The sequence below is a fragment of the Cervus elaphus genome, chromosome 20, assembly GCF_910594005.1.
Source record: "Cervus elaphus chromosome 20, mCerEla1.1, whole genome shotgun sequence".
Taxonomy (NCBI): Eukaryota; Metazoa; Chordata; class Mammalia; order Artiodactyla; family Cervidae; genus Cervus; species Cervus elaphus.
This window is the reverse complement of record NC_057834.1, coordinates 125,974,995-126,104,968: the sequence shown is the minus strand read 5'-3', so window position 1 is coordinate 126,104,968 and position 129,974 is coordinate 125,974,995. Positions and strand designations below refer to the sequence as shown.

Here is a 129,974-nt window from a genome sequence, read left to right as displayed (position 1 = left end):
CACAAGTCCACCCCTGGACCTGTGACTGTGGTCACATGTGCACTCATCCCCTCCACCCCTGAGTTAGAGTCAGCTTCTCCAGACAAAATGAATAGTATGAAGGGAGATTTTTTTTAAAAAGCTTTCTATTCTTAATATCTGATCTACTCAACTTTATTGCTAATTCTTGGGGCGGGGGAGGTGATTCATATCTCTGTATAACTGGGACTGGGCTTGCTGTGGGAATCACTAGATCCATTGAGATTTGACAACGGGTAGGACACAACCAAATGATTCCATTTAGTGAGAGAGGATCCCATCTTTCTTGATGACAAGCCCAGTCATTCTTTGGACAAGGATGCTCATTCTCCAGAACTAGTGCTGATAAAGAAGGGGGTCTGTCTCTACCCTAAGACCTGACCCATAAGAGGCAAGTCCTGTGTCTTCAGAATTTCCTGTAGCTACTGAAATGAGTGATCTAAAACCCTAAATGCCACTTCCTCTTACCTACTCCAGGAATTAGCTCATGAATTTATTCTGTCTCACTTCTACATCATCAGAATTTCCCTGTCTACTTTATTGTTTCCATGAGCCTACCAACATGCTCTCATTTCTCATCTCTTTAGAAGATCCCTCCCTTGAACCTCACACCATCCTCTGGTAATCACTCCATTTCCCACCTTCTCTTTATGGAAAAAATAGATCCCTTTTAAAAGCTTTGTGTACTAGAAGTCTCTATTGCCTCTTCTCTCATTTTCTTTAAAATCCATTTTAATCAAGCTCTTGTGCTAACCTGCTGTCATCAAGGTCACCAGTGATCACAACTTCCCTAAATGCAAGGGTATTTTTTCAGTCCTCATCTTTCTCAGCAGCATTCAGCACAATTGATCCTTCCTTCCTCCTCCTCCTTCTTCTTTTTTTTCCCTAGTATTTTAATTCATGAACTAATTTTTTTTGGCTCTACCGGATCTTCATTGCTTTCTGTGGACTTTCTCTGGTTGTGGCAATTGAGGATTACTCTTCGTTACGGTGCACAGGCTTCTCGTTGCAGTGGCTTCTCTTGTTGTGAAGCATGGGCTCTAGAGTGGGGCTTCAGTAGTTGTGGTGCATGGGTTTAGTTGCTCCACAGCATGTGGGGTCTTCCTGGACTGAACCCGTGTCCCCTGCATTGGCAGGTGGATTCTTACCCACTGGACCACCAGAGAAGTCCAAATACTCCCTCCTTCTTGAAACCCATTTTTCACTTGGCTTTCAAGATCCCACATTCCCTATCCTTTCCCTCACTTGTTGTTTCTTCTCAGCCCCCTCAAGTGGTTCTTAATCCTAAACTCTAAACCAGAGTCGTAGATCAATTCTCTGACCTCATCTCTATTTATACACACTCTATGGGTAATGTCATTTGTTTAAAAACAATCCATTATATACTGAAATATTTATGGGGAAAGCAATAAATATCCAGAATTTGTTTAAAAATGCTCCAGCCCCAGGAGGAGCAGAGGAGGATGGGACAAGACTAACAAAATATTAGTAACTGATGAAGCTAGGTGATGGATATATAGATGATGGCTATGTTATTCTCTCTACTTTTGTATATGCGTATAAGTTGTTCCATAATGCAAATAAATAACATCTATATACTGAACCCTTCTGTATTTATACTTCTAGCCCTGACTTTTTCCCCCTGAACTTCAGATAAGTATTTTCAATTGCCTAGTCAGCATTTTTACTTGATTGTTTAACAGTCATCTCAAACTCAACATGTCTAAAATGAACTGCGGGCTATCCTTCCTCTTTACTGCAACCCTCCCCCCACCTCCCCAAACCCTATTCCTCTTCCATGGTTTCCTGTCTCTGTAAGTGACACTATATTCACCCAGTTGCTCAGATCAAAACCTCTGGAGTCACCCTTCACATTTCTCCTTCTCTTATAACTCCACCCAATCCTATGAGCAAAACACATTCGGAAACTGGCAACAGATTCCTCTGCTGCCATTCCTCTACTGCTACCGTCCTTGCCTGTTATTTCTCCCCTGAGCTCCTGCAAAGGCCTTGAAATAAGTCTCCTTGTTTCCACTTTGGCCCCTATAATTTGTTCTCCACAAGCAACCAGACTGATTTTTTGAAAATGTGAATCAGATTATGCTACTCCTCAACTTTCCAGTAAGGTCTAATAACACTTAGAATAAAACCCAGTATCCTTACGATGCCTGCAAGACCCTGCATGATCCGTCCCTAGCCTCCAGCTTCACGTCCCTGGCTGCATCTCTTCCCCCATCATTGTCATCTCCTGAGCTCTAGCGCACTGGCCTTCACCTACTCCATGAGCCCACCAAGCAGACTCTCACCTTAAGATGCCTGCTATTCCTTCTGCCTGAAATGCTCTTCCCCCAAGTATTTGCATGGCTGACAACCTCACTTCATTCTCATCTCCATTCAGTGGTCACCTATGTAGAGAGGCAGCGGTGCTAAGTTACTTCCGTTGTGTCTGCGCAACCCTGTGGACTGTAGTCTGTGAGGCTGCTCTGTCCATGGGATTTTCCAGGTAAGAATACTGGAGTGGATTGCCATTTCCTCCTCCATGGGATCTTCCCAGGAGGGAAGGGACTCGAACTGACTTCTTTTACATCTACCTGCATCGGCAGGAAGGTTCTTTTCCACTAGCGCCTTCTGGGAGTTTTCAGCAAATAATATGTGTTAAATATACATATATAATTATTTATTTCTCTTTTCCTGTTTATTTTTCCACCTGTTTTATATCCATTATTTTATGACTTTCTCTGCAATCTACCTAAGAGCAAGAACTTTGTCTTGTTTACTACTATATTCCAAGTCGATATAAGTATAATAATTGATTTAAGTATAAGTCGATAACCAACGGTGAGTGAATGAATGATTAAATGAGTGGGTCTTAGATAAGGGTTAAAGACAGCTCTGTTTTTGAAAACTCTAGAATGAGAGGTAACTCTCCCTTCCTCACTCCCAACTTCTCCCATGCTCACTTGAACTGATAAAACTATGTCCCTTTAACATCCAATGGTTTTTTCTTAGAGTAGAGTCAACTAAGTCTGTTTAGGTCAGATGGAGCCTGACTCCAGAGTCTAAGTCTTCATAAAGGAGTTGTGAAAATTCTGCTTGTGATGGTCACGCACTGAGAAATGAGGAAAGGAGTACATGGGTTAGGCTGTTCACATAGGAAAGTGGGAGAAAGTGCAGTGGCAGAGAGGATTGGAAATGCTCTAAGAGGACTGAGTATTCTAAGCGTAGGCCTCCTGCTGGGTACAACCTGCTCACTCAGATGATATCCTGAGACCACAGATAACTCAGTGGATTTCTCCTTCTGAATACATACCTTATCCTTACCTAGCCCAGGAATGGTCTTAGTTCAGGAGGGCCCATGAGCAGCCCTTCCAGAACACACCTCCATCTCCGGTGAGAACATGGCTGGCAGAAAGAAGAGCAATTAAGGAGAATGAAGCTGTCGGCGCCATGCTTTCTCTTCTGTCTGCTTTGCACCCAATGAACAAGCACCTTTCTCCTTTCTATTAATTTGTCATTGTTGTTATTTAGTCACCAAGCTGTATCTGACACTCTACGTGAGCCCCATGGATTGCAACACGCCAGGCTCCTCTGTCCTCCACAATCTCCCAGAGTTTTCTCAGATTCATGTCCGTTAAATCGCTGATGCTATCTAACCATTTCATCTTTTGCTGCTTCATTTTGCCTTCCACCTTTCCCAGCATCAGGGTCTTTTCCAGTGAGTCAGCCCTTCACATCAGGTGGCCAAAGTATTGGAGCTTCAGCTTCAGCATCCGTCCTTCCAATGAATAGTCAGGACTGATATCCTTTAGGATTGATCGGTTTGATCTCTTTGCTGTCCAAGGGACTCTCAAGAGTCTTCTCCAGCAACACGGTTAAAAGCATCAATTCTTTGGCATTCAGCCTTCTTTTTGGTCCAATTCTCACATCCATATATGACTACTGGAAAAACATAGCTTTGACTATACAGACCTTTGTTGGCAAAGTGATGTCTCTGTTTTTGAATATGCTATCTAGGTTTGTCATAGCTTTCCTTTCAAAAGGCAAGAAGCTTTTAATTTCATTACTGCAGTCATCATCCACAGTGATTTTGGAGCCCAAGAAAAGAAAATTGTCACTGCTTTCAATTTTTCCCCTTCTATTTGCCATGAAGTAATGGGACTCTAAGATCATGGCATCTGGTCCCATCACTTCATGGGAAATAGATGGGGAAACAGTGGACACAGTGTCAGATTTTATTTTTGGGGGGCTCCAAAATCACTGCAGATGGTGATTGCAGCCATGAAATTAAAAGACGCTTACTCCTTGGAAGGAAAGTTATGACCAACTTAGACAGCATATTGGCAGAGACATTACTTTGCCAACAAAGGTTCGTCTAGTCAAGGCTATGGTTTTTCCAGTGGTCATGTATGGATGTGAGAGTTGGACTGTGAAGAAAGATGAGCACTGAAGAATTGATGCTTTTGAACTGTGGTGCTGGAGAAGACTCTTGAGAATCCCTTGGACTGAAAGGAGATCCAACCAGTCCATTCTAAAGGAGATCACTCCTGGGTGTTCATTGGAGGACTGATGCTGAAGCTGAAACTCCAATACTTTGGCCACCTCATGCTAAGAGCTGACTGATTGGAAAAGACCCTAAAAAAAAAAAAGAAAAGAAAGAAAGACCCTGATGCTGGGAGGGATTGGGGGCAGGAGGAGAAGGGGAAGACAGAGGATGAGATGGCTGGATGGCATCACCAACTTGATGGACATGAGTTTGGGTAAACTCCAGGAGTTGGTGATGGACAGGGAGGCCTGGTGTGCTGCAGTTCATGGGGTCACAAAGAGTTGGACATGACTAAGCAACTTAACTGAACTGAAGGAAGCTTCATTGTATAGGCATGACTGATCTTAATTCAGTTTACAGTTCCCTTCCCAAAGGATGGCTGTGGGTGGGGTTGAAAGTTCCAAGCATCTAATCATGGCTTGGTCTTTCTGGTGACCAGCCCTCCCTAGGAGACCCCCAAGAGTTGTCTCGTTAAAACAAAGACATTCCTATTGCCCTCAAAATTCCAAGGGATTTGGGAGTTCTTTGTCAGGAACCAGAAACAAAGACCAAATATTAGAGCAAAAGATGTTCCTAGTTCTCTTATCACGTGAGAAATTACAAAGGTTTTAGAAGTTCTGTACCAGGAACTGGGGGCAGAGAACAATATGCATTCTTTATATTTCACAGAAGTGTATGAAGGTTATCTAATGAAGCCAACAACAACCCTATGAAGTGAGCCCAATCATCCTCAATTTTCAGATGAAGAACCCAGGACAATGAAGTTGTCAAGGTGAAGGGAAGATAAGAAACAGAATTTAAAGCCAACAATCTTTACTTCGGAGAACCAAGTAGCTAATCTCACTGCTACCTATGACTTGCCAATTCTTATGAGACTTATGAACTCACAAGATACAAAGGCATCCTGGAGTCACAATTCTGAGGAGTCAACTTTTATAAAGGATTTTATGTGGTGTAAGCCTGCATGTGCTAAAAAAAAAAAATGTTGGTTGCCTAGCTTTTTCAATGGATATGGTGCTAGATTTCAATTTTTAGTTTATTAAATGTGTTCTGGCAGTGAGTTGCTTCAAATATTTTCTATATAAGGTTTAACATAAATAAATCTAATAAGCCATATATTACTGGTACAGAAACTCATCTTTTCCTTATGAGAGGTGGATGTGGTATAAAGAGATCAAGAGAAGGAGTCAGATCATTCTACAACATCTCTTACCAGAGTTTTTTCACTTATAAACTGGGAGTAGCAATGTTATGTGCCAGCCTGGATGGGGGAGAATGGATATGTGTATATGTATGGCTGAGTCCCTTTGCTGGTCACCTGAAACTACCACACATTGTTAACTGGCTATATCCCAATAAAAAATAAAAAGTTTAAAGTTTGAAAGGAAAAAACAATTGGAAGTGGAGTTCAATAGGCTAAGTTATTGTTCAATCCTTTCGGCCCCAAGATTCTGGGCTTCTACGGTGCCAGATTTATCAGTAGACCTTAATTTAATAGTTTCCTACTTTTTTTTTTTTTTTAGGAGGAGAGCAAGGAAAATTGTACCATATTTCAGGATGTAAAGTGGTAGGCAACAGCTCCATATTTAGATACTGAAAATAAAATACTTAGAGCTCAACACAGTACAAATGTACCATACTAGTTTATTAACTATGAACCATGTACTGAGCAAAGCATACAATACAGTAATGTTAAAATATTTTGAAATATTCATGCTAGAGATCAACATTTAATACATCTTCTTGATCCTTGAATCCCTTTCAGGGTAACTTATACTATAACAAAGCTTATTTTAGTTTAGCATGGTTCTAAACATATTATTACTATAAAGTTCATTGTTAGCTTTGTTTAAATTATATTTATGATACACAGAGATAAATTTAAACTTTTTCCAATTTAACAATTGACACACACTGCTTAACTTATTTCAACTTAATTATTTAAGAAGATTGATAATCTATCAACATAACAATTTAAAAATTATATATTTGTTGACCAGGTATATTACAAAGTGAAAAACAAGCAAAAGTTGTCTTCCTGACTAATTTTTAAGTTCAGTTCAGTTCAGTCGCTCAGTCGTGTCCGACTGTTTGGGACCCCATGAATCGCAGCATGCCAGGCCTCCCTGTCCATCACCAACTCCCAGAGTCTACTCAAACTCATGTCCATCAAGTTGGTGATGCCATCCAGCCATCTCATCTTCTGTCGTCCCCTTCTCCTCCTGCCCCCAATCCCTCCCAGCATCAGGGTCTTTTCCATTGAGTCAGCTCTTCACATCAGGTGGCCAAAGTATTGGAGTTTCAGCTTCAGCATCAGTCCTTCCAATGAACACCCAGGACTGATCTCCTTTAGGATGGACTGGTTGGATCTCCTTGCAGTCCAAGGGACTCTCAAGAGTCTTCTCCAACACCAAAGTTCAAAAACATCAATTCTTTGGCACTCAGCTTTCTTCACAGTCCAACTCTCACATCCATACATGAGCACTGGAAAAACCACAGCCTTGACTAGACAAACCTTTGTTGGCAAAGTAATGTCTCTGCTTTTTAATATGCTGTCTAGGTTGGTCATAACTTTCCTTCCAAGGAGTAAGCGTCTTTTAATTTCATGGCTGCAATCACCATCTGCAGTGATTTTTAAGTTACTATGGGTTAAAAATGAAGAATTATTTGATTCTATGTGGTGGGGTTGTTGACTGCCAAATAAAAGCTGCCTGACTCATGGAAATAATTTGGGAGTTTTCCAAGTCTTTACGAACAAAAGTAAACTATTGCTTTTAAGGATAATTTTTCCTATAATTTGAGTGCACATGTGTGTGTGTTTATATTATACAGTCCATGCAATTCTTCAGGCCAGAATACTAGAGTGGGTAGCTGTTCCCTTCTCCAGGGAATCTTCCCAACCCAGGTCTCCCACATTGCAGGTGAATTCTTTACCAGCTGAGCCATCTGGGAAGCCTGTATGTTTATACAGGGAAAGTGGTTTCTCTATTTGCACTTATTTGGAAAATTTGTGGGCAACACAAAAAATGAACAGTGATTGACTTAATTTTGTTAATATCTAGATGCAGTGTATTTTTAAAATACAATGAACAGAGCTAAGGTAAGCAGGCTGGCCCAGTGCTTTATGAGAATGCAATTTTATCTTGAATATTCAATATGGAAACAATGAGATTCTGGGAACCCAGTTGGTGTTTAACTGGCTATGCAATTTATTTCCTGGAGACCAGCACAGAGAGTTTGATAATTTCCTAATTCAACCCATGGACTCACAAAAAGCAAATCCTGTTTGCAGGTGAGAATGTATTGTTAGGTATAATTTATAACACGTAGTGTGGATTTTTAGAAAATTCTTGATTTTTAAAAGTCTTTTGGAATTTTGAAATTGGTAGTGAATAGAGAAGACTTATATGCTTTTTAAAAAAATCTATTGATGTATAGTCGATTTACAATGTGTTAATTTCTGTTATACAGCAAAATGATTTAGTTATACATACATATACATATACGTATATATATACAACATACTTTTTTATATTCTTTTTCATTATGGCTTATCACAAGATGTTGAATTCCCTGTGCTATACATAGTAGGACCTTGTTGTTTATCCATTCTGTATATAATAGTTTGCATCTACTAATCTCAAACTTCCAATCCATCCCTCCCTGCCCCCTCCCCCTTGTCAACAACAAGTTTGTTCTCCATGTCTGAAATTTATTTCTCTTTTGTAGATAAATTCATTTATGTCATATTTTAGATTCCACATATAGGTAATATTATATGGCATTTGTCTCTCTTTGTAACTTACTTGACTTAGTATGTTAATCTCTAGATCCATCCATCTTGCTGCAAATGACATTGAAAATACCTAAATACTTTAAAAAGCTTTGAAAATTATCAAGTTCATCCATTTAAATCATGCAATTAATATTTATTGACAGTTACTAGTGGGCTTCCCTGATGACTCAGCAGGTAAAGAATCTACCTGCAATGCAGGAGACCCAGGAGACATGAGTTCAATCCCTGGGTTGGGAAGATCCCCTGGAGAAGGAAAGGGCAACCCACCAGTACTCTTGCCTGGGAAATCCCATGAACATTGGAGTGTGGTGTGCTACAGTCATTGGGATCGTAAAGATATGCCAGGCAGTGTTCCTTGGACATCCCTTGTGGTTCAGCTGGTAAAGAATTAGCCTGCAATGCGGGAGATCTGGGTTCGATCCTGGGTTGGGAAGATCCCTTGGAGAAGGGAAAGGCTACCCACTCCAGTATTCTGGCCTGGAGAATTCCATGGAATGTATAGTTCATGGGGTCGCAAAGAGTTGGACATGGCTGAGCACCTTTCACTTCACTTCAAGTGTTCCAGGGAACTTGCGGTAGGTCAGTGAGCAAACTGCACAAACTTTCTTGCGGTGCTTATCACAGGGATAACAGACAACAGCAATAAATACAATAAATAAGCAAAGTTAAAAAATGTCAGTAGGTGATAAGTAAAATAGAATTAAAAAACAAAAATAGAACTGAGCAAGGATTGCTAGTGCCTGGGCAGGTATTGTAATTTTATGGAACATGGTCAACATAGATCTCCTTGAGAAGGGACATTTATTCCAAACCTTGTAGAAAGAGTGGGGATTGAGCTGTGTGGTTATTGAGGGAAGAGGCTCCTAACTAAAGGAACCAACATATGCAAAGTCCCCAAGGCAAAAATGTGCCAGGTGAGTCTGAGAAAGAATAGACCAGTGTGATTGATGGAGAGTGGGTGGAGCTGACAATAGACGCAGACAGCACCGGATCAGGTAGAGCTGTATCATCCATGGTAAGGACCTTGCTTTTTACTCTAGATCAAGGTGGCTCAGCCATGGCCCTGCAGACATTTGGGGCTGAATATTTCTCTCGTGTGGAGGACTGCCCAGTCTATTTTAGGATGCTATGCAGCATCCTTGGCTTCTCCCCACTAGGTGCCACTAGCATCCTGCCAGTGAGACAAGTCAAAATGTCCCCAGCCAATGTCAAATGTCCCTTGAAACAAATCCTCTTCTCTTTTGACCCTAGTCAGGAAATTCTACCTTTCTGCATCTTCCCCACTTTTACCTGCAGAACTTCTGTCTTCTTTATTTTTACATGATCAAGATGGGAAATATTTACATCCAATCTTCTGTGCTGTGCTTTGTCTACAGGTTGATTCTAAAAGTGGAAATCAACAGCATAGAACTTCTGTTGTTCTGACTATGTAATTATTATTCAGTGCAAACGCAAATAATATCTGCTAATTTATATAAATTTCTTGTGGTTTTCATCCAGAAGGCAGGAGGAATAAAGCAGAGTTAAAGCTGTGCTTGGTGAAGAAGCAGCTGCTGTTGCCGTTGTTCAGTCACTAAGTTGTGTCTGACTCTTTGTGACCACATGGACTACAGCACACCAATCTCCTCTGTCCTTCACTATCTCCCGGAGTTTGATCCAATTCAGGTGATCGAGTCAGTGATACCATCTAACCATCTCATTCTCTGCCACTTCCTCCTTTTGCGTTCAATCTTTCTCAGCTTCAGGGTCTTTTCCAGTGAGTCATCTCTTCACATCACTTGGCTAAAGTTCTGGGGCTTCAGCTTCAGCATCAGTCCTTCCAATGAATATTCAGGGTTGATTTCCTTTAGGATTGACTGGTTTGATCTCCTTGCAGTCCAAGGGACTCTCAACAGTTTTCTCTAGCACACAAGTTGAAAGCATCAGTTCTTTGGCGCTCAACCTTCTTTATGGTCCAACACTCACATCTATACATGACTATTGGAAAACCCATATGCTTTGACTATACAGACCTTTGTCAGCAAAGTGATGTCTCTGTTTTTTAAAACACTTGTCATAGCTTTTCTCCCAAGGAGCAAATATCTTTTAATTTCATTCCTGCAGTCACCATCCATTGTGGTTTTGGAGCCCAAGAAAAGAAAATCTGTCACTGCTTCCACTTTTTCCTCTTCTATTTGCCATGAAGTGATGAGACTAGATGCCATTAACTTAGTTTTTTAATGTTGATCTTTTTTTTTTTTTTTGATGTCCTGCTTGGATATGAACTTAATGTTGAGTTTTAAGCCAACTTTTTCAACTCTCCTCTTTCAGCAGTAGTCATTCATATTATCCAGGGAGAGGGAATATGTTATTGTGGTTTAGACAAGATTCTTGTTTTTGTCTGCTCAGACAAGATTATGGAGCGGTCTTGTTTTGTCTGCCTCTGTCATAATCAGAATGCTCTTATCTGATGTTTGTGTCCTGTAAAATTGTTTATGTTCCACAGGGGGACTCCGTGGCTGAATGGTGAGCCCCAGGCTAGCTCAGGCCCAGATGTGAGTGCCAGGACAGTTCCAGAAAGCAGTCAAGGACTGCTTTCAATTTTTAACGATACTAAGAATGTGGGGACTTTCCTGGTGGCACACTGGATAAGAATTCACCTGTCAAGGTAGGGGACACTGGTTCGATCCCTGGTCCAGGAAGATTCCACATGCCGTGAGACAACTAAGCGTGTGCAGCACAACCACTGAGCCCGCACGCTGCAACTACTGAAGCTCAAATGCCCTAGAGCCCGTACTTCTTAACGAGGGAAGTCTCCACAGTGAGAAGCCAGAGCACCACAACAAAGAACAGCCTCAGCTTGCCACAACTAGAGAAAGCCCGCGCAAACAGCCAAGACCCAGCACAGCCAAAAATTAAAAATTAAAAAGAGAGAGAGAAATCAGAAATATTGGAGAGGGAGAATTGCACTGGCAAATAATTAGAATGAAAATTTCTATTTAGAATTATTATTCACATTAGAGTAAAATAAAAGTAAGGAGATTAGTGTTGAATTGAGCTCATGACTCTGAAAGGCTTCCATTCAGTCAGTGAAATGATTAATGTTTATTTTTGGCCAGTCGACACCCAACAGTCACTGAGAAGGATACAAATGTAGCCCTAATACCTAAATCCTTCATGTTCATCCCTCACTAAAAGGAACCCAGGCTTCTTGGAAGAGAGCCAGTGCCAATTCTCCAGGCAGAGGAACGCCTGGTACATACTGTTACTGATGGGAACCACCAGGTCTTTGGGGAGTTCATGTATAGTGTTGGAGGAGGCAAACAGGCCAGTTTGAGAAGAAAGTTTTCACACCCAGGGACAAATTAAATGACTGTAATTAACTGAAACAAGTTGAATCTAGAAAACGTCTTGAATCCAGGATAATATGGGGGGGAAAAGAGATATTAACATGAAGTATGGTTAAAATATAAAGGCATGTAGAAGTAAATTATTAACATACCTTTATGAACATTTGGAAATGTTATTTATTGATTAAGCAAAATTATGAGAAGTCCAGCTTAAACCTGCGGTCATGACTTTAAACAATCACAAATTGTTGTCCTGTGAGGTAGCACTGTCCAGTTAAAATAATATGTGAACCACATATGTAACTATTTTTATGAAAAAAAATTTTAGTGAACTTTATTTTTTAGAGCAGTTTTAAGGTTACAGCAAAATTGAGGGAAGTTACAGTGATTGCCCATATACATCTGGCCTCCATACATGCACAGTCTGCTCCATTATCAACATCCCCCACCAGAGTGAAACATTTATTACAATTGATGAACCTATGCTGACACATTATTAACACCCCAAATCCAGAGTTTACATTAAGTTTCACTCTAGGTGTTGTTCAGCCTAATGGTTTTGCAAGTGTGTAATGACATGTATCCACCATTATAGTATCATATAATATAATTCTACTGCCCTAAAAATCTCTGCTCTACTCACCCATCCCTCCTTCTTCCCTATCCCCTTGGTAACCACTGATCTTGTTACAGTTTTCACAATTTTGCCTTTTCCAAAATGTCATAGAGGAGCCACAATATGTTGTCTTTTCAGATTGGTTTCTTTCACTTGCATGTATGCATGCAAACTCGCTTCAGTGGTGTCCAACTCTGTGCGACCCTAGGAACTGTACCCCCAGGCTCCTCTGTCCATGGGATTCTCCAGGCAAGAATACTGGAGTGGGTTACCATGCCCTCCTCCAGGGGATCTTCCCGACCCAGGGATCAAACCCACATTTCTTATGTCACCTGAATTGGCAGGCAGGTTCTTTTCCATTAGTGCCATCGGGGAAGCCCTTCTTTCACTTAGTAACATACATTTAACTCCATGTCTTTTTTTTTTTTTTTAACTCCATGTCTTTTTGTGGCTTGATAGCTCATTTCTTTTTAGTGCTGAATAATAATTCTGTTACCTGGTCATACTAGAGTTTATTTATCCATTCAACTCCTGAAGCTCATCTTGGTAGCTTTCAAGTTTTGACAATTATGAATAAAGTTGTTATAAACATTATACGTGGGCTTTTGTGTGGACATAAGTTTTCAACTCCTTTGTGTAAATACGAAGTACTACAATTGCTGGTTTATATGAGATAAGTATGTTTAGTTTGTAAGAGGTTTTCAGATTGTCCTCTGAGTGGTTGAATCATTTTGCGTTCACAGCAACAACGAATGAGAATTCCTGTTGCTCCGCATCCTCACCTGCATTCAGTGCTGTCAGTGTCCTGGATTTCGCCCATCACTTCACGGTAAATAGATGGGGAAACACTGGAAACAGTGAAAGACTTTATTTTCTTCTTTTTTTTTTTTTTTAGTGGAGTGCAGTTTATTACACCGGCGGGCCCAAGGCAGAGTCTCCTCTTAGCCAAGGACTTTATTTTCTTGGGATCCAAAATCACTGTGGTGGTTACAGCAGCCATGAAATTAAAAGACACTTGCTTCTTGGAAGAGAAGCTATGGCAAACCTACACAGTGTATTCAAAAGCAGAGGCATTACTTTGCTGACAAAAGGTCCATATAGCTAAAGGTATGATTTTTCCAGTGATCATTTATGGATATGAGAGTTGGAATGCTGAAGAATTTATGTCTTTGAATTGTGGTGGTTTTTTTTTCTTTTTTTTTGAGCTCAGATCAAGTGTAGAAACCTTCATAGTTATATAAAGTTCTGCAGTAAAAACTTCTCATCATTGCTCAGAACTGATCAGCCTTTCATACATGTACACCCACAACCAACTCTCACTTACCCACCAATAAGCCCCTTAATTATCCAGTCACCTTTACACACACATCCCCAAACACACACACACACACACACACACACACACACACCTTATTTTAAATTATTTTGCTTCTCAGAACTACAGAGATCATGCATCAGGTACACCGGGTGGTCTTCTGATGCTCAGATTTGGCTACTTTCATCACTGATCCACTTTAGTAAGAGCAGATCTCAGAGAAGAATTGTGGTGTTTTGGAAGACTCTTGAGAGTCCCTTGGACTTCAAGGAGATCAAACCAGTCAATCCAAAAGGAAATCAACAACAACAAAAAAAAACAAAAGGAAATCAACCCTGAATATTCATTGGAAGACTGATGCTGAAGCTGAAGCTCCAATACTTTGGCCATCTAATATGAACCATTAACTCATTAGAAAAGACCCTGATGCCGGGGAAGATAGAAGGTAGGAGGAGAAGGGGATGACAAAGGACGAGATGGTTGGATAGCATCACTGACTCAATGGACATGAGTTTGAGCAAGCTCTGGGAGATGAAGGACAGGGAATCCTGGCGTGCTGCAGTCCACGGTCCCCAAGAGTCAGACATAACTGAGTGACTGAACAACAACAACTGGTGTATTTAGTTCAGTTCAGTTCAGTCACTCAGTAGGGTTCTACTCTTTGCGACCCAATGAACCACAGCACGCCAGGCCTCCCTGTCCGTCACAAACTCCTGGAGTTTACTCAAACTCATGTCTATTGAGTCAGTGATGCCATCCAACCATCTCATCTTCTGTCAAATCCTTTTCCTCCTGCCCTCAACCTTTCCCAGCATCAGGGTCTTTCCAAATGAGTCAGCTCTTCACATCAGGTGGCCAAAGTATTGCAGTTTCAGCTTCAACATCAGTCCTTCCAATGAACACCCACGACTGATCTCCTTTAGGATGGACTGGTTGGATCTCTTTGCAGTCCAAGGGACTCTCAAGAGTCTTCTCCAACACCACAGTTCAAAAGCATCAATTCTTTGCGCTCAGCTTTCTTTATAGTCCAACTCTCACATCCATACATGACTACTGGGAAAAGCATAGCCTTGACTGGACAGGCCTTTGTTGACAAAGTAACGTCTCTGTTTTTTAATATGCTGTCTAGGTTGGGCATAACTTTCCTTCCAAGGAGTAAGCGTCTTTTAATTTCATTTATGTTATCATAATCTGCAGTGATTTTGGAGCTCAGAAAAATAAAGTCAGCCACTGTTTCCACTGTTTCCCCATCTATCTGCCATGAAGTGATGGGACCAGATGCCATGATCTTAATTTTCTGAATGTGGAGCTTTAAGCCAACTTTTCCACTCTCCTCTTTCACTTTCATCAAGAGGCTCTTTACTTCTTCTTCACTTTCTGCCATAAGGCTGGTGTCATCGGCATATCTGAGGTTATTGATACTTCTCCCAGCAATCTTGATTCCAGCTTGTGCTTCATCCAGCCCAGCATTTCTCATGATGTACTCTGCATAGAAGTTAAATAAGCAGGGTGACAATATACAGCCTTGATATACTGCTTTTCCTATTTGGAACCAGTCTGTTGTTCCATGTCCAGTTCTAACTGTTGCTTCCTGACCTGCATACAGATTTCTCAAGAGGTAGGTCAGGTGGTCTGGTATGCCCATCCCTTTCAGAATTTTCCACAGTTTATTGTGTTCCACACAGTCAAAGGTTTTGGCATAGTCAATAAAGCAGAAGTAGATGTTTTTCTGGAACTCTGTTGCTTTTTCGATGATCCATCAGATGTTGGCAATTTGATCTCTGGTTCCTCTGCCTTTTCTAAAACCAGTTTGAACATCTGGAAGTTCATGGTTCACGTATTGCTGAAGCCTGGCTTGGAGAATTTTGAGCATTACTTTGCTAGCGTGTGAGATGAGTGCAGTTCTGCTGTAGTTTGAGCATTATTTGGCATTGCCTTTCTTTGGGATTGGAATGAGAATTGACCTTTTCCAGTCCTGTGGCAGTTGTTGACTTTTCCATATTTGCTGGCATATGGAGTGCAGCACTTTCACAGCATCATCTTTCAGGATTTGAAATAGCTCAACTGGAATTCCATCACCTCCACTAGCTTTGTTTGTAGTGATGCTTCCTAAGGCCCACTTGATTTCACATTCCAGGATGTCTGGCCCTAGGTGAGTGATCACGCCATTGTGACTATCTGGGTCATGAAGATCTTTTTTGTGCAGTTCTTATGTGTATTCTTGCCATCTCTTCTTAATATCTTCTGCTGCTGTTAGGTTCATACCATTTCTGTCCTTTATTGAGCCCATCTTTGCATGAAATGTTCCCTTGGGATCTCTAATTTTCTTGAAGAGATATCTAGTCTTTCCCTTTCTATTGTTTTCCTCTATTTCTTTGCATTGATTAGTGAGGAAGGCTTTCTTTTTTTTTTTTTTTCAATTTTATTTTATTTTTTTTTGCAGTCTTCCCCCCACCCCACACACCTTGAACTTATTATTTTGTATTGGGGTACAGCTGATTAATAATGTTGTGATAGTTTCAGGTGAATGTTGAAGGGACTCAGCTATACATATATCTATTCTCCCCCAAATTCCCCTCCCATCCAGGCTGCCACATAAATTTGAACAGAGTTCCACATTGCTATACAATAGGTCCTTGTCGTTATCCATTTTATTTTATTTTATTTTATTTTATTTTTTTTTTAATTTTTTTTTTCAAATTATTATTATTTTTTTTCCAGTGGGTTTTGTCATACATTGATATGAATCAGCCATAGATTTACACGTATTCCCCATCCCGATCCCCCCTCCCACCTCCCTCTCCACCCGATTCCTCTGGGTCTTCCCAGTGCACCAGGCCCGAGCACTTGTCTCATGCATCCCACCTGGGCTGGTGATCTGTTTCACCATAGATAGTATACATGCTGTTCTTTTGAAATATCCCACCCTCACATTCTCCCACAGAGTTCAAAAGTCTGTTCTGTATTTCTGTGTCTCTTTTTCTGTTTTGCATATAGGGTTATCGTTATCACCTTTCTAAATTCCATATATATGTGTTAGTATGCTGTAATGTTCTTTATCTTTCTGGCTTACTTCACTCTGTATAATGGGCTCCAGCTTCATCCATCTCATTAGGACTGGTTCAAATGAATTCTTTTTAATGGCTGAGTAATATTCCATGGTGTATATGTACCACAGCTTCCTTATCCATTCATCTGCTGATGGGCATCTAGGTTGCTTCCATGTCCTGGCTATTATAAACAGTGCTGCGATGAACATTGGGGTGCACGTGTCTCTTTCAGATCTGGTTGAGGAAGGCTTTCTTATCTCTCCTTGCTATTCTTTGGAACTCTGCATTCAAATGGGTATAACTTTCCTTTTCTCCTTTGCCTTTTGCTTCTCTTCTTTTCACAGCTATTTGTAAGGCCTCCTCAGAGAGCCATTTTGCTTTTTTGCATTTCTTTTTCTTGGGAAAAAAAATGCAAATTGAAAAAAAAATGCAAATTGGTATATAATGGTATCTTATAATTGTTGTGGGCTTCCCTGATGGCTCAGACTGTAAAAGAATCTGCTTGCAATGCAGCAGACCTGGTTTTAATTCCTGGGTCAGGAAGGTCCTCTGAAGAAGGGAATGGCAAGCCACTCGAGTATTCTTGCCTGGAGAATTTCATGGACAGAAGAGCCTGGCAGGCTACAGTCCAGGGGGTTGCAAAGAGTTGGCCACAACTGAGCCACTAAGACACACACAAAATTGCATTAATTTGCATTTCTCTAAAGACATATGAGTCGCAAAGCGTTCAACATGACTGAGCGACTAAGCACATTACAATGACATATGAGGTGGAGCATTTTTCTGTGTGCTTATTTGCCATCTGTGTATCTTCTCTGGTGAAGTGTCTGTTAAGGTGTTTTCTAGTAGTCACGTTAAAAAAAGATACAATTAAAATTAACTTTAATGATATATTTGTTTAATCCAATACATTGAAAATATAATGATTTGAACATGTGATCAATACAAAATTATTAATGAAATTCTCATTTTTTTCATACTAAGACTTTGGAAATTGGTGTGTATTTTATGATTATAGCTCATTTTATTTTGTACAAGCTACATTTCAAGTGCTCAGTAACCTTAAGTGACCATAGGCTACCATGTTGGAAAAGTAGACAAAAGGCCTCAAAAATGAGTTGCTTGGTTGAAGGGTAAATGTCAAAAAAAAAATCAATGCTTATTATGATAACTTATTCTTCATATGTCCAAGTTGTGCAGAAAGATAAGACATACCTAGTAAAGGAGTGGGCTTCATAGGAAATCATAGAAATATCTATTTATAATGTTAGCCAACATTTATTTAGCACTTTCTATGTGTCAGGCACTGTACCGTGAGCTTCACAAGGGTTACTACCAGAAACTTGGCTTCTCTGTACACCAGTGCCGAATCAAATCCCAGGGACAGAGTTATGGGTGAAGTAGGAAAGGATACCTTTGTTGCTTTGCCAGTCAAAGGGAGGAGACACACCAGATTTCTGCCTTGAAAAACTGTGTCTCAGCCCCAGAGAACTAAATGAGAATTTTTATGACACTGGGTCAAAGATTTAGTCTCTGACAAGATTAGGGTGTGAGCAGGGCTTGTTTGCCCTTAATCTTGTCTCAGGTGATCAGTCTCCTAGACTTGATGAGTCTGCTAGTCTCTGATCCCTTTAACCTTGCCTCAGGTGATTCCTTGACTGTTTCTCCTTTGATTATTCTAATCTGCCTTTGGCAACTATTCTAATCTGCCCTTTGGAACTCCAGGAAGGTCATGGAGGTTGGAGTCTTGCCTACAAAAATGGGGGACAGAAAGGCCTCCGTGCCTGGGAGCCCCACAGGGCCCTGCTCAGTTTCAAGGTTATTTCATTAATTTTAATCTGCCAATACCCAATAATGTAATAATAATGATTGGCATTTATATAAAAGTGCTCTTCAAAGTTTATATATATTAATGCATTTGAGACTCAGGCAACCATATGATGCTATTTCTTTCATTATTCCTTTTTAAAGATCTGAGACACAAAGAAATTAAGTAAGTGCAGAGCCAGCATTTGTATGCCTATTTTAAAAATATGCATTACTTATTATTTTTTCTTGTCTTACAGGAGGGTCATGTTGAAGATTTGATTTCAAATGTATTGTTTGAAGAAATAAATCAAAGATCATTTTATACTTCTGGGTGATACATTAAAGATGTTGTGACTGTATGTTATTGTTGCTGTTCAGTCACTAAGTCCTATCCAACTCTTTGCAACTCCATGGACTGCAGCACACCAGGCTTCCCTGTCCTTCACTATCTCCCTGAGCTTGCTCAAACTCATGTCCATTGAGTCAGTGATGCCATCTAACCATTTCATCCTCTGTTGCCTGCTTCTCCTCTTGCCCACAAGCTTTCCCAGCATCAGGGTCTTTTCCAGTGAGTCAGCTCTTGGCATCAGGTGGCCAAAATATTGGAGCTTCGGCTTCAGCATCATTCCTTCCAATGAATATTCAGAGTTGATTTCCTTTAGGATTGTCTGGTTTGATCTCCTTGGTGTTCAAGGGACTCGCAAGAGTCTTCTGCAGTACCACAGATCAAAAGCATCAGTTCTTCAACACTCAGACTTCTTTATGTTTCAACTCTCACATCCATACATGATTACTGGAAAAACCATACCTTTGACTATATGGACCTTTGTCAGCAAAGTAATGTCTCTGCTTTTGAGTACGCTTTCTAGGTTTGTCAGCTTTTCTTCCAAGAAGCAAGCATCTTTTAATTTCATGCCTGAAGTCACTGTCTGCAGTGATTTTGGAGCCCAAGAAAATAAAATCTGTCACTGTTTCCTCCTCCCCCCATCTATTTGCCATGAAGTGACTCCTTATTGCCAAATTTAGGCTCAAATTGAAGAAACTAGGGAAAACCGCTAGACCAATCAGATATGACCTAAATCAAATCCTTTACTATTATACAGTGGAAGTGACAAATAGATTCAAGGGATTAGATCTGATAGAGTGCCTGAAAAATTATGGATGGAGTTTCATGACATTGTACAGGAGGCAGTGATCAAGATCATCCCCAAGAAAAAGAAATGCAAAAAGGCAAAATGGTTGTCTGAGGAGGCTTTACAAAGAGTTGTGAGAAGAAGAGAAGCAAAAGGCAAAGGAGAAAAGGAAAGTTATACACATTTGAATGCAGAGTTCCAAAGAATAGCAAGGAGAGATAAGAAAGCCTTCCTCACTAATCAATGCAAAGAAATAGAGGAAAACAATAGAAAGGGAAAAACTAGATATCTCTTCAAGAAAATTAGAGATCCCAAGGGAACATTTCATGCAAAGATGGGCTCAATAAAGGACAGAAATGGTATGAACCTAACAGCAGCAGAAGATATTAAGAAGAGATGGCAAGAATACACATAAGAACTGCACAAAAAAGATCTTCATGACCCAGATAGTCACAATGGCGTGATCACTCACCTAGGGCCAGACATCCTGGAATGTGAAGTCAAGTGGGCCTTAGGAAGCATCACTACAAACAAAGCTGGTGGAGGTGATGGAATTCCAGTTGAGCTATTTCAAATCCTAAAAGATGATGCTGTGAGAGTGCTACACTCAATATGCCAGCAAATTTGGAAAACTCAGCAGTGGCCACAGGACTGGAAAAGGTCAGCTTTCATTCCAATCTCAAAGAAAGGCAATGCCAAGAAATGTTCAAACCACCACACAATTTCACTCATCTCACACACTAGCAAAGTAATGCTCAAAATTCTCCAAGTCAGGCTTCAAAAGTATGTGGACCATAAACTTCCAGATGTTCAAACTGGTTTTAGAAAAGGAAGCAGAACCAGAGGTCAAGTTGCCAACATCTTTTGGACCATCGAAAAAGTGAGAGAGTTCCAGAAAAACATCTATTTCTGCTTTATTGACTGTGCCAAAGCCTTTGACAGTGTGGATCACAACAAACTGTGGACAGTTCTTCAAGAGATGGGAATACCAGACCACCTGACCTGCCTCCTGAGAAATCCGTATGCAGGTCAAGAAGCAACAGTTAGAACTGAACATGGAACTACAGACTGGTCCCAAATCGGGAAAGGAGTACATCAAGGTTGTATATTGTCACCCTGCTTATTTAACTTCTATGCAGAGTACATCATGAGAAATGCTGGGCTGGATGAAGCACAAGCTGGAATCAAGATTGTCAGGACAAATATCAATAACCTCAGATATGCAGATGACAACACCCTTACGGCAGAAAGCAAAGAACTAAAGAATGTCTTGATAAAAGTGAAAGAAGAGAGTGAAAAGTTGGTTTAAACTCAACATTCAGAAAACTAAGATCATGGCATCTGGTCCCATCATTTCATGGCAAATAGGTGGGGAAACTGGAAACAGTGGCTGACTTTATTTTTCTGGGCTCTAAAATCACTGCAAATGGTGGTTGCAGCCATGAAATTAAAAGATGCTTACTCTGTGGAGGAAAAGTTGTGACCAACCTAGACAGCGTATTAAAAAGCAGAGATGTTACTTTGTCATCAAAGTCTGTCTAGTCAAAACTGTGGTTTTTCCAGTAGTAATGTATGGATGTGAGAGTTGGACTATAAAGAAAGCTGAGCACCAAAGAATTGATGCTTTTGAACTGTGGTGTTGGAGAAGACTCTTGAGAGTCCCTTAGACTGCAAGGAGACCCAGCCGGTGCATCATAAAGGAAATCAGTCCTGAATATTCATTGGAAGGACTGATGCTGAAGCTGAAACTCCAATACTTTGGCCACCTGATGTGAAGAGCTGACTCATTAGAAAAGACCCTGATGCTGGGAAAGATTGAGGGCAGGAGAAGAAGGGTTCGAACAGAGGATGAGATGGTTGGATGACATCACTGACTCAATGGACATGAGTTTGAGTAAACTCCGGGAGTTAGTGACGGACAGGAAGGCCTGGCATGCTGCGGTTCATGGGGTGGCAAAGAGTCAGACACGACTGAGCGACTGAATTGAACTGATGGGACTGGATGCCATGATTTTCATTTTTTGTACATTGATTTTTTTAAATTAATATTTTTATTTATTTATCTGACTACACTGTGTTTCAGTTGTGCCACATGGGATCTTTAATTGCGGCATGCAAACTCATATGTGGGACCTATTTCCGTGACCAGGGATGGAACCCTGGCCCTTGGTATTGGGAGCAGGGAGTCTTAGCCATTGTACCACCAGGGAAGTCCCAAATATTGGGATTAAGCCAGTTTTTTCACTCTCCTCTCACTTTCATCAAGAGGCTCTTTAGTTCCTCTTCACTTTCTGCTACTAAGGTAGTATCATCTGCATATCTAAGGTTGATGTTTTTCCAACCTTGATTTCAGTTTGTGATTTCAGTTGGAAATCAAGTTTCCAACCTTGATTTCAGCTCAGCATTTTGCATGATATACTCTGCATATTGCTATCCAGTTCCATCACTTCATGGCAAATAAATGGGGAAGCAGTGACAGACTTCATTTTCTTGGGCTCCAAAATTACTGCAGCTGATGACTGCAGCCATGAAATTAAAAGACGCTTACTCCTTGGAAGAAAAGCTATGGCAAACCTAGACAGTGTATTAATAACCAGGACATTACATTACGAACAAAGGTCCATATAGTCAAAGCTACGGCTTTTCCAGTAGTCATGTATGGATACGAGAGTTGGACCATAAAGAAGTCTGAGCACTGAAGAATCGGTGCTTTTGAACTGTGGTGTTGGAGAAGACTCTTGAGAATCCCTTGGACTGCAAGGAGATCTAACCAGTCAGTCCTAAAGGAAATCAACCCTGAATATTCATTGGCAGAACTGGTGCTGAAACTGAAGCTCCAATACTTTGACCACCTAATGTGAAGAGCTGAATCATTACGAAAGGCCCTGATGCTGGGAAAGATTAAGGCAGGAGGAGAAGGGGACGCAGAGGATGAGATGGTTGGATAGCATCACCAACTCAATGGACATGAGTTTGAGCAAGCTCCAAGAATTTGTGAAGGACAGGGAAGCCTGGCATGCTGTAGTCCATGGGGTGACAAAGAGTCAGACGAGACTGAGCGACTGAACAGCAAAAGCCACTCTGCGTATAAGTTAAATAAGCAGGGTGACAATATAGTTTTGAAGCACTCCTTTTCCAATTTTGAACCAGTCCATTGTTCCTTGTCTGGTTCTAACTGTTGCTTGTCGTGCATATCAGTTTCACAGAGACGGATAAGGTGGTCTGGTATTCCCATCACTTTAAGAATTTTCCTCAGTTTGTATGGTATTTGTTGAATTTTTTCTCCATGAATAAGGTAAAGCAATCCTATCAAGAATGCTAACCTCCACATAACTCTTAAAAAGTCTTTGGAACAAATAAACCAATGTCAGATAAGCTCTCTTTTCTGATGCAATAACTTTGGGAAATAGGACCAGGTGGATTATTGAGCCTGATCTTTTATGGGTAGAAACAGGGACTGGAGATCTCATGAAATACTGTCTTAGGATTTTCAATTTCCTCTGTACAGAGATTCAGTGCCATTAATGCATGTCTCCAAAGGTTCCCTAATTTCATCTCCGTGGCTAGTCACAAGGTTTCTAAGGAGAATCTTGAGTTTTAAAAATGTGTACCAAGGATTTCCCTGGAAGTTTGGTGGTTAGGACTTAGTGTGTTTACTGCTGTGGCGTGGATTCTACTCCTGGCTGGGGAACTAAGATCCCGCAAACTGTGTGGTTTGGAGGAGGAAAAAAAAAGTATACAATTTCTTTCCATAGAAAAATATTTCTAAAAGTTTGTATTTTTATAGAAAAAAAACAACATAAAATTCATATAGTATCTCAAGGAATCTCTAGGAGCAAAAATAATATTGAAAAATGACAAAGCTGTAGTTCTCACAATTCCTGATTTCAAGTCAGCTTAGCAACTAAATAACAATAATGGATTAGCTACAACAGAGTACAAATTGTGAACTGTTTAATAGCCCTTGTGTGTGTGCTCAGTAGCTCAGTTGTGTCAGACTCTTTGCAACCCAATGGACTGTGGCTTGCCAGGCTCCTCTGTCCATGGGATTCTCCAGGCAAGAATACTGGATTAGGTTGCTCTCCTGATGGGGATCTTCCTGACCCAGGGTGCAAACCTGAGTCTCTTAAGTCTCCTGCATTGGCAGGCAGGTTATTTACAGCTAGCACCATCTGGGGAGCTCCTCCTGTTTTCAAAGCTTAATCCAAAGCTACAATAATCAAAACAGTGTGGTATTGATATAAAGTTAGACATATAACTCAATGGAAAAGAATAGAAAGCCCAGAAAAAATAACCTTGCATATATATATATATATATATGGTCAAATGATTTTTGACAAGAATGGCAAGTCCATTGGACAGGGAGAGATCAGGCTGGAGGCTCTAGGGGAGAATCTTTTATTTATCTCTTCCAGCTTCTGGTGGCTGCTGATATTCTTGCCTTGTCATTATACCACTCCAATCTCTCCCTTCTGCCTTGTCATCTTCCTCCATGTTCTTCTTTAGACCTTCCTTAAAAGGACAATTGTGACTGCATTTATTTATTTATTTATTTATTTTTGTGACTGCAATTAGAGTTGACCTGGATAACCCAAGATAATTTCCCTGCGTCAAGATACTTAATTAACTTCATCACATCTGCAAAGGCCCTTTTCCATGTAGAGTAACATTTATGGGTCCCAGGATTAGAACCTGATATTGATGAGGGTCATTATTCAGCTTACTACCTCCTCAATCTTTGATCAATTATTTTAGTAAGGAACAAATAACATATTTTACTACCCCAGTCATGGGATCAGCCATTTCTCCATATATGTTTGTTCTTTTTTTAATGAAGAATGGTATTTGGAAGTCAAAATGTAGATGCTAGATGGGCTTATTGCTGTTAGAGTGTCATTCTTGTACCTCCTTTCTCTAGGACTAGGAAATAGGACACCCGTTGGGAAATAATGTATGATCACACAAACACACACACACAAAGATACGTATTATGTGCATTCTGAAAGGCTGATCTGGAATCAACTTCCAAGGGTTTGCAAAAGCCTACAATTAAATATTCTGGAATACTGTTAAATTAATGGCAGTTTGAAATCAGCTACAGTGGGAATACTTACACCATGGAAATCAGCAAATATTATAAAGCAGTTTTCTTTTTTTAAAATAAGAAAGCCCTTTTACTAGCACATAATTACGTATAACACACACATACCTTCTCTCTCTCTCTACTTATAGTGGTTAATATTATACACACACACATACACCAAGTAGGCTCACACTTCTACTTCTAATTCTCGTCCCGCATCAAATGGTTTGTTCTAGTCTTTCCTACTTTCTATATTTCTATCTTCTTCAACAGTCAGAAACCTGGCTCACATTATTCTCAATATATTGAGTTATTTACTCATTTTCCTGGCCATAGGAACCATCTCATTGGCCCTGTCCTTAGTGACCCCGACCAAAAGAACTGCCTCCTTAGCCCTGAACACGAAGGCCTTTTTCTGTCCTGACCTTTTGAGTTAGACCTAAGCCCTAGCCCTGCCAGCCCAGACCATCAGAGTTGTCTCCTTGGCCTGGGAAACCCCCAGCTCTAAACTCAACAACCAAATCTTGCCTTCAGTTCAGTTCAGTTCAGTCGCTCAGTTGTGTCTGACTCTTTGCGACCCCATGAACTGCAGCACGCCAGGCCTCCCTGTCCATCACCAACTCCCAGAGTCTACCCAAACCCATGTTCATTGAGTCGGTAATGCCATCCAACCATCTCATCCTCTGTCGTCCCCTTCTCCTCCTGCCCTTAATCTTTCCCAGCATCAGGGTCTTTCCAAATGAGTCAGCTCTTCGCATCAGGTGGCCAAAGTATTGGAGTTTCAGCTTCAACATCAGTCCTTCCAATGAACACCCAGGACTGATCTCCTTTAGGATGGACTGGTTGGATCTCCTTGCAGTCCAAGGGACTCTCAAGAGTCTTCTCCAACACCACAGTTCAAAAACATCAATTTTTTGGCGCTCAGCTTTCCTCACAGTCCAACTCTCACACCCATACATGACCACTGGAAAAACCATAGCCTTGACTAGAGGGACCTTTATTGACAAAGTAATGTCTCTGCTTTTTAATATGCTGTCTAGGTTGGTCATAACTTTCCTTCCAAGGAGTAAGTGTCTTTTAATTTCATGGCTGCAATCACCATATACAGTGATTCTGGAGCCCTCCAAAATTTAGTCAGCCACTGTTTCCACTGTTTTCCCATCTATTTGCATGAAGTGATGGGACCGGATGCCATGATGTTAGTTTTCTGAACGTTGAGCTTTAAGCCAACTTTTTCACTCTCCTCTTTCACTTTCATCAAGAGGCTCTTTAGTTCTTCTTCGTTGGTCATAACTTTCCTTCCAAGGAGTAAGTGTCTTTTAATTTCATGGCTGCAATCACCATATACAGTGATTCTGGAGCCCTCCAAAATTTAGTCAGCCACTGTTTCCACTGTTTTCCCATCTATTTGCATGAAGTGATGGGACCGGATGCCATGATGTTAGTTTTCTGAACGTTGAGCTTTAAGCCAACTTTTTCACTCTCCTCTTTCACTTTCATCAAGAGGCTCTTTAGTTCTTCTTCACTTTCTGCTATAAGCTTCTTAAGAATCATAAGCTCCTTAAGGATCTTGCCTTAGCTCCTCATATTTCCTTCTTTGTATACACTTCCCATTAAAAATGCTTATTTCCCTGTTCTTTTTTTTCTTTTTCTTTTTTTCTGTTTTTTTGTTTTTGTTTTTCTTTTTTTTTTCTGGTTTTTTTTTTGTTTTGTTTTAAGTGCATGGTGACAAGTGGTTAGCTTGACTCATTTATGTAGGTTGTCAGACAAAATACTGTTAAGTTTGGATCTGGGACATACTTATACTAAAACATTGTTTATCTGAACTGGAAATCTAACTGGATGCTCTGCATTTTTCTTTGCTAAGTCTGGCGATCCTAGTTAGAACTACAGACAAGCTTCTTTTAATCCTAAACACCATCTATAACTCTAGACTTCCCTGCACCCTCTGGGCTTCTAGCTCCTTCTGTTCTAAGTCCTTCCCACTGCACACGTCTGCTAGAAAGGCACAAGGTGGTTTTCTCTTTTCCTGTCCGGCTGGAAAGATGGCGTCCCGCAAAGAAGGCACCGGCTCATCCGCCACCTCTTCCAGCTCTACCACCGGCGCTGCAGGCAAAGGCAAAGGCAAAGGAGGATCCGGAGATTCAGCCGTGAAGCAAGTGCAGATAGATGGCTTGGTGGTATTAAAGATTATCAAACATTACCAGGAAGAAGGACAAGGAACTGAAGTGGTTCAAGGAGTGCTTTTGGGCCTTGTTGTAGAAGATCGACTTGAGATTACCAACTGCTTTCCTTTCCCTCAGCACACTGAAGATGATGCTGACTTTGATGAAGTCCAGTATCAGATGGAGATGATGCGGAGCCTGCGCCATGTGAACATCGACCACCTCCACGTGGGCTGGTACCAGTCCACATACTACGGCTCATTCGTCACCCGGGCCCTTCTGGATTCTCAGTTCAGTTACCAGCATGCCATTGAAGAGTCTGTCGTTCTCATTTACGATCCCATAAAAACTGCCCAAGGGTCTCTCTCACTAAAGGCATACAGACTGACTCCTAAATTGATGGAAGTTTGTAAAGAAAAGGATTTTTCTCCTGAAGCATTGAAAAAGGGAAATATCACCTTTGAGCACATGTTTGAAGAAGTGCCGATTGTAATTAAAAATTCACATCTGATCAACGTTCTAATGTGGGAGCTGGAGAAGAAGTCAGCTGTAGCAGACAAACATGAATTGCTCAGTCTTGCTAGCAGAAATCACTTGGGGAAGACACTCCAGTTGCTGATGGACAGAGTGGATGAGATGAGCCAAGATATAGTTAAATATAACACATACATGAGGAACACAAGTAAACAGCAGCAGCAGAAACATCAGTACCAGCAGCGTCGCCAGCAGGAGAACATGCAGCGCCAGAGCCGAGGAGAACCCCCACTCCCTGAGGAGGATCTGTCCAAACTCTTCAAACCACACCAGCCCCCTGCCAGGATGGATTCTCTGCTCATTGCAGGCCAGATTAACACTTACTGCCAGAACATCAAGGAGTTCACTGCCCAGAACTTAGGCAAACTCTTCATGGCCCAGGCTCTTCAAGAATACAACAACTAAGAGGAGGACGTTTCCAGAAAAGGACGTTAACATAGACTCTTGAGATCACACTGGGGCAACTCTCAGAAGAAGAACATTTGAATATTGGAAAGTCTTTCTAGCAATTAATAAAATAAAAATAAACCAAAAAAAAAAAAAGAAAGGCACAAGGTGAGCCTCTCTAGGCTTACTTTTATACCACGCCTTTTCTCTACCTTTGACCTGCACATACTGTTTTTGCTCCCTCCAAACAGCTATCAGAGTTATGGACAGTGTCACACAGTTGCACACAGTCTACCACTAGAGAGTTTATTTTACTACTTAGTTCAAGTGTTTTTATCTTGGAATACGCATAAAGAAGATGAAGCAGCCTCATCAATCCTCCAGAATCCTTCACCTAGTTAGCCAGTAATTTGTACACCCATGGAATTCTTCTCATTCCTCTACCATTATTTTTATCTTCTGTTAACCAGAATTTGAGAAACAAAGAACTGATTGAAATGAAAGGGTGTTGATTTGTGGTTTGTTAGGATGCAGCCCAGGAAACACAAATTCAAGAAGCACTTGAAGTGTGTTCCGATGGACTACAAAATGAGGGGGGCTTATAAAGGCAAAAGCTGTGAGGTTACAGTTAGTTACATGAATTGTTTATCATGAGTTGTAATTGGAGCTGGCAAAAAGTAAGGGTGCATGCCAAGTTAAGATTGCTTGGGGTTGAAATGATTGTACAGTTACAAGGACAGAACTTGAGATCATAAGGTGGCAGGTGACAGGCGTTCTGAATACAACTGGTAGTGTCCTTGGGCCTGTTACAGTTCAAAGAAAGTTCCACTTCTCAGTGGTGCAGAGAGGTGTCTGAGACCAGATCCTCCATGGCCATCTCACTCTATTTCTGTATGCCTGAACTGTGATTAGGCCCATTATAATTTCAATTTATGATCACTTCTTGTATTGAAAACTACCTATTTGATTTGTTTGTTGTGGAATTATCTCCAGAGTAGACTGTTCAGTTAAAAAAACCAGCAACAAGGAGAAGAACTAGAATAAAGAGAAAGTAAAGCTACTGTATATAAAGCTACCATATCTATACTATATACAAACATGTGTGTATATGAATAGAGTAATCTCTGCAGGGATAAAAATAAACTGTTTTGTAATAGTTGCTTTCAAGGAGAAGAATTATGAGACTGACAGGGAAGGGAGGGACACTTTTACTATCTCTCAATAGATATTTGATCAGTACAAATGTTTAAAAACTAAATGCATATTTTAATTATTCAAAAATATTTAATTTTTTAAAGGTGAAATTATCTTTCTATGTGGATGTGCCCCTCCTTAGACAGTAAGCTACTGCTTGAGATCAGGGACCATGTCTATCTCGATTTATATCCCAAGAGCCCAGCACTGTGTCTAAGTCAGAGTCATAATTTTGGCTCTTTATATGTATATAAAAATAGCACATCCCCCCACCATTTCATTTCCATTGCTGATATTATCTAAGTTAAACTAAACTCTATTAAATTATTTAATGTTAAACATAAAAATTAATGAATAATAAAAATAATAAATGCCAAATTCAGTTATTAAATTAATTTAAAGGGGATAACTATTAAATTAATAAGGCCAATAAACACTGGAATTTAAAAAAAATTAGCTCTACTGAGGTACAGTATACAAACAATAAAACATCCATTTAGGTTGATTTGACGAATTTTGGCACATGTCTATACATATGTAATGACCACAATCAAAAGACAGAAAATTTCTGTTACCCTAAAAAGTTCTGGATGTCCCTTCTCAATCAATTTCTACCTCTACTTGTCATGCATGGCCACTGGCAACCACTGAATAATCACATTGCCACCTATTAATGAGTTTTAAATAAATTTAACTACACACATTTATTAACAGAAAGTCTATATTTTGCTATTAAATCAAAAAGCAAAGACTGCCCCCACACCCAAAAATGCATAATTTGATCATGTTCTTATTTCAAATCATTTAAAAAAATTCTTTATTGGAGTAAATTTGTCAAGTAGCATAAGAAGGAAAAGTAGAAAGCCTGCCTTCTTTTCAAGAGCAATAATAGCAGTTGCCATTTATTGAACATCTAATATCTACCAGGCACCATATTTGTACTTTATGTGAATCCCTTTTCTCATTCGATCATCACATCTACCCTGACAGCTGAAATATTCATTATTATCTTCCTTTTGCCTATGGCTTAGAAGTACCCCTGACCTCAACTAACTATGGTTAACACAAATGGATCACCCATTTAAAAATACCCCAAATTCCAATCTCTAAACAACCACGGCATACCTTCAGTTTCAGTTCAGTCGCTAAGTCGTATCCGACTCTTTGCGACCCCAGGGACTGCAGCATGCCAGGCCTCCCTGTCCATTGCCAACTCCTGGAGTTTACTCAAACTCATGTCTATTGAGTTGGTGATGCCATCCAGCCATTTCATCCTCTGTCGTCCTCTTATCCTGCTTTCAATCTTTTCCAGCGTCAGGGTCTTTTCTAATGATTCAGTTCTTTGCATCAGTTGGCCAAAGCATTGGAATTTCCACTTCAGCATCAGTCCTTCCAATGAATATTCAGGACTGATTTCCTTTAGGATGGACTGGTTGGAGAGTAAATCCAGGCATTCAACCAGGTTCCCTCTCTAGTTCTCAAAAATAATGAGAAATACCATTGTCAACTCTGTGGCTCAAGGATAGCTGATCCAAGTCTGTGCTTGGATAGAAGCAAAAGGCAAAGGAGAAAAGGAGAGATATACCCATTTGAATGCAGAGTTCCAAAGAATAGCAAGGAGAGATAAGAAAGCCTTCCTCACTAATCAATGCAAAGAAATAGAGGAAAACAATAGAATGGGAAGGACTAGCGATCTCTTCAAGAAAATTAGAGATACCAAGGGAACATTTCATGCAAAGATGGGCACAATAAAGGACAGAAATGGTATGGACTTAACAGAAGCAGAAGATGTTAAGAGGTGGCAAGGATACACAGAAAAACTGTACAAAAAAGATCTTCATGACCCAGATGATCACGATGGTGTGATCACTCACCTAGAGCCAGACATCCTGGAATGTGAAGTCAAGTGGGCCTTAGGAAGCATCACTATGAACAAAGCTAGTGGAGGTGATGGAATTCCAGTTGAGCTATTTCAAATCCTAAAAGATGATGCTGTGAAAGTGCTGCACTCAAGATGCCAGCAAATTTGGAAAACTCAGCAACTGCCACAGGACTGGAAAAGGTCAGTTTTCATTCCAATCCCAAAGAAAGACAATGCCAAAGAATGCTCAAACTACGACACAATTGCACTCATCTCACATGATAGCAAAGTAATGCTCAAAATTCTCCAAGCCAGGCTTCAACAGTACGTGAACCATGAACTTCCAGATGCGCAAGCTGGATTTAGAAATGGCAGAGGAAGCAGAGATCAAATTGCCAATATTCATTGGATCATGGAGAAAGCAAGGGAATTTCAGAAAAACAATTACTTCTGCTTCATTGACTATGCTAAAACCTTTGTGTGGATCACAACAAACTATGGAGAATTCTTAGAGATGGGAGTAGCAGACCACCTTGGGCTTCCCAGGTGGTGCTAGTGGTAAAGAATTGCCCGACAATGCAGGAGATGTAAGAGACCAGGGTTTGATCCATGGGTCAGGAAGATCCCCGAGAGGAGGGCATGACTACCCACTCCAGTGTTCTTGTCTGGAGATTTCCATAGACAGAGAAGGCTGCAGGCGACAGTCCATTGGGTCACAAAGAGCCTGACATGACTGAAACAACTTAGCACACACACACTAGACCACCTTACCTGTCTCCTGAGAAACCTGTATGCAGGTCACTAAGCAACAGTTAGAACCTGACATGAAACAACTGACTGGTCCCAAATTGGGAAAGGAGTGCCAAATATACAAGGCTGTATATTGTCACCCTGCTTAACTACTACGCAGAGCACATCATGCAAAACACCAGGCTTGATGAATTGCAAACTGGAATCAAGATTGCCGAGAGAAATATCAATAACCTCAGATATGCAGATGATACTACTCTAATGGCAAAAAGTGAAGAGGAACTAAAGAGATTCTTGGTGAGAGTGAAAAAGGAGAGTGGAAAAGCTAACTTGAAATGCAACATTAAAAAAACTAAGATCATGGCATCTGGTCCCATCACTTTGTGGCAAAGAGAAGGGGAAAATGTGGAAGCAGTGACAGATTTTCTTTTTTTGGACTCCAAAATCACTGTGGACAGTGACTGCAGCCATGACATTGAAAGATACTTGCTCATTGGAAGGAAAGCTATGACGAACCTAAACATTAAGAAGAAGGGGTATTAAAAAGCAGGGGTATCACTTTGCTGAGAAAGGTCTGTATAGTCAAAGTACTCCAGGCGTCCCTGTCCTTTACTAGCTCCCGGAGTTTGCTCAAATTCATGTCCACTGAGTCGGTGATGCTATCTAACCATTTCATCCCTGATGCCTCCTACTCCTTTTGCCTTCAATCTTTCCCAGTATCAAGATCTTTTCCAATGTGTGTTGTGGCTCTTTGTATCAGGTGGCCAAAGTATTGGAGCTGCAGCCTCAGCATCAGTCCTTCCAATGAATATTCAGCCCTTCCTCTAGGATTGACTGGTTTGGTCTCCTTGCAGTCCAAGGGATTCTCATGAGTCTTCTCCAGCACCACAAATCAAAAGCATCAATTCTTTGGCACTCAGCCTTCTTTATAGTCCAATTCTCACATTCATATGTGACTACTGGAAAAACCATAGCTTTGACTATACGGACCTTTGTTGGCAAAGTGATGTCTCTGCTTTTTAATATACTGTCTAGGTTAGTCATAGTGTTCCCTCCAAGGAGCAAACATCTTTTAATTTCATGCCTGCAGTCACAGTCTGCAGTGATTTTGGAACCCAAGGAAGTAAAATCTAGATGATACTATATCTTGATTCTATTTAGTCCAAGTGGGAGGCAGTTTCAGGAAGAGGTGACAGATTGAGCAAAGGCATAGGCAGGAAAACTGTAATGTGCGGTGGAGTGGGGATGTGATTGGGGAACTACCAAACAACTCAGTGCTTTTAGAAGTAGCAAGCAATTGAACTTAAAAGCCAGGTTGAGTAGTTTTTTTTTATTCTATTTGAAGCAAGAAAGGGCTATTGTGCTTAAACGATGGAGATAGATTTAAAAAGATGAATCAGGGAGTAAGTGGTAGGATCTGGAAATAACAATATCCCTTGGAGGACTCCTGCAATAGCCCAAGCAAGAGAAAAGTAAGACTTGTCTATGAGTGGTTGTGCAACGAAGGAACTGATCCTTCCTTAATCCCAACAGATAAAATTCCCCAAAAGGAAGAGCAAAGAAGAGTTATCTGGGGGGAATCTCCAGCAAGAGGGAAAAGGCTGAAACAGTGTCTGTGAGGTTTTCAGATTTTCTGCCTCCTTTGGGGCTTCTCTACCTTTGAGGCCCCTGACTCTTCATCAAGATACAGCAAAAAAGCCTCCTAGCAGGGAACACCTGAGCTCCCAGGGTTTCAGTGAGCTGACCCCCCAAAGTCCAAAGGTGAGGGTCTGGGAGGGAGTGGTGACACTCATGGTGGAAATCACTCAGAAGGAGATTCTGGGGTGTAAACACTGCTCCCACCCACCAAGCTCTTCTTGGACCTTTAGAGGGGATGTTGTCATGCCCCTGGGCAAGGCAAGTGGAACTAGGTTAGAGAAGAGGTGGGTGGAAGAAAATTTCCTAAGGACAAATTCATAGGACTTGGCATCTCACCTGATTAGATTTTGAGAAAAGGAAAGAGAGACAATGGAAAATAATTCTGAGAAGCATGGGTGTTGGCACCAGGGTGACTGAAGACCTTCTAGCTGCCTTTCCACTGATTCTTACCCTCCCTAAGCAAACTTCTGGTGCTAATTTTGTTTGTTTCCCAAGCCATCTTTTCTATAGGGATTCCATTATATTTCTTAGGATAAATTAGTAAATTGGGCTCTTGTGATTTAATTACCACCTGAGTGATATCATAGAACCAAGTTCTTGAATTTGCAAGTCAGAAATTCTAGCCTGATCAGTTCCTTTAATAATCCACAGTATAGGTCTGTTCTCTGATCATTTTATCACTCACAGGGTAATCATGACAATAAATTGTTTCTACAGTCAGTATATGTGTGTGGGTTGGGAAGGTCTACAATAAGAGAAGCTAAAATTATTCTCTGAGACTGAACCTCATGGAAGTAATGATAATATTTACTTTGAGATTTCTCTGTCTCTGTCCTAAAGATAAACTTTGGCTACATTTTATTAGACCTTATGGCATTCCTATGAGATACAGGCTACAGTTACACCCGTGTTAAGAAACTGAAGTTCAAAGAAATTAAATGATCTAAAGGTACACTACTAAGAACCAATGGAACTGGGGTTCAAAGCCAGCAATTTGCACTTTTACGTATATTTATATGAAATTATCACTACAATAGTAGGCATCCACAATGCCTTTTGAATTGGAATAGATGAATCTGCAAAAAGAAACAACACTACTTCATCACTTGCAAATGTGTGGCTGATGGTGTGTTGAAAAATACCCAGCTTCAATCAACGGGAACTGCGAGAACCCATGAAACTGGAATATAAAGTACAAAAAGTTGCAAATAAATTGTTGCTATTGTTCAGCCGCTCCGTTCTGTCCGACTCGTGACCTCATGGACTGCAGCACGCCAGCCTTCCCTGACCTTCACCATCTCCCAGAGCTTGCTCAAATTCGTGTCCACTGAGCCGGTGATACCATCCAACTATCTCATCCTCTATCGTCCTCTTTTCTTCCTGCCTTCAGTCTTTCCCAGCATCAGGGTCTTTGCATCAGGTGGCCAAAGTATTGGACTTTTCAGCTTCAGCATCAGTCCTTCCAATAAATATTCAGAATTGATTTCCTTAGGATTGACAGGCTTGATCTCCTTGCAGTCCAAGGGACTCTCAAGAGTCTTCTTCAACACCACAGTTCAAAAACATCAATTCTTCGACAGTCAGCCTTCTTTATGGTCCATATATGACTACTGGAAAAACCATAGCTTTGACTAGATGGACTTTTGATGGCAAAGTAATGTCTCTGCTTTTTAACATGCTGTCTAGGTTTGTCATAGCTTTTCTTCCAAGGAGCAAGCATCTTTTAATTTCATGGCTGCAGTCACCATCTGCAGTGATTTTGGAGCACAAGAAAAGAAAGTCTGTCACTGTTTTCATTGTTTCCCCATCTATTTGTCATGAAGTTATGGGACCTAAATCAAATCCCTTATGCCTATACAGTGGAAGTGAGAAATAGATTTAAGGGACTAGATCTGATAGAGTGCCTGATAAACTATGGATGGAGGTTCGTGACATTATACAGGAGACAGCAATCAAGACCATCCCCAAGAAAAAGAAATGCAAAAAGCAAAATGGCATTCTAAGGAGGCCTTACAAATAGCTGTGAAATGAAGGGAAGTGAAAAGCAAAGGAGAAAAGGAAAGATACACCCATTTGAATGCAGAGTTCCAAAGAATAGCAAGGAGAGATAAGAAAGTCTTCCTCATCAATCAATGCAAAGAAATGGAGGAAAACAATAGAATGGGAAAGACTAGAGATCTCTTCAAGAAAACTAGGGATATAAAGGCGACATTTCATGCAAAGATGGGCTCAATAAAGGACAGAAATTGTATGGACCTAACAGAAGCAGAAGATATTAAGAAGAGATGGCAAGAATACACAGAAGAACTGTACTAAAAAGATCTTCATGACCCAGATAATCACGATGGTATGATCACTCACCTAGAGCCAGACATCCTGGAATGTGAAGTCAAGTGGGCCTTAGGAAGCATCACCATGAACAAAGCTAGTGGAGGTGATGGAATGCCAGTTGAGCTATTTCAAATGCTGAAAGATGATGCTGTGAAAGTACTGCACTCAAGATGCCAGCAAATTTGGAAAACTCAACAACTGCCACAGGACTGGAAAAGGTGTTTGCATTCCAATCCCACAGAAAGGCAATGCCAAAGAATGCTCAAACCATTGCACAACTGAACTCATTTCACAAGCTATTAAAGTAATGCTCAAAATTCTCCAAGCCAGGCTTCAGCAACAGGTGAACTGTGAACTTCCAGATGTTCAAGCTGGTTTTAGAAAAGGCAGAGGAACCAGAGATCAAATTGCCAACATCTGATGAATCATCGAAAAAGCAACAGAGTTCCAGAAAAACATCTATTTCTGCTTTATTGACTACGCCAAAGCCTTTGACTGTGTGGAACACAATAAACTGTGGAAAATTCTGAAAGAGATGGGCATACCAGACCACCTGACTTGCCTCTTGAGAAACCTGTATGCAGGTCAGGAAGCAACAGTTAGAACTGGACATGGAACAACAGACTGGTTCCAAATAGGAAAGGGAGTATGTCAAGGCTGTATATTGTCACCCTGCTTATTTAACTTCTATGCAGAGTACATCATGAGAAATGCTGGGCTGGATGAAGCACAAGCTGGAATCAAGATTGCTGGGAGAAGTGTCAATAACCTCAGATATGCAGATGACACCAGCCTTATGGCAGAAAGTGAAGAAGTAAAGAGCCTCTTGATGAAAGTGAAAGAAGAGAGTGAAAAAGTTGGCTTAAAGCTCCACATTCAGAAAACTAAGATCATGGCATCTGGTCCCATCACTTTATGGCAGATAGAATAGGAAACAGTGGCTAACTTTATTTTTCTGAGCTCCAAAATCACTACAGATTATGATTGCATAAATGAAATTAAAAGACGCTTACTCCTTGGAAGGAAAGTTATGCCCAACCTAGACAGCATATTAAAAAGCAGAGACGTTACTTTGCCAACAAAGGTCCGTCTAGTCAAGGCTATGGTTTTTCCAGTGGTCATGTATGGATGTGAGAGTTGGACTATAAAGAAAGCTGAGCGCCGAAGAATTGATGCTTTTGAACTGTGGTGTTGGAGAAAACTCTTGAGAGTCCCTTGGGCTGCAAGGAGATCCAACCAGTCCATCCTAAAGATCAGTCCTGGGTGTTCATTGGAAGGACTGATGCTGAAGCTGAAACTCCAATACTTTGGCCACCTGATGCGAAGAGCTGACTCATTTGGAAAGACCCTGATGCTGGGAAAGATTGAGGCAGGAGGAGAAGGGGATGACAGAGGATGAGATGGTTGGATGGCATCACCGACTCAATGAACATATTTTTGGGTGGACTCCAGGAGTTGGTGATGGACAGGGAGGCCTGGCATGCTGCAGTTCATGGGTTTGCAAAGAGTCGGACATGACTGAGTGACTGAACTGAACTATGGGACCAGATGCCATATTCTTAGTTTTTTGAATTATGAGTTTTAAGCCAGCTTTTCAACTCTCCTCTTTCACTTTCATCAAGAGGCTCTTTAGTTTCTCTTCAATTTCTTCCGTAAGGGTGGTGTCATCAACATATCTGAGGTTATTGATATTTCTCCCAGCAATCTTGATTCCAGTTTGTGATTCATCAAGCTTGGTGTTTTGCATGATGTACTCAGCATAGTAGTTAAATAAGCAGGGTGACAATACACAGTCTTGTCATACTCCTTTCCCAATTTGGAACCAGTCTGTTGTTCCATGTCCGGTTCTAACTGTTACAAGTTCTTGACCTGCATATAGATTTCTCAGGAGGCAGGTCAGGTAGTGTGGTATTCCCATCTCTATCAGAATTTTCCACAGTTTGTTGTAATCCACACAGTCAAAGGCTTTAGCATAGTCAATGAAGCAGATGTTTTTCTGGAATTCTTTTGCTTTTTCTATGATCCATCGGATGTTGCCAGTTTGATCTCTGGTTCCTCTCCCTTTTCTAAATCCAGCTTGAACATCTGGAAGTTCTCTGTTCACGTATTGTTGAAGCCTAGCCTGGAGAATATTTTTTAGCTTGAAGAATTTTATTTATTTATTTATTTATTTATTTATTTATTTTTTTAGCTTGAAGAATTTTGAGCATTACTTTGCTAGTGTGTGAAATGAGTGCATAAAATTGTGCAATAGTTTGAGCATTCTTTGGCATTGCCTTTCTTTGGGACTGGAATGAAAACTGACCTTTTCCAGTCCTTTGGCCACTGCGGAGTTTTCCAAATTTGCTGGCATATTGAGTGCAGCACTTTCATAGCATCATCTTTTATTATTTGAAATAGCTTAGCTGGAATTTCATCACCTCCACTACCTCTGTTTGTAGCGATGCTTCCTAAGGCCCACTTGACTTTGCACTCCCGAATGTCTGGCTCTAGATCATATCATCATGATTATCTGGGTCATTAAGATCTCTTTTGCATAGTTCCTGTGTATTCTTGCCACCTCTCCTTAATATCTTCTGTTTCTGTTAGGTCCATACTGTTTCTGTCCTTTATTGTGCCCATCTTTGCATGTAAAACAAATACATTAGCTATATTGTTTCTTCTGGGGGAAAAAAAGAATACAAACATAGTGGCAACGTTCTTTTATTCATGCCATGTTTCTGCCCCTAGGATGTACCTGAAACCTAGTAGTCTGTCAATGAATATTTTTCTTTTGGTCTGAGCTACACTGCTTTCAGGATCTTAGTTCCCTGACCACTGTGCCACCAGGGAATCCCCAATATTTGTTAAATAAATGAATGAATGCCATTCTACACTGCCCTATAGTTTTCGTGCACATACCTAGTAAGTATTCTTTCCTATAACACTCCTAAGTAACCCTAACGAAGTTTTTTACCTCTCCTCAGAAGTTCAACACTGCCTCTCTTCCCTTCTGCTTGAAAAAAAGTGTCTCTAATTTGTATTCTAGATCAATTTTTTTCTTGATGGGCCAGGGATTTTTTTTAGATAAATTATAAAATGCATAATTAGTATATCATTACATATTTAGTTCATACAATTAATTTTCTTGCCCTAGTAAAATCACTGAGTATGTTGTTTATAAAGTTTTTCATAGTTTGTGTCTATAGTAATAATGAGCTAAAAAGGACTAAAAATAAAATGTAGTTGCATTCAAAGTGCATAAAATAATTCATGCAAAATAATATATTTATATGTAATATTAACATAATACAGTGGTAATACAAAATAAATGTTTTGATAAAAAATTAAAAATGTCATCTCAAAAAATTGTTTTTCATGTTTTCAAAAAAGTTATTTTTGTCTTAAAACATTGATGTTACCTCTTAAAATTAGATACAAAATTATCACAGTTTTAAAGCTAAATTATATAAATATTAAAAATATTTAGTTTTTAAGAATTAATGTGTTATAAAATATTTTTATAAAAATAATATCATGCCCAAGGCTAACATTCATTGTTCATCTATTGGCAATGTAAAGAATCAGTCTTTTTCTTCTCTCATGTCACATCTAGACACACGCACATATGTCTATGTGCATGCATGCGTGCATGCTGAGTCCCTTCGGTTGTGTTTGACTCTGCGATCCTATGAGCACGCCAGCCTCCTCTGTCCGTGGGATTTTCCAGGCAAGAATACTGGAATGGGTTGCCATTTACTACTCCTATATATACATAAATAACTTAAGGGCCATAGGAATTGCAGAATTTTTTTCAGCTATGGGACACTGTGCTAATTCATCAGTTGTTTCTGAACCATGCATTGGAACATGAAGAGACACAATAATAAATAGCAAACATTCACCACTACTGGGAAACAATACTTGGTTATGCAAGAACTTACTGCATTTGTGCTATCTGAGAGGAAGGACATGACAAGTTCATTTGTGCTTTGTCTTAAGTGCTTCTGTTGTTCAAATTCTCTGAGCATTTCAAAGCGGCATGTGTTTCTCTTTAAGTGGCACAATGCAAAACCTTAAAGGTGTTGTGATACAATTACCATTGAGGTTTTTCATACTGTGTTAAATTTTGCCATTTTAACCATTTTTAGGTATACCGTTCAGCATTGAGGACATTCGCTTTGCTGTACAATCATCACCACCATCCATCTTTAGAAGGTTTTACCTTCCCAAATTGAAACTCTAATATTAACATTAAACACCAATTCTCCTTTCTTCTCTCTCTCCAGCCCCTGGCAACCACCATTCTACTTTCTGTCTCTATGATTCTGATTACTCTAGGTGCCTCATATAGGTGGAATCATACAGTATTTGTCTCTTTTTGATTTGCTTATTCAACTCAGGGTAATGTTGTCAAGATTCAAGTACGCTGTAACATGTCAGAATGTCCGTCCTTTTTTAAGACGGACATTCATTCATTACTAATGGACATTTAATTCATTATTAATGAATAATGCTCCATTGTGGGGCTTCCCAGGTGGCGCTAGTAGTAAAGAACCCACCTGTGAATGCAGGAGATATAAGGGATGTTGATTTGATCCCAGGGTTGGAAAGATCCCCTGAAGGAGGGCATGGCCACCCACTCCAGTATTCTTGCCTGGAGAATCCCCATGGATAGAGGAGTCTGGCAAGTCCCTAGAGTCGCAAAGAGTCAAACGTGACTGAAGCACCTTAGTACACAATGTTCCATTGTATGTATGTACTACATTTTGTTCATTCCTTCATCTACTGATGGACATTTGGTTATTTCCATGCTTTGACTACTATGAATAATACTGTTGTGAATGAGCATACAAATACGTGTTTAAGTCCCTACTTTCAATTCACTGGGTGCTTTTAGTTTTGAGGACACAGAAATGTGGAGGAGAGAGAGGGTTCCCTGGAATAGTGTTGGTCATAAAAGAAAATTTTTAGGGTTGAATTTTGTGGTGAATGCTTGATTTTGCATGAGATAAGCAGCTATGTGTTTTTTTATATAGTTATATTTTCTGTGTGTGTACGCGCGTGCATGTACAAAGGAGAGAAAGAGAGAGAATGACGTTTGTGCCAGGGCAGGGACTTTCTTGCCTAGGCTTCGGGTAGTATTAACAATCATATCAATGCTGTATCAGTGATATGAGTCTGGGTGAGTATGCCAATGAGTGTGGACAGAAGAGACTGAAAGATTGTGCCTGCTGCATTTAGAAATCAGAATGGGAGAACAGGAAGAGAAACAATGAAAAAACACCAGAAGAATGTGGAGACTTGAAAACTAAGTAAAATCAAGTGTTGGGGAATGATCAACAATGCCAAATACTGCTAAGAAACTGATAAATTAAGACTCAGAACTCAAGATTTAACACAGCAAAAGTGGTAAATGACTGGTTACATTAAAAAGAGCAGCTTCAGCAAGTAATGGGGAATGAAACCCTGGTTGAAAAGGGTTCAAGAGAGAATGAAAAGAGAATAAGTGGAAACAGAGGGTTTGGCTTTCCCTTTAGAGAAGTTTTTTCCATAAAAGAGAGCAAAGAAGCAGAAAGAAAACTAGAGGAGGCCGTGGTGAAGTCAAGGAAAGAAGTTTTGGTCTAATAACAGGACATAACAAGTGATGACTTTGTATCTCCAGTCCTACCCTCTCTGTAGCTTCACAGTCATATACCCAAGTGCGTATCTGGTATCTCCATTCAGATGTCTCACAGGAGAGTCAAACCTTCTTCCTTTTTTAAATTGAGGTGTAGTTGACTTGTATTAGCTTCAGGCATACAACTAGTGATTCAAATTTTTATAGATTATACTCCATTTATAGTTATAAAATATTGGCTATATTCCCTGGGGTGTACAATATATCCTTGTATTAATAACTTATTTATTTTCTACATTGTAGTCTGTACCTCTTAATCCCTTACACCTATCTTGTCCGTACCCCCTTTTCCTCTCACCAGGAACCAGAAGTTTGTATGTCTGAGTCTGTTTCTATTTTGTTAGACTCATCAGTTTGTTTTATTTGTTAAGATTCCACATATAAGTGATAACCTACAGTACATGCCTTTCCTTGACTTATTTCACTAAATATGATACCCTCCAGGACCATTCCTGTTCCTGTAAATGTCTAAGCTTCAGTCCTTTTTTCTGCCTAATATTACATTGTACATATACACCACACGTTCTTTAAATTCTGTTTATTGAATTGTAAAATGATGATAATAATAGTAACTTTTCATGGTATTATTTTTTAGAATTTTTTTTGTCTCTATTGAATTTGTTACAATATTGCTTCTGTTTTACGTTTTGTTTTTTTGGCCAGGAGGCATGTGGGATCTTAGCTCCCCCACCAGGAGAGAACACACATCCCCTTTAATAGAAGGCAAAATCATAAAAACTGGGCTATCAGGGGAGTCACTATTTAGTAGGATTAAATGAATTAATATATGTAATGAATTTAGAAAGTTCAGTTCAGTTCAGTGGCTCACTCTTTGTGACCCCATGGACTGCAGCACACCAGGCCTTGAAGTCCATCACCAACTCCTGGAGTCCACCCAAAAACATGTTCATTGAGTCGGTGATGCCATCCAACCATCTCATCCTCTGTCATCCCCTTCTCCTCCTGCCCTCAATCTTTCCCAGCATTAGGGTTTTTTCCAACGAGTCAGTTCTTCGCATCAGGTGGACAAAGTATTGGAGCTGCAGCTTCAATATCAGTCCTTCCAATGAATATTCAGGACTGATTTCCTTTAGGATTGACTGCTTTGATCTCCTTGCAGTCCAAGGGACTCTCAAGAGTTTTCTCCAACAACACAGTTCAAAAGCATCAATTCTTCAGCACTCAGCGTTCTTTATAGTCCAACTCTCACATCCATACATGACTACTGGAAAAACCATTGTCTTGACTAGACGGACCTTTGTTGGCAAAGTAACGTCTCTGCTTTCCAATATGCTATCTAGGTTGGTCATAACTTTCCTTCCAAGGAGTAAGAGTCTTTTAATTTCATTTATGCTATCATAATCTGTAGTGATTTTGGAGCTCAGAAAAATAAAGTTAGCCACTGTTTCCTATTCTATCTGCCATAAAGTGATGGGACCGGATGCCATGATCTTAGTTTTCCGAATGTGGAGCTTTAAGCCAACTTTTTCACTCTCTTCTTTCACTTTCATCAAGAGGCTCTTTACTTCTTCTTCACTTTCTGCCATAAGGGTGGTGTCATCTGCCTATCCGAGGCTATTGATATTTCTCCCAGCAATCTTGATTCCAGCTTGTGCTTCATCTAGCCCAGCATTTCTCATGACGTACACTGCATAGACGTTAAATAAGCAGGGTGACAATATACAGCCTTGACATACTCCCTTTCTTATTTGGAACCAGTCTGTTGTTACATGTCCAGTTCTAACTGTTGCTTCCTGACCTGCATACAGGTTTCTCAAGAGGTAGGTCAGGTGGTCTGGTATGCCCATCTCTTTCAGAATTTTCCAGTTTTTTTGTGATTCACACAAAGGCTTTGGCATAGTCAATAAAGCAGAAATAGATGTTTCTCTAGAACTCTCTTGCTTTTTTGATGATCCAACAGATGTTGGTAATTTGATCCCCGGTTCCTCTGCCTTTTCTAAAACCAGCTTGAACATCTGGAAGTTCACAGTTCACCTGTTGCTGAAGCCTGGCTTGGAGAATTTTGAGCATTACTTTACTAGCGTCTGAGATGAGTGCAATTGTGCAGTAGTTTGAGTATTCTTTGGCATTGCCTTTCTTTGGGATTGGAATGAGAACTGACCTTTTCCAGTCCCGTGGCCACTGCTGAGTTTTCCAAATTTGCTGGCATCTTGAGTGCAGCACTTTCACAGCATCATCTTTCAGGATTTGAAATAGCTCAACTGGAATTCCATCACCTCCACTAGCTTTGTTCATAGTGATGCTTCCTAAGGCCCACTTGATTTCACATTCCAGGATGTCTGGCTCTAGGTGAGTGATTACACCATCGTGATTATATGGGTCATGAAGATCTTTTTTGTACAGTTCTTCTGTGTATTCTTGCCACCTCTTCTGAATATCCTCTGCTTCTGTTAGGTCCATACCATTTCTGTCCTTTATTGAGCCCATCTTTGCATGAAATGTCCCCTTTGTATCCGTAGTTTTCTTGAAGAGATCTCTAGTCTTTCCCATTCTATTGTTTTCCTCCATTTCTTCGCACTGATCACTGAGAAAGGCTTTCTTATCTCTCCTTGCTATTCTTTGGAATTCTGCATTCAAATGGGTATATCTTTCCTTTTCTCCTTTGCTTTTTGTTTCTCTTCTTTTCACAGCTATTTGTAAGGCCTCCTTAGACAGCCATTTTGCTTTTTTGAATTTCTTTTTCTTGGGGATGGTCCTGATCCCTGACTCCTGCACAAAGTCACGAACCTCCATCCATAGTTCATCAGGGTCTGTCTATCAGATCTAGTCCCTTAAATCTATTTGTCACTTCTACTGTATAATTGTTAGGGATTTGATTTAGGTCATACCTGAATGGTCTAGTGGTTTTCCCTACTTTCTTCAATTTAAGTGTGAATTTGGCAATAAGGAGTTCATGATCTGAGCCACAGTCAGCTCCAGGTCTTGTTTTTGCTGATCGTATAGAACTTCTCCATCTTTGGCTGCAAAGAATATAATCAACCTGATTTCAGTGTTGACCATCTGGTGATGTCCATGTGTAGAGTTTTCTCTTGTGTTATTGGAAGAGGTTGTTTGCTATGACCAGTGCGTTCTCTTGGCAAAACTCTATTAGCCTTTTCCCTGCTTCATTCTGTATTCCAAGGCCAAATTTGCCTGTTACTCCAGGTGTTTCTTGACTTCCTACTTTTACATTCCAGTCCCCTATAATGAAAGGGACATCTTTTCTGTGTGTTAGTTCAAGAAGGTCTTGTAGGTCTTCATAGAAGCATTCAACTCCAGCTTCTTCACTATTACTGGTCGGGGCATAGACTTGGATTACCATGATATTGAATGGTTTGCCTTGGAAATGAACAGAAAATTACCTAGGACATATTAAATTTAGAAAGTTATCTCCATCCATGGAATTTTCTAGGCATGAGTACTGGAGTGGGTTGCCATTCCCTTCTCCAAGAAAATTACCTAGCACATATTAAGTCTCAATGAATATGGATGATGATGATTACTATTATTATTAGGAATTGCTGGCTTACACGACATGTGCATCTTTAATTATTTCACATTCTTCTCCTAAATGATGTATCAATTTATACTTCTATCAGCAGCATGTAAGTTCCATTTTCCTAATTCCTAGCACATGGTACTAATTTAAAACTTCTGCCAAGCTGATGGGTATGGAATTATGTCTCACTGCTGTTTTAATTTGTACTATGATAGTTACAGTAAAGTTAGGTATCTTGTCATGGGTTTAACAGCCATCAGTTTTTTTTGGGGGGGTGACCTACCTCGTAATATCTTTTCTCTACTTTTCTGTTAGATTGTTTGCTTTTTTCCTTTTGGTTTTGGTGACTTCTTGGATAGTAATCCTTTGATGGTTATATATGTAATGAATATTGTCAAGTCTTTGGGTTGTCATCATGCACCACCTTTTAAAACTTGTTACTGCAGAATTAACAATTTCAATCTAATAATATTTTTCCTTATGGTTTGTGCTTTTTGGATCTTAAGAAATTCTCCATTTTGATATCATATTTATATTTCCTTTTCTCCATTCAGCATTTATTTTTAGATACGGTTTGAGGTAAAAATCCTTTTTTTTTTTTTTCCTTTTGGAAAAAAATGTTCCAGCGCCATTTATTGAAAAGTTCATCCTTTAGCTACTGAGGTGTAATGCCCTCTCTGTTATCATCCACGTTCCCATGGGGGTAGTCTTCATTTCAACCTCACAACATCCACAACCTTGCTTATTATTATTTTCTACTGGGGATGCTTTCCTTTCAAAAGGCTCTTCTGCTGGCTACATCTCTCTCGTTCTTCAGATCACAGCTCAAACATCATTCTTACATATCTAGATTATGTCTGCATGTATGTCCCGTCTCACTGACGCCGTAACTCCAAAAGTAATGGAAGGACGGCAGTGGACAGGAACTTCTGGCCAGTTGTTGCCAGGCTGTTGCCAGGGCGGTTGTTGAGGAGGCCGCGGAGGGGAGGAGCGTCCAGAGTTCCAATGACGGAATCCAACTGGCGCCCGAGTCGCCCCGGAGTGCGTCACCACGCGCGGTCGGCCGGGGGCGGGGCCAGGTCTGAGTCACGTGGCTTGGTTGCCTACGCGCTGCTGGGCCGTGGGAAGATGGCGGACGGAAAGGGAGACGCCGCCGCCACCGCCGGGGCTGGGGCTGAGGCTCCGGCGGGAGCCGGAGCCGGAGAAGGAACCGAGACTGAGTCCATGGCTCGGGGCCATAGTCCCGCATCTCCGGCGCCGGTAGCCTCCGGATTGCGACCCTGTCTGTGGCAGCTGGAGACAGAACTGAGGGAGCAGGAGGTGTCGGAGGTCTCATCTTTGAACTACTGTCGGAGCTTCTGCCAGGTGAGGGGCGGACTGGCTGGCTGAGGGCGGCGGGGCGGGGAGGCCAGGGGAAGAGGCCCCGGATCTGTTGCTGCTGCCGGGGCTGGACTGATAGGCGCCACCTCCGTGTCTTGCCGCGCCCCCGGGGCCGGGAAGGCCCAGTTCGAAAGCCCAGCCGCTGGCCCCCCTCCGCCAAGTGCCCGACTTTGGCCACCGCCAGGGAGGGTTGCGCTGGGTCAGACTGAGAGCTGGGAGGGCGCCGGCGGCTCCCTGGAAGGGCCGTGCCCTGTCGTCGTTGCCTGTCCCCCAGCCGGGTGGTTGGAGCGCCATTGCCTGTTGAAAGATTGATTGCTCATTTCTGCCAGGAGATCCTTTTTTGAGTGCAGATCTCCAAATTGGAAAGCCTGGATTTTCCTAAATAATTCGGAGATATATGTTGGGGCCAGAGACTTATCTTTGGAGTGAACGTCTTTTGGGCCCCTGAAAGGTATGACAGTTGGCTTTGAAAGGCGTCTAGGGCTTTCTGTTTAGGGATTGTGGAGCTGGTTGGTGGTTTGGTTTTGGCTGCCTTTTGGGGAGGGGGGGGAGCGGGTATTAAAGCTGTTCTTTCGTCTTTTCTATGTTCTTTGGAGAATTGTGCTGCCAGAAACGAGGCTGTTGATCCTTGCAATGATTATTCGGGTCTTTGAGTAGAAGAGGATTGGGAAAGATGTGGAGTGTGGTCTGTTTTGGCAGTTCTGTGACTATTTCTGTGCCATAGTGGGTCCTAACCTATGATTACATATTTCTTGGTATGCTGAGTTTTCTTTCCTTGATCATGTCGCGATTTTTCTTTATAAATTTTGAAGATGTGCCATGATTATTTTTTCGTCTGCTTGTTTGTTCTAATCATGTTTTGGTCCCGCCCCTCTGCTTCTCACCTGGTGCTCCTTAAAGGATGCAAAATAATGGTAGTGTTTTGGCACTTGGGCTCTTAATGAGTAGTTGAGTGTGCAGAATAAATTGCGGTGTTCCAAAGTTATTATTTAGAGGGACAATTTGCTCTGTTGGTCCGGAGGAGGATCGAAAATTGACTTGATTGATTGCTTTTCTCTCTCCTCTGCTAAGCCAGAGGCACTTCCTCTTGAATGAATTTTGACCTTGCCAATGAATCTTTTCCATACATTGTATCACTCCAGTTTGTCTACAACCTGCAGCCTTTACCCTGAACTGTGAAGCACTGTGTCCTTTGCATCTTTACTCTCAATGAACATTCTTACTATACAAATTTACAAACTTTTACTGACTCCATAGGATGGTGCCAGACACTTTACCAAGTACTGAGGAAACATGAATCAGACAGCATTTACCCTTGATGAGTTTACCATTTGGAGGAGGTAGTAGAAATAACAGTATTGCCAGATGCAGTTTGGTGATGATGGAAGAGGATACCTTGTACAAAGGGGGGCGGGGCTTATGGGACATCTTATGGGAAGACAGTCAACTAGTAAAAATAAATGTAAAGGTTAACTTAGAAGTTACTAGGAGAGGCCAGTTTGGATGGAGTGGCCTGAGAAGGCCCTGTGCTTGAAGCGTTGAAAATGAGCCTTGTTAAGTATCGGGAAAGGAGGTGGTATTATAGTGTTAATGGTGGAGATGAGAAGGAAAACAGTGCTTTGGGAGAAGAGGGAACTAACTGGACCAGGATTAGTGAGGAGGAGAGCAGAACTGTTGGTTTGGGATAAGCCTTCTAAGCTTTCGTTGTCTTCTTGGAAGGATAGCAGGAATGGATATAACCAATCAAATTGAAGCTTGTCAGAGAATAACATATATATATATATGTCGCTTTAAGCCTAGTACTGGTGGCTTCGATTTTGATTAATTTTTAATGTATTGTCTTTGCAACACTTAGATATGTGAGGGCATAGAAGAGTTTTCTTTTTTTTTTAGAAGAGTTTTTAAAACAAAATATTTTTGTAATTTTTTTTTTAGTGAATTTTTTTTTTTTTTTGGTCTGAAATTCTCCCAAAACAGTTTTTTACACTTATAAAATAAAAGTATCAGTGACAATATGTTGTAATGGAAAGCATTGGATTGGGAGTTATTTGGGTCTTAATTGTAACTCTACCACTTACTAGCTAATAACCTTGGGCAAAATGTGACTGTGAGATTATGTTTTGTTTTCTGACCTTTATCTGCTTGTAATGCTTTATACAAACAGACCAGAAAGTTTATTTTCAACTCTTCACAATATTTGTCACATTATTTTGGCACATTTTTTCCCATAGCCCAGTCAACTTAGGCTGTCCTTTCTTATCAGATAACAGAAAATTTTTTTTTTTTTTAGTTTTATGATGAAGTAGGAATAATTTCACCATCCAGATTTGGTTGAATAGCTTTTGGTTTCACATTGGAAAGGCAGTGTCAGATTTTTTCACCTACTGACTGTGTGTGTGCCTGACATTGCACTTAGTGCTGGAAATAGTGACCTGTCCTGCAGGAGTACCTAAGGAATGTGTAAACAGAAGTAGTGATGTTACATTATCATAAAGGCCTCACCGATGCTCCCTGGGATGCTTAACTGCCATAAAAGGTATTTTTATCATATGTTTAAGTTAAAGATATTGTCTTAGGGACTTAGAGTGTGCAAAGTAGAACCTCCTGCAACAGGCTGGGACCATATTCCCTCTAGCTTTTGCTGCACTTGTAAGAAATGGCTCTGTCTTTGGAATTGCACCAAGTCAAGAAATAAACTAGCATATGAAAGGATAGAGAAGCTTGTTTCATTCTGGGCATGTTTTCAATTTTCAGAAGTTTGTAAAGATGATCAAAATGAAACTTCATAAGTAATAGTTACTAAGAAAATGATCTGTAGATGAAGTCGTAGTCAGTGAAAATTTGTATTCAGTGACTGTTGGATGTGGATTCCACCCCCCCCCCCCCCCCCCCCCGCCCTTCCCTCAGTTCCTTTTCTGAAAACATTGTCTGCCAGACTTTGTGGATAAGATTAACTCTAGAAAACAGTCTTTCTTTGTCTTGCTGGAAAATTGATGATATCCTCTCAGGTTCTTACTATGTTTTGGGAACCCAGATTCCTGAAGTTTTCCAACTGGTTGGTGTATTTGTAACACAGATTTTGAAGACTTTTACAGTAGACTTCATTACAAAATTGACATTATTGACTGAATGATTATACTTTGAGAGTATCGGGCACAGTAGCTTTATGAGTAATCCTTGTTTATGAGACACTTCCAGTTTTGGACTAACAGTAACTGTAGATTTTTAAATGTTAACTCAGTGAGTATTGAATATATTTCAGTTTTCCCTAGATTCGTGTTTGGGTCCAAAGGCCTGAGTCAGATTGTCATTCTATACCATCTTTACCATTTAAACTAGCTGTGTGACCTTGGGTCATGTTAATTTTCTTTAAACCGAAGTTTCTCATTTGCAAACATAATAATAGTACTTATTGTTCTCTATGTAAATACATTGTTGTGTGGACTAGATAAAACAATCTCTGTTAAAAGCCAGTGGCTCTGGAACTGAGTTATCCAGATTTCTTGGGATGAAAAGTCTTAACAGCCTTGCCCCCAGCTTACTTTTCAGCTCTTGAGTAGCCAGCCAGTCCCACCACCCCAGTTCTACTCTTATTCAGAATTACTGTACTTGGATACCATGGACCAAGTTTGGGATCTCAGTTACTCTGTGGTTAAAATTGTGCCTACAAGTTTTTAGGTGCATTATTTTGGAAAGATGATCTTAATTGTCATTGGATTCACCAAGATCCAAAACACACGTTAAGCTTTCAGTAAATATTTCCCAGGTGACTGATCTACAAAGGATGGCATTACTAGTTTAACAAGAGCTCAGTTCATCCAGCATTTTTAGGTCTTTCCCTTTCATTGTGCTGTGAAAAGTGAAAGTCCCTTGGTCCTTTCCAACTCTTTGCGACCCCATGGACTATACAGTCCATGGAATTCTCTAGGCCAGAATACTGGAGTAGTTAGCCTTTCCCTTCACCAGCTGAACCACAGGGGAAGCCTAAGAATACAGGAATGGGTAGCCTATCCTTTCCCATTGGATCTTCCCGACCCAGGAATTGAACCAGGGTCTCCTGCATTGCAGGCGGTTCTTTACCAACTGAGCTATCAGGGAAGCCCCTTCATCGTGCTGTTCTATCCTTTCTCACATTTTCTGCATGGCTGACTTTCCTTCTTTAGGGCCCTGTGCAAATGTCACCTTATCTGTGATGCTTTCTTTGATTTTAATAGATTTCCTTTTAGTTGTTTGCTTTTTTTTGACGCTTTGTATATACCTGTTGTTCAGTCGCTCAGTTGTGTCGACTTTTTGCACCCTGCGGACTGCAGCACACCAGGCTTCCCTGTCCTTCACCATCTCCCGGAGCTTGCTCAAGCTCAGGTCCATTGAGTCAGTGATGCCATCCAACCATCTCGTCCTCTGTCATCTCCTTCTCCTCTACCTTCTATCTTTCCCAGCATCCAGGTCTTTTCTAATGAGTCTGCTCTTTGCATCAGATGGCCAAAGTATTGGAGCTGCAGTCCTTCCAATGAATTTTCAGGGTTGATTTCCTTTAGGATTGACTGGTTTGACCTCCTTGCAGTCCAGGGGACTCTCAAGAGTCTTACCCAACACCACAGTTTGAAAGCATCAGTTGTGTGCTGAGCCTTCTTTATGGTCTAGTTCTCACATCCATAAGTGACTACTGGAAAAACCATAGCTTTGACTAGACAGACTTTTGTCGACAAAGTAATGTCTCTGCTTTTTAATATACTATGTAGGTTTATCATAGCTTTTCTTCCAAGGAGCTAGTGTCTTTTTATTTAGTGGCTGCAGTCACCATCTGCAGTGATTTTGGAGCCCAAGAAAATAGTCTGTCACTGTTTCCATTGTTTCCCCATCTATTTGCCATGAAGTGATGGGACCAGATGCCATATTCTTAGTTCTTTGAATGTTGAGTTTTAAGCCAACTTTTCCACTCTCTTCTTTTACCTTCATCAGTAAGCTTTTTAATTCTTCTTTACTTTCTGCCATAAGGGTGGTGTCACCGGAATATCTGAGGTTATTGATATTTCTCCTGGCAATCTTGATTCTGGCTTGCATATACCTATTTGGTTTTAACTCTTTTTCTTGCTGTCAAGGTCTTAGTTCAGGCTTCATAATGTCCTTTTACAGCTCTTCACTAATCTTCCTTGCCTTCCAAGTGACCTTATCTACAGTCCATTTTGGTGTTCCTTCTAAATTATAAACATGATCTTGTTGGACACTTTATTCACTAAAATTCTTCCTTTTTTTTTTGCCCCAAAGGCAAGATAAAATTCACACTTATTAACCTGGCAAGCAAAGCTTTTTAGGGTCTGAACTGTTCCACCCCTTACACCCAACTCTCTCTCTCTCTCTTTTTTTTTTGGTCTATCTTCACCCCAGTGTTCATCTCTTAGTCTGCTTGACTAATCCCAGGGTCCTCCCTTAACTCATCTGCTTATCTATCCTTGACTACCTGGCTCAAATAATAAGCGTTTTCAAACATTTTCTGATTTCATTAGATAGAATAAGGTGACTCTTCCACTTAGAATATGTACTCCAGTAGCACCTTGTACATCAGCATGGTACCTGAATTTTTTTTCCCCATGTTTATTTCTTGTATTGACTAGTAAGCCAACAAGTCTTTGTTTTACTCTTGGTACCTAGAAATTAATACAATGCCTGGCCCACAGAACTAATTTGTTGAATAAATTTTGTAGGAACACTTAATGTAAAATCTGGTATGTTAACAGGCGGTTTTACCATAAGAAATTATTGTAAAGAAACAGGGTAGATTTTGGTCATTTCTTGGAGACATTATTTGTCAATTTGGCTTACATTCATATTAAGGTACACATTTACATGTGTGAAATGAGGGCTAGAGTTGACGGAGAGGGGCAAATAGGAGGCATTATATAGTATTGAGAAAGATGCTAGGGCTTCCCAGATGGCTCAGTGGTAAAGTATCTGCCTGCCAATGCAGGAGACTCAGGAGACTCGGGTTTGATCCCTGGGTTGGGAAGATGCCCTGGAGTATGAAACGGCAACCCATTCCAGTATTTTTGCCTGGAAAATCCCATGGACAGAGGAGCTTGGTGGGCTGGAACCCATGGGGTTGCAAAGAGTCAGACACGACTGAGCACACATGACTTGGAGATGCTGAGATAGGAAGGATCAGTCTTCGAAACTCCTTGAGGTTGGTGGCCATGAAGACTCTTGAGCAATATCTTTTTATTTTTACTTCTTTCAATTATTTAGTTTAAAGGGTTTTTATTAAATGCATTAGCTTTTCTTCTTGTGTTGCCTTCTCTTGGGAGATAGCTATATAGGAACTAGAGAACAGTTAGTTATAATCACAAAAACTAGTTTTTCAGTGCATATAACCAAAACATTATTGTAAAGGTGATCTGTGAAGCAGTGGGAGCTCTGGGTGCTGTCATTTACCGTGGTACCACCTAGTCTCTTAAACTGTAGCCTCTAGTGACTTCTGTGCCTACCTGTGGATCATGCTCTTCTGAACCACATTAGTAAAAAATCTAAATAGAAAACATCACTTATTTCAAGACTGCAAAGGCATTGGCAGACTAAAAAATATTTGTTTTCATTCTGTTCTAGACACCTGTCACCTGCCCCAGAGGTCTCCCTTGACTGTCTTATCTGAAGCAGCACACCCCCATCTTCTCTTGACTCCTTAGCACTCCTTTATAGTTCTTTTCATCACTGACGGCTGTCTGAAACGTCTCTGTCTGTGTGCCCACCTGGAATGTGAGCAGCATGAGGGTGTTGATTGTTCTGTTTACCCCTCCCTATATTAGCCCCTGGCTTTTGATAGCTGCTCAGTCAGTATTTGTTGATCCTTTCTCTCCTTCCTTCCATAAATCCTTGACTAGACTTCTTGAGAGTAACAAGGGAGTTTTAACCTATCTTAATCAAAAAATAAGAACTTTTTTTGTCAAGAAGGTCATGCTGCTTCCAGTAGGGATCAGGTCTACTGTTCTTGTGTTTTGATTAACTAAAAGTAGAATCTCGATTTAATTTTATTCACATTTTCTAAGAACTTCCCCTCGTTTCTTATATTCCACAAACATTTAAAGTAATGAATTTTTCAGCAAGGTTTGTTTAGCCAGATTGAAGTATTTATTTTGGATGTGATTGACACCATATTAGAAAACCCGAACATAGATTGCAAGTTGATATAAAAAAATAGATTCCTGAAACTTTCATTGCTGATATAAGCCAACATGGAAACCATGTCAAAAAAATAGATATTTAATATATTGAGCATCTTTTTGTGTGCCAGGCACGTGGGTAAGTGGTGGTATTTTCCTTTTACAGATAGAAAACTGAGACTCAGGGAAATTATGTAACTTTCTCAAGATCACACAGCTGTGGTGAAGTCTGACTCCAGAGCCTATGCTGTTTTTTTTTAATCAACATTTCCTAAATTATGTTTGTTCCATGAAATACATGTATTCATAAGCACTTCTTAAAATAAGGGTTCTGTGTTCATGTAAGTTGGGTTGATGTTTGGAAAAATGCTTTTTTAAAAAATACAAGACACATTGTGACTCCTAGAAAGACATTTAAGTTTTGTATAGCATTTGCTAAGATAAGGGTGTCTATAGAACATTTTGCCATGTTCTAAACCTGTATCAGCCCCCAAATCACATGCTTTGGTTTCATTATAGTAAAGCAAATCACTATGGTGAATAGTTGATTGCTTTATGTTTCTGCACAGCACCGAGTTTTGATTTCTTGGTTTCGGCCTAAACGACTGGGAGCTTTTTATAAAAAATTTCCTTCCAAAGTTTTTGCCATTTTTAGATTATACTTATTGTCCCAAATGAACAATATTTTAATGTATTATAACTTTTTGGAAATTGAGAATGAATTGTATTTCAGACATATTTTGAGTTCATGTTTATTCATCTAGGTTTTCCTGTATTTCTGCAACACAGGTAGCTTGGAAACTATTAATACTGATGTATTTATCTGTTTCTCCTCACTTTTGTGCTATACTGATTTCTCAGTGTGTTTTTTTGAGGCATTTTCTTGTTGTTTTGGGGGGAATCTAGTAGCTGATTGTGCTGACATTTATTTGGTTTTAAAGTATTTTTACTCCCAAAGAGATTAACCTGAGTGTGCCACATTAGCCAGAACAGTAATGCCTTTTAATATGGACACTTACAAGAATTATTACCAGGTATGATAGAATAAATGACTTAGCTTGGGAATTGTATTTTTATGATAAATGATTATATAAAATAGGTGTATTTTAATTTGTGATTTCGTTTTCTTTTTTCATGTGTATATATTTTTATATATGTTTAAGGTATATAAGATATCTTAAGGTAATAAAACTGAATACTCATTTTTTGTTTTTTTGTGACTCCAGACCGATGCATGCTCTTTCTAGAAGTTTAAGACAAGATGTATAAATGCATAAAGCAAAAAGTGAAAGTCTCACTGTTTAACTCATAAACGTAATTGTAAAAAATGAGAGTAATGTAAGAGAAGAGAAAGTAAAGATGAAAGCTATCACATACCCTCTATATTTCAGTGCTACATTTTCTTTAGATAACAGTTTGGGAATTAAAAGTTACAACACAGTAAAATATTCTTCATTTTCATCATTCATTCATATACTTACAGAATTTTTCTGTATGATATGTACTGTCTTTAAAAAATAGTGTCAAGTTTATATACTAAAACTTGCTTCTTTCATTTAGATATCTTTTCATGTGGAACACGTACATATTGACTACATTAAAAAAGTAACTTCATGGTATTCCATTGAAAACTGCATCAATTTTAAATTGTTCAGGTAGCAAAACCGTCAACGCTTTTTTTTTTTTTTTTAATTTATTTATTTATTTGACTGTGCTGGGTCTTAGTTGTGACACTTGGTATCTTTAGTTGCAGCATGTGGGATCTAGTTCCCTGACCAGGGATCAAACCCAGGCCCCCTGCATTGGAGCGTGGAGTCTTAGCCACTGGACCACCAGGGAAGTCCCAACACTCTTAATTAAAAACTTTTTTTAACTATAAAAGCAATGCTCATGGCAGAGTATATAAAGTTACAGAGACATTTAAGGGAAAAGTAAAAGCCCTCTTCTGCCTTCAGTTCCTCCAGTCACTTGGCAGAGAAGTTAACAGTGTCTCGTGTACTTTTAAAAATGAAAATATACAGTCTTCTGAAATTTGCATTTTAATTTACTATAATGAGGACAATTTTCTGTATCAGGACAATTTTCTGTATCAGTACACCACAATTAAGTCATTTGTGTTCTTTTTTGTTGTTATCACAAATAATATTGAAGTGAATAACTTTAAACACTAAGCACCAGTTATTTAAATCCATATCATGGATTTCTGGAATTGAAATTACAATACTGGACTAAAGAGAATGTTTTTTAAAATTTTGATAGATACTGGCCTTGCCATTTCTGATATTACTGAACTTATTAATATATGGCCATCTGGTTGTGGCAGATAATTGCTATTACACTATTAAATTAACAACATTTGTGTATTTTTTCATGTGTATTAGGTATTTACTTTTTCCCCCTGTGAGATTTGTCTTTACTTTTTAAACATACCTCTATTTGAAAATGTTATTAGTTAAAAGTCATTAAAATTTGATTGTGTCTAATCATTCAGTGTGACCTTGTAATCTTAGGATTCCATGCTGTTTGAGGTTCTCAAGAAGCAGAACATACTGTAGAGTTAGTTGTGGCCTAGCCTGAGGCCCTTGGAATGTATGATACATTTAGTGATTTTTGTGAGAGATTTGTCAGTGTACTCATTTCCAACAAACATTTATTGATCGTTCCTATTTTGGGGAGATTTGGGAATCTTTAGAAAGACTAATTCATAGCTGAATAAATGGAAAGACCCTCGTGCTTTTCATTGGCTAACTTTTTTTCTGTGTTGTTATCTTTATACATTTTCAAATAAAGTTTCACTGAATGGACGTATTCAGTTCAGTTGCTCAGTCATGTCTGACTCTCTGTGACCTCATGGATTGCAGCACACCAGGCCTCCCTGTGGACATGTTACCTTAAGCCAAATCAGTTTGTTATGGGGCTTCAAATTGCTACTTAAATGAGATGACCTTTTAGATGTGATTCTCCTTCAAAAGTAAATAATTCTATTCAGAAACATTTGCTAAGGATTATTTTCTAAGTTGTCTCCAAACATTTGCCTTGTACATCCTTATTGAAATAAATGAATATTAAAATTTTTTAATACAATACCAATATATAAAGTACAAGCAAACACAGAAGTATAAAAAGGGTGAGGTTTTTAAAACTAATTTAAATAAAAGTTTCAATATTGGACTTCCCTGGTGGTGCTTGTATAAGAATCCACCTGTCAGTGCAGGGGACACGGGTTTGGTCCCTGATCTGGGAAGATTCCACATGCCGAGGAGCAAGTAAGCCCATGGACCACAATTATTGAACCTAGACTCTAGGGCTTTCGAGCCACAACTGCTAAGGCTGTGTGCCACAGCTGCCAAAGCCCGCACACCTAGAGCCTGCACTCCGAAGCAGGAGAAGCCACCCCAGTGAAAAGTCCACTTACCGCAACAGAGAACAGCCCCTTGGTCGCTGCAACTAGAGAAAGCTCACATGCAGCAACAAAGACATAGTGCAACTAAAAAAAAGTTTCAATATTGTATTTCTGCCCCTTGATGGGTTATCATTTATTCCTCTAGGGTAAATGGCCATCCCAGTGGAAGCTACTCTACTAATTCTAGCTGAAATTGTTTACATTCATTGTTATGCTCACTATCCTTATTTGGCTCTTCCTTCGTAGTGAAATCTTGATTTTGATGTTTAAAGGACTTGGTAAATGAGAATGTTAAACCTAAGACAAATTATCCCATGAAGTTCTAACAGTAAATATGGGTAAAACATCATGTTTGGTCAGTCTTATGTTTTATTGTCTAATGAAATGGAGAACATACATAGGAACATACATTTGAAGTTAAGAGGTTTCATTTTAAATCCTCGTTCTGATTCTCTTGTGACCTTAAACTTTGCTGTACCTCTGTATTCCTGTCTATAAAATAGGGAGTAATTAAAAAGTCCCTGATGCTGGGAAAGATTGAGGGCAGTCATATCCCTACATAATTACTGAAAAAACCATAGCTTTGACTATACAGATCTTTGTCTGGAAAGTGATGCCTCTGCTTTTGAATACATTGTCTAGGTTTGTCATAACTTTTCTTCCAAGGAGCAGGTGTCTCTTAATTTCATGGTTGCAGTCACCATCCGCAGTGATTTTGGAGCCAAGAAAATAAAATCTGACACTGTTTCCACTTTTTCTTCATCTATTTGCCATGAAGTGATGCAGTGAGAATTTGGAATTAAATCTCTTCCGTTTGAATTTGTTTTGGTATATAGGCATATTAGTCAAAGATATGTATGTGAAAAACTGTCTTAATCAAACTTCAAAAATAAGTTGTCAGTTATATTTAGAATGAGTAGCCAACAAGGACCTGCTGCTGTCTAGCACAGGGAATTCTGCTCGGTGTTATGTGGCAGCCTAGATAGGAGGGGAGTTTGAGGGAGAGTGGATACATCTATATGTATGGCTGAATCTCTTTGCTGTCCACCTGAAACTATCACAACGTTGCTAATCAGTGATACTCCAATATAAAATAAAATTTTTAAAAAAAATTATAAAAAAATAAGTTAGATCTTTAATAACTTGGCAAAGAATCAAAAAGCAAATAATTGTAAAATACCTGCTACATACTACTCAGGGTTCTGGTCTATAGTGAGCTTATTGTCTAGTGGAGAAGATAAGTATTAAACATTTTTTCCTGTTGCATTTGCTTATTGTTACAGTAGAGCAGTAGTCAGTGTTTGATGGTCATATGTATTTATCCACCTTCCAACTAGTTTGTCCTTAGGTAACAGGAACTTAAGTAAAACAGTTCCCTTGTCTAACTATTATGTAGTAATTTAAAACATAAATGTTTTTTAGTAAACATTATCGCTCCTTCCAGTTGGTATAGACCATAAAGAGACGAATTTCCATTCCATACTTTTCTATAATCAGCTTCATTGCCAAACTAAAAATTTGAAGCAAGTGTATGATTAAGAAGAGAAAAAACCCCACTAATTTAAGGGAAAGCAGGAATGCCAGAAATCCATCGTGAAATGGATGAGGGCTTTTTTATTTTAGGTTTGAAAATGCCAAAAAAACAAGTACCCCTTGAACATCCCAGAGCCATAAAATGTTTGAGCTCAAGAGATTGTTACAAAGAATCAGAAAGCTTTTGTTTATGTATATAAGGCATACGTACCAAGACATACCAAATTGTATTTATCAGGGTTATTTGGCCATAGAGAGTAGGAATAGAATTAGATGGAACACAGGTGTGATCTTTTACTTCTTTATTGCATACAGAACTTTAAAGTTCTGTATGTATGTATGTATGTATTTATGTAAAGTAGGATTATGTGTGAATTTTCCTTTTTGGTGTATTTCAGTATTTTTTTTTTCAAATTTAAACAGGCAAAAAGATACTGCTGTATGTATTGATAGGAAAGGTTATCCAGGATCTGTTTTTTATAAAAAAAAATGTTAGAAAACCATAATATAATTTTATAAAGCAGTGCTATATGGAAAAATTGTGAAACACAGTTACTAAAGTGTTATCATTTGTTTCATTTCAGTGAAGAATAAGTGGAATATTCCCTTTATATTTCTTGTGTTTTTGTATGGTTTGTACTTCTGTTACCCTTTTAAATTAATTTTCATTTTATCATCTGTTGTTTCAGTACTTGTCTTTGCTTTTTTCCCTTGTTAGATCCTGTTTTCTGGCCGTCATGCCTTTGACTTGTTTTACTCCCCTATTTGGGGTGTGAGTTACCATTCAGTAGCTTCCTGAGGAGGTTTCCCCTTTCTTTTGTGTTAGTTAGGCTGGGTATAGGAATCTAGGTTGAAAATTAGTTTTGCTCAAAACTTTCAAGGGTATGTTACTTTTCAAAACAAATATTTCCAATATACAAGTGTAAAGTGTGTAATGCTAAAATGAACACAACCTCAGAAATAATTGAAGCTACCTGTGTGTGCTGTGTCAGAGATTGTCTACCTCCCACCATCATCCTGATTTTGCTATTTAATGTTTCTCCAGCATCTCTTTACTTTGTGAATTTTAATATAATGTGTAGTATTGTTTCTTAGGTTTTCCAACTTTGCTTAAATGATGTACTATGTAACACTAGTGGTAAAGAACTCACCTGCCAATGCAGGAGATGTAAGAGATGTGGGTTTGATCCCTGGATTGGGAAGATTCCTCAGAGGAGGGCACGGCAGCCAACTAGTATTCTTGGCCTGGAGAATCCCATGGACAGAGGAACCTAGCAGGCTACAGTCGATAGGGTCACAAAGAGTCATACTGAAGTGACTTAGCACGAAGGCATGCACATGGCGTTCTTCTGAAGCTTTTTGAATAATGTTTCTAAGAGTTATCTAGTTATATGTATACTTTTTGGTATATATAGTTTTGATAACATTCACTTTTTGATACATTCATGGTATGTAGTATTTCGTTATGTAAATACATCACAGTTCATTTGTCCATTCTTTTATTAATGGATTTGGAGGCATTTACGTTAACTGCTGGGGTAGACATCTTTTTTTTGTGTGTATTTATATGTGGATGCAAGAATTTCTTTCAGAGTATGTGCTTTGAGTGCAATTCCTGGGTTCGTACATAGTCCTATCTTCAACTGTAATTAATACTGCCAAGTTATTCTCCTCAGTATTTGTAGCAGTTTATGCAGTTATCAGTGTTTGAAAGTTACCATTGCCTTATACTCTTGCTGATACTTGGTGTAGTCAGACAGTTTAATTTTAGCCATTCTGGTGAGTGGACTGTGCTATCTTATTGTGGGTTTTTGTTTTTCTGATGTGAAGAGTTGCTTATCTTTTTGGTTACATTTATTGCTATTCAGATTTTCTCTTTTGTGAGTTATCTTTCCCCATTTTCTGCTCATTTTTCATTTGGATTGTCTTTTTCTTAACAGGTTTTATGAAAGTATTTTCTAGACATGAATTCTTTGTTGGTCATTACTTCAGAATTACATTTTCTTCAGTTTATCTTTTCACTTTTTGTATTACCTCTATGTGCAGAATTTTTACATTTTATTGCAGTGAAAATAGTAAATCTGACAATTAAAATGTAAAATTGATTTAAATTTTTTTTATGGTTTTGTACATTTTATGGACCATTGTCTTTTCTTAAAAATAGCTTTATTGAGGTATAATTGACACACAGTAAACCTCATATTTAAAACTTGATAAGCTTTGGCATATTTTTATACCCATGAAACCACAGTCAAAATAATGAATATACCCATCACTGCTAGAACTTTCTACTCCCATTGTATTTCCTCTTTCTTACTTTTCTTCCGTAATAACTTTCCATCCTCACTCAGTTATGCTGCTTTCTCTATAGATTAGATTATAGATTATATTGCATTTTTAGAATTTTACAGAAAAACCCTATACAGTCTTTTTAATTTTTTTCAGCCAGTATAATTATTTTGAAATTCTTTTATGTTGTATATATTAATAATTAATTCTTTTTGTTGCTGAGTATTCTTTGTATGGCTTTATCATGATTTGTTTGTCCATTTACCTGTTGGCCATTCAGCTTGTTTCCAGTTTTTGGCTGATACAAACAAAGCTGTTATGAACATTCATGTGTAAGTCTTTGTGTGAACAAATGCTTTTCTTTCTCTTGGGTAAATGAATGGCTGGGTCACATGTCAGGTTTTTCAGAGTAGTATCGTTTTACATTCCTAACAACAATGTATGAGAGTTCTAGTTTTCCACTTCCTGATCAACACATGGCGTGGCCAGTCTTTTTATTATAGTTTTAGCCACCCTAAAATTAGTGGCAGCTCATTGTGGTTCTTATTTGCATTTCCCTAGTGACTTCTGTTGGGTATCTTTTCACCTGCTTATTTGTCAACCATATATCTTCTTTGGAAATGTATCTTTTCAGCTCTTTTGCTGACTTGAAAAAAATTAGATTGTTTTCGTATTGTTGAGTTTTGAGAGGAGTGTGTGTGTGTTTCTGGACCCAAGCCTTTTATTTAGTATATTCTTTTTTTTTTTTTTTTTCCGCTTTTTTAAATGTTGTGGCTTAGATGGCAAAGGGTAGACAGATTGGAGGTGGTGATTTGTGTCACTTAAGTTACATACATTCTGTCACTGGTTCCCTTGGTATCTCTGGCGGGAACACCCTTGACTGTGATACAGATGCCATTGTGCTGAGGGTGGGCATGAAGAGAGCCTAAGGTGCTCACTCCCAGCTTAGGGAGAGCAGATCATGACAAGGATGAACTGAGGCACAACAGCATAGTGTCAGGCACACATTGTGGACAGAACTGTTGGTAAACTCACACGAGGCACTAGCAAGAACTTCAAGGAAAAATTGGGTGAGACATTAATAGGAAAGAGAAGTCCTACATTACTAGATGGCCCCAGGAGCAGCCAAGCCATGGCTTGTTGGCATGTATTCTCCTAGGCTGTGGCTTGTCTTTTTACTCTCTCAACAGTGTCTTTTGAAGAACACATGTTCTTAATTTTGACAAAGTTCAGTTTATCAACTTGTTCTTTTATTGATTATAGTTTTCATGTTATATCTGAGAAATCTGCCTAACCTAAGAGCACAAAGATGTTCTATATTCTCTTCTGTAAATGTTACTGTTTTAAGTTTTACATTTAGATCTATGATCCATTTGAAGTTCCTTTTTTGTGTATGTTGTGTGAGTGATGGATGGAAGTTCTTTTTTAAAAAGATAGGAGCATCTAAATGTCTCAGCAAGATTTGTTGAAAAGACTACTTTCCCACTGAATTGAGAAATCTCCTTTGCACTTGGCTGAAAATCAATTAGCCATATGTATGTAGGTCTATTTCAGGACTTTATTCTGTTCCATTGTTCTAGTTGTATACCTTGATGCCATTACCACACTCTTGTGTTGCTGTTTTCAAACAGAAAATACCATATTATGAAAGTATGTTGCACACAGACAGGAAGTAGAATGGTGGTGGTTGCCAGGGGGTGGAGGGAAGGGGGGAATGAAGAGTTACTGTTTAATGGGTTCAATTTCAGTTTTGTAAAATGAAACAAGTTGTGTGGACGGATGGTGGTGGTGGTAGCACAGCAGTGTAAATATACTTAATATCATAGAACTGTTCACTTAAAATTGATTAAGATGGTAAATTTTGTTACATGTGTTTTGCCACAGGTTTTTTGTTTGTTTTGTTTTTAAGCTATATTGCACAATGGTGCAAAATGAGTACTCAGTCATTTCAGTTGAATGTTTTAAAAAAATCAAGACCCATTGTTAGCTGGCAAATAATGGGGGTAGAAGTTCGACTCCCCAACTGAAAGGTGTTTTATTTCACTGTTTTACATAGCTGCCTCAGAATTGTAATCCTGTCCAGTGATAAAGCTCAAATTTTAAAATTTTCGTATTTAAGAAGTATACTAGATCTCTTTAGTAGTAGTGACTTACTAAAACAGAAATGGGAAATAATTGAATTTATCCTCCTCTCTTTCCCCACTCTTCCTGTTCATGCTCACCCACTTCTGTTTCTTGAAAATTGCTCTTCTTAAATCTCAAGACATAAAGTCAACTTTTTTGGGTATTTTTTTACATTGTGGTAAAGTATGCATAATATAAAATTTGCCATTTTAGCTGTTTTTAAGCATACACTTCTGTGGCGTTAAGTATATTATGTTGTTGTGCAACCATCAGCACCATTCATTTCCAGAACATTTTCATCTTCTCAAACTGAACCTCTGAACTCATCAGACATTAATTTCCCATTCCTCCCTGTTTCTTGCCTCTGGTAACCACCATTCTATACTTTTTGTCTATGAATTTGACATAAGTGGAAACATATGTCACTTTGTGGCTTGCTTATTTTGTTTAGCATAATGACTTTAAGATTTATTGACTTTGTAGCAAGTGTCAAGTTTCCCTTTTAAGGCTGAATAATATTCCATTGTGTTTATATACCACAATTTGTTCATCTATCCCTTGATGTTTTCTTGGATTGCTTCCACCTATTGTAAGTAATGCTGCTATGAACATGAGTACAAATAACTCTCCAAGTCCGTACTTTCAGTTCTTTTGGGTATATATTCAGAAGCGAAATTACTGGATCATATGATAATTCAGTTTGATTTTTGGAGAAACCACCATACATTTTGCACAGTGGCTGAACCATTTTACATTCCCATCAACAATGCACAGGGGTTCCAAATTTTCCACATCTTTACAAACGTTATTTTTTATCTTTTCAGGTGCTTATTGGCCACTTGTGTATCTTCTTTGGAGAAGTCTAAGTCCTTTGCCTATTACTGTTGGGGTTTTTTGATGTTGTGTTTTAAAACTTCTTTATATGTACTGGATATTAATCCTTTAACAGGTATATGATTTGGCAAATATTTTCACCTGTTCTGCAGGTTTTCTTTTTACCACAAGGATAGTGTCCAGATTTCAGGGTAGGAAAATTTTTATTTTGATATAGTTCAGTTTATATATTTTTACTTTTGTTACATAATGCTGTTGGTATCATATCTAAGAAATCATTTCCAAATCCAATGTCATGAAGCTTTTTCTCATTGTTTTCTTCCAAGAGTTTTATGATTTTAGTTCTTAGATTTTTTTTTCCTTTTTTCTTTTTTTATTTGAAGTATATTTTATTTATAGTATGTGTTAGTTTCATGTGTACAGCAAGATTATTCAGTTGCTTTTTTTTTTCAGATTGTTTTCCATTACAGGTTATTGCAAGATATTGCATATAGGTCTCTGTGTAATATGGTAAATCCTTCTTGCTTATCTGTTTTATGTGAAGCAGTTTGTATCTATTAATCCCATAGTACCCCTAATTTATCACCCACCTCCCCCTTTGGTAACCATAATTTATTTTCTGTGTCTGTGAGTCTGTTTTTTGTATATAGATTCATTTGTAGTATTTTTTAGATTCCATGTATAGGTGATATTATAAGATATTTGTGTTTTTCTATCTGATTGACTTCATTTAGTATGATATTCTCTAGGTCCCATCCATGTTGCTGCAAATGGCAATATTTCATTCTTTTTTATGACTGAGTAATATTTCACTTTGTGTGTTTGTGTGTCTACATGTACACACATACTTGTACCACATCTTCTCAAGTCAGTTGTCTGTCGATGGTTACTTGAATTTTTTCCATCTTGCTTATTGTAAATAGGGCTGCTGTGAACACTGGGGTACATGTATCTTTTTAAATTAGAGTTTTTGTCTTGTCAGTATTTATACCCAGGAGTAGAATTGCTAGATCATATGTAACTCTATTTTTAGTTTTTGAAGTAACCTTCATACTGTTTCCCATAGTGTCTGCACCAGTTTACATTCCCAACAAGAGTATAGGAAGGTTCCCTTGCTCCACACCCTCTCCAGCATTTGTTATTTTCATACTTTCTGATGATAGCCATTCTGACTGATGTGAAGTGATACCTCATTGTGGTTTTAATTTGTGTTTCTCTAATAATTAGTGACGTTGAGTATCTTTTCATGTGCCTGTTGGTCATCTGTATGTTTTGTTTTTGAGAGATACCTGTTTAGGTCTTCTGCCCATTTTTTGATTGTGTTGTTTGGTTTTTTGATATTGAGTTGTAGAAGTTATTGGTGTATTTGGGATATTAATCCCAATCATATATCATTTGCAAATGTTTTCTCCCATTCCCTGTTTCAAAAAAGACATTTCATTTTGTTGATAGTTTCCTTTGCTGTGTAACAGTTTTTAAGTTTGATTAGGTCTTGTTTAGGGTTTATTTTTGCCTTTATTTCTTTTCCTTGGGAGCCTGATCGTAGATCTATTTTGAGTTAATTTATGTATATGGTATAAGGTAAGAGACAAATTCTTTTGCATGTGAATATTCAATTTTTCCAGTAGCACTTGTTGAAAAGACTGTCCTTTCCTCTGCTGAATGGTCTTGGCACCTTGGAAAATCATTTGACCGTATATATGAGGGTTTATGGCCCTAGTGGAAAGAACTCGCCTGCCAATGCAGGAGACATAAGAGACGCCAGTTTGATCCCTGGGTCTGGAAGGTCTTGTGAAGGAGGGCATGGCAACCCACTTGCCTGTAGAATCCCATGGGCAGAGGAGCCTAGCGGCCTCCAGTCCATAGGGTCACAAACAGTCAGACGTGACTGAACCAATTTAGCATGCACACACACATGCACATGATGGTTTATTTCTGGACTCTCTAGTCTGTTTCGTTGGTCTGTGTGTGTTTATGCCAGTACACACTGCTTTGATTACTGTGGCTTTGTAGTAAATTTTGAAATCAGAAAGTGTGACATAGGAAAAGAAAAGAAAGTGTGAGATCTACAACTTTATCTTCTTTTCAAGTTTGTTTTGGCAATTCAGGGTCCCTTGAGATGCCCCCCCCCCAAAATTGAGATTTTGATAGGGATTTCATGAATCTGTGCATTGCTTTGTGTAGAATTGACATCTTACACTATTGTCTTCCATTCCGTGGACATTTTTGTGTCATGTCTTGCCATTTATTTGTGTCTTCTTTAGCATCTTTGATTAAGTTTTAGTATTATAGTTTTCAGTGTGTAAGTCTTTCACTTCCTTGGTTAAGCTTATTCCTCTGTTTTTAAAATTTGTTAATTTTTGGCTGCCCTGGGTCTTTGTTGTAATCCATGGGCTTTTCATTGTTGCATGTGTGCTTTCTCTAGTTGTGGCATGAGGAGCTACTCTTCGTTGCAATACATGGGTTCTCATTTTGGTGGCTTCTCTTGTTGAGGAGCACGGACTGTAGGGCGGGTGGGCTTCAGTAATTGCAACACATGGGCTTAGTTGTCCAGTGGCATGTGGGCAGATCTGGGATTAAACCTATGTCACTTGCATTGGCAGGCATATTCCTAACCACTGGACTAACAGGGAAGTCACTATTCCTGTATTTTTGATGCAACTATAAATGGAATGGTTGACCTCTTTTTCAGATTGTTCATTGTTGTTGTATAAAAACACAACTGAGGGAATTCCCTGGTGGTCCAGTAGTTAGGACTCTGCTTTCATCCCTGGCTGGGGAACTAAGATCCTGCAAGCTGTGTGTTGCAGCCAAAAACAAAAAAACAACACAGCTGATTTTTGTGTGTTGATTCCATATTGTGCAACTTTTCTGACCTTATTTGGTTAGTTGTTTTGATGTAGAATTTTCAGTATTTTCTGTATATAAAATCATGTCATCTGCAAACAGTGATACTACTTTTCTTTCCAATTTGGATGCCATTTCTTTCTTCTTCTTGTCTAATTGCCCTCACTAGGACTTCAACTACTGTATAGAATAGAATTGGGGAATGTGGACATCTTTCTTCCTGACCTTAAAGGAAAAGCTTTAAGTCTCTCACCATTGAGTATAATGTTAGGATTTTTCGTTCATGGTCTATATTATTTTGAGGTACTTTTCGCCTACTCCTAGTTTGTTGAGTGTTTATCATGAAAGGTTATTGAATTTTTCAGATATTCTTTCTACATCGGTTGAGGTGACATGAGGTTTTTTTGCTTCATGCTCTTAGTATGATTTTCATATGCTGAACCATTCTTGTATTCCAGGAATAAACCCCACTTGGTCATAGTGTACAGGTTATTTTAATATGCCATTGAATTCAGCTTGCTAATATTTTGTTGATGACTTTTGTATCATAAGGGATATTGGTCTGTAGTTTTCTTTACTTGTAGTCTTTGGCTTTGATGTCGAAGTCATGCTGGCCTCATAGAATGAGTTAGAATTTGTTCCTCTTCAGTTTTGGGGGGAAATTTAACTGTTGTTACTGTTCTCATTCAAGCTCTCTTCCTCACTATTATTGATAACTGAGATGAAGATACCATATAGACGCTGTAGTAGTTAAAGATATCATAAACATGAAAATTTTTATTCAATCACAGTAGTAATGAAAGGATTGTAAATTGAATAAACAAAATACTGTATTTGCCCTATCCACGTGACCCTGAAAAGACTGTATTTAGATTGTAATGTACAATAATTGTGATAATTTCTCAGTCTGTCGATATCTTAAATAATAGGAATGTAAATTGGAACAAATTTTCTGGTGCAGAATTTAGCACTATGTAAATTCTTAAAAATTATGCATCCTTTGACCCAGCAATTCTATTTCTAGACCATTGTGCTAAATATAGTAGTTATATAAATATTGCATATAGAAATTTCTAACTTTGCATGGTAATGAAAAGTTAGAAACCATCATGTCCAGAAACAGGGACTTGAGTAATAAATTGTGGTATACACATGAGGTATAAAAATATTGATGTTGAAGAAAGTTTCACAAAACAGTATAGCTTGAGTCCATTAATATGCTACTATTTAGGCATAAAAACCCCTCAAACTTAATTTTATCTGTTAACAGTGGTCTGTTTTGGGAGTAGTGGTAGTGTTTATTAATTACATTTTTATTTTTACTTCTCCATTATCTGTATTTTTTAAAACAATAAAGTATATTTTATTACAAAAATTTATTATTTTATTAAAGCAAAAGATATATTTATAAAATTTTTATTTATTTATTTTTGGCCTTATTGGGTTTTCATTGCTGCGAGGGCTTTTCTCTAGTTGCAGAAAGTTGACGCTACTCCTCAGTTGCAGTGCTCGGGCTTTTCATTGTGGTGGTTTCTCTTATTGCAGGCTTTAGTGGTTGTGGCTCCTGGCCTTTAGAATACAGGCTCAGTAGTTGCGACGCACAGGCTTAATTGTTGCGTAGTATGTGGTATCTTCCTGGATCAGGGATTGAACCTATGTCTCCTGCATTGGCAGGCAGATTCTTTACCACTGAGCCATCAGGAAAGCCCAGCAAAAAATATTTTTAAAATTGAAAATGAAGTTAGAAAGCATAGTTAAATCCCATGACAGAATCAGTATCTAAAAATAATCTTGGTCGGTGAGGATGATGGATTGAATCCTGTGAAAGTTAATCAGAATAGATAAGTAGGCAGGTAGATAAAGTAACAAGTCATATTTCTGGGTTTAAAAAGCCAACTATAACCAATATAAAAAGTGTGAGGTGTGGTCTAATAGCCATGTATGTTGTAAGACTTAAAAGTTGTGATTTACTCTAGCCACTTTCTGAATGTAAGCAGCCAGCTGTTCACTCCCCATTCCATTCCATCTCACACCCAGCTTAGTCTCTTCGAGAGAAATCTCCCATGCTTCCTTACCAAGTGATGTTAAGTCTTGTCACTGTTTTGCCCCATCTGTTCTATTGATTTTTTTCTGATTTTGTTCAAGTTGCTGTCTACCTGAATTTCTTTCCCCCTCACTTTCACATTTTCAAACTTGACCCATACCTCAGAAATCCAACTCAAGTGCTACCCCTGCTGGAAGTCTGTCTGTCATAGTACAGTCACATTTTACTCAACTTTATTTAATTCTGGGAATTTCACATGTTGAGAAATTAAGATCAGTAAGATTTCTCGCTTAATGGGCAAAAATTGAAGTAATGCAAATCCTCTTCTATTAAAAGTCACATACAGACAGATGTAACAGTAAGGACCAAATACCAGATACCGTTTGTCATTTCTGTGTGAACCACCAACGTTCTAAAGTGTGGAGCGTCAATCTCACTATTGCTGAAAAACTTTCCCAAGGAGCAGTCATTTTAAATGGGAATTAAATGTTGTAAACTCTTGGGAAGAAGATCAAATGATGCCCATGATACTACTTGTTGTAAAAGATTAAAGCTAATGCTTGGGGGCAGGAGGGGCAGACTTTAAAATACAAGTAAAATAGTTGTTGAATTGTGCATTCTTGGAAGTCTTGTAGCAGAGTGGTTAAGGGTGGGCCCTGGAGTCAGATGACCCCAGTTCAAATCCTAAATCCAGCATTTACTACAATGGTAACTTTCAGAAAATAATCTCTGTGCTTTTGTTTCCTCGTTTTAAAAATAGGCTGATGATAAATCACTTACCTCTTTGGGTTATTGTATTAAATGTTAGTACTATGTAAAGCTCTTAGGAAAATACCTAGTGCATAGTGTGTGCTCAAAAATATTAACTATGACTATTCCACTGGAAAACTTAGACCATTTGAGTCTTAAATTGCAATGCATCCCTGCATAAAAAGTGACCATTATGAAAAAAATTTCTCCTTCCCTGGTAGTTTCAGAGAATAGTCCAGATGCTACCAACCTGTTTGAAACCATGTAGTGAGGAATGTAGATAGAATTGGGATAAGGGGAGATAATCTTTCCTTCTTCCTGTAAATATTATAATGCTTAATAAAATTTGGGAAGAATTTCAGAAAAATGTAAAAATGATACAAAATTGTTTATAACCCTACTACTGTTGTTCAGTTGCCCAGTTGTGTCTGACTCTTTGTGACCCTATGAACTGCAGCACACCAGGCCTCCCTGTCCCTCACAATCTCCCAGAGTTTGCCCAAGTTCATATTCATTGCATCGGTGATGCCATCCAGCCACCTCTGACGCCTTCTTCTCCTTCTGCCTTCAATGTTCCCAGCACCAGGGAGTTTTCCAATGAGTCGTCTGTTCGCATCAAATGACCAAAATACTAAAGCTTCAGCTTCAGCATCAGTCTTTCCAGTAGTTCTTCCTAACATTAATATGGCTGAATTCCTTCTAATTTTCACCCCTGTGCATTAATTTTTTATGTACAAATAAGTTATGATTATAACACATAAACAGACTGAAGAGTATTTAACTTAGAGAAGTAAACTGTTGTGGCATTCCAGATGAGGGATGTTCAGAGCCTGGTCTAGGTCACTGACTATAGAAATAAAGCGTAAGATCAGAGACAGAGGTATTCATGTTTTTGCCATTGAGTCAGTAAACTTTGGTGTGGTGATTTCAGAGATAGTTTTTTTTTAGCTCTGGCTCCTGAAAAGAGACAGATGGAACATAGGAGGAAGAGCATATTTGCTGGGGAAGATGTTTGTTTTCACCATGTTGAATTTTAGATTTGAATAGGACATCCAGATGGAAATGTCTAACAGGCATTTGAGGTATATAGCAAGGACTTGAGAGATAATCTGCCTGAGATATGAATGAGAACATCCTGTGAGAATGTTTAAAATAAAGATGGTACCTGTTTGGGCTAAGTGTACTTAGTTCTTTAAGGGCAGGAATGGAGTCTTCATCTCTGTTACCCTCCACATAAACTTTAGTAGAATAAATAAGTTTACTGAAACAAAGAGACGAGGCCATTAATTTGGTTTCTGAAGAATGCCAATGAACTTGAGGGAGTCATAATTATCATTTACTGCCCCTTTCTTAGTTGTGTTGGTGTCTAAAATTTAAATTCTTAAAAAGAAATAAAAGACTCCCATTTTTCTTTTCTGCTTTTGATGGAATTTTGTTTACATGAGTTACTTAAAAATGTTATTTGGATGGCTATAATTCATTCAGTTTAATCTTGTGTTCTTAAAAACGACGATAGTAAAGAAGATTGTTCCAGTGATTCTTTCAGTGTCCAGAGTATGCACATAGTGGATATGTTAAGGACACCTCCCTTGTAAAAAAATTCTTTTTAACCATTTTAACTTTTTGTTTTCTATTGAAATATAGCCGATTAACAATCTTGTGACAGTTTCAAGTGAACAGCCAAGGGGCTCAGCCATAGGTATACATGTATCCATTCTGCCCCAAACGCTCCTTCCTCCCAGGCTGCCCCAACAATGAGCAGAGTTCCCTGTGCTGTGCAGTAGGACCTTATGGTTATCCATTTTAAATATAGCAGTGAAGGACACTTCTTTAATGTGATTAACGTATAAGGGGGGAAAGGTTTAGGAATATAAAAAATATATAAATAAGTATAGGGGGAAATGTAAATATAAGTACTCACAGGGTATTGAATCTTGTGTGGCTTGGGAGGCTTAATTGGATGTTTGTGTCAGAAGATATTAGATTGGTGGCAGGAGCTTCTGAGTAGGAAGGGGGACTGTGGAGAGAACCACCTCATCTCTATGCCCTCCACCCTTCTCTTTGCATACATTAGCCAGCAGTTGGTTAATTTGCACATGTGGTTTCAACTGTCAGGTTGTGTTGACTCATTCTGAAAGCTCCAGAATAGGCCCCTGTGTCTTTCCCCCCAGTACCTAGCGCCTTACTGGAGTAGGCTATGAAAAAGTATTTGGCAAATGAATAGAATGATGAGTTTATTCAGTAAAATGGTGAATTAGTTCAGGAAACATTTAATGAGACTTGAATGTCCTGTGGAGATGGAAGTGAGTGGAGGAGTGTTGGCCTACTAAGGTTATTAAGATATTATCTGACCTTAAGGAACATAAATTCTGATACTGAATATAAATTTTTTTTTTTTTTTTTTTTTTTTTTTTTTTTTTTTCTGAATATAAATTTGTAAAACCTTCTGGTTTTCAGATTAACCAATGCAGAAAATAAGTAATTTGGTGACCCAAAACGGTTTCTTTCTGACATAGATTTTAAGAGATTTGTTAAAAGGTATTATGTGAAATAGTCCAAAATCACTGTGGATGGTTACTGCAGTCATGAAACTAAAAGATGCTTGTTGCTTGGCAGAAAAGCAATGACAAACCTAGACAGAGTTTTTAAAAAGAGACATCACTTTAAAAAGCAGAGACATCACTTTGCTTACAAAGGTCCATAGAGTCAAAGCTTTGATTTTTTTCCAGTAGTCATGTATGGATGTGAGAGTTGAACCATAAAGAAGGCTGAGTGCCAGAGAATTGCTGCCTTCCAACTGTGGTGCTAGAGAAGACTCTTGAGAGTCTCTTGGACAGCAAGGAGATCAAACCTGTCAGTCCTAAAGGAAATCAACCCTGAATATTCACTGGAAGGACTGATGCTGAAGCTAAAGCTCCAGTACTTTGGCCCCCTGATGTAAAGAGCTGATTCATTGGAAAAGACCCTGATGCTAGGAAAGATTGAGAGCATGAAGAGAAGGAGGCGATAGAGGATGAGATGGTCGGATGTCATCACCGATTCGGTGGACATGAGCTTGAGCAAACTCCAGGAGTTAGTGAAGGACAGGGAAGCCTGCAGTTCATGGGTTTGCAGAGTCAGACATGACTTAGCGACTGAACAGCAACAGTGTGAAATCTTATTTATGTAACTAATAAGCACACAATTCTGCATTCCTACTCTTCACTCATTTAGCTAGAAAGGATAATTATGGGATCAGTTTTATGATCCTCTGTTATCATTCAGTTTTTTTCTTATTTTGTTAAAATTTGGGATTTGATTAGATGGGGACATCATGCTCTTCTGAAAATACAGGAGTCCATTTCTCTAAAGTGACTGTGGTAAAGCAGCAAGATACTTAATTGAATGGATGTACTGAAATATTAGGTTGGTGCAAAAGTAATTGTGGTTTTGCATTGCTGAACTTTGCTGTTTGATATTGGAATATATTCTTAAATTAATGTCGTTATGTTATACATCATTTTCACTCACTTTTCTCACTTTATGGCTTTTGCTAATGACTTATTGCTTGCTGTATATTTTATATTTATTTTAGACTATGGAAATGATGTTAGACAAAAAGCAAATTAGAGCGATTTTCTTGTTCGAGTTCAAAATGGGTCGTAAATCAGCAGAGACAACTCAACATCAACAATGCATTTGGCCCAGGAATCCCTCATGTACGCACAGTGCAGTGGTGGTTCAAGAAGTCTTGCAGAGGAGACAAGAGCCTTGAAGATGAGGAGCATAGTGGCCGACCATCAGAAGTTGTTGTTCAGTTGTTCAGTCGTGCCTGACTCTTTTGCAACCCCATGGACTGACCATGCCTGGCTTCCCTGTACTTTACTATCTCTTGAAGTTGACAGTGTCCAATTGAGAGGATCATCAAAGCCGATCCTCTTACAATTACATGAGAAGTTGCTGAAGAACTCAACTCCTACCATTCTACAGTTGTTTGGCATTTGAAGCAAATTGGGAAAAGCTCAGTTAGTGGGTGTTTGACTGCAAAAAAAAAAAAAATCGTCTTTTTGAAGTGTTGTCTTCTATTATTCTGCACAACAACACTGAATGTTTCTTTTTTTAAAAAAATTTTTATTTCATTTGTTTATTTGGCTGTGCCTGGTCTTAGTTGTGGAACGTGGGATCTTTGATGTGGCATGTGCATTCAAGCCCCCTGACCATGGCTTGAACCCAGACCCCCTGCATTGAGAGCACGGGGTCTTAGCCGCTGGGCCACCAGGGAAGTCCCCAATGAGCCATTTCTTGATTGGACCGTGATGTGCAACAAAAGGTGGATTTTACATTACAGCTGGTGATGACCAGCTCAGTGGTTGGACCGAGAAGAAGCTCCAAAGCACTTCCCAAAGCCAAACTTGCACCAAAAAAAGGTCATGGTCTCTGATGGCCTGATCCACTACAGCTTCTGAATGCCGGCACAACCATTATATCTGGGAAGTGTGCTCAGCAAATCGAGGAGATTCACCCAAAACTGCAATGCCTGCAGCCGGCATTGGTCAACAGAATGGGCCCAATTCTTCTCCACGATAGTGCTCGACCACATGTCGCACAACAGACGCTTCAAAAGTTGAATGAATTGGTCTGTGAAGTTTTGCCTCCTCCACCTGACCTCTCGCCAACTGACTACCACTTGTTCAGCATCTCAACAACTTTTTGCAGGGAAGATGCTTCCACAAGCAGCAGGAGGCAGAAAATGCTTTCTAAGGGTTTGTTGAATCCCCAGGCATGGATTTTTTTTTTCCATTTATTTTTATTAGTTGGAGGCTAATTACTTTACAGTATTGTAGTGGTTTTTGCCATACATTGACGTGAATCAGCCATGGATTTACATGTGTTCCCCATCCTGAACCCCCCTCCCACCTCCCTCCCCATCCCATCCCTCTGGGTCTTCCCACTGCACCAGCCCTGAGCACTTGTCTCATGCATCCAACCTGGGCTGGTGATCTGTTTCACCCTTGATAGTATACTTGTTTCAATGCTATTCTCTCAGAACATCCCACCCTCGCCTTCTCCCACAGAGTCCAAAAGTCTGTTCTGTACATCTGTGTCTCTCTTTCTGTTTTGCATATAGGATTATCGTTACCATCTTTTAAAATTCCATATATGCGTTAGTATACTGTATTGGTCTTTATCTTTCTGGCTTACTTCACTCTGTATAATGGGCTCCAGTTTCATCCATCTCATTAGAACTGATTCAAACTAATTCTTTTTAATGGCTGAGTAATATTCCATTGTGTATATGTACCATAACTTCCTTATCCATTCGTCTGCTGATGGGCATCTAGGTTGCTTCCATGTCCTGGCTATTATAAACAGTGCTGCGATGAACATTGGGGTGCACGTGTCTCTTCCAGATCTGGTTTCCTTGGTGTGTATGCCCAGGAATGGGATTGCTCCAGGCACAGATTTTTATGCTAGAGGAATAAACAAACTTACTTCTTGTTGGCAAAAATGCATTGATTGTAATGGTTCCTATTTTGATTAATGAAGATGTGTTTGAGTCTAGTTATAATGATTTAAAATTGATAGTGCGAAACCACAATTACTTTTCTTACCAACTTAATAGCTTAAGTATCTTGATCATTCAAGTATGCAATGATCAGATAATTCAGTGTGTAAGTTAAGTGAGCTTTTATTAAAGTATATGATATAATGGTTTATCATTCATTTCCCTGTTAAGTTTTTTTTTAAATAATCAAGACAGTTCTTAATTATCAGAATTGATACAAGGACTGTTATTGTGAAAACTACAGAAAAAAACTACAGAAAATCAGTGGAATCCTGCAATACCACCAAGCTATTTGTAGTTTGCTAGGCAGAAAGATCAGAATATAGGAAGTTAGGAATCCTTGAAGAGATTATTACTGAAGTAGCCTTAACTGCCTACCTAACCAGTCAGAATGTGTGTTCTAGGTGGTGGGAAACTTGCATAATTCAAGTCTTAACCTGTTAATTAAACATGTATCAATTAAGCATAAGAAAAACTTACTCATTTGTTAGAGGAAAGAAGTATATTACTAGAAGGGAGAGCAACTTTGTGGAACCTAGAGAGATTCCAAACAAGAACTTAGCCTATTTTCCACACTGTCCAAAGAGAACAGAAGCCAGCTTTCCATTGTGATTTGAACATGTAGTTTTTCAGGCCTTATTGTGGTTCTGGTTTTCTTTTGTTTTAGATTTTTAACTCACCAGAAAACCTATTATATCAGAATATGGGGAATGAGGTACTCTAGGTGGTAATATGACTGTCCCCTTTGTAAACAAATAAACTGGCATCTGGCATTGTTGTTGTTCAGTCAATAAGTTGTGTCTGACTCTTTGTGACCCCAAGATCTGCAGCACACCAAGCTTCCCTGTCTTTTCACTATCTCCCAGAGTTTGCTCAAACTCCTGTCCATTGAGTCAGTGATAACAACTAACCATGTCATCCTCTGTCACCCCCTGCTTCTCCTGCCCTCAGCCTTTCCCAGCATCAGGGTCTTTTCCAATGAGTTGGCTCTTTGCATCAGGAGGCCAAAGTACTGGAGCTTCAGCTTCAGCATCAGTCCTTCCAGTGACTTTTCAGGGTTGATTTCCTTTAGGATTGACTGGTTTAACTTCCTTACCGTCCAGAGGACTCTCAAGGGTCTTCTCCAGCACCACAGTTTGAAAGCATCATTTCTTTGGCATTCAGGCTTCTTTGTGGTCCAGCTCTCATATCCCTACATGACTCTTGGAAAAACCATAGCTTTGACTATAGGACCTTTGTAGGCAAAGTGATGTCTCTACTTTTTAATATGCTGTCTAAGTTTGTCATAGCTCTTCTTTTGAGGAGCAAGCTTCTTTTAATTTCGTGGCTACAGTCACTGTCCGCAGTGATTTGGAGCATCTGGCATATATGTTAGTTTTTGAAATAACTTCATTAAATATAGCCATAACCTTTTATAAATTGATAAGTGTAAATTAAGCCTAATCAGTTCTGTGTGTGTGGGAAAAAAAGAGCTAAGGGCCACACACAGCAATGTATTTTGTGTAAGGCAGGAATCATAGTCTTGTTTAACCAGTGTATTGGTGCATGGTTGTTGCTCAGTTTAGTGTTGTTATTAATGAAGCTAATTACTAAATTTCAGAGATGATAACTCCAGACCTCTATTGAGAACAACTATCAGCATTTTATGGCTCTATTCATAGATTTATTCTCATGTCAATAGATCAGTTCTGCCTTTTCTTTAATTCAGCAGAAACAATTCATTAAGTGATGAAAATAGAATTCTCCCAACAAACTAGAGCCAAATAAAAGGTGCATTTGTTAGAAAATGCACATGTTAACAGAAAATGAATCTGTTAGAAAAAAGGGATGGGGTAGTGCATTTGAGAACAAAGATAGTCTTATTTGTTTCATTGTCTTTATTTTTTAAATAATTAAAACTTTATTTTTTAGACCTTGTTGCAGTATGCAAGCAACAAGAATGCATCAGAACATATTGTGTATCTTCTGGAGGTATATCGACTTGCCATCCAAAGCTTTGCCAGTGCTCGCCCGTATTTAACTACTGAGTGTGAAGATGTCCTCTTAGTGCTTGGCAGATTAGTACTGTAAGTTTAAGAACTTAAATCACTGTTAAAATTGAGTATTTTTGGTTGTAATGTTTGTCGGACTTCTCTTTACTATGGCATCACATTGTTTAAAGGGTCATACCTTTGAATGAAATTTCCTTTGCTCTGACCCCTTTATATTCCCATTTTCAGGAGACAAGTATAAGTGAAACTGCAGTCAAGCAGCTGCAGTTAATATTTAATTGCCCCTAGAGTCTCTCTCTCTACTCAGGCTTAGGTTGATATGTTTTCCTTTTGTCCTTAGGTATAGATCAACTGAAGTGACAGAATATCTGGAAGGTGTAGTGGTCTTTGAGGGAATTATTGTGAAATTCTGCAACTCAGTTGTATTATTCGAATTTTACTAGCAGAAAGTATCAGGGCACAGTATAAAATTACCACCCTAAGAGCCCATAATGATTTAGCTGATATTTTAATACTTGCCTGCCTAATAGCAGACAAAATTACACCTTTAATGTATTTTATTTGCAGAGTGAAAAAATATAACAGCTGTTAGTTTTTAGTTCTGGAATCACTTTGATTCAGTTTACAGATTGTTGGTAGGATAAATTTTAGTCCAGGTGATCGATTTTGCTTTTCTGTAGTCTTAACTGTTTTCTTTCCTATTTTCCAAAATCCCAGACCTGTAACATCATACTTTTTTTTTTTGGATCACATACATTCCTTGTTTTATAATCCTGTTATTCCTTCTCTAAAGCTTCATAGTTTTACTTTTTTCTTTTTTTTAAAGTTGAAAAGTTAATATAACAATGTTGAATAAAATTTTGAAGAGGAAAGAATTTGAAAAATTTGAAATAGTCCAAATAAATCTAAAATGTATATTGTGTCACTGTCATACTGTACTTGATTCTGACTATAACCAGTGTTATATACTGACTTAGTTTTTCATATTCTAGGAGTTGTTTTGAATTACTGCTTTCAGTGTCTGAAAGTGAACTGCCATGTGAAGCCTGGGTACTCTTCCTTCAGTCTTTACAGGTGGGTTGATTTGTCCTCAAAAAAGTTCTCTGATTGGATATCCAAGACACCTAGTTAATTTCTCCCAGCAAACTGAAATTGGAAACTTAGAACAAAAACAAGTTCATTCTATATTGTGTTAAGTTCATGGAATGAGAAAGAGGCCTTCCAGATGAAGAGTATCCTAAAAATTATTGGGTTTTTTCCTTTCATTTGATTTTGTTAGTCTTTACATAGCTTAGAAGTCAATAAAAAATTTTTCATTCTTCAGAAAAAAAATGTTAGACAGAATAAATCTATTAAAATATAAGATTGTATATGTTTATTATGTAACACTGTTTGGTTCATTCATAGTACATTGATCTAGTAATTTCCCCTAAAATTTCAGGGACTTATAATGCTAACAATTAAAAGTAGCCATCAGAGATTCTGTTCATGCATTTTACTTACAGGAGAGCTATTAGTTCATCTGTTGGCTTGATAGTAAGCATTCTTAGATGAGCAGATCAGAAAATAGCAAGTTGGGGAGAGGAGAGTAAGGTAGAAAAAAAGCAAGTGTACTGCCAGCAATAGAAAACAAATTTGCCTGTTAGCAGTAGAGATATTTAAAGAAAACAGACATAATAAGTAAAAAAGCCATCATTCAGTTATTATCATTAACTATGTGGCAAACAGTACTCTACATTATTTTTACATTTTGTATCTTTTAATCAAATTGCAAACCTTATATAACACAGAGATCATTTGAACCACAATTTATAAATAGGGAGGCAGGCATAGAGAGGTGAATTAACTTGCCTAAAGTTAACACCTAGATTTATACCTAGAACTTGCTTTGTTTAACTGTTTCCTCAAGGACACAAACTCCATAGTAGCCTGGACCTGTTTCATGCAGGCGTAAGTCAAGGTTTGTATGTTAACAGACATACCTCATTATTTGAAAATTAATTTCTTCTTGACTATTTAATCCAAAACGAAATGATATAATGTTCAGTTCAGTTCAGTCATGTCTGACTGTTTGCGACCCTGTGGACCGCAGCACGCCAGGCCTCCCTGTCCATCGCCAACTCCTGGATAATTGTTACTCTTTAGATTTTCTGTTTAAGAAGAATTCTCTGTCATGTCCTTGGCATGTTCTAATCCCTATAATGTCCTAACTCTTCACGTATTCATATAGTTAAAATCATCTTTCATACAGAGCATATTGATTTTGTCATTCTCTCTTTTGGGGTCTGCCAGTAGTTTTGCCCTGGCATAAGACATTCTAGAAGGGCAGATGAACTTATTCTTATTAGGGCTGTTACTATTATTTTTTATTAGTATCCCTTTGCAGAGTGATACTTTCTTAGTATCTCTTCACTTTTTTTTTTTAGATTGTATGCCTAAATAAAATATTTGTCTTCCTCCCTACCTGTACAACTTTGTTAAAATATTTATCAGACAGTTCAGGATATATACATTCACATTTCTGAATATGTGTTCAATAAAATAAATACAGTAGAGGTACAGATAAATATAAGACACAATCCCTGTAGAAATACAAAGCATGAAAAATTGAATTTTCCTTATTTTAGGTAAAAATGGATAAGACATCAGACTGTTTTGATGATACCTTTGGTAAGAGAATAGTTTTACCAGGCAGGCCACAGAGAGCATTCTCAACCACTATTTACAGCTTGTGTAACCCTTCCAGACCTTTTCTTTATGTATATAAAAATACATTCTGAAATGGAGTTTTAAATAAAAATGAGATCCTATGTTTTGCAACCTTTTTAACTTAATGATTTTATCGTGGACATATGTCTAGGATTGCATATGTAGATCTTCCTTGATCACTGCCTGGGATTCTGTTATGTGGCTGTACCATAAATTATTTGGCCAGATCTCTTTGCTGTTTATTGTAAAGAATGCTAGAGTGAACATCTTGCACTTGTATTTCTGTATTGTAGATTTCAAGATGTGGACTTTGGATAGTGTTACCTTAAACAAGAAATTATTTTTAAAATTCCACCATAGTTTTTGAAGACTCTATTTGATGTTATTTAAAAAATTTTTTGTCTTTATTTGTTTATTTGGTCATGCTGCTCAGCTTGTGGAATCTTAGTTTCCCAACCAAGGATTGAAACTGTGGCCCCTGCATTGGAAGTCCATGGAGCCATCTGTCATGTAAAAAGTCTTCTGATAGAAGAGTTTAAACAATTAAAAAGATACATAAGAATAGATATCGTTGTCATGCTTATGTTAGAAGGAATAGGTTGCCTATGTGAATACTGCAGAATATTTTAAAAGAAAGCTGTGCCAGTGACCTTAAAATAATTTAGTAATTCAAGGATGTAAATTGAATTGTGGTGATAATTTTACCTAGGGGAATTCAGGAAAACATTTTAAAGGTACTCTAACTTAGAGAAAATGCCCTAGTTTCATTATTTAAAAGTAGCAACAGAATTTCATAAAACTTTGAGGATAGCTATTTTTTCCCCCCTGCTTATTTATTTTTAGGAAATCCAAGATAACAGGGCTTTTCATTGACTTTCAGATATTGCCTGTTTTCTGGATATGCTTTTTTTTTTTTTAGGAGTCACATGATGCATTATTGGAATTTGGGAATAATAACCTACAAATACTGGTTCATGTTACCAAGGAAGGGGTGTGGAAAAATCCTGTTCTTCTTAAAATACTGTCTCAACAGCCAGTAGAAACAGAAGAAGGTAAGCTTAAAACTGTACTGACTACTGAAGGAGGATTTAGTTCTAAGAGAATTAAAAATTTTTATGGGTTAAAATTTTGTGAATTTCACCTGTGTGAAATAACCAGTCATTCTGGTCTCCTTTGAATAATAAAAACTAGCCATTAGCACTTAATGTTTTGTTTAAAGATTCTTGAATTTTAACATAGAGTTTTAAAAGTATCCCTTTGTCCTTGTTTTTAAATATTGCTTTGAATAACAATGTTTATATAGAGCTCCTGTGATAGAAATTAATAATCTGCTTCTAGTCCTGCGTATATAGTAGAGCTTTGCTTATATTTTGTTTAGGTTACTAGAGCTGAGGACTATGGCAGAAAATTACTTTTTATTTTAGATTTATGAAACACTGGAATTTAGCATTTTATAGAGATGTACAAAGAAGAAAATTTTTATTTAAGAATTGTCAGTTGAAGACCAACAGATTTACGGATTTGGGTTGATGTATTTGCATTTAGATGCACAAAATATCTCATTTTACATGTCCAACAATTATGATTTTGTTTGCTTTAAATTAGTAGAAAATTAACAAGGATCACATCTTTCTTAAGTATGTTTCTCGAATAAGAATGAGTTTCAAAACAGTTTTTTATTTACACTTTTGATATATCTTTAGTTCAAGTCTCAGGCCTTTTGTATGTTGATATCTTAAAATATGGGCCTCCCAGGTGGCACTGATGAGAAAGAACCCGCCAGCAGGAGACTAAGACACACGGATTTGACCCCGGGTCAGGGAGCTCCTCTGGAGGGAGGGCGGGGCAACCAACTCCAGTGTTCTTGGCTGGAGAATCCCATGGTCACGGGAGCCTGGTGGGCTACAGTCCTTAAGGTCGCAAAGAAATGGGCACAACTGAAGCATGGAGACACGTCTTAAAATATTTCAGTTAACTTATTCATTCCCCAAGTTTGATAACCTATTGTATACATGTTATTTGCGTTTTTCTTTATAGTGTGATCATTGATAATAAGAGTGCTTAGATTTTCTCTTGGTCCCTTACCTCTGATAATTCTACTGCTTATCAGTTATACTGACAAGAAAAAAAAAGACCTGTTAAATAGAAATAGATTTGTATATATGTTTTACGTTGAGGTTCTTGATAAATGGCATCCTTTTGTAAATATGGGCAGGTGGACGCCCAGTGATTGCCTTTATCGTTATTAAAAATTGCATTGGCAGGAGGCATCTTTACCACTAGTGCCACCTGGGAAGTTTTTTTTTTTTTTTAAGTGTTAGAGGACAACTCCAAATAATTGCAAAAGGATCCTAGAATTAGCAGATTCCCAGATAAGGATCCAGGAGTGAAGAGTGCATGACCTTTCTAGACAGGTTCAAGCTCCAGAGGGAAGACATGGAATTGCATTAAATGTCCCTCGTTTATTTTTCCTGATGTAACTAATCAAATATTTCACCCTCCTACCTCTGGAATTAATAGTATTCAGTTTCTTGTTCAGTTCAGTTCAGTTCAGTGGCTCAGTCGTGTTCGACTCTTTGTGACCCCATGAACCGTAGCGCGCCAGGCCTCCCTGTCCATCACCAATTCCCGGAGTCCACCCAAACCCATGTCCATTGAGTTGGTGATGCCATCCAACCATCTCATCCTCTGTCATCCCCTTCTCCTCCTGCCCTCAGTCTTTCCCAGCATCAGGGTCTTTTCAAATGAAGGTGGCATCAGGTGGCCAAAGTATTGGAGTTTCAGCTTCAGCATCAGTCCTTCTAATGAATATTCAGGACTGATTTCCCTTAGTGTACGCTTTATTGTGTCATTTTAAATATTGAAGTGTATGGATGGATTCCTTTTTAAAAATACAGTTAAGTAAGGATTGATTTTAACATAACAAAGTGTTTTTAAAATGCAGCTTTGATTTCTGTGTTAAAAATTGATACAGTGGTTTAACTGTGACTGTAATCTATTGAGTAAAGTAGTTTTACCTCATAGAAATAATAGCTGTAATTTATAGCGTGCCTGTTATGTGATGGGCACTGTATTAGTTCTTTCCGTCTCATTTAATCCATTCAACAGGCGAGAGATTACACATGGGCAAGGCCATATAGTTAAAATTGTGGAGACAGAATTTGAACCCAGGTGAGGAAATATTTAAAAGTTTTTGATTGATTAAAAGTGATAACCATTTTGTTTCTAAATACATGGTTTTACCCAAAAGTTAACAAGGCATGGTATTTGTCCTCAAATCGCTGATTGTATAATCAGGTCGATATCAGAGCAAATAATAGCAGTACTATTGAGCGTTCACTCTCCCTGGCCCCTGTGTTCAGTGTCTTCCTTGCATTCTGGTATTTCATTTATCATCCTTTCATCTCTGCCAGGTAAGCTTCTCATCATTGAAGAAACTTGAGACTCAGGAAGGTCTGATTTGTCCAAGGGCCTCACAACTAGTATGTGTGAGAGTCATGATTTGGCCTCAGTTAATTGATTCCAAAATCTAAGATCTTAGCCTTTATATACTCTGATCATTAATTACTATATGTAAGGAGAAAAATAAGTGTGGTAAAAGAAGTAAAATGTTAGGGGAATTTAGAAGGGATTGGGCTGTATAGCTAACATACCTGTTTTCAGGTGTGAGATTTGTGAAAATGCATATACTTGATAGAGTAGATCAATGGAGCATAATCTGATGTCAGGCAGTTTAGGATGGAGGGGACAGATGTGGCAAGAAATAACATGAAGTAATTAGGTTGGAGAGAATTTTTAAAAGAATTGCTAGGACACGGTAACTAAGTTGTTTTTCTTAGGAAAGGAGTTGGCAAGGAAGGGTAATTCCAGAATTTCATTTTTTAAAAAAATTGAGCGAATACCATTACTGAAAATAGAAGTAAGAAATGAGGAGTTATTTGAGATATGATTGTGAGTTCATTTTGTGGAATTTAGTGCTTGTGGGACTAAAATAAAGAAGTCCAAATGCAAGTGATCTATTTTCTGTCCATGCCTTTTGACCTTGACTGTGTATCAGAGTATCTGTGGAATTTAAAGCCAGAACACACAGACACATATCCCAGGTCCAGGCTTCATCTGCTAAATCAGGGTCTCCAGAGTTGAAGCTCTGAATACTGACCTTTTTGAAGTGCCGCAGGAAACAAGCCCTTCCACCTGTGCGTGCTGGGAGTATAAATTGGCACAATCTCTGAATATCAATCTGGCAGCAGTTTCACTTCTAGGAATTTTTTCTATAATTTTCTTCTAACCATGCATCCTGAAATGGTCTCTGTACAGGGCTGTAAGTTGTAGCATTATTGACAACTGCCAAAGATTGGAAACAACTTGCAAGTTTATCAGGAGGGGATTGGTTAAATTAGTTAAAATTGATCTGTACAGTGGAATAATACACACTTGTTAAAAGTATTGAGCTCTCAGTGTACAGTGATGTGGTAGAATGACCTGTATGATATATTAAATAGGAAAAGAAATAGGTCTTCTGTACTCAGAAGGATTAACAAACTGTACTGGAAGGATAAACAAAAATGATTGTTGTTTCTTAAGGAAAGAGACTAAGAGACTGGAGTCAGAGTAGAAGGGAAACAACTTTTAACTGTACATCTTTTTGTGGGCCTTTTGACTTTTGTGTTATTTGCATGTATAATGTTACCTATTTTTTTAAAAGAGAAAATTAAAAAATCTCTACAGTTGATTCTCATATGTAGTTAAGATTGGGCCAGTGGTTCCCCCAACCCTGGTGGTTTATCATTAATTTTAATGATTTCTGTTCCACATGTGGCCTGTAGACCGAGTAGCATGGATGTTATCTTTGAGGCTTATTAGAAAAGCACCATCTCAGATCCCATTCCAGACCTACTGAATTAGAATCTGCATTTTAATAGGATTTCCCTAGTGATTCAGAAGGCATTTTCAAGTTTGAGAAACACTGTGTTAGGTGAACCATCTAAAACACCTAAAGTGTTCGCTTGCAAGTCATCTTAACATGTACATTCCCACCTCTGTTCTTTAAGTAATACTGTGTAACAGTGCCACACACTTATTGAATATTTACTATTTATAAGTCAAGGGCTTGTTCAGAACACTGTAAAAATCAATGTGAGTACTGCTCCAAGCAGCATTTTCCAAAGTGTGTACTGAACCAGGAACATGGACTTTATGTCATGTTAATGATATGTGTAAAAGGGTTCTCTGGTCAAATCAGTTTGGGTAAAATTGGGTTTAAATAAGAGTGAACAGTTTTCTTCATTGCAGGACTGTTCAGAGATTTGACCAAGGAATCCTTTTTTTTTCTAGGACTATCTCTCAGGTCTTTTGCTCGGTGGAACACACTTTGAGAAATGCCTGGTTTAGAGGAAAGACCACCACTGACTTTGGAATCCTTGGCAAGTTACCTAATTTCTCTGAGTATTGATTTTCCTAACCTTAAACCGGGGATAACAATACTTGCCTTGGTGGTGGTGTGAAGAATAAATGAGAGGTGTGTAAAAACACTCAGAAGCTTGGTCCCTCATGAGTGTTTAAGTGGTAGTTGTTAATATTACACAGGATACTTCATTTTTCCTTGTTCTTATGTTTATAGTTCATTTCACTGTTCCTTACTATCCTTATCAGGATGTGAAGGAGGAGAAAGTGAAAGAATAAATTTTGGTGAAATGCTAGTAGTAGCTTTATTAAAAGGTTTGCTGTTTGTGGGACTTCCCTGGTGGTCCAGTGTTTGGGGCTCTATGCTTCCAATGCAGGGGGGCACGGGTTCATTTGATCCTTGGTCAGGGAACTAGGATCCCACATGCCGTTTGGTATGGCTAAAAAATAGAGTTAAAAAAAAATTTTTTTAATGGTTTGATGTTCAAAGTAAAACTGCTAAGTAATATGGGAATAATTAGCAACATTATTTTGCTCTTTGCTCTGTTAAATGAGTACAGAGATCAGAGTAAACTTCTAGTTATGTCAACTGACCTTTTATCTGCTAAAAAAACAACAACAACAAAAGATATCAAACTTTCATCTTCACAACCTTGATATGTTATGTGGTATGTTATCAAACTGTTTTATTTTTCCTTTTTTCTAGTCAATAAATTGATTGCACAAGAAGGACCTTTCTTTCTGCAAATGCGAATAAAACATTTGTTGAAATCTAACTGCATCCCCCAGGCTACAGCTTTATCAAAACTGTGTGCAGAATCTAAAGAAATTTCAAATGTGTCATCTTTTCAGCAAGCATATATCACATGCTTATGTTCCATTCTTCCTAATGAAGAGGCTATTAAGGAGGTAGGTAAAGCAAGTAACTGCTGTTGTCATTCACACAATAAGTTTATTAGATTTTAATAATTTTTGCATGACAGGATGAAAACTAAGACTTTTTTTTGGTCAGGCTACTGGTAAGTACCATTTTAATTGTATATTTAACTCTTCAGCACATTGAATATAAAATTGTGTCTTTTAGGTGTATTTGAAAAGTAGATACTTAAAAATATGCAGATAAATGCTTATGAATTTGGCTGATGGTTTGTTTTGAAATGTTTAAATGTGAAAGTCATTTCTTCTTCTTAAACTAACAATTTCTCTGGGAAATGTAGACATTATTAATAGTGGTGTCGAGATAAAACTAAAAAAAAAGAGATAAAACTAAAGATAATGGCAGTTAGCTTAAGTTACTTTATACATTTAAATCTGTAAGCAGAGAAGTATAGGACTTTAGAACCTGTGGATACACTTTGAACGATAATCAGGCAGACAAATGGGTTTTTTTGGTGGGTTTTTTTTTTTTAGCCTAAATCATTGTTTTCCTTAGAAAAGTTGGACTTAGTCTTTTGATAAATTATGCAGAGAAAAATAAGGAATTCCAAGGCTATATTTCATCATCTATCTTTAATTCTCTTACCTGCCATTCAGGTCTTAATATGGATTCTCATTTTACCTCTACACTGAACTTGTTAAATGAAGGAATCACAAGGATCTGGTTCTATGCTGTAGTGATTCTTAAACGTCTATGACAATTTCAGCTGTAAATATCTCATTCTCCAAGTGAAACTGTCTTTCCATTTTAATAATTTTATTTGTTTATTTTTTGCTGTGCTGGCTCTTTGTTGCTGTGTGGGCTTTTCTCCAGTTGCTGAGAACCGGGGCTACTCTAGTTGTGGTGCTCGGGTTTTTCATTGCAGTGGCCTCTCTCATTGTAGAGCTGGGGCTGAAGGACGAGCAGGCTCCAGTAGTTGCGGCTCCCAGCCTCTAGAACACAGGCTCAAGAGTGTGGCTTAGTTGCTCCTTGGCATGTGAGATCCTCCCAGATCAGGGATGAAACCCATGTTTCTTGCATTGGCAGGTGAATTCTTTACCATTGAGCTACAAGGGAAGCCCCTATCTTTAGACTTTAATATACAGACTCCACCAGGACCAACAAATCTATCGGTCCCATCCACTTTTCACTCTCCTTCACTCTTCTCATATACTCACTTCCCTCCTTACCCTGCTTTCCATAGTCAATCACTATTATCACTTCTTTGCATATACCCTCAACTCCTCTGCTGGTCTTTTCCATAATTATACTTATTTGGCTAACGTGTATCCTCATTATCCCTACATCTCCACCTCCTTTGTATCTTTACCTGCATTAATAGTTTGGGTGGGGAAAAACCTGCCAACTGATTCACTTTAATTGAGTCACACTGTGTTTCTTTAGTCTGTTCACTTTCCCACTCTCTGAGGTTACTATTTCATACTCTTAAATTTTTCTTTTAACCTGTACTACAGCATCTTCTCTCCCATCTCTGTCTCCACTGATGAGCTTTCTTCCTCTTTCTCTGAGGAAATTGGGAATGTTGGAAGAGAATTTCCATGACCTCTATTGACCTACCTGCATTTATGTATTTACACCTTCTCTTCTGTTACTAAGGATAAACTATATCTGCTTTCCCCTGCAAAGGCCGACAGTCTCCTTGACTTTTGTACGAGATCCCATCTGCTCTTGTCCCCTCAAGGTTAATGCTGCAGCAGTTCTCCTTTTCTCTACTGCATTATCAATTCCCCCTCTGCTTGTAACCATCTTAACAGCACTTATGCTGTTATTTCTTCCATTTTTTAAAAAGAAATGCTTCTTTCAGCTACCACCTCGTTTCTCTCCTCCCCTTTCAGTATAATTTCTCAAAGGAATTTTCTGAACTTACTGTTTAACGTTTTTCTCCTTGAACATATTCTGCTATGGTGTTGCCTTGTGCCAGCCAAGACATCACTAAAACCAACTACAAAAGCACTTCTAAGAGGAAGTTTTATAGCAATACAAGCCTACCTTGGGAAACAAGAAAAATATCAAGTAAACAACCTAACTCTACACCTAAAGGAACTTAGCAGACTAAACCCAAAGTGTAGAAGGTAAGAAATCATAAGGAATCAAAGCAGGAATAAATGAAAGAGAAATTAAAAAAAAAACACAATAGAAAAGATCATTGAAACTTTCAACAAGCTGGTTCTTTGAAAAGATAAACAAAATTTGATGTCTTTTAGCCAGACTCATCAAGAAAAAAATGAGGGCCCAAATCAATTCAGAAATGAAGAGAGCTCACAACTGACACCAGGGAAATACAGAAGATCATAAGAAATTACTACAGACAGCTATATACCAATAAATGGATAACCTGGAAGAAATGGACAAATTCCTAGAAATGTACCTCTCCCAACACTGAACCAGGAAGAAATAGAAAATAGGAACAGATCAATTACCAGTAATGAAATTGTTAGTTGTTTTTAAAACTCCTAAAAAACAAAACTCCAGGAGAAGATGGCTTCAGAGGTGAATGTTCCAAACATTACAGAAGAGTTAATACCTGTCCTCAAACTATTCTAAAATCTTGTAGAGGAAGGGATACTTCAGGACTTCCCTGGTGGTCCAGTGGTTAAGAATCCACCTGGCAATGTAGGAGACACTGGTTTGATCCCTGGTCTGGGAAGATTTCACACACCTTGGGGCAGCTAAGCCTGCATACATCAGCTGCTGAAGCCCAGGTGCCTTTAGCCTGTGCTCTGCAACAAGAGAAGCCACCACAATGAGAAGCCCATGCACTGCAACTAGAGAAAGCCCACGTATAGCAACAAAACCCAGGCACAGCCAAAAATAATAAATAAATAGAATTAAGAAGAAAAAATACTTCAAACTCATTACACAAGGCCAGCATCACCCTGATACTAAAACCAGACAAAGACACCATGAAAAAAGAAAATTACGGGTTAATAGTACTGATAAACATAGATGTAAAACTTCCCAATGAAATATTAGCAAAGTGAATTCAACAATAAAGGATCATATACTATGATCAAGTGGGATTTATCCCAGGGATGTGATTATGGTTTGACATCTGGGCTTCCCTGGTAGCTCAGCTGGTAAAGAATCCACCTGCAATGCAGGAGACCCCAGGGTTGATTCCTGGGTCAGAAAGTTCCCCTGGAGAAGGGATAGGCTATCCACTTCAGTATTCTTGGGCTTCCCTGGTGGCTCAGATGGTAGAGAATCCACCTGCAGTGCGGGAAACCTGGGTTCGATCCGTGGGTTCGGGAGATCTCCTGGAGGAGGGCATGGTAACCAACTCCAGTATTCTTGCCTGGAGAATTCCATGGACAGAGGAGCCTGGTGGGCTACAGTCCATGGGGTTGCAAAGAGTCAGGCACAACTGAGCGACTAAACACACACACGTCTGCAAATTGGTCGGTGTGACTCAGCACATTAAATTGAAGAATAAAAATTATGTTAATCTCAATAGATGAAAAAAGACTTTGACAAAATTCAGCATCTGTTTGTGATAAAAAAAAAATAAAAAACTCAAAGTGTGAATAGAGGGTATATACCTCAACATAACAAAGGCCGTATCTGACAAGCCCACAACTAACATCATACTCAATGGTGAAAAACGGAAAACATTTCTTCTAAGATCAGGAACAGAATGAGGATGTTCACTCTTACCTCTTTGATTCAACATGGTATTGGAAGTTCTAGCCAGAGTGAAAGTGAAAGTCATTCTGTGGTGTCCGACTCTGTGCGCCCCCATGGACTGTAGAGTCCATGCAATTCTTCAAGCCAGAATACTGGAGTGAGAAGCCTTTCCCTTCTCCAGGGGATCTTCCCAACCCTGGAGATCGAACCCAGGTCTCCCTCATTGCAGAGTAGTCAGACAAAAAAAGAAGAAGAATCCAAATTGAAAAGGAAGAAGTAAAATTGTCACTGTCTGCAGATGACATGTTTTACATAGAAAGTTCCAAAGACATCATCAAAAAACTACTAGAGCTCATCAGTGAGTTCAGTAGAGTTCATCATGAGTTCAATAAAACTCATCAGTGATTTCAGGATACAAAATAAATACACAGAAATCTCTTACACTTTCTATACAGTAACAGTGAACTGTCAGAGAAAACAATCTCATTTATAGTCACATGAAAAAGAGTAAAGTACCTTGGAATGTGTTTATGTATGGAGGAAAATACCTGTATTCAGAAAACTATAAGACCCCCCTGGAGTAGACAGTGGCAATTCACTCCAGTATTCTTGCCTGGAGAATCCCAGGGACAGAGGAGCCTGGTGGGCTACAGTTCATGGAGTTGCAAAGAGTCGGACATGACTGAGTGATTAAGCACACAGGTGAAAGGATGATTAAACTGTGGTACATCCAGACAAAGAATATTATTCAGTGTTAAAAATACGTGAGCTGTTGAGCCATAAAAACACTTGGAGGAAGTTTAAATACATATTACCAATTGAAGAAGTCAGTCTGAAAAGGGAGGGAGGGAAGATTAGGTGGAGCAAGTGGGAATTTTAGGGCATTAAACTACTCTTCGATAATATAATGTATCATAATTATACTATAATATATGTATAATGCCATAATACTATAACATGATGTGTAAAACATGTCACTGTGTCTTTGTCCAAACCCATAGAACGTGCAACACCAAGAGTGAACCATAGTGTAAACTATGGACTCTGGGTGGTTGTGATTTGTCAAGTAGTCTCATCAGTTGTGGCAAATGTCATGCTCCAGTGGGGAAACCTTGATAATGGGGGAGGCAGTGGCAGGGGCTAAGTGGGAAATCTTTGTACCTTTCTCTCAATTTTGCTGTGAATCTAAAATGGACCTAAAGAAATAAAGTGTTTTATTCTATTAAAAAAAAAAAGGAAAACTATAAGACACTCATGAAAGAAATTGAAGGTGACACAGATGGAAAGATATACTGTGTTCCTGGATTGGAAGAATTACTACTGTTAAAAAGACCATACTCATGGCAGTCTACAGATTTCAGTGCAAACCCTATCAAGTGCCAATGGCACTTTTCATAGAACTAGAACAAAGAATTCTAAAATTTGTATGGAAATCATGAAGAATCTCAAGTAGCCAAAACAGTCTTGAGAAAGAGCAACAAAGCTGGAGGTATCATATTCCCTGACTTCAGACTGTACTACAAAGCCACTGAAATGTTGGCAAGGATAAGGAGATGGAAGATTGCTTGCCTCTAATAACAGCTGCAATATTATGTGTTGGGAAGCTTGATCAGAGTAAGATGGAGTAATGGTTAGTCTCAGCACCTGATATAGGCCAAAAGAATTCAGAAGAAGCAAAATTGCTAGACCTTGGATTTGATTCTTCTTCTATAATAACAACTTTTCCTTTAATCTCTCAGACTTTGTTTATTTGAAACCTGTTTTGTTTTTAGCATTGTATTAGGCACTGGCAAATACAGAAGTGTGTGTATGGCCTAGTTTGGTTACCAGAAACAGTAGTAAGATACTTAACTATATGATAGTTCCCTGAGATTATGTAGAAATGGAGAGCATATCTTTGTAGAGTGGTGTAGATCCTTTTATAAGGCTTTACAAAAATTGATCCTTGAGTTGGACCTTGAAATAATGGTGGGGTTTTTGTAGGTAAAAAGAATGGTTTAGGGATAAATGTGATAGTAAAGGTACAAAAATGAATGTGCACTTTGTAGGGAACCACTAGAGAACACCTTGCCTGGGGAAAAGAGTGGATGTTGAGGTCTTATGAGAAGTAATTAGACCTGTTGGATAGGGCAAAGTAAGTCCTCGAAAACGGCAGTGCATTTGAACTTCTGAGGCAGTAGAAATTAGGACGGTTTTGAAGATAGGAAGTAAAATGATTGAAACAGTGTTTTAGGAAGCATAGACAGAAATAGATTTAGGAGAAGAGATTGGAGTTAGCAAGAAGAAAAAGAATGGGGCTTGCTGACAGGACCAAAATAGAGTATAATGTACAGAGATCCCTTCAAGAGACTCATGAGACCTTGAGAGACTGGAAGAAAGGGAGTGTTCTGCTGCTGACAAAAATGGCAAAGAAGGGAGAATATGGGACACTTTGTACAGAATCTTTCCTGGTTTATTAATAACAAGGCAAGAAAATAGGATTCCTTCCTGAGGTTATACAGATATCAACAAATTTGTTGGGTTATTGGAAGTATGATTTGGTTTTTCTACAACAGGGACTGGCAAACTATGGCCTGTGGACCAGATCCACCCTGCTGTTTGTTTTTGTAAATAAAGTTTACTGGAACACAGTCACGCCCATTGGTTTATTATCTATGACTGGCTTTGCTCCACAATAGCAGAGATGAATAGCTGTAACTGAGACCATTTGACCAGCAGCATTGAAAATATTTTCTCTCTGACCCTTTACAAAAAATGTTTGCTGACCTTTGCTATGCAAGATTCAGATTTCCTAGTGCATTACAACCATTAAATATCATTTAGTTTAACCTTCCATGTTTTATCAATGGTGAGACTGAGGCCAAGAGGTAGTGTTTCCAAGGCCCTACCTTCATTAAGCTAATTATTGAGTCCAAGCCCAGGCCAGAACTCAGATCTCCTCTGACTCCCTGGCCAGCTCTTTTTACACTGTACAACTTATTACTAGTTGGTAAACATTGATGAGTCATGTTCTCATAGGAAACATTTTGGTGGTATTTCATTCCATTCATGTTTATACATTTATGTATAGGTGCAACTTAAAATATCTTTATAATGATTGGGGTTAATTTGTTAAGTATGTTGATGTGAAAACGTTTGGCATGCTTCATAAAATTATTTTTAAAGGAATACTGGTACCATCATAATTAGTCTCTTATCCAGTGATGCTTTATTTGCAAGTGAGAGTACAGTTAAAGAAATCTTAAAATTTTGCTCTGGAAGAAGACCAGTGAATCACTTGATGTTCATTAATTGGGGTTTAAAATCAGCATATGTTCTAAGGCAGCAAAAGTTACATACACATTTGCCATCTTCTTCTGAGTTCAGGAGGAGAGTCAAATTAACTTCGGCAACAACTGGGAATAAAAGTACTTATGTGTTGGCACCTGTGGGTATCACAATAATGGGTGTGTGTAATGGGAAACCTCTGCTGGGGAAGATTTAGCCAAGCACAATTAAGATTAATTGATGGAGTCAGCTTCAAAGCCAGAATTTTTATGTTTTTATTACTGAAAGAGAGAATCTTTGCAAAGATCAAGTTTTCCACATATAATATAAAGGATAAAGCTGTTTTAAACATGAAGCACTTCTGTTACTATGAAGAGCAAGAATTCTGTCTGCAGAGTTGTTGGCACAGATAAGGTTCAGTCTTGATCCTTGAATGAACTATATCTTCAGTGTCTGATGTGGTTACAAGGCTTGTTTCTTCTCTTGATGGGAAAAGGAAAAGACAAAGACAAACAGGACCTGATTTACTCACTGGTCTAACACTGTTGGGAATTAACTCAGTCACTAGGTATATAAATGATAAACAGAGCAAATACATTTAAACAGGACCCACTGGGAATTCAGTTTGGGAATAGAAGAAACAGTAAACAAGAGCATACACATTCCAGGTGTAGCTTACATAAGATTAAGATGGATCCTGAATGAGGAATAATAAACTGTGTAATTAAAATCTGGATAATTTACTTCATGTAACCTTATGGTCATATGGTGAATAAGATGTACACTCAGAAAATACACTAAAGTTAGATTGTATGAAGAAGTGGAAGGTTTGCCGATTTAAATATTTATCTCCTAAAGCAGAGTTCTTTTATTTATTTATTTTTTTAATATTTTAGTTACTTGGCTGCATTGGGTCTTAGTTGTGACGTGCAGGATCTTTCGTTGCCGCACACAGACTCTGTAGTTGTGACTTGCGGACTTAGTTGTGCTGCAGCGTGTGGGATCTTAGCTTCCCAATCAGAGATTGAACCCACGTCCCCTACATTTCAGGGTGGATTCTTAACCACTGATCACCAGGGAAGTCCCCCAGAGTTCTTTTAACTAACTCTGAAGAAACTTCTTCCTAGAACTCATATATATTTGGATCTCACTTTTACTGTTACTTTCATGGGTTGTACTCAGTCACTTCAGTAGTGTCTGACTCCTTGTGACTTTATGGACTGTAGCCTGCCAGGCTCCTCTACCCATGGGATTCTCCAGGCAAGAATATTGGAGTGGGTTGCCATTTCTTTCTCCAAGGGATCTTCCCGACCCAGGAATTGAACCCACATCTCCTGCATTGCAGGCAGATTCTTTACCAACTGAGCCACTTGGGAAGCCACTTTCATGGGTTACATGTGGGTATTTTGGTTGATATATGATTATACTGTAGGGATCATTATGGAGAGTTAGTCAGACACAGTCATTTTCAAGAATTCAATAGGACAGTTCAGGTATCTTTCAGATACTCATAGGATTAAGCCATAGGATTTAATCAGAAGCATCAGTGACCATTTATTTCTTCAAGAAACATACAAGTGACCAACTTGATAGCATAGTGTTGGTCTGTAGTATTGCTGCAGTTTAAAAGAAACCTGGTGTTTAGAAGTACAGCCTTTTTTTCAGGTGATGTCTGTGAACCTGATGAATAATTCTCCCAAAGTAGACTCAGGGTTGTTCGACATGAAGACTTGCTAAGAGTAACTCCTCCCTTTTTCCTACTCAGGGATGCAAGTGAGAGAGATCTCATTATATGGATAACCTTAAATCCACTTTGTCTCTATTTTGAAAGAAACATTTACCAGCTTGTTTTTTAAGATCTCCTATTAGGAACAATGGAGAAGGAAATGGCAACCCACTCCAATACTCTTGCCTGAAAAATTCCACAGACTGAGGAGCCTGGTAGGCTACAGTCCATGGGGTCTCAAAGAGTTGGACATGACTGAGTGACTTCACTTCGCTTCACTTCATTAGGAACAAATTATTTGCCTTATACCCCAGAACTGATCAGGAGAATACTAGATTGAAAACCATTGTTCTTGAGAAAGGTAAACGTTAAAATATTACAGTAATGTCACTGGCCAGAATACTAGTTTACCTTGGTAGCCTAAGCATGATGATAACTAAAGAAGACAAATAAGTCATCTAAATGCACATTCTTTTATGCCAGTGACTACCTGTTGTACCATTGGTGTTTAATTCACTGATTATCATGAAAGCCTTCTAATAACATCTGTTCTTGCCCCAGAATTTATTTTCTACAACAGCCAAGGTGATCTTTTTTCTTTTTTAAATTAAGACATTTTATTTTGAGATAATAGTACATTCTCACTGTTACTATAAGAAATAATACAGGCATGCCTTCCAGTCATTTAATATATATTCATTGGAGACTGTGGTAGGCACTGGGAATACAAAGATGAGCAAGACACAAGGGAGAACCAACAGCAGACAGTGTTCACGCAGTGTGAGATTTGGTGAATGTTTGGTGCTGGAAATTGAGTTCCAAGTTATCAGCATTTGAAACCAGAGAGTGGAGGGCATTCACTTTTTTAGACCTCCAGAAATTAAAGGCTTACCATAATCCTAGGAAGTTTTATTCAAGAGAAACACATGGATGTCAGAACAGTGAGCTTGGTGGCATTTGAACCTTGAATCAGTAAGCTTCCTAGCAGCCACCTGAGGAAGCAGAATGGTTTTGAAACTCTGCAAAAGCCCATCTCCACAGAATTGTCACTCTTTGACCTATTTGGCAACATTCCGAAAACCTCTGCTCTCAGCATTTGTTTTTATTTGATTCAGATCCCACTCTGCCAAAAGATCTGTTCCAGGGCACTTATCAGAAAGAATCATTGGAAATTGTTTAACATGACATTTGTCTGAGGAGGAATTACCAGTTCAGGTAACAAAAGGCTGACAAAAAATTTAAAAAGAAAAACTGAGATAAAGGATATCCATAGAGGACTTTGAAAACCTCTGATGTTTTCCTAGTACTCTGGAAGGTAGCACAAATGTATAGTGCTGTGTGTCTGCCAAGGAATGACTTGAAAAGGCTATAATCCCTCACTCTTCTTTACCGAGAGGCTCCATACAGGTAGGAGATGAAGGGCAAGGCAGAGCTTTTAACTTCCTACTGAAATATTGAAAGGATGCCCCAACACACACACAGAGCTGTTTGGCAAAAACAGAAAGACTACTGGTGGTCCACTAGTAAAGAATCCACCTGCCAATGTAGGGGGACATTGGTTCAGTCCTTGGTCTGGGAAGATTTCGCATAATACCTTGGGGCAACTAAGCCCATGCACAACTGAAGCCTTCATGCTCTAGAGACCATGTTCTGCAACAAGAGAAGCCACTACAATAAGAAGCCCATGCACTGCAACTGGAAAAAATAGCTTGCCGCAATTAGAGAAAGCCTGCATGTAGCAGAGACCCAGTGCAACAAAAAATAATTTTTTTTTAAAAAGTAGACTTACTTTTTCATGCCATTTAGGCAACATATTCAGCTTGTTGAATTAAGCTAATGAAGCAGAGACCACATATGACAGAATATAGACTTTACAGAATTATTCCAAGAAAATCACTAAGCAAATAGTAACAATAGTAAACCCCAAGAGGTGGAAGATTCTGATTTCTGGAGTTGCCACAATATATTTTTTAAAATATTCACTTATTTAAAAAAAAAAAAGGTAGCCCATACACAGGGAAACAGTACGAAAAGGCAAAAAGATATGAAACTGAAAGATGAACTCCCCAGGTCGGTGGTGGAGGTGGTTTAGTCGCTAAGTCATGTCTGACTCTTGCGATCCCATGGAGTGTAGCCTGCCAGGCTCCTTTGTCCATGGGATTCTCCAGGCAAGAATACTGGAGTGGGTTGCCATTTCCTTCTCCAGAGTATCTTCCTGACCTAGGAATCGAACTCAGGTCTCCTGCATTGCAGGCAGATTCTTTACCGACTGAGCTATGAGGGAAGTCCTATGAGGATACCCAGTATGCTGCTGGAGGAGAGTAGAGAAATAACTCCAGAAAGAATGAAGAGACAGACACCGACTGAGCTATGAGGGAAGTCCTATGAGGATACCCAGTATGCTGCTGGAGGAGAGTAGAGAAATAACTCCAGAAAGAATGAAGAGACAGAGCCAAAGCAGAAACAACTCCCACTTGTTGATGTGACTGGTGATGGAAGTAAAGTCTTATACTGTAAAGAACAGTATTGCATAGGAGCCTGGGATGTTAGCTCTGTGAATCAAGGTAAATTGGAAGTGGTTTCAAATAGGAGATGGCAAGAGTGAACATAGACATTTTAGGAATCAGTGAACTAAAATGGACTGAAATGGGTGAATTTAACTCAGATAACCATTATATCTACTACGGTGGGCAGGAATCCTTTAGAAGAAATGGAGTAGCCCGCATAGTCAACGAAAGAGTCTGAAATGCAGTTCTTGGGTGCAGTCTCAAAAACGACAGAATGATCTCTGTTCGTTTCCAAGGCAAACCATTCAGTATCACAGTAATCCAAGTCTATGCCCCAACCAGTAATACTGAAGAAGCTCAAGTTGAACAGTTCTATGAAGACCTACAAGACCTTCTAGAACTAGCACCCAAAAAAGATGTCCTTTTCCCAACTCGGGGATCGAACCCAGGTCTCCCACATTGCAGGCGAATTCTTTACCGTCTGAGCCACTGGGGAAGCCCATGAGGAACAAAAGAGCCCCAAAATATATGAACTGGCAGAGTCGAAGGGTGAAATAGACAATTCAGATACAAAGGTTGGAGACTTTAATACCCCACTTTGAGTAGCGGATAAACCAACTAGGCAACAAGGATATGGAAGGCTTGAGCACTACTGTAAACCAACTAGACCAAGCAGACATCTGTAGAATACTGTATCCAAGAGCAGCAGAATTCTCAATTGCACATGGAACATTCTCTAGGGTAGAAATATGTTAGGCCATAAAACAAACTTTGGTAAATTTAAAAGGATTGAAATCATACAGTGTGTTCTTTGGCCACAGTGAAATGAAATTAGAAATCAGTAACAGAAAGAAATTGGGAAATTCACAAATAATGTGAAAATTAAACTACACCTCAAAACAAGCAGATGATCGAAGGGAAAAAATGGTAAATTAGAAAGCACATTGGGATGAATGATGAAAGCACAACTCACTGAAATTTAGAGGATGCAAGTTAGGGGATGCACTTAGTAGAAATTTATGGTTGTAAAATGTCAATCTTAAAAAAGAAAGATCCTGGGAGTTCCCTGGTGGCCTAGTGGTTGAGATTCCAGGCTTTCATTGCTGTGGCCTGGGTTCACTCCCTGGTTGGGAAACTGAGCTCCTACAAGCCGCATTGTGTGGCCAAAAAAAAAGAGACCTCAGATGAATAACTTAACCTTCTGCCCTAAAAGTCAGGAAAGAAGAGTAGACTAAACCCAAAGCAAGCAGAAGGAAGGAGGAGGATAATGATTAGAATGTAAATAAATGAAATAAAGAAAACAAAATCAATAGAAAAAGTGGTAAAAGTTGCTTTTGTTTTTAAAGATCAACAAAATTGATAAAGTTTTAGTTAGACTGAACATGAAAAAAGAATACTCAAATTATCAAAATCAGGAACAAATGAGAGGACGTGACAACTGACATTGTAGGAATAAAGGTTATAAGAGTATTCCTTGAATGACTGTATGTCAAAATGTTGGATTTACTGAGATAAAATGGGCAGATCTTAGAATGAAACAAGCTACTAAAACTAACAAAGACAACAACAACAAAAGAAAAACTGAATATACATACCTATGACTAGTAAAGAGATTGAGTAGGTAATTTTAAAACTTCGCATAAAGAAAAACCCACACCTTCACTGGTCAGTTGTACAAAACACCTATAGAAGAATTTACACCAGTCCTTCACAAAGTCTTCTAGAAAGTAAAAGAGGAGGGGATGCTTCCAAACTCATGCACTGAGGCCATTATTATCCTGACAGCCAAAACCAGACGAAGACATCAAAAGAAAGATACAGACCAATATCTGTAATGAGTATGGATGCAAAAATCCTCAACAAAACCCAGCAATATAAAATAAAGAAATGCTGTCTGCACTCTGTATCCATAGGTTCTGCCTCCAACTACAGATTAAAAATATTCAGGGGAATATTTTCTAGAAAGTTCCAGAAAGCAAAACTTGAATCTATATACTCCAACAACTGTACATACCTTTTTATTGTATTGGGCTTCCGCAGTGGCTCAAGGGTAAAGAATTCACCTGCAGTACAGGAGACACTGGTTTGATTCCTGAGTGAGGAAGATCTGGAGGAGGAAATGGCAACCCACTCCAGTATTCTTGCCTGGAGAATCCCCTGGACAGAGGAGCTTGGAGGACTACAATCCATAGTGTCACAGAGAGACAGGCACGGTGGTATTATGAACAATCTAGGGGTGATTTAAAGTATACAGAAGGTTATATGTGCGTAGGTTATATGTAAATACTGTGCCATAGAATAAAGGACAAAAGGTATGTTTGTCTTTGTCATCAGAGGCAGAAAAAGGATTTAACAAGATCCTGCACACTTTTGTGTTAAAAACATTCAGCAATCTAGGAATAAGCTGAAAACTTCCTCGCCCCAATAAAGAGCATTTGAGGAAAGCCACGGCCAACTTTATACTAAATGATGAAAGATTGAGTGGTTTTCCATAAGATCAGGGACAAAACAAGAATGTCTACTTTTGCTACTTCTATTCAGTATTGTATGGGAAGTTTTAGCTGGAGCAGTTAGGCAGGGAAATAGCTAAAAGGCTTCTCGATTGAAAAGGAAGGTGTATAAGTATTTCTGATTGCATGTATCATGATCTTGTATATAAATGATTCTAATGAGATCAATGTACAAAAATGATTTTTATTTATATACATCTAACAACGAACAACATGAAAATGTAATTAGGAAAACAATTCCATGTACAATAGCATCAAAAAGAATAAAAAATCTAGGAATAAATCTTTTAAAAGAAGTACAAGACTCATTTGTATACTAAGGACTTCAAAAATTTGTTGAAAGAAGTAGATGGAGCAACATCCCATGTTCATGGACCAGAAAACAATACTTTTAAGACGGCAGGACTCCCCAGATTGATCCTCAGATTCAGTGCTGCCTGTATGAAAATTCTATTTTTCTCTTTTGGAGAAATTGACAAGATGATCCTAAAATTCATGTGGAAATTCAAGGGGCCCTGGATAGCCCAAACAGTCTTGTAAAAGAACAAAGTTGGAGGGCTCATTCTTCTTTATTTCAAAGGTCACTAAAAATGTCAGTAATCAAGACAGTGTTTTTCTGGCAAAAGGGTAGGGGGGGGGAAAAATCAATAGACTGAAATTGAAAGTCCAGAAATAAGCCTTCACACTTAATGGCCAGTTGCTTTTCTACATGGCTGCCAAGATAATTCAGTGGGGGAAAGAATAGTCTTCAGTAGTTGGTTCTTTAACAAATGGATATCTACTTGTAGCAGAATGAAGTTTGACCCTTAATACCATATGCAGAATTTAACTCTGAATGAATCACAGACTTAAATGTACTAGCTAAAACTGTATCATCTTCAAAGAAAATACAATAATTAATCTTTAAGCCCCTTGATTACGCTGTTTCTTATATCTGACACCAATAACAGGTTGCAAAAGGAAAAACAAGTAGGACTTTATCCACCTTTGTATGTCAAAGTCAACAACGTGAAAAGTTGATCTGCAGAATGGGAGAAAATATTTGCTAGTGATATATATATATATATATATTCAAGAATATATATAGGATTGAATATATGTAGAATTGAACTGAATTCTTGAATCCTGAATGTATATAGAATTCTTGAAGATCAGTACTAAAAAGACAAATAATTTAATTATTAAAACGATCAAATTGTTTTTAATCATTAGATTGGTTTTTTTTTTTTTTGAGCAGTTTTAGATTTACAGAAAAATTGAGTGGAAAGTACAGAGTTCCCATATGTACTCCCTCACCCCTGGAGTCACCTGTTGACATCTTGCCATTGATGTCTTAAATTTGTTAACAATAGGTGAGCCAAGACATTATTATTTACTAAAATCCATAGTTTACATTAGGTTTCACTCTTGGTGTTGTACATTCTGTGGGTTTTGACAAGCCTATAATGACTTGTATCTACCATTGCAGTGTCGTATAGCATAGTGTCACTGCCCGAAAGTACTCTGCCTATTCGTCCCTCACTTTCCTCTCATGCCCCTGACAATCACTGATCTTTTTACTGCCTCCATAGTTTTACCTTTTCTGGAATATCATGTAGTTGGAATCATACATTATGTAGCCTTTTCAGATTGACTTCTTTCACTTAACAATATGCATTTAAGGTTCCTAGATGTTTTTGTCTCTATTTTTCCCCAAATTATTATCAAACTCATATTGTCCTTATTAATTTTTTAAAATTATTTTTTATTGAAGGATAATGGCTTTACAGAATTTTGCTGTTTTCTGTCAAACCTCAACATGAATCAGCCATAGGTATACCCTCCCTTTGAAAACTCCCTCCATCTCCTTCCCCATCCCACCCCTCTAGGTTGATACACAGCCTCTGTTTGAGTTTCCTGAGATAAACAGCAGATTCCCCTTGGCTATCTATTTTACATATGGTAATATGTTTCCATGTTACTCTTTCCATATATCTCACCCTCTCCCCCTGTCCATAAGTCTGTTCTCTATGTCTGTTTCTCCGTTGTTGCCCTGTAAATAAATTCTTCAGTACCATTTTTCTAGATTCCGTATATATGTGTTAGACTACATTATTTATGTATCTCTTTCTGATTCACTTCACTCTGTATAATAGGTTCTAGGTTCATCCACCTCATTAGAACTGACTCAGGTGTGTTCCTTTTTATGGCTGAGTAGTATTCCATTGTGTATATATACAACTTCTTTATTCATTCATCTGTCAGTGGACATCTAGGTTGCTTCCATGTTCTAGCTATTGTAAATAGTGCTGCAGTGAACAATGGGATACATGTGTGTCTTCCAGTTTTGGTTTCCTCAGGGTATGTGCCTAGGAGTAGGATTGCTGGGTCATATGGTGGTTTTATTCCTAGTTCCTTACTTCATTTTTTAAACCAACCAAAGTCCATGATAGGCTTCAGTCTTTGTGCTGTGTGTTCTGTTATCTGAAATTCTCAGGAGTCTACATCTGCCGTTTATTGTGTGTGGTGACACTTCTGGAGTGGCTTGTTTATTTGTGCTTCTTATAGTTTGGGATTGTGAGCATCAGTTTTGGTGGGATGGATGGGGGTAGGGAATGCTTTATGTCTGAAAATTTTCACAGGCCTTGGTTAGCATGTGTCTCTATAAATCATTTTTACATTTTCTTCTACCAGGTGATTCAAAGATATTACCAGCCAGAATCTTCTTTTTATTTTGTTTTTCTCAGTTTGGATTTTTTAGACAAACAGAATAGTATTATATCAGACTGCTAGTTTGAATGAGGACAGATTAAAATTCCCAAAGACTTTTTGGTCCTACCAGAACCAGGGTGAGATGGACCAACATATTTTCCTGTTATATCCCTGTTCCTCCACTTTTTTTTAGTCTGTACTTTCTCTGAGTTTTTAGCTCTTCAGGAGTTCCAACCATATGCTGAAGGGCTCAGTGCCAACTTCCTGTCCTCAGGTTCAAGCTTTATCATCTAAACACGACTTGTAAAACCCAAGCCTCTTAGTGAAATTACCAACAACCCCAGCAAGTTAAGGCAGTTGTCCATTCACACTTCTTTCTTGAGTTTTCAACTGTGTATTTAAGAAACATATTAGTTGTGTTTTATCCAGGATTTCTAAGTGCTTTGCCACAGGAGAATTTTTAGACATTATTCTTGTCAAGTTCAACTCTTTGTTTTTATTCCTTATTCAGCACCAGGGCTGGCAGGGAAGTATATAACCATTATCTATAAAATTCATATGGTAAAGTGTTATGTTTTTTGTCTTTGACACCTGAGTTTCCAACATTAGCCTTTATCCACAAAGTTTTTTTTTTTTTTTTTTTTTAATCCACAAAGTTTTGATTCTGGTATATTTAAATGTCATTAATAATGTTTCTGCACGATTTATATTTTTGTATCATTAAGTTTATCAGACTTTATGAGGTAAATCTTGATAAGGAAAAATCTGAGGAGACTATTTAGGGTTTGGAAGAAGCTTAAGGTGAAAACATGGTGTATAATGAATGAGCCTGAGTAGTCTTTCAGATGCTTCTAAGTTCTAGGCTGGTTTTGCTGTCAGTTCATTTCAATTCAGTAAATGTCTAGACATAAAACAATCATCATATTCCTTGCCTTCAAAGAGCAAACAGTTGGGAATATAGTTTCCTTTCTATTTGGTAATAGTGTATTGTCAGTTCTACCCTTAAAGCATCTCAATAGAGCATAGTGGCCAAGAGTATGGACTCTAGAGCCAGACCACCTGGGATAGATCTAGGGATGTGTACTACCTATAAAACTTTTGTCAAGTTACCTAATCTCTCTGTGCTTCAAGTTTTGTAATCTATAAATAGGGATAACAGTAGTTTATCTACATTGTAGGACTGTTGTGTAGATGTAATAGTTTATATAAATTTGTAGAGCAGTATATGACATATGTAATGTTGTATAAGGTTTAGAAATATTATCATCATTATTATTACTTTCACAATGCTTTTTTTCTTCACATCTTATTGCTGTCTCTGCCTCGATAATCTGTTTACATTCTCCTTTCTGTCTTGTGAACTGATAAAAAAAACTCTTAAGTCACAACAGAACATTAGGATAAAAGAACAAATATACAATCAACATAATCCGACCTTTCTCTTGAATAGCTACATATTTGCAGTAGTCATGTATTGAACCCATGCTATGTAGTTAGTGTATATAGACAGAATACGCGATTAAAACTCACTATATTTTTAACAGTTATTATTGAGGTGTAAGGTCTTACGTTTTTCTGGTTTTCTAATATAAATATTTTTATAAGCAGGAGAAATTAATAAATATAAGTTAATCATACTAAAAACTATGCTGAATTCCAGTCATCCCTTTCAGGTGTATATCCAGAAAAACAGTAACAGCAAAATCCTCTGATTCCCCATAAAACACAAAGGATAAATCCCATGTCCTTGAGTCTCCACTAGCATTAGCCTATAGGTACTTTTATGGAAATCAGCAAGAAATACCGTGCTCCGCTGTCCCCCTATCTCACGTGATTGCCTTTCAGAGGTCTCAGTTCTAAGAGGAAGTGCCACACGTGAACTTTAGCACCTCTTACCCTCCTTAGCCAGTCGCCCGCATGCAGTGTGAACCCGCACAGCCCTGTGGCGTGGCCCTATCCACGACGCCTCCTGGTGCCGAGGAGCTGTCCTGTCTGTGCTGTGTGCTCGGTTGTGTCCGACTCTTTGCAACCCGGGGGACTGTAGCCTGCCAGGGCATTGTCCGTGGGGATTCTCCAGGCAAGAATACTGGAGTGGGTAGCACTGGGTTCGATTCCCAGCCCAGGAATCAAACCGGGGTCTCCTCTTTGCAGGCGGATTCTTTACCAGCTGAGCTACCAGGGAAACCCATCCTAAGTCTCTAATTTTACTTATTAATTCAACTTTTCTTTCACTGAGTGCCAGCTAAGTGTAAATATCACTCTTTACAGTTTTATCAGATAATCCTCCTCCCCTCATATGCCGTGACTACTCTCACATTTGTTTGTGTGCTCATTCTGGCAACTTTTGAGGGGTCATTCACACCTTTGTCCATCTAGACACTGGTATCCCCTGAAGAGCTGTTTTTCTTAAGCCCTTCTTTGCTCACTCCAGTCCACATTGTGCTGCTTGTTTTCCATCTTTCCCACTTATCCTGCCACTTTGTGGGCACTTACTTGTTTATCTTGTAGTTATCTTTCATTCCAACAAATATTTATTGATATTCCTTCATGTACCTGGCACTGTTGTACACTGAAGATACAGTAGTGAATGAAATAAATTTTTGCCCTCCTGAAACATGTATTCTAGTGGATAAGATAAATAGTAAACAAAGATTTAATTATTATTTGATGCATGTGTTATACTTGTCTTAATAGCTATAAAATGTAAACCCAGAAATAAGATTCATATTTAAGAATAAGAAAGATATTTCAATACCTGTCAAGGTACAAAGTATTTCTAGATACTGATTGAAATTCTCTAAATCTTGTCAGTGACCTTCGTTTTAATTTACTTTAGCTGATAAGTATTTTGTGGCATGTATTTTATTTTTAGTGTGCTTTTAAGCTTTTTATTGCAGTAGCTGGGGACAAGTAATATAACTGTATTACTAATGAGGTGTTAAAAAGTATGTCATCTTAATTTTTTTGTCATATTTCCACATTTCCTCTACATTCAAGAAAATGCAGGTATTTGGGGCAAAATGCTAAGATTCTCTTTACCCCCACCCTAAGAAAAAAGTTAACTGGTGTTTATTTGTTGAACAATGATCCTGAGGCAGGCATTTAGGGGGTTGGTGGGTAAAAGTACAAAGTGAGGGCATGGTATTGGCTTTTTGGGGGTTTAGAGCCTGTAAGGGAGGACATGTAACAGACACAGTCAGATTTGTTTATTACTTAGTAAAATGAAAGTGGAAAGTAAGGCTAGAAGGATGTTCCAGTGTTAATAGCCTAGATAGGTGTGTGTGAGGCAAATGAGTTCTTAATCAGAAGGTTAAAATAATTCTGCTATTAAATAGGCCCACCATAAAATAGTGCTACTTTCTCAATAAAAACCTGAATGGAAGTAAAACTATCAAGTTCATGAATAAGAAAAGAACATGTGTTAAAATTATGTACTTGGCTTCCCAGGTGGCGCTAATGGTAAAGAACTTAACCTGCCAATGCAGGAAACATAAGAGATGCAGGTTCGATACCTGGTTGGCAAGATCCCCTGGAGGAGGAAATGGCAACCCACTCCAGTATTCTTGCCTGGAGAATCCCATGGACAGAGAAGCCTGGTGGGCTACAGTCCATAGGGTCACAGAGACTCGGACACAACTGAAGCGGCTTAACAGGCTTAACCCAAGCATGTGCTTGGGTGTTATGGACCTTGTGTTAGAAGACTCATTATCAGGCATATAGTTGTATTCTAAAATGTAAGGTAAATGTCAGTGTTGAACACAAACCAAAAGAATGTTAGTATTTAAAATTTACTGGAAATGTATAGCTTTTGGAGAAAAGTTGGAAGTCAGTTTGAGAAATTGCTGGAGATTAGTCCAGTGCAGGGGCGTGGTTACCACAGCACCCTGTGGCAGACTCAGAAGGCCCTGAGATGCTGAAGAACAAAAGTGCTTCTTTTCCTGGGAACTCGCTGGATTTGCTGTCCCAGCAGTGCTGCTCTGTTACTCGGTTATATTGAAATATCTCTGTTCCTTCAGGACCATGCTCACTTTTAGGCCCTTGCATGTCTTTTTCTTCCTGTCTGGAAATTTTTCTTATTTCTCTCTACTTTTTCTCATAGCTTATTCCTATGCATTCTTTTAATTCACATATCAGTTGTGACTTCATTCAAAAAGTTGTTTTCAAATCCTTCCCCCCAAATTTCAGTTAGATTTTTCTGACAAAAGGTATTTGAAAAATACTCTGTACACCCCCAGTGTAGTCTTTAACATGCAGTATAATCTTTTTTTTTTTTTTCTCTGTGATTATTAGTTTATTTTATAGGGAGAGCATTATTAAGTTCTTTATCACTTCTCTCAGTTATTAAGTTCTTTATCATTTCTCTCAATTATTTATCCTTGGGGAGAAGTGAATATTGTGATGTACACACCAGAATAAGAAGCACAGGGGTCATGGTAAGCGTAGTGCTTCAGAAGAACTAATCAAATTCTAAAGTAATGACTTGCAAATTTAGAGCCATTTCAGCAACAAAACATCATTCAAAACATACTTCTACCACATTGGTGGTTTAGTCGATAAGCCAGGTCCAACTCTTGTGACCCCATGGACTGTAGCCCACCAGGCTCCTCTGTCCATGGGATTCTCCAGGCAAAAATACTGGAGTGGGTTGCCATTTCCTTCTCCAAAACATGCAGTATAATCTTATTTATTATCCCTGTGAGTTACACGAGGGCAAAAATGACTTGTATCCCCAATGTCTAGCACAGTATATAAGTATTTTGTAAATAGCACTACTTTGACTGAAGGATACGTACATTTTCCTTCTGACCAGATTTAGTGCACAGACAATTTTGGATATCATTTATAAGACTGCTCTTCTCCTCAAAGAGTTCATCATCTAGTTGGAGGGCCAAAGTAAAATCATGCGAAAAGGTAGAATAAGAAATGATAAAGGCCAATGTGAATCACTAGTTTAATGGTTGACTCAGTAGAATTAAAAATAGCCCAATTAAAAGTGTTGACAACATGCTGTGAATTCAGGGCAGGGCAACAGATCACTGGATGCTAGAGAAATCTGAGTGGAGACTTGATAATGGAAAAAGAGTTTCAATTGGATGTTGGAGGAGGAGGAGGATTGGTTAGGCGAGAGGAGGAGGGACTGTTCTGGCCTATTAGACACTGTTACTGTTCTAAACACTTTGGTTCCAAAGGATGAAAGCCTGTATATCTCTGAAATGTACCCTTTCAAAATTGAAGGATTTCCCTTTAGGAGTAAAATGACATATGAGATTAGTTTTTCACTATGTTTACCACAGTTGACTTGAGACAAGAAACAGTCTGTCTTAGGCTCATTTTTTTGTGTGAAGTAAGTATACCATCTGCCTTGCTAATGTTACAGATCTTACCATGTTGATAAAATAAGACATTACAGTAAAATTATTTGAAGTGAATAAAAATATTCTAGAAATACAGCTTGTATTTTTTTCCATTCTAATGTATATGCCTGGCAGTAGAGAGCTTCTTGTGCTATTTCTCAGCTTGGAGATTTTATACTGCTGCGAAAATTGAATGTTAGAGTTCTTGGTTTTCAACATGAGCTTTAACATGGTGTGGAGGGTAGGTGGTGGTGGTGGTGACTCTGGAGCAACTCTCATTACTTGCTGTGGAATCCTTATTTTGATCCTTTAGCCAGCACAATTTTAAGTGGCTCTGTTCTGGGCATTTCGTCTCTGGATGACCCTTCTGATTGATTCAGCTATGGTAGAGGACATGGAATTCCATTTTCATAATGTATGATTTTATTTTTTTCCTTGAAACCTGAATTTAATTATGTTTAGGCTTTAACAACTTTCCCTCCCAACACTCATTAGATATAAATTTGCATCAAGTGATTTTTGCATCTGAGAATGATCTTTTTAATTACTTTCTAGTATCCCAAGGTTCACTTTCTTTTTTCTTTTTAAAATTTATGTTTTATGAAAACAATTTTTTGTTATTTACTCTTAATGAAAAGTTTTAACTCTGACTTTAATAGGCACATGTACCACATCTTTAAAAATTGAGATATAATTGACATATACTCTTAGCAAATTTCAGATATGCAGTATGGTGGTATTAACTGTAGTCACTGTGCTGTACTGAAGCATACAATTCTTGTAATAACTATGAGGGACGTTCTGTTATTCCCATTTGATAGATGAGGAAAGAGGCAGTAAGTTACTGAGAAGTTACATAACTTATCTAGGTTCATACAGCTAGAAGCTATAGAGCTGGGAAGAGGATGTATACAGCCTGGCTCTACAATAATTGCTTTTAACCACTGTATTGCACTGCTTATTATGTCATTGGATGGTCCTTGAAAAGATTAAAAAACACAGAAATAAGATTCACTTTTTAAAAATGATCTGTTTATCCTGGTTAGACCTGATTTCATTTATTCCATTTATTAGCACATATTTACTAGGTGTCTTTATGTTTTGGACACTGATAAATGCTGAGTTTTGAACAAGATGTACATAATCCTGAACTCATGAAATTAGAGACTTAGAAATACCAGAGATGAGCTAAACTATATGCTTCATTTGCCTTGATAATACACGTCATTTGTCCTTAAAGTATCATTGTTTTGTGTGGTTGGTGCCTAGTATAATTGACATTTATAGTGCTGACACAGTCATGAAATAGATTATGTTCTCCATATCCTGTTTATTAAGACAGGAAAAGGGTAAAATAGACTGAGAAAGATTCTTTACAAGTCTTAATCTCCTGTTTTACCACGATACAAAAAGATCCCCAGAAAATTATACTTATTTGCTCCGAGATTGGTTTTTTAAGATTCCTATAAATAGTATAAGTATAAAAGATGTGTTTCTGAAAGTGTTTTAGTTGTGTGAAAAACTCATTTATACAAAATACTTTTTCCTTAATTATATGAGAAAACAATATGTTACCATAGCATTTATATTTAAAACAGTTTCTCAGCAGTCCTCCTTTAGCCCTACTGGGAGTAAGGGTAAGCATGGTATTTTTCTTTCTGTAACTTGAGTGACTTGAATAAAATTGAACAAGAAAGAAACAAAAAACAAGGGAAAAAAAAGATGATGGTACTTCAGGTGAAAATAACCTGAAGTTATGCATAGTTTGATTCTTTTATATAGTAACAGTGTTCATGACTAATTTTTTTTTAACTCTACAAAAATGTTTTTATATGTGTTGGGACTGCAGTGGAACTTCCTCATAGTGTCTGTTTTCTTCTGTTTAATAATTTCTTATATGAAATATTCCAGCAGACTCAGCCATTAGTAGAAGAAAATTATACGCCTCTAATTCTTGCCTCATGAATTATCAAAGATAGAAAATGTTACATAAAGAAGCTTCATGTTATATAACAAAATTTACAGAAAAGTCACCATTTTCTTTTTGACTTAGTCATCTCATTTTTGATAGATTGCAAAGGTCGACTGCAAGGAAATACTAGACATCATATGTAATCTGGAATCTGAGGGTCAGGATAATACAGCATTTGTTCTTTGTACGACTTACCTTACCCAGCAGCTCCAAACTGCAAGTGTATATTGTTCTTGGTAAGTATATTTAGTTTTTATTCCCTTTATTCGTTAGTACATAGTATAGCGTTTAGGGTTTATGTTAAAACATTGGTTTGTTTCAAACTTAAAGTCTAAGTGGATTAAATGATGACATGAGAATTAAATCTCACTTACAAGCTAAACCATTTAATTAAAAATATTGAGTCCAAAAATAAAGAAAGAGTGAAAAGTCTGAACTCCTCTTGATTATTTCATGGAGGGTTGTCTGTTAACTTCAATGTAAATCTTCTTCTTTGAAGATAAAATTATGGCAGTATGAACCAAATAGGTGTTGGTTTGTTATCCTTTACATTTATTTCACATCTTCTGGTAGTCACTTTCACCCTCATATTTGGAAACTCACTAATTATCTAGGTTTCTAGGTCAAACTTGCACTAGAGAGGGAAATCCTTTTGAATAGTAATCTTTTTTGCAACTTTAGTACTGTTCAGCAAAATTGCATTATTTGGTTTTAATTCAGTTTATGTCTTGTTTGCATACAGAGTACTTAGTTGCTAAAAAGGAAACAGTAAGGTGTAACCCGTGGTTCTTTCATCCTAACTGTATTGAAGCTATTTAGGACAGCAGGACAAACCTCTAAAATGTAACACTCTGTCAGTAAGTATCAGATTAGTGGTATGGATGAGCTATAAGGTATTAGAGAAAGGTGCTCAGTGTATACCAGTATTTAAGCAGGGTGTTAGAGAGGAGGTAGTATTCAAAGAATGGATTGGTTGGATTTGCATCATCTTGATTAGAAGAGCTCTTAAGGATGGCTTGAAGTTGGAAATAAGCATTTTGTTTATAGGAAAACCCAGTAAAGCCTTTTATATATACTTTAGCCCTTATTGCTCTCCCTCTGGAGCATCTGTATATATTTGTAAAGTTTTATAGCTGTTAGCATTTTTTATGTTACTGTATTTCTTTTTATTTACTAATTTATGTAGAAATATTATTTGTGTTCCATAAATTATCTCACCCAGTCCTCATAGTAATCACTGTACAGATAAGGGAGTGGAGGATCAAAGGAATTCTGGAAGTCTTCAGTTGCCCATGGTCTCAGGGCTGAAGTCACAGAGCGAAGCCCAGGGTTTTTGGCTCCTCATACGGTTGTTTTCTTGACACAGGGCCAGAATTCAAATGGCAGTCTTCTGCTACCACGTCCTCTATGCTAGAGTTACATCTCCTATGAGGAGGGAGGAGGTAGTGGGACAGGACTTCACTGTATTTTGTAATAATCATTGTGGGCATTTTTATTAGCTAACCAAAAGAAATTATGTAAGTAAAAAGAAATTTTAGCAGAGCAGTGATATTTTTGATCACTATCAAGTAGAAGGATTTGTTTGCTTTTCATGCATAAGAAATTAGAGATTTAACCTCAGTAAAGCAGATGTATTTATTTATTTGTGGAGCAACCCCCATTTTTTCCTTTTTATAGTTATTTTCCTTGCCTATAATGAATATAGGCATTTTTTCTTTTATAGTTATTTTCTTTGCCTATAAGGAGTAATATCAGCTAGCTACAGCTAGGTTTTTAGTGCAAAGAAATCACATTAAGCCACATAGGGGATGTGTTACAGATTATAAAGAGTTTTTTAAACTGTAGTCACATGGTTCTTGTAATATTCTTGATACAGCTTCCCTTGTTTCCCTAATGGGGCTAGGATTAATGCTCTTCTTCTGCAGCAGGAAGGGATTAACAGGGATTTCCCTCTTGTTGGCCTCCTGAGGAGCTGTAATGAGTAAAGGAAAGGAAAGAAAATCTTAAATCACTTCACACTTTGTTAAAAGTAAGCTTCTTCCAAGCATTTCAGAAGGAAATAGAATATAAAATTTTAGAATTTTAAAGTATTTTTTTCACTTTTCTATTTGGAGGGAGGTGGGTGGGTGGTAAGTTAGTAGATACTGGAGTTAGAATAGCCATGACATAAAAACTGAATTTTACTAAGGAAAATAAATCCCAGGAGTTCTGTTCAAATAGATTAGATTCTTTTGTTATGATCAAGATGTTCCTGTTGTTGAAGATAGTAGGCTATATGGGAGTATTTGTCTAGAAAAAGAAAAAAAAATGTTAATTGGCATTTTATCAGCAACAGTAAAGTTGGAATATGATAATAAAACCAGTCACTTATTTTTAAATACATATACTAGAATTTATAAAGTGTCGTTCTTAAATTTCATTACCTTTGGAGATAGTTGAAAGGTAAACTATGTAACTGTCGCCCAAACTTTTTTATTCTTTTAGAAATTTCCTTCAGAGATGCTTAACAAATTGCAATAAATCTTATTACTTTATAGTGGTTACCATATTATTGATCTCAAAAGGTATATCACTTAGCTTATTCATTAAGCTTGGCCACAAAAAATTTTTGGCTGTTTACAAAAGTCAGGGAAGGGCTGAAGGAGTGAGTTCCCTATCGCTGTTTGGCAGTGGTAATGTAATTAGAGTAGCCACGCAAGTGAGAAAGGTAACCATTTTAATGGGACAGTGTATATACAGGTGTGTAGTTACCACTGCTACTCTGAAAATAAAATCATTTAAAGTTGAACTTTAATCTCCACTCTAAACTTTCAGTTAGTGTTTGATACGTTGACCTTTGGTTTCTGTAGCACCTGTGAGCTTAAATCTTGTGTGTTATATATTTATGTTTCTTCAGATGTAATTTCATGTCTTTTCTCTCTCAACTAGACTGTGATGGATATACCAGGGTCTTCATATATGTTGTCTAATTTACAGGTCAGTCCTTAGCACGTGGCAAAGATCAGATCCAGGATATCCATATGTTTTATTAATATTTAACTGAAATTTTTAAAGGATGAAAAAAGGTCATGAGAATCAGCCTTTCCAGGAGCTCTTTTTAGGGGGTTGCCATTCCTTAATTCCACAAAGTTGTCTTTACCTTGCTTCTAAAATGTCTAAATTCTGGATCACAGTGTGACATCATGGGCCTCCTTCCTGCTTTGTAGAAACATAGTTTAAAGTTCTTATTTGGTAGATAGAAGTCTGCCAGTTTTTCCTTTAAATTTCCTTTCCAATTTTTATAAATTTGTATGTAATTTGTTATTTTGAGGTAGGCAGTGACCTAATTTGAAGGTAAAGTAAATCATCTGAGCATTGGAAGTATCCATACAGTAGAATCATTTTCAGTATATTCTTTAATGATTGTCTATTTAAAAAGATCACATCATTATAGTGATTAAAGAAGTATTATCCTAGTACATGTATGATCCAGGAGACTATAAGTTGCTGGTGGTAGTTCATTATTTGGGTATGTAGATTTGAATGGATGGTTAAAGTGACGTCTTGACTTTCTCACTAGTAAGTAATCCACTAGTTGTCATGGTTTCAGGCATGTTTCTATGTTTGGGAGGGCAATAGTAGTTTTAAATTGTTGAATTGAAACTGTGGAAATATGTATACAGATATAAAATACATGATAGAAATTCTCTTTTTTGATCATGGTTATTTGGAGTTAAGATAACTAGAGTTTGAAATACTTAATTTGGAATAAATCAGACCCCACACATTCTTATTTATTAAAAAAATATTTTGAGACATTTTAATTCTCAACCTGCCTTTTATCACTTTATCAAATTTGCCTAACTTTAAACTTCTAGCTAGTTGATGAATTTTAGATAGTAGATATTCTTTACCCTTTTATCTTTATAATCAGATTTCACTAGCTTTGATGATTTTTTCTTTTCTAATAGCATAGATTTCATGTACATATATTTCAGTAAGTACTCTGAGCATATGTAATTCTCCATTTTCTAAAGTTTGTTAGTAAGATAAACATATGCGTAAAACAGTCTTGTAAGTTTAAAAATGAACAGTCATCCCAATTTCTTGCCTGGTAGCTATTTTCATAGCTGGTCTATCTTGTATCTATGTAAGAATTTTACCATATCCAAATGCCAGTTACCTCCTTAAAAGTATGAGAAAATGATAACATTTCTCTTTTGTTTTGCTAAGTAACTTTCCTTGCATTCACATTTCATATTCACATTCCAACTCATTTCTATCCTGGATGGTTTTGAGTTTCTAGTGCTTTTTCTTGAGAGTTTTCTCTGAACCCATTCAGTGCTTTTATGTAACTTATTCTTTTCAAGATTTTCTTTGTATATTTGTGGGATTCTTCTATTGTAGCCATTTCCAAGAGTGTCGCTTTACTAATTTTATTAGTAATATTTAAGCGTTCCAAGATACAGGCCTAAGTAGCATTATGACATTTTAGAGATGGAAAAGCGTTTCTCATGAGATTAATATGGAGAAGTATACCATTAGACTATTTCATAGTTGTATGCACTTTGTTAGCAGCATAGTGATGTCTGATGATCCCTGCCCACTAGAACAGGGCTTGATTCAGTCAGTATAATTACCAGTGTAAGGAGTAAAACCTTTTAGGATAAGGTGGGATCTAAAGAAGTCTTTGAAAATGTCAGCATAAAGAAAGTAGTCTTCTGTTGTTTTTATTTTTCCCCAGACACAAAGAAGAAAGTGGGGAAGTTTTCAAGGAGGATTCTTTTTAACAATTTAACCAGTTTGAGAGGAAGCAATAGGGAATACGGAAAGGGAGGTGGCAACCCATTCCAATGTTCTTGCCTGGAAGATCCCATGGACAGGGGCGCCTGGCAGACTACAGTTCATGGGGTCACAAGGGAGACAGACATGACTTGGCCACTAAACAACAAAAATAGGGAATATAGTTTGTTCTTCTAGATTTTGTTACACTACTGTCAGCTTACTTTCACAAACTGAAAAACTGGGGTAGCAATACCAGTTCCTTTAAATGTTTTATCATAATCTCTCTCTTTTTTTTAAAATAGGGAATTGACTCTCTTTTGGAGTAAACTGCAAAGAAGAATCGACCCTTCTGTAGACACTTTTTTGGAGCGCTGTCGTCAGTTTGGTGTCATAGCTAAAACACAGCAGCATTTATTTTGCCTGATTAGAGTCATACAAACTGAAGTGAGTAATTTATGCTTTTTGTGCTGATTGTTTATGGAGGGAAGAAATAAGTGGAGAGAGAACTTCTCAGGCAACAAGGGAAAATGAGAAATAATGAGGTTTAATAAGATTATGGAACTGGACATAGCTAGCTGTTTCTGCAGATTTACTTCCTAGGAATCTACAATTTTCTTCGTGGAAAATAGTGATTGACATTACAGACCACTGGAGGAAGGAAAGATTGTTTCTTGATTGTCCCCTCAGTCACCCCAACATAAGTCTGGTTTTCCTAAAATAGTGTTCTGTATTATATACAGACATGTTTGTTGGCAAATTAGGATAGTAATTGTTAGTGAAGAAAGCATAATTGTGTTTTCCAGCTCCTTGATAATGGAATGACTAACTCCTTCATGATGGAGTGATAGATTATCTAGGTTTTAGAGGAATGGACTGTACACAGATTGCAAGCTTCTGTGCAAATTAGGAAGCAAGTTAGTTTTGTCTTGTTTTTTAAGAAATAAATATTTCCTAAAATAAAGTGCTGTGTATAAAACCTTATTTTTTTAATTCGGCCCCATAAATTAATGCTAAGACTGGAGATTTAGATGAGCCTTATGCTATGCTTGGTTTTTGTTTTTAGTGTCTACTCAATGACAGAGATCCCTATATACTCGTATCTATGATGGTTTATGGCTATGTTTTATGGGTTACTTTTTTGACAACATCCAAGGATTGTTTATATTAAAGTCAAGGCACAGTTGTATCATTGATGTGTTCTATCTCCTTTAATGTATCCTATTTTAGTACTATCCATATCCTAATACTGTGTATCTAGTCTTCTCCAGTGAAGATAGGAAAATGTAAAACAGTTACCAGAAGCAAATTACATACTTAGACAAGCTAGGTGATTATTATTTCTCATCACTACAAATGAAGTTGTGTCCCTATCATAGGAGCATGTTCAAGTAATTACAGAACTTGCCTGTTTAAAATAATCAGTGGTACAACTGGCCTTTTAAAAGTTTTGGCTTTAGGGTTTTTTTTTGGTTTTGTTTTTTTTTAAATCTTTAAGGAAAGGCCGTTTTCCCTTACTGCATAAGAGATTCTCACAGCTTAGCCCTAAAGTCAACACCCATTTATTAGCTCACAGTTTTGTGGGACAGAAATCCAGCACAGTGAGGCATGGTTCACTGCTCAGCATCACAAGGTCAAAACTGAGGTGTTGGCCAAGCTGAGTTTTTATCTGGAGGCTCTGTAGACAGTCCACTTCTAAGCTCATTCTTACAGTTGATAGAATGCAGCTCCTTTCCGTTGTAGGGCTGAAACCCTCATTTTCTTGCCGGCTGTCAGCCACAGCCTGTTTTCAGCTCCTGGAAGCCACTCTCGTGTTCATGCTTTCATTTTGAAGCCACAAAGGCACAAGGAATTCTTCAAATATGACCTCCTTCACCTCTGACTTCCAGACCTAGATTTAAAGAGCTTGAGTGATTGGGTCAGGTAATCCACTTGTCTTAAGATCAGTGGGTTTGGGGCTTTAATTACATCTGCAGGGTCTCTTTTGCCATATAACATACAATGTAGTCATAAGGATAATTCCATATTTATAGGTTCTGCTTATACTCAAAGTGAGGAGATTATACAAAAGTGAAGGTCAGGGGGTCATTTTAGATTTCTTTTTACTTCAGGGAACCACAAAAATGGGAAAATGTTAGAGGATTAGAGAAGGTGGGTTTCTGACACATACCAAGGAATTTGCTGTCCATTTGTATAACCAGAACCCATTTGTTTTTCATCCTAGTCTAGGATATTTTCCCCCTGTAATCTTTACTTATGATATTTGTCCTAAAGGGTAGAAAAGCTATGGACTGGTAGGTGGAAGGGGAGTGAAATGGAATTCCTTCAAATTGAGTGAGACACCTCTAGGTTTTTAAAAGCAAGAGGTGATCTAACCTCTGTCATTTGGGATCTAGTTCTACTGTGAATGGAGATATCCCAGATGATAGTGATGTAAAGGAGAAAAAAGTTTTTCCCTCTCCTATACAGGTCGATAACCCAGCTAGATAGGCCAAGGATCCTTTCATGGCTCCACATATCAGAAACCCAGGTTCCTTTTATCTGCTATTAACACATAGGTTCCAGCTCATGTTCCAAGATCTAACTATTCCAATCCCAGCTAGAATGTCTTCATTCCAGATAGCAGGTAGAGTGGGAAGCAGACCACGACACACCTTTCCCCCCATTCCTTCTAACACATACACAAACACGGTCACCTAGCTGCAAGGGGGAGCTTGGAGATAAACTGATTATTCTGGGTGACTCTGTAACCAGATAAAATCAGGTATTTGGTTTTTGTGAAAGAGGTGAAATGATCTTAGTGCATAGCAACCAGTTACATATAGCCCTTGGGAAGGAAAAGATTAATGATGCTGAAAAACTTTTGTGGGCATTGGGTCTCTTGCGGAAGGCAGGCCTTGTACCTCCTTATTTTCTGGGTTTTAATTTTCTCTAAATAAAGAGCTTAAAGCAGATAATCAGTTAAAGGTGCTCAGGAGTTGTTAAACTTTGATTCTGTGACTTGAGAAACTCATATTGGAAGGGATGACTTTAGAGAATCTAGGGGCTCTCTTAAGACTTTTAAAAGTAGTATGACAGAAGAATGAATATAGATGTTGGTTATATTTGAAGTGGAAGGTATAAGAAGAGGGATAATCTTGAAGCCAGTTTATTTGACCATTGAGCTCTTTTTGGTGGAACATACAAGTTAGAACCATTTTGCAAAATTTTGTCTAGTTTTATTTCCTTCTCTTTAGTAATAAAGAAGCTGAAAATTAGAAATGGTGACTTGTAAGGATCTAGACCCTGGATATCTTGACAAATGGCATAATGGTTATCATTTGTAAGTCAGAGCACAGAGGACTTGGAGGAGAAAGTCCATTAAGTTTTAAAATCTTTCATTGGTTCTTAACAGGTTACTCAACCCCTTTTGCAAGACTCTGTGAGGTAAACAGCAAAGAATCCAGATCTGCTCTTTCTTAAACCGCCCAATCTAGTTGAAATGGTAAAATTTGTGAAATCACTAAGAATACTTTTCCCAGAAAATCCCCACAAAACTACCATTATACATTCTGAACAGATAGTTACTTGTTAAAGGAGTGGTGAATAAATTAGAATTAGGGTGTGGAATGTGGAACTGAATTTTCAAGAAACTGATGGATATGAATAATTTGATAGGTTTTAAACAGGAAACTGAAGAAGTGACTTGGCATATTGTATCAAGGGCATGTGGGATATAGCCAAGTCAAATGAGGATAATCTATGCAAAAAGTTTATTCAGAATAATGTCCAAGATTAATGACAGTTCTGTATGTTGATGGCAGTTATTTCGTTGTGTTCAGCATTTAGAATGGTACCCAACACAGAATAATTGCTTAGCGAATTGATGTTTGAACAGTGGGATTTATCCTCAAGTATTTTATATGGGATTCTGTTGAACATGTACTGTGTGCCAACATTGTATTAATCACTTTTATGTTGCCTTACTTCATTTGTAAAACAACATTAGGAGAAAATCTAATACTGCTGCTACAGTTGTCATTTTACAGATAAGGAGACTGAGGCTTAGAGGAGTTAAGAACTTGTCACTGTTGTGAAGCTGGGGTTCAAAGGCAGTCAGAGTCTGGCTCAAAATTCTGTTCTTTTCTGTATCGTGTTTTAAGCTACTGTGTCATAAGATCCTGCTTTTCTTGGTTCATATTATTTTCATATACCCTTTCAGCAAGAATCATCTTAAATGCACTTGCCTTTTATCATATACAACCAGGTCTTTTTCATGATTTTTGACTGATTTCTGAGAACCTGCTGCTATAGAGAAATTTTCTTTTGTTTTTCTGTGGGAAACAGATTCAGTACACCTGTAACTATAAAATACTAATTTTTTTGGAGGAAATGGAAAAATCATTTATTTTACCCTTGAGGTTTTGAAAACACCCAGTTATTCATGATACATGAATTTTTAAAATTGAATTCAGTCTTAAACTCCCTTATACACATGTATTTCCTCTTAAACCCATTTATTTAAGCCCTATCCTTCCTACCCAGCTTGAGACAATTCTTTTTTGAATCTTTCAGTGACCTTATTTATTCTGAGCTCCTCTGAATTTATGTGCCTTTTTTATTTACACATTTGGCACATAGGTAGATTTCTTGAGGGTTAAGGACTGCTTTAATATGCAGTGCTTTGGGACTTCCCTGGCGGTCCATTGGTTAAGACTCCACATTTCAACTGCAGGGTACATGGGTTTTATTGCTGGTTGGGGAACTAAGATCCTGCATGCTGCACAGTGTGGCCAAATAATAACAATATACAGTGCTTTATAAAGTTGGATACTCTATAAATGTACATTGTTGTTGTTTATAAGTTTTAAGAAGAGTGTATATGTGTATCTTATCAGTGAAATTTATGTAGTGTTTCCAAATTTATGTAGTTTTCCAAATGGAAAAAAAACCTTTTCTTCCCTGTTTTTCTTAACAGGCACAAGATGCTGGTCTTGGGGTGTCGATTTTACTATGTGTCAGAGCTCTTCAACTCAGAACAAGTGAGGATGAAGAAATGAAGGCATCAGTTTGTAAAACAATTGCTTGTCTTTTGCCAGAAGATTTAGAAGTTAGACGAGCCTGTCAACTTACAGAATTCTTAATTGAACCCAGTTTGGATGGATTTAACATGTTGGAAGAACTGTATTCCCAACCAGATCAAAAATTTGATGAAGAAAATGCACCAGTTCCAAATTCTCTCCGATGTGAGCTCTTACTAGCTTTAAAAGCCCACTGGCCTTTTGATCCTGAATTTTGGGACTGGAAAACTTTAAAACGACACTGCCACCAACTTCTAGGACAAGAAGCCTCAGATTCTGATGATGATCTAAGTGGCTATGAAATGTCTATTAACGACACAGATGTTTTAGAGTCATTTCTCAGTGACTATGAGGAAGGTAAAGAAGATAAACAATATAGAAGAAGAGATATGACAGATCAACATAAGGAGAAGAGAGACAAGAAACCCATTGGTTCTTCTGAAAGATACCAGAGGTGGCTTCAGTATAAATTTTTCTGTTTGTTATGTAAGCGAGAGTGTATAGAGGCCAGGATTCTTCATCATTCTAAGATGCATATGGAAGATGGAATTTACACCTGTCCGGTTTGCATTAAAAAATTCAAGAGAAAAGAAATATTTGTTCCTCATGTGATGGAACATGTTAAAATGCCACCAAGCAGAAGGGACCGCTCTAGAAAGAAATTACTGTTGAAAGGCTCTCAAAAGGGAATTTGTCCCAAGAGCCCCTCTGCAGCCCTGGAGCAAGGTCAATCACTGAATGAACAAGCCAAAGGAGAGTCACATGAATATGTCACATTCAGCAAATTAGAAGATTGCCACCTACAAGACAGAGATTTGTACCCATGTCCTGGCACAGACTGTTCCCGTGTGTTTAAGCAGTTCAAATACTTAAGTGTGCATCTTAAAGCTGAACACCAAAATAATGATGAAAATGCCAAGCACTACTTAGATATGAAAAATAGAAGAGAGAAGTGTACTTATTGTCGACGACATTTCATGTCTGCTTTTCACCTGCGAGAGCATGAACAAGTGCATTGTGGTCCTCAGCCTTATATGTGTGTATCTATAGATTGCTATGCTAGGTTTGGATCAGTGAACGAACTGCTTAACCATAAACAAAAACATGATGATCTGCGTTATAAATGTGAATTAAATGGCTGTAATATTGTTTTCAGTGACTTGGGACAGCTTTACCACCATGAAGCACAACACTTTAGGGATGCATCTTACACGTGCAACTTCGTTGGCTGTAAAAAGTTCTATTATTCCAAAATTGAATACCAGAATCACCTCTCAATGCATAATGTTGAAAGTTCAAATGGAGATGTGAAGAAAACAGTGAAACTCGAGCCGGCAGCAGGTGAAAAGCAGGATTGTATTGATCAGCCCCATCTGCTTGACCAAACTGATAAGTCACATTTACCAGAGGATCTTCTCTTCTGTGCAGGATCAGCTAGTTCTCAGATAGAAACTACAGAAACTCTGAAAGAAAACAGTGACAGTAATTCTAGTGATCAGTTAAGTCATAGCTCTTCAGCTTCCATGAATGAAGAGTTGATTGACACGCTGGATCACTCTGAAACCATGCAGGATATATTATTAACTCATGAAAAAGTTTTTGTGCCCTCCAGTTTAAAGGAGAAATGTTCCAATGTAGCGGTTTGTTTTGATGGGAGTAAGTTTACCTGTGGTTTTGATGGCTGTGGTTCCACATACAAAAACGCAAGAGGCATGCAGAAGCACCTAAGGAAGGTTCATCCATACCATTTCAAACCCAAAAAGGTAAAGACAAAGGATCTCTTTCCCTGTTTGGGTAATGAACACAATCCAACGACTGAAAAGTTTGATGCAGAACCTAAACCCAGCTCAGATACAAACAGTGACTCCCCAGATGAAGGTCTGGATCACAATATCCATACTAAATGTAAACGAGAACATCAAGGCTATTCCTCAGAAGCCTCCATCTGTGCATCTAAAAGGCCCTGTACAGAGGATACCATGTTGGAACTTCTGTTACGCTTAAAACATTTAAGCTTGAAAAACTCAATAACCCATGGATCTTTCTCAGGGTCATTGCAGGGGTACCCATCCAGTGGTGCTAAGTCTCTTCAAGCAGTTTCAGCTACAATCTCAGATCTTAATTTTCAGAATCAAGATGAAAATATGCCAAGTCAGTACCTGGCACAGTTGGCAGCCAAGCCTTTTTTCTGTGAGCTTCAAGGATGCAAATACGAATTTGTGACTAGAGAGGCGTTGTTAATGCATTATCTTAAAAAACATAATTATTCAAAAGAAAAAGTCCTTCAGTTAACCATGTTTCAGCATCGGTATTCCCCGTTCCAGTGTCATATTTGCCAAAGGTCATTTACGAGAAAAACACACCTTAGGATTCATTATAAAAATAAACATCAAATTGGCAGCGACAGAGTAACTCAAAAACTATTAGATAATGAAAAATGTGATCATGAAGGCCCGTGCTCAGTAGATAGGTTGAAAGTTGATTGTCCTGCAGAACATGGAGGTGATCCCAGTGGTAACTCTGAGAAGCCACACTGTCATTCTAAAAAGGATGAGTGCAGTTCGGAAACAGATTTGGAGTCATCCTGTGAAGAAACAGAAAGTAAAATATCTGATCTCTCATCACCAATAGGCAGCCATAGAGAAGAAGGAGAAGGAAGAGAGGGTAGAGGTAGCAGGAGAACTGTTGCTAAAGGAAATCTCTGCTACATTTTGAATAAATACCACAAACCATTCCATTGTATTCATAAAACTTGCAACTCCTCCTTCACCAATCTCAAAGGCTTGATCCGCCATTACAGGACTGTACATCAGTACAACAAAGAGCAGTTATGTTTGGAGAAAGACAAAGCAAGAACCAAAAGGGAGCTTGTCAAGTGTAAAAAGATATTCGCCTGCAAGTATAAGGAATGTAACAAACGCTTCCTGTGTTCCAAAGCTCTTGCGAAGCACTGTAGTGACTCTCATAACCTAGACCACATTGAAGAGCCGAAAGTGCTCGCTGAAGCTGAGTCAGTGGCCAGATTTTCCTGTAACCAGCCTCAGTGCCCTGCTGTTTTTTATACATTCAGCAAGTTGAAGCACCACTTGATGGAACAGCATAACATTGAAGGAGAAATACATTCAGACTATGAAATTCATTGTGATCTTAATGGCTGTGGCCAGATTTTCACCCATCGCAGTAATTATTCTCAACATGTATATTACCGACATAAGGACTATTACGATGATCTGTTTAGAAGCCAGAAAGTGGCAAATGAAAGGCTACTACGGAGTGAAAAGGTGTGTCAGACAACTCACCCTCAGGGGCACGAACATCAGACGACCAGGAGATCGTTTAATGCCAAGGCTAAAAAGTGTGGCTTAATCAAAGACAAGAAAGCTCCGATTAGTTTTAAAACGAGAGCTGAAGCCCTCCACATGTGCGTGGAGCATTCTGAGCACACGCAGTACCCCTGCATGGTTCAGGGGTGCTTGTCTGTGGTGAAGTTGGAGAGCAGCATAGTGAGGCATTACAAGCGCACCCATCAGATGAGTAGTGCCTACCTAGAGCAACAGATGGAAAACCTTGTCATGTGTGTTAAGTACGGTACCAAAATTAAGGAGGAGCCCACTTCTGAAGCAGAGCCCTACATAAAGAAAGAAGAAGATAGAGGCTGTGAATCAGAGCTCACCCAGCACAGCCATCCCCGAGGTGACACTGGCGTGCCTGTCCAGACCGCTGATCCCCTCCATCCAGGTGAAAGGGACGGAGGGCAGAAAGGATGTACAGAGAGCAGCCCAGTTTTTGATGCGGATTCTCTGCTCTACAGAGGAACTCTGAAATGTAACCATAGTTCAGAAACCACTTCTTTGGAACAGTGTAATATAGTTCATCCTCCTCCTTGTAAAATAGAAAATTCCATTCCTAATCCTGATGGGACTGAAAGTGGGACTTATTTCACAAGTTTCCAGCTGCCTTTACCAAGGATCAAAGACTCGGAAACTGGGCAGCAAAGTTCAGGGCAAGAAAACACTGTAAAAAATTCAACCCATGTTCCAAAAGAGACTTTCAGGAAGCATCCACAGCCCAGGTCATTTGATTTGAAGACTTATAAACCTATGGGATTTGAATCTTCATTTCTGAAATTTATTCAGGAAAGTGAAGAGAAAGAAGATGATTTTGATGATTGGGAGCCTTCAGAGCACTTAACATTAAATAATTCTTCACAACCCTGTAATGACTTAACAGGGAGTGTTATGGCAAATAATTTGGTGAATGACAATGACCCTGAAGTTGACATACCTCATTCTTCCAGTGACTCTGCAATTCATGAGAACCTGACTGCAATCCCACCTTTAATAGTAGCTGAGACGACAACAGTTCCCTCCTTGGAAAACCTGAGGGTCGTATTGGACAAAGCATTAACAGACTGTGGAGAACTTGCCTTAAAACAGCTTCATTATCTTCGGCCAGTGGTTGTCCTTGAAAGATCTAAGTTTTCCACACCAATTTTAGACTTGTTTCCAACAAAAAAGACAGATGAGCTTTGTGTAGGAAGTTCCTAAATAGCAATTTTGTTTTAGAAACAGACTGGCTCCAGCACTGCAACATGGGGACAATTGCCAACTTGAACAAAGGCTGAGAACCAGCCACACCGTCGTTTAGGGTAGAATAGGCTGTGTATTTACATGAATGTATAATATCTATGTCAGCAGTATTGGCTGAGTCCATTAGCTCTCCAGTTGGTTTATTGATTGGGTTTTTTGTTTTTGTTTTATTAAAAAATGGAACTGTATTCTTGTTTGGTGCTAATTAATACATCAAAATATATCGGGGCTTCCTTTTTCAAATTAAGTGTGCATGATTGTATATGGAACAGATACTAAGATCCCAGGGTGGGAGGGCTAGGGAAAGGGATATGGAGTTCTTACTTGACTTGAATGTGCACCTGAGGGTGCTTTGTGTAATATATTGTACACTACAGCATCTTATATTTTTTGAGTTGAGTTTCAATAAATTACAATTTTTCACCCATTTTTTTTCGTTTACTCATAATGAGTTTTCATGCCACACATGAATTGGAATTGCACATATATTTTCTGAAATGTGCACTTATATTTTACCTTGGTTATTAACCAAACCGTTCAGATCAAGCTTCCTTTTGAATGACTGTTGTCTTAAAAATTTTGTGGAAAGAAAATTCTGAGATAGAGTAATTAACTCTGGGAGTCAAGGTAGCTCCTGGAAGAGGATGTTCAGGAGTTTTTCAGGTAGAAAGGAGAGGGTATGCCAGGCATAATGTGAAGAGCTCACCACATTCAGAGATAATAAAGCCATGTTTCCAGGCAACTACAGATAATGTGATCAGCTGGCAGTAAAAGGGGAGCCCTGGAGCAGATGAGCTGCTTGTAGAGACAGGAGCCAAACCACAGACACTGAGGGGTTCGGACTTGAGTCCATAGGCAGCTGAGAGCCTTTACAGGATTTTAAACAACATTCATATTAATCTGTAGATTGCTTGAATGAGTGTGATTTGAGGGGCTGAGAATGGAAACAGATCTAAGACTGTTAAAGTAATTGCGACAAACGACGGCAGCAGAGCGACGAGCAGATGAAATTGAGAAATTTAAGAGGCGTATTAGGCACTGGAGAAAATGAGGAAAACTTAAGGTTCTGTAGTGATGGATGCAACCAATTGAGGCAAGACTAGAAAGGAGTTTGGGGGAAGAGAATAGAAACACAAGATGAGTTTGGTCTTTGTATTAAAGTTTCAGCGGACTGTGGGACATCCATGTATAATGACAAGAAAAGCAGTGTTTTCTTATATAGCAGCTTTATTCTCTGTTCTTTGTGAAGTCACTTTATCATTATTTAACAGTGAAATGACACAGATACTCCTAAAATCCCCTTCTTATGCCTCTGGTTAGAATTTTAAGATCTTTTCTCTGACCCTTAAACCTTGTTTTGTCAGCTCTTAAAAGGTTTTTATTCTACCACCTCATCTCCCTAAGAGTCTAAAGCACCCCACCACTACCACCACCACCACCAAGCCGAAGTTATTTCTTGGCTCAGATCTTAGTAGGATACAAGATTCTCAAACAAGATTCTGTTGAAAGCAAAAGTGGCAGAAACAGTGGAACTGCTTAGAGGCCGAGGTCACTACTGACTGAGTTCTTTGGGATCTTGAGCTCATTTCCCCTCTGGACTTCAGTTTCCTGCCTTACAAAGTGTTGAGGTGTAAGTGATCGTTTCAAAAGGTCCTTTACCTGCGGTCTGAGCATGAGAAATAACCAGTGGTCCCATCTTAAAAATTCCTCATTCTAGAGATTTTTAGATCAGACCAAGAGAAAGCTGCTAATTTTAAGACTCAACTGTATCCATCCAAAAAGGGGAAGTCCCCGGTGGTCCAGTGGTTTAGTTAGGGCTCTGCACTCCCACTGCAGGGGGCACAGATTTGATCCCTGGTTGGGGAACCAAGACCCCACATGCTGTGTGGTTTGGCCAAAAGAAAGAAAAAGACTCAGCTGTATTCATTTAACCACTCCTAACTCCTATACCCTGGAAGGACCAAGAGAGTCCATTGGCAGTAGTACCAAACCCTAGTTTTTAGAACCCAGTTGAAAGTTTGCTTTAATATGATCCTAGAAGCATTTTCTATTCTAGTTGGAGTGGTTTGCTTCTTTTGATCCTTTTTTTTTCTTTTTTTTTTTAAGATGTTTCAATATGGACCATTTAAAAAGTCTTTATTAATAGAGTTTGTTACAATATTGCTTCTTTTTTTATGTTTTGGTTTTTTGGCTCAGAAGACCTGGGATCTTAGCTCCTGGACTGGGAACTGAACCTGCACTCCCTGCACTGGAAGGCAAAATCTTGACCACTGGATTGCCAGGGAAGCCTTTGATCTTTATTGAAGACGATGTTCTGTTAAAACCAGCATGTGTGATTATATGATAATACAGAAGGTCAGGGGGTTATTTTTGAAGCTTTTAGTCCTATCATTTTTACTTGATATCTCTTTGGGGATTGTCCTCCAAATACTCCAGACTTGGAAGCACTGAGTTTGTGCCCCCTAAAATTAATAGGTAGAAATCGAGAATGCCAGACACTTTGATTCTTGCACTTTACCCAGAATTCTCCTGCTTCTGTGTTTCTCCATGTTTGTGAGCACACATGTGAAAGAGAGCAAGTAGGCAATGATGGAGAAGAACGGTTTTGATGAGTCTTCCTAGGGATTTCAGCCCCAACCTATCCCCTCCGTCCCAGGTTGCCTGCTTCTGAGCTGCGCTGGCAAGGACAGTCATTGAAGGACAGAGTCATTAGCCAAACACTTAAGTACACACATACTTAAAGATAATTACAGGTATTTGGGAGATAAAAATAAATTTATTACAGAGTCTGCCATCATGGAGCTTCAATATGAGGGCTGGGGTAGGCTTTCCAGGTGGTGCTAGTGGTAAAAAACCCACCTGCCAATGCAAGAGACTTAAGTGACACTGGTTCGATCCTTGGGTCAGGAAGATCTGGAGACATGGCAACCCATTCCAGTATTCTTGCCTAGAGAATCCTATGGACAGAGGAGCCTGGTGAGCTGCAGTCCATGGGGTTGCAAAGAGTCAAAGTATGACTATGGGCTGGCAGCATGGATGTCATCTAAGAACTTGTTCAAAATGTAGACTGTCAAGTTCAGACCTTCTTGACCAAAATCTGCGTTTCAGTAACATCTCCAGATGATTCACAGGCACAGAAAAGTTATAGAAGCAGAGGCCTAGAATACAAAGTGGAAAGTGCTGAGATTGCAGGGTAATTAGACTTTTTTTTTTTTTTTTAGTACGTAACATAAAATTATCTTGTTGGATTTTCATAACTCCGTGAAGTCAGTACTGTTCGTATTCTTATTTGACAGATTAAAAGGATGGGGATGCAGTGTCTAGCTGATAAAAGTTAGGAAGAGGTGGAGCTAAGTTTCCAGTCTTATCTGACTGGAAAAATATCAGGAGGGGAACTTAATGTGAAGGATGAAAGATAGAAAGTCGCAGGTGGCATTTAAAGTACCAGAAATACCAGTTTTGTAATTAAGCTGTACTTTCTGTGAAAGTGAGTAGTGGGAAATAAAGTTGGAAGCATAGGTAAAAACCAGGTCATGCAGATCCAACTCAACTCATGTAGGTTCAACTCCAGTTATGCATCCAGTGTTGACAGTTCCTCATTTGAGAAAGAGATGGAAAACAGAAATTACTGTTTCTGTGAATAACATGTGACCTTTGAAAAGGATTTTCTTTTTTTTTTTTGCCACACCACAGGCTACTTGCAGTTTCCCCAACCTAGGGATTGAAGCACAGCAGTGCTTCCCCTCAGCAGTGGAAGCACAGAGTCCTAACCACTGGACTGCCAGGGGATCCTCTCAATTTTTCTTTCTGAAAGAAACTTCTAAAAGAGAAGTTGCTCAGTCTTCTCTTTGTACCCATAGTAGCCTGTGAGACCGCGTGGCTTTATACTCCTGACTTGGGACATGGCCTCCTATTATGTCAAACTGAGTCTACAAAGAGTGGCCCATTGTGCTAACAGGCCTGCTTGGTCTACACTTGCAGAAATATACTCTGTGATGGCCTGCATTTGGAGGCCTGAACCTCTTCGAGAAAGGTAAACTGTTCAACAAACGTTAAAACTGCAAATAATTAAAAGTGCTATGAAAGATGCCCAGACAGGGAGCCAAAAAAGGACAGAAAGTTTCCATAAAGGAAGCAATGTTTAAACCTGAAGAAACGAGAAGTTGGGATAATCCAATTCTGTGCCAAATCTTTGTGGTGTAACAGCTGGCTGGGTGTGTTAGCGACACTGACAAGTCTAGAGCCAGAGTTAAGAGAATAAATGGGAAAGGGTTAGAAGATTGGATAGGTCAGCAGGAAGCCAGTATTTTGGCGTCTATAACCATGTTCTAGACTTTGGGTATTGTTTTACAAAAAATGAAGAGCCTAGTGAAGGTTTGAAAGTGTGTACCACATAAATAACAAGTTGCTGCATGTGTAAATCAGACAGTCTTAATAGGGCACTACTGTGGAAATGACTGAAGGATGGATGGATGGATGGATGATACTAAAGGTGGGCTGAGATATACCTTCCATTGTGATCAACTCTTCCTCAGTGTTCAGGAGTCTAAGAGGAGTCAAACAATAAATGGGTTTTTCAGACTAGATTTTCTTTGAGGAGCTCTGTACTACTGAAGTCTACAATACCTAGCATTTGATCATAAACATCACTATAAATGATAGTTGCCTTTACCTTCTACACAAATTGCCAAATTCTCATTACAGTAGTCCTACAAGGTGGGAATTACACTTGCTTTACCAATGAAGGTACTGAGCCTCAAGTAACCTGCCCAAGGTAACAAAGTTTGTGAATAGTACAGCCAAAATTTGAAGCCAGGTCCATTAGACTCCCAAACACCTATCCTCTTAACAGCTACTCTGTAAAACTTCTATAGAAACAAGTAACCAATGGAATAGGCACTTGATGATTAAACAGTTTAGGCTATAAACATATTTGGAATTCTTCTAGGGGACTTTGTATTTACTTAAAAATACTTGAATGCCTGCTACATGCCAAGCAGTGAATACAGTGAACATACAGTAGTGAATAAAATGAACATGCTCCCTGTCTTCCTTCAGTTTACAGTAGTCATGGAACACATATCAAACCCCAGATTGCACAAATAACCTTAATCATGTTAAGTGTTTTGAAAGTAAAGTGTAAGGTGCCACGTAACAGGGAGATCTAGAGAAGGATGTCTTGGGTAATGAGTCTGTTGTCACAATCATATTTTTCTTCAAAAAATTTCTGGTTACCAGTCTTTAATGGTTTCTGGCCTATGTTTAACTTGTTATGGTAAAACAGTTATCTGAGTAATTTTTATTCCTTTCTAGAAAAGATTCTAATTGTGATCAGTCACAAGCAGACTGTGGGTTTAACATCATTAACAGTCATGCCTAAATCAATATGTCATTTTGACCTGACATGGTTTTAATACTATATCCAACAGCATTCTAGACTCCACGTTCTAGATGTGTCCCTGATACCCTGGTAGCTCACTTGGTAAAGAGTCTGCCTGCAATGCAGGAGACCCAGGTTTCATTCCTGGGTCAGGAAGGTCCCCTGGAGCAGGAAATGACAACCCACTCCAGTGTCCTTGCCTGGAGAAGCCCATGGACAGAAAAGCCTGGCAGGCTACAGTCTGTGGGGTCGCAAGAGTCGGACACGACTGAGCGACCAAGCAGACAGCACACACTGACACCTTGAGCAGCTGGCCGTCCCTCCCCTTCCTGCGAGAGCGCGTGTTCGGGCTTCCCTGATGGCCTCGTGGTTAAGAAGCTGCCTGCCAATGCAAGGGACACAGGTTCGATCCCTGGGCCAGGAAGGTCCCACGTGCCACGGGGCAACTAAGCCCATTCGCCACAACTACTGAGCTCAGAGCCGCAGCTGCTGAGCCCGCGCACCTAGAGCCTGTGTCCACGAGAGAAGCCACCCCAGTGAGAAGCCACGCCCTCGACAGAGTCGTCTCCGCTCACCAAAGTAGAGAAAAGCCCAAGAAGCAACAGAGACCTAGCACCGCCAAAAACAAACAATTTTTTAAAAAGAACAAAATAGTTATTTTTTTCAGGCATCCCTATCCATGTTCTTTCTTTCAGTCAACCAGATGAACAAATCAGAATAGCATCAGACAATATTTTTCTAAAAAGTTTTCATATTTCTCCCTTTCTCTCCTTCCTTACCATGCCCCTCCTCTCCTCTTGGTACAAGCCGTCTGTTGGATTCTCGCTGTCTTCATAACTGATCTCACAATTTATATGATAACACTTGTGTGTGAACTACC

At 38.5% G+C, this 129,974-nt stretch overlaps 2 protein-coding genes and 2 non-coding genes across 5 annotated transcripts; 2 read left to right on the top strand and 2 right to left on the bottom strand.

Moving 5' to 3' along the window:
* Positions 1–13,503: 13,503 nt before the first annotated feature.
* LOC122678558 lies at positions 13,504–13,575 on the bottom strand. The gene has a single exon (XR_006336214.1). It is a non-coding gene; the product is annotated as a small nucleolar RNA U2-30 (small nucleolar RNA).
* A 157-nt stretch (positions 13,576–13,732) lies between these two features.
* On the bottom strand, positions 13,733–13,812 carry LOC122678560. Its single transcript, XR_006336215.1, has one exon. It is a non-coding gene; the product is annotated as a small nucleolar RNA U2-19 (small nucleolar RNA).
* Positions 13,813–26,713: 12,901 nt separating this feature from the next.
* LOC122677857 (eukaryotic translation initiation factor 3 subunit H-like) lies at positions 26,714–27,934 on the top strand. Its single transcript, XM_043878151.1, has one exon. The coding sequence runs from the start codon at positions 26,738–26,740 to the stop codon at positions 27,794–27,796; it is 1,059 nt and encodes a 352-aa protein (XP_043734086.1). The 5' UTR covers positions 26,714–26,737; the 3' UTR covers positions 27,797–27,934.
* Positions 27,935–45,813: 17,879 nt separating this feature from the next.
* On the top strand, positions 45,814–124,141 carry RLF (RLF zinc finger). Of its 2 annotated transcripts, XM_043875807.1 has the most exons (8): positions 45,814–46,075; positions 76,525–76,679; positions 77,597–77,678; positions 80,233–80,365; positions 85,423–85,625; positions 109,404–109,540; positions 114,371–114,512; positions 119,023–124,141. In XM_043875807.1, exons 1-8 carry the CDS (start codon positions 45,839–45,841, stop codon positions 123,670–123,672), a joined length of 5,739 nt encoding a protein of 1,912 aa, XP_043731742.1. In that variant the 5' UTR covers positions 45,814–45,838; the 3' UTR covers positions 123,673–124,141. The 2 variants fall into 2 exon arrangements, with proteins under 2 accessions (XP_043731742.1, XP_043731743.1); XM_043875808.1 differs by lacking the exons at positions 45,814–46,075; positions 76,525–76,679; positions 77,597–77,678; positions 80,233–80,365 and adding an exon at positions 82,422–82,484.
* The last annotated feature ends 5,833 nt before the right edge of the window (positions 124,142–129,974 follow it).

Coding starts and splice junctions, on each gene's coding strand:
- RLF (XM_043875807.1), top strand. CDS start 45,839: ATGGCGGACGGAAAGGGAGACGCCGCCGCCACCGCCGGGGCTGGGGCT. Junction 85,626..109,403: donor ATGAAGAGGCTATTAAGGAG/GTAGGTAAAGCA, acceptor CATTTTTGATAG/ATTGCAAAGGTCGACTGCAA. Junction 109,541..114,370: donor GCAAGTGTATATTGTTCTTG/GTAAGTATATTT, acceptor TTTTTAAAATAG/GGAATTGACTCTCTTTTGGA.
- LOC122677857 (XM_043878151.1), top strand. CDS start 26,738: ATGGCGTCCCGCAAAGAAGGCACCGGCTCATCCGCCACCTCTTCCAGC.